We start from the raw sequence: 144,179 nt of genomic DNA on the forward strand, positions 1-144,179 counted from the left end.
ACACAGCAACCTATATTATATTGTATGAGTAGGCATAATAGAGTACGATAAATATAGTCGATTTATTCAGCAAATATATATTGAATACAGGGAACTTGCCGGGGTATCATTTACTACCTTAACATGGCGATCCTGCTAATTTTTCGTGGACTTCTAGTTAAATAGTAAAAAGTAAAAGTTAAAAGAAAAGTGTAGTGCCATATAAGAGCGATATTTTACAGTGATGGTGCGTGGTACATTGGTGATCTATAGTTTGATCCATTTTGCCGCAGTCTCGTTAATTTCGTAATTCCGTATCCGATGCCGACAAATCTGCTTAGGAGCTGAGCGTGGTATAAATGTGAGCTAAGATGGGGCAAACCAAGTCAAAAATACCAAGCAAGAAGTAACGGAAAATGGCGTAGTTAACTCCAATTTTATAGTACAAGAAGCTGAGTACAACATCACTAAAGACGTCAAAGTGGTTCTGTATCTTATTTTAGCTATGTTGGCAATGCTCTTATTGTGGAGAATTATTCGGGCTGCCAAGAAAAATATGAAAAAGCAGATCCGCCGCGACATGGCAGCAGTCTCTTTAGCATCTATAAGAGAAACGTAATGTTGAGTAAGTAAACGTAAGAGCTGTTCCGGTAAGCGTGTGCGCGACGTGCGCGTATGTACAGTGATAGTGATGTGCTGTTTATTGTGCACAAGTGTCTTCAGTGTTAAGTTCTTATGTGTAACTGTGCAAAAGAAAAGTAAGCAATAAGTAGTCGTAGTAAATAGTTTATTAAACTGGGTTTTATAATGAAACTTTTAAGTTGATTTCAATTAAGGCGTTTAAAAATTTTATTATAGGTATTATTGTCTATATGACTATTCTGTAGTTACTCTCTTTAAACTGCAGTATTTGGATCAATTTTATTATTTTTCATAAATGACTAGAAAAGGATTGACAGAAGTTAAGAAAATTTACGAAACTGCAAAAAGCTTTTCAAGTAATATCAATAAAGAATCTACCGAGAGACGCGGAAATTTAGACAGAGTAAATAAATTACTTGTACAGATAGGTTTAATCGAAAGAGAGTTAAGCAACTTTAAAACTCAAGTTTTAAAAGAGAGTCAGAGCCCAGAGGAATTATTGGCAGCAGCAGCGCCCTGTATAAAAGAAACTGAAAAGCTAAATTTTAATTCCAGACAAACACTGCTAGAACGTTTAAAAAGTATCGTTGAAATATCAAACATGTCGACAAACACCGTAGAATTTTTTGGTTTGGCTAGTAAATTAGTTCCAAGTCAATTCGATGGTTAACTTTACTTAAAAACAATTGCGAAAATCAACTTGCTAACGCTGTAGCTTTCGTGAAAACTCGTTTAACCGGAAAAGCGCGAAGTCTTATTACGAATGAAAATACAATTGACGACATAATTATTAAACTTCAAAATTCGATTAAAGGCGAAACTTCACAATTATTGACTGCAAAAATTTTACATCTGAAACAAAACGATAAAGAAGCCGCAAAATATGCTTCTGAAGTGGACGCATTAGCGCAAAAATTACAATCAGCCTATATTACAGAGGGCGTACCAGCGGAAGTTGCCCAACGATACACGGTTGAAAATACTGTGCGAGCATTTAGCCAAAATGTCAGTAGTGAAAGAGTTCAATTAATAATGGAGGCTGGCACGTTTTCTTCGGTACAGGAAACTATTACTAAGTTTGTGAATGTTAGTTCGTTGGCACCGTCTTCGGCAAATATTTTTCAGTTTAGGCAAAACAATTTTCATAATGCGCGACGTCACTTTAGGGGCACAGGTCCACGTAATAATAATTATAACCAGCATTTCGATAGGAGTTTCAATAGATATTCTAACAGTTACAATAGAAATTCTAATAATTTTGGAAACAATATTAATAATTATAGAGAACAATTTAGAGGCAGTAATAGAAGCAGAGGCGCATTTAATAGAGGTTTTAATCGTGGTAACACATCTGCTAGGTACTATAGAGGCTCTAGTCCTAATTTTGTTGGCTTTTCGGAGTCGGGAAACGGATTGGAGCACCAATCGAGCCAAGAAGCGGCTCGGTTGGGCGATATGTAACCATATACCTATAGTTTTAATCTGACATTTTCAAATTTTGTGAAAGTTGAGTTAGAAATGACTGGTTCAGTTAGTACGCTACTAATAGACACCGGAGCTGACATATCAATTTTAAACGTTTATCAGTAAATCCTGATCAAATAGTTGATTTTTCTCGAGCCACTAGCATCAAAGGTATCACAGAAGACCTAACTAATTCATCAGGTGTTGCAAACACAAATATTTTTATTCAAGGGTGTACGTTACCTCACAAATTTCATATAGTTGATTCTAATGTTCCAATACCATGTGACGGAATATTGGGTAGATATTTTTTAGTTGCTTACCAATCAATAATAGATTTATTCTAACTGGAATATGACGGTACACTTAAAACACAAAAAGTTAACAATTCCAATTTTAAGCAGTCCTGAAAAGAATGTGTTCCATATTCCTTCTAGATGTGAAGTTATTAGAGAGATTGACGTTTTGAAACATTTGACACACGACGTTGTGGTGTTAAATAAAGAATTAAAGCCTGGTGTATACTTAGCTCGTAGTATAGTATCTCAAAAACATCCGCTTGTAAAAATCTTAAACACAACATTTGAAAATGTAACTGTAGACATATCTAATCTTGAAACTATCAGTCTCGATAAATTTAACATTTACAACATAGAAACAGAAAATCAAGATAGACATGTTCAACTCTTAAAAGAACTTAACCAAGATGTCCCAGACATGGGACATATCGATTAGAAACAGATAAATTAACATTTAACAACTTTTACACACAAAAATTAAAAGTTATTGACAAAAAACCTACTTATATTAAAAATTATAGAGCTCCCAGAGCACTTAATGATGAAACAAATCGACAAGTCGAAAAATTGTTACATAATATTATAATCGAACCATCTTGCTCAGCATACAATAGTCCGGTTCTATTGGTTCCTAAAAAATCGCAATCTGATCAGAAAGCGTGGAGATTATGTATTGACTTTAGAGCTGTAAATAAGGTACTTATAGGAGACAAGTTTCCGATTAATCGCATAGACGATATTTTAGATCAACTTGGTAGAGCAAAGTGGTTCTCAGTAGTCGATTTGTTATCAGGATTCCATCAGATACCTTTAGATGAAGAATCGCGAGATTTGACTTCATTTAGCATCGATAAGGGTTCATATCGATTTACCAAATTGCCTTTTGGACTTTCAGTCAGTCCCAACAGTTTTCAAAGAATGATGTCTATTGCTTTTGCCGGAATAACTCCAGAAAAAGCTTTTTTATATATGGACGATTTAATAGTAATAGGCTGTTCAGAAAAACATCATTTGAATAATTTAAAAAACGTTTTTGAAACTTGCAGAAAGTACAATTTGAAATTAATTCCCAAGAAATGCAATTTTTTTAGAAAAGAGGTCACTTTTCTAGTTCATAAAATAACAGACAAAGGTATTTTGCCCGATGAAACTAAGTACGATATTATAAACAAATATCCGACGCCGCGAGCTGCTGATGAGGTAAAAAGGTTCGTTGCCTTTTGCAACTATTATCGAAGGTTTATACCAAATTTTTCAACTATCACATTACCTTTAAATTCGCTAACTAAGAAAATTGCTGAGTTTGTATGGTCAAGCGAATGCGAAAGTTCATTTAACCGTTTAAAGCAAGCACTAATTAGTCCTCGCATTTTGCAATATCCGGATTTCTCAAAACAGTTTATTTTAGTTACTGACGCATCCCAACTTGCTTGTGGTGCAGTTCTTTCACAAAATTTTAATGGTCAGGAACTACCTATAGCTTATGCATCTCGTATGTTTACAAAAGGCGAGTCTCACAAACCAACTATTCTGAAAGAACTCACAGCTATTCACTGGGCAATAAAGTACTTTCGTTGTTATTTATATGGACAAAAATTTTTAGTAAAAACAGACCATAGACCTCTTGTTTACTTATTCTCTATGAAAGACCCGTCGTCCAAATTAACCAGAATACGATTGGATTTGGAAGACTTTGACTTTGATATAGAATATATAAAAGGAACAGATAATGTAGGCGCAGACGCCTTATCTCGAATAAATATTTCGGATTTGCAGGAAATCAGAAACACGGCTCAAATATTAGCAATTACCAGACCAATGACTAAGACAAACCAAAATTTTAATAAACACACTACTACTGGGGATAAACAATTATCACGTACTGAAGAACCTCAGATTTATGAAGCCCTTAATAATTATAATGTATTTAAATTTCCTTCCTTAAGATTTGAAATTGATAAGGAATGCATTCACATTATTATTAATTATCAGAAAAAGAGCGCTCGTTGTTGGCTTTCAATTACTAATGGCAATTTTTCATTACCGAAACTATTGTCTAAGCTGAATAACATGGCTGGTGATAGTAAGCTTACACATTTGCGATTGAATTTAGATGACAAGATTTTCACACGGTGCACCGTAAATGAATTAAAGGAAGTAGGGCATAAAATACTTTCAAAAGTTAAAATTGTTTTATGTAAAGAAAGAAAATTAATCATAGACAATGAAGAGAAACTTAATTTAGTCAAACAATTTTATGATGATATTATGTTAGGTGGACATTGTGGCCAGAAAAGATTATTGAAAAAATTAAGGTCATTTTCTCTCTGGAAAAATATGTCACGTGACATCGCTAAATATGTTACCCAATAAACACACCCACGTTTATTTTACGTTGAAACCACGTTGTGGCCGTTGTTTTAACGTTACTCGTTGATTTTTGGTTGTGTTTTTTTAGATCATTTTAGGTTGAATTTACGTTGAAGAGAAAACTGTTATCAAATAACGTTAAAATAACGTTACATAATAACCGTATTTTACAACTTGTTTCTCAATAACTAAAAATCAACGGTTATTTAAATATAGAATTTCTACGTAATTGCAACGTTTCTCTATCAAAGTTGAATCAACGTTGCACGTTCACCAATTTTATATCCCGTTTCTTCTAAACAGGAAATCAACGATAATTTGTATGTAACATTTAAACGGGAATGTAACGTTGCATCATCAAAGTTGAATCAACGTTGTACGCTCACCATTTTTATATCATGTTTTTACTAAACAGAAAATCAACGTTAATTTGTATGTTACATGTAAACGGGAATGTAACGTTGCATAATCCAAATTGAATCAACGTTGCACGTTCACCATTTTTATATCAAGTTTTGACTAAATATAAAATCAACGTTAATTTGTATGCTAAATTTAAACGGTAATGTAACGTTGCATAATCAAAGTTGAATCACGTTCACCATTTTTATATCAAGTTTCTACTAAAAAGAAAATCAACGTTGATTTGTATGTTATATTTAAACCTAAATGTAACGTTGCATGATCAAAGTTGAAACAACGTTAGAAGACCACCATTTTTCAATTGTTTCTATACAATTTATAAAGTATTTTTTAAGTTGTATGTGCAATTTATACGTAAATGCAACGTGTCTGAATTCTAGTAAAATCCACGTTTCAGGTTCAGCATTTTTTATACTATGTTTCTACTACACAGAAAATCAACGTTGATTTGTACGTTGAAATTAAACCGAAATGCAACGTTGCATATCAATGTTAAAACAAACTTTAGTTGTAACCTATTTTTAAATTCAAAGAAAAAAAACTGTTGTGTTATACGTTTCTATAAAAACAAATTCAGTCAATGAGAAACAGTTCAGAAATGCCAGCTGGTCGGCTATCATAGAATCCAGATATCCTATGAATGACAATAACTCGACTTTCGCTTCCGGCTTCCGCATAAATTTATTATATGGCTTGAATTATTTTTACTGCTTTCTTTTTTAACGTCACGATAATTATTTTATCACGTGATTACTGTAAACAAATAACACGTAAGACACACGTGAGAGGAATCAAAATAAAATGTTTTAAAATAATGAGTTAAAATGACATGTGTAAAGAATCTAGTAAATACTATTGTCAAAATACATACGTCTTAAACATATTAGTAATTGAGTACGTTCACTCGACGTCTGAGGCTTATAAGTTAAGTAAGCTGTCGGGTTTAACCTGCTAGACTGATTACAGTCGCTAGAAGTGCTAGAACTCACTGTCGTATTGTAAGCCGAGCTTAAGTTAAGTATGGGTCAGACTGTGACAGTACAGGTGAAAAATGTCACACTCTAAGCCACACTTAACTTAAGCTTTGCTTAAAGTGCGACGGTGCAAATAGCGGTTAGCTTCTAAGCCGCTTACGCCATATGAATTTACCCATTGACGTATGACGCTCGATGAGCGACAAATGACGTGATGACGGGTGACGTTAATGAGGAAGGGGAAGGGCGTTGCCCGTCCCCGTCGGGTGTCGCGTCGTCTGCGTACGCCGTACACGTTCTTTCCTCGACTCGCGTTTCGCTTTGACGGAACGTTCACGCACGCGTTCTTAATTGCAGGTGTCCTGGTGTTAGTCTTGTATGGTGTATGATTTTGTTTGCACATTGCACATGCTCCGCAATCTTAAGCTGCACGTTGCGCGAGCGCCCTTTTTTATAATAGTAATAGTGCATCTTGAGGTAAGTACGAATTCATTAGTTTACTTGTGTGTGCTGAGGTTAGGTTAGGTTAGGCGGCACACCAATGAATGAAGTAAATATTTAAATTCAATACAATAACTGAGAGCTCCTACTAATGACAACCACCGTGAAATCGATTATTGCTGCAAAATAAGCGCATTTATAAGAAGTACAAATCGATGATTCTGTGTGACGTCATTCATCGCAAATCAATTACTAATCAATTTGTTATTATGAATGCGGCCATTATAAAAGTTTCCGAAAAAAAAACACGTTTAAATAAAAACGCAAAAATTCTGGCCTTCTGGATTTATGATTATAATTATGATGATATATTGTAGGTACTTTCTACCGGGGTTTGTATACTATTTTAATTTCAACCATTTATCAGAATCTTATCAAACTTTTAATAAAATCCAGTTGAAATATTGATCGCTAATATGTTATATTAATAATGTCATAATATTATGATAATGTTAAATTAAATATACAACGACTCGAACGTAAAAGACATTCAAAGCTAACAATGATAATAATATAAAATTTATTTAAAACGCAACATAAAAAACCTTCAAAAATTACATAAAGTGCCAAATTTAATACTGATGGATACCAAATACATATGACAATCAATGTATTTTTGAATCATAAAGACATAATGCACACCTATTATTGATTGATATTGATAATTGATTTTATTTTTATAAAAATTATCAGAGTTAATTTAGCCTTTGTTAATCATGGTGGTTAGTTTTATCTAAATTTGACTAGTTAATTATTTTAGGTGCGAAGATTATCCGCAGTAGGGGGATCAGGGCTGGAAAGCTTAACTAGACGAATATTAAAGTTCTTGATAAGTGATGAAGTTGCAGAGCTGTACAACTGGAAAGGCCGCGAAAAGTTAAGCTTTGAAAACACCCATCTAGTCGGCGTTATCCGAAGTAATAAGGTTATCAAACCGTATAAACATATTTGTATCTTTTAAATTATCTTACTTTTTAGAAGCGGTAAAAATACATTTCCCTATCGATGAACAAAATGACCTTAACGTCGAAAACGCTATTAAAGATTGGCTAAAATTTGCTATAACTCGTCGAACTAGACGGTCGACTAAGCGTAACTCGGTAACAATTTAAAACTTGGTAAGTAAAAAGTAAAAACTGAGAGAAACAACTTTTTTCTCAAATGTATGTACCCACAAAGTGATACAACACAGCATTAAAAAAATAGAAGATAGATACTCGGTGAATCATAGTTAAATTACATACTTCACCAGGTATTAGAGTCCTACTTTGTCATGATTCGAAAACTCACCAAACCTTGTTTCTTCCTTATCAAAGTGAATTACAAATGTCAAGAGAGAAAAATAAATACTTTTAATTCGTGAAACACTGTTATGATATGCTGTTATTATGATGCTGTGCTGCATCAATCTATAAATTCAGCTTTGCTTTAGTTCTATTTTCTGTTACAGGTTGAGAATTGATGGGAAACACAACAAAGGATTTTTTTAGATGTAGATTTTCTGTTTAGCCGTATTAGTTTAAATTTTACTTTAAATCACATGTTGATCACTAACCAAGCTTTTCACAATATAATAAGTCATTTCTTGCATTTTTCCATTTTATTTTTTCACCAACAGTATATGTTACAATCTAGGAAACCCACAAAAAATTCAATATACATTGAATGTGAATTTACGTTTGTTCTTAATTATTATTGTCGCATCAGATATTTTCCTCAGACGTCCTGCTTTAACGATTTCAAGTAAAAGGTCTACATATGACAATTAGCGTAAATGTCTATTTCACACGTATGTATACAAAATTTACTGCGCGTTACTTATAATAATAAAATATTATATTACATTTGCACAACAACGCTGGTAATCGCGTTTTACGAACGTTTAAATAAATTTGAAAAATAACGTTGTTCATTATCCTTTATAAACGTATTCAAACATTTGCAAAGTAACGTTAAACAGACGTTGATAAGCATTTCTTGCATACGTTAAATTACAGTTGCAAATCAACGTTGCGGTTGCATATTGATTAAAGCGAAAGTTGTACTATATTTTAACGTTTCTCAATATACAAAATTCAACGTTAGGTTATGTTTCAGTACAACGTTTCATCGACGTAGTGATACATATTAAGTAACGTGAAATAAACGTTGATAAGCGTTTATTGCAAACGATTAATTACATTTGCAAATCAACGTTGCTGTTACATACTGATTCAAGCGAGATGTTTACTATATTTTAACGTTTCTCACACTACCAAAATCAACGTTAGGTTACGTTTCAGTACAACGTTTCTTCGACGTAGTTGTAGTTATTCGGTAACGTTTAAATAATCGTTGATAAGCATTTTTTGCAAACGTTTAATTACAATTGCAGATCAACGTTGCTGCTGCAAGTTAATTCAACGTTGAATCAAGCGACATTTTTACTTGATTTTAACGTTGTCCAATCACCTAAAATCAACGTTAGGTTGCATTGCAGTATAACGTTTATTCAACGTAGTTGTGTTTATTGGGTAGGCAGTGTCATAAGTGTCAGGTAAATAAAGCCGCCGTTAAACACATAGAACCTTTAACTTTGACTCCAACTCCTCAAAAAGCTTTTGACATTGTCTGTATAGATACAATAGGACCACTTCAAAAATCAAATCACAATAACTGTTATGCAGTGACGCTTCAATGTGAACTAACTAAATACATCGTAATACTTCCAATACCCAATAAAGAAGCTTCCACAGTAGCACGAGCTATCTTTGAAAAATTTATCTTAGTATATGGACCTATAAAAGAAGTAAGAACTGATTTAGGAACAGAATACAAGAATAAAATTTTTGAAAGTTTAGCAAAAATGTTAAATACGCCGCATAAAACTAGCACTGCGTATCACAGTCAGTTCATAGGTGGATGCGAGAGAAACCATAGAGTTCTTAATGAATTTATGCGAATGTACATTGATCAAGCTCATACAAAGCAAATCAATCAAAACAAAAGCGTAAGTTGTATTATGATCAGCAAACTAGTCGACTACAAATAAGCCCGGGAGATTTTGTGCTTATAACCAACGAAGATCGTCAAAAACTAGATTCTTGGTTTGATGGTCCGTTTGAAGTCATATTAATTGAAGGTCCAAATTGCATTGTTAAAGACAATAACAACAAGCAGATTAAGGTTCATAAAAATAGAATTAAGAAATATAATGTCTCTTGATAATTAAGTTTAGTTCTAAGTTAGATAAACAGGCCTGTCTGTAAATATCGTAACTATTATAAATCTCGAAAGTACACAGTTTAAATACCCTAAATACTGTACGTACATTTAATTTATAGGTATATTATACTATTCTTAGCATTCATCGTGCCGGTAGTGTTCAACGTGTGAAGTGTTCAGTTATTAGTGTTCCTACTGTTTTTTTATTGTGGGCAGAATCTTAATATGCATCGTTGGTATTATTGTTAGCTCTTGTATCAGTAAAATTAGTATATAGATTTAGGTTTAGGGTTATTCAATCCTAAAATTTACATTCGGGGGTTACGTTAACAATTTATGAAAGTGTTGATGCATATTCTCCATTATACATATAAATTTATTTAACAAGCAGTTTACTGTTTAAAACACATGAATTATACGCAAATTGGGATAGAAATATATTTAGGTTAGGTTAAGCGAAAGTACCACTGACTATACTTTATGTTATTGCTATAGTCGGAAAAGTAGTACGTACAGAGAAAATTTTGTCGTAAAAGTAACTATATTTTGAGAGTGTATAGCTTTAAGTACTAAAGATTGCAAATTTGTAATTAAATTAACTTAAAACAGTTTTAATTAACTTGGCATCAGTAACCTTTTTTTTAGTAAAGTGCCCTTTGCAAGTGGCCATAGCAAAGGTCATTCTCTAGGAAAAGGAGGTGTAACATAGTTAGTTGAAGTTGTAACAGTTCATTTACATGCATAGCTAAGTATTATTATTAATCGTATTGCATCAATCGGTTCGCTATTATAAGTATTTTATGTATACACAGCAACCTATATTATATTATATGAGTAGGCATAATAGAGTACGATAAATATAATCGATTTATTCAGCAAATATATATTGAATACAGGGAACTTGCCGGAGTATCATTTACTACCTTTACACGTTGGCTATGATGCCAATGCCAGTCCCCCGACGACAACTCAGCAAAATCCCTCAAAAAGAACCAACGGTTATTCCTATGGGCGGTGTAGGATACGACGAAGACGATGATGTCCAAGTCGATCCCTATACCGAGTCCCAGTTATGGCGTCCTCCCTCCTTGGCTCCTCCACCCCCTCAACGTCGCGAAGAGGCGCATATTATAATTAGATCTCCCGCCAATTTTCGTCCAATAGATATTCCTTGGGGCGGTGTTGGTTTCGACGAAGACAATCAGATGTTTTCCGACGCCGAATTGTTGCGCCGTGTTGCGTCCGGCAATAAGGCGGGAACATCTGGATTGGGAACCAGACCGAAAAATATCATTAAGCGCGGTTCAGACACGCATTTTGAAAAACATGGTATTTTTCCTGAAAAGAAACAAAAAGAACCGCTAAACAAGACAACTATTTAAGATAAATGATTTTAAAACCTTTTTTGACAGACTACTCGTTCAATTTGAATGATTTCTAAACCTTTTTTGGCAGACTACTCATTCAATTAGCATGATTTTTATACCGATTTTGACGACTACTCATTCAAATAGAATGACCCAAATTATATTTTTGGCTTTAATTTTCGTATATATTTTAGATTTACGATTAAAAAAAACAACATTTTGGAAAGCGAAAGCGGCTCACTTCCACGTAGTGCATTCTGGGTAACGCTAAGAAGCCGCCGATATCAAGTATTAGATCAATAACAAAGGTAGAGGTTACAAGGCGATCAATTACCGCCCTAGATCAGTTATCAAATCAAGTTTCAGATCAAGAACGAAATTTACAGGTTTCAAGGCGATCAGTTACTTCCATAGATCAGATAACATAAATGGTTGTACATACCGCCCTAGTGAATAGTTTAAAAAATTCGATGTGAATGTGAACAAACTGGGTTGAGGGTGAATCGGTATTTTTGTTATATAAATTGAATTTAAACAAAAGATGGATACCTATAGTTGGAATATACCGCCCGCCAGGAGGTGGCATAAACCCTTTCCTTGATCAGCTCAGCAAACTACTCGAAGGGATTTATTCGAATGACGACCACATTATACAGGGTGTCCCGCGAGGTAAGGGGCAAAATTTCACTACGTGTTCTTTAGGTAAATTTGACTCAAAAATGTCCGGTAAACATGGGTCCGCAAATGCTTACTTACCAAGATATGATTTCTTAAACTTTAATAGTGTTATTGTGCCAAAAAGTACAATGCTATAATAATAATTATCTCTAGTATGTGTATTACTCCGCCTGTGTATTATACTTTGCTCATAAATGTCCGATGAAGAAGTTGCTTTCAGCGGTCACTTAATGTCGAGCTTTGACCTGACGTTACTTCTGGGCAATATGATCCTGGCGCGACCGTTAATGGCTCTATCACCAAGTCCCGGCCGCACTATTGCGACGCAGCTGCCTCTCTATACACAGCCTTCTTGCATCGTCCATCATACTCATCTTTAGCTCTCGCGAGTTTTTTTTTTTGATAATGATCTTTTCAGCAATCTTGTTACGGTGTGCAGAATATGCAGAATGCTCTCGAAATCGAGACACGATACCTCATGAGCCGAGAGTATGGTAAACCTTTAGACGGAAGGTTGTTGGTGTGAAGCTGCACCGCTCTGACGTAGCCTCGTCGTGACCAGACATTGGGCTTGGCTATCCCCCCTCCTCTCTCTAGACTCGCCGCTCTTTCCAGACCACGAGACCCAGCTTCCTCCATACTTGGGACGCTGGACAATTGCCCGCTAATTTTGAAATGCGTTCTATATTGCGCTTAAACACGTCTGAGCCCACAGCTCTCGAGACGACTGGATCCTCTACGATATTCAGGATCCTATTTAAGCGAGCCAGAAGCTTTTCTTATTTATTTCTTGCTATTTGGGTCTTCTGTCTCACTACACAAAAAAGGTTTGTTGGGGAAATAGAATTTCACACTATTTTCAACTAGTTGAAATAAAGATTAACCTAATCGTCCCAACACAAGACCACTGACTTAGGCTGGGTCGTGATACCTAAAAACTACCTCTTTTTTAAAAAAGAGCCAAGAGCCACTGATGTATTACCCTCCTCAAATCCGGCACATCCAAACCTCCATCTCTTACTGCCGCGTGGATCACATCGTCCGACGTATGCACCGAAAGATGGAGGATTCTCTTGATACATCTATTTAGTCGGCGTTCTTTAGAGCGCCCCGGGTCACATCGGTGTTTTAAAGCCCGAACAACAGTCTCGAGATTTAGGTGGGTTATACAAATTAGTAGAGCAGATGTACATATGTGTTACCGCTATGCTGTTATACAGCATTAAACCTGTAGCTAGTGACAGTTGTCTTCCAACCCTAGCGATAAATCCAACCTTCTTGTAGTACTTCGGAGTGACGTAGTCTGCATGGGCATAACAATTTAAATTTTGATCCAATACTTGATTTTTGGTTCGTATTTAATTTCCGAATCATTTATCAATATTGTGAGGTTTACAAGGCCCAGATATTTTGATTTATATTTAGTTCCGAACACACATAACTTAGTTTGTTCTTACTTAGCCATTGGAATAAATTGTTCAAGTCGTTGTATAAAACAGACTTTTATTTCGCTTAATTTACTTCCACTACATTGAGGGCGAGTGTTAGTATATTATTAATGATGATTAATCATTTTTAATGGCGTAAATGCAAAAGTAAATAATTAAGTGGTTAAATCACTACAAACTTAAAAGTGATTAAAAAATGAAAGAGCATGCATCAAAGCCGGTATCATGTTCTGTAAATTGAACATTTCTGATTTATTTCAACCAAAAGCGTGTAAGTCGGGACGCGGGTTACAAAGCAGCTAAACGCACCAGTAAAAGCGGTCAAATAATAAGCGTACGCGTTAACGGGGTCTACGGCCGCTGTCCTGGTGGTTAAGGACAGGAGAAATCTGGGTGCTAGCTACGGGTAACAAAGAAAATCCGTCGGGTCTTTACGAGCACACAATGGCTAGCTACGGTGTACTAATTACTGGGAAATCCGTCGGGTCTTTACGAGCACACAACGACTAACTACGGTGTACCAAATACTGGGAAATCCGTCGGGTCTTTACGAGCACACAACGGCTAGCTACGGTGTACTAATTACTGGGAAATCCGTCGGGTCTTTACGAGCACACAACGGCTAGCTACGGTGTACTAATTACTGGGAAATCCGTCGGATCTTTACGAGCACACAACGGCTAACTATTGGGTACTAAGAAGAACGGACAGGTATTGCGGTATAGGACCAAAAACAGATGCCGTACCGGTATAAGCTGTTGGACGGTACTTACTGCTAGTCGACTTTCGAGTCAGAGCAGGTGAACTGGTTCGGGCGCTGATCGCACGTGGAAGAGGCCGTTTGCCACGTGCAGACCAGTTTTATCACCTGCAAAGCCCCACTCACCTACGTACCATGTATGGGGGACCAGAAGCGCGAGCACTGCCACACCCTGGGTGCCGGCAGGACACCTTGCAGGTTAACTGCGGTACTATGGCCGCTGTACATTTGGCCGCGTATAACTTATTAGCCACGTAATTATCAATTAGCGGTTTTCCGCGACACATCGCTATGACCCGAACGAAAAGTAACCGACGCGACGTCCCGATCCTAAACTGACAAGAACGGGGAAAATCCGACTGCGGGAACTTTAGCAATTAAATTGATGAATCCGGTTGATCGATATAATTAAGAAAACGGTAAAAACTTAGTAACTTCGTTACACACCCCCTCTTCGTACGGAAAAACAAAAAGGTGTTTATTATAATAATAATAATAATAATAAATCATTTATTTCCTTTTATTTAAAAATTTTTATTAATTTATTCCTTTTTATTTAAAAAAAAAACCCGTTCCGCATAAAATTGGAAAAGAGAAACCATCATGAAGTGCCGTACTTGCCGTTCTCAAAAAGGCCCTTTTTGAAAAAGGGTGAGAAACTGATTAGTGCCGCTTTGGTGATAGGCCCGCCATACGCCAGGGGGCAGCTCGGCAGCGTTTTGCACGTGTCGATGAGCCTCCGTAAAAACAATTCCAAGTGACGTTTTCTGGATTGCGCCACCGACTCAGAATTGGCAAATAATGTTTTAGATGGAAACGGTATTCCAGATACCTTATCTTTATATCGAGCTTTCATTGCAATATAGAGATCCCTAAATCGACTGTATCGTCTCAATACGGTCCACCTTTCATCCACGGTGGTAATCCGGATTTCATACTCGTAATGAGTTTTAATACCCGCCCCTCTTAAACAGTAACTGGCTATGCTGATTACTGAATCGCAATCTGCATCAGTTGCTATTGATGGCATCGATCTGTACATGTATTGATTATACAAGGACAGGCGACTGTTGTGCATTTGTAGTGAAGACGAATATAATGCATTGATAGATCCGGTGTGCAGAGGCTTAATGGGACTAGGGCTGTCTGCTGTGATGTCTTGAAGGGGATGTTCCAATGCGGGTGATAGCACCCCAGCACAACCATATTTCATCGCCATGTATTGTCGTTGTAGTTCTTGTAAGTACGCTATCTGTTTATCCAAAAGATTTTTTTTGGTATGTTGCCGTCCAAATTCTTTACAATCGCAAGCTTGTGCTGGGTAATCTTATGCGTGTTTTCTGACTTTGCTGCTAATTCTTGTTAGTTTATTTTAGTACCAGTTTTAGCTCTAGTTTTCATCCTCTATGATTCGCTTCCTCAATTTTAAAACTTTTATATGACCTGTTAAAAAAAATGTTTCTTAACAAAAAGAGGTGTTATTGTCGTCAAACGTTTTAACTCATTTTGATCCAGCCGAAAAGATCAAATTATCAGTTGTAGCGTCACAGATTGCGTCACAGATTGCGTCACAGGAGCTACTTTAAGTCACGTGTTTGAAAATCAACAAGAAAAACCTATTGCTTTTGCGTCACGATTGCTGAATAAAGCAGAAATATCATATTCGCAAATAGAAAAGGAGGCTCTAGCTATCATTTTTGGTGTTTTAAAGGTTTTTCAATATTACATTGGTACAATTAGAAATTTACTCTTGTTACAGATCATAAACCGTTGCTAACGATTTTCGGAGATAAGAAAAATTATTCAAGTTTTTGCAGCAAATCGTTTGCAAAGGTGTGCACATATTTTGTCTGCTTTCCGGTTTGATTTAAGTATGTAACTTCGCCTCAACATACAGCTGATTTTTTATCTCGAGCACCGTCTAGAAAACCGGAATCTGAAAATGATATAATGCTGTTTTTTTAAATTAATACCTCAGCATCTTATCTACTTTTGATAAAACAATCTAATCTACTCTCTCTCGAGTAAAACAGGAAACTAATAAAGATCCTGTATTAAAAAAAGGTTATTTTTTTATTTAAGATTTGGTTGGCCTCGAAATTGCCCTGGCAATAATTTTAAACAATACTTTTTATATATAGGATAATAGTACCTCAAAGTTTACAGGTAGATATTCTAAATCAATTACATTCCACCCATCTGGGCATTGTGAAAATGAAAATGATGGCAAGGGCATACTTTTGGTCGCCTTCTTTAGATACGCACATAGAAGATTTGACAAAGAAGTGTGAAGCGTGCAATGTTTATGCTAACTCAAAACAGAAAACCCTACTTGAGGTATGACAGTGGCCTAGAAATCCGTGAACTCGTTTGCAGGTGGACTTCTTTGGCCCAGTCTTAAAAAAAAAATGTATTGTCATAATTGATGCTACATCAAAATGGATTGAACGTATGTATGACTTTTAAGCAACTGTCTGCCAGTACGGGCTACCGTTGGAAATTTGCTCCGACAATGCACCGACCTTTACCTCGGATGAATTTAAACAATTTATTTAATTAAGCATTTAACTGGAGCTCCGTATCAACCTAAAACTAACGGGCTGGAAGAAAATCGGTTAAAACTTTAAAATCTGCCATAGTGAAAGCGAAGCATCACAGTAATGAAGATATTCATTTAATGATTTGTAACTATCTGTTTATGTATCGAAATACGCCTCATCTTACAACTGGTAAAGCTCCAGCAAAAATATTAATGGGTAGACATGTACGAACTCCTTTTGATTTGTGCCTTCGGTAACCAACCAAGTTGACAAAAAGCAAGAAAGATTTCAGATCTGGTCATCCTAATTGGTGCGAAGGCAACGTTAAGGAGGTTTTAGGTAGGAAAACTTATGTAACGGAAACGGATGGTGGAACAAAATAGAAACGTCACGTAGATCAACTTAAACCAAATTTTAAAGGTAAACTTCGAAACCCAGTTTCCGTTGTTCCTCAATCTACTTTTCTATTTGATATTGATGGTGTTCGTAATGATGTTGAAATTATGAGTCAGAGTATTAATGAAAATGAACCTACCCATAGTAATAAAACTAGAGGGTTAGGGCGGCGTAGTCAGCTCAAACCTCCAGAGAGGTTGAATGTTAATTGATGCGGTTATACTTCATGTAAATAGTAGGTTTAGTAACTTTTTATGTAAGGTTAAATGTATTTGTACAATTAGCTTACGTTCATTTTATAGTATATTTAAGGGGAAAGGTGTAACATATATATAATTTAAATTCTTTGTACTATCCTACTACGGCCCTGGTGGCGTAAATAATTTGTAATTTTTTTTTGGTATTTGGTTTGTAGAGAGTCAGTTGAGTTTGAGCCATGAACAATATATCTTGACCAGCACATTCTGGAACTATTATTTGTTGTTAATTCCCTAACTGAAGTCGGAGACTTTGCAGCAGGAAATTTTTTGAAATGCCCACAGTTGAGGATTTGTTGGCTGAGCTCAGAGATGCAAAAGGGCTTAGCATTCATGGCACAAACATGGAATTCTATTAAATACCATTAGATGAGGAGAGTAGGAAGTTGTGTACTTTCTCAACCCCATTTGGTAGTTATAACTTTAAAAGATTATCGTTTGGGATAAGTTCAGCACCAGAAATTTTTTATATAAATTTTAAACAAATCCTTGAAAATATACCTAGTAATATTGGTTACATTGATGATTTACTGGTTTTTGGAAAAGACCAAGAGTCTCATGACAAAATTTTAAAGACAGTGTTAAAAAAAGCCCACATGTCAGGAGTCAAATTTATCAAAACTAAATGTCACTTTAATGTAAAAGAATCAATATGTATTAGCTCCTGTACTAGATATAATATGAATAATTTAATTAAGGTAGATCCAACCAAGGTAAACAGTATTCTAAACTTAAAAAATCCAGAAAATAAAAAAGATTACACAAACAAGGGCAGAAAGACCATTCCGGTCGATAGCCCATTTCGTAATGAAATAAAGATGGTTTATATATGCATTTCTATCTTAGTCGCCTCCATACATAACCCACGCGCCCAAGCCTCCACTATAACCGCCATAGTTACAGGAGTGTATTTTGCATGATTACGCTTCATAATTCAAGGTTTTTCATGGGCACAGCAGAGGGGTAAGGAAAAACTATAAGGAAAAAAGTTGTATATACGGTATGGGTTTAAATGTAACCGGCCTCCGCGATGCTGCGGTTAACCGGCAGCGCCATGTGGAACGGACACAGGCGTCACCGACACAGTTGCCTTTTATTTTATCTGTCTGGTTCGCCGACTGATTTGGCCTTGACAGCTAAAAATAGATTTCTTGGAACAGAAACACATTAGACAGTTGTTGGTGTTCTATATTATATACTGATCGTATAGTTTCTGCGTTATTCATTCTAATATTAGACACATGTCTGACAGTAACTGAATATAATGACATCGATATTTTTGTTTCTTTTTTAATACTTCATTAACTCAAGCAAATTGATAAAATATATGGTTGAACCAGTTTTGTCAAACATTGCAATATAATTATAATTCGTTTATTAATTTATTATATTCACTTTGACTTGCATTTCTAGACTATCTCATTTTAATTATAATACCAGTCCTTGAGTATTTAAAATCAATATTGTTATTATTTTATATACGTGATTTATTCCTTAGATTAACAATGTTTATTGAGTTGGGTCATTTTTGTGTCCTCAATTTTTCAATAGGTCGTTAAAAAGGAAATGTTTCTATTGTTTGTTTAAAACTTTAAATTCTAGTTTTTTGGGGGAAACAAATTATAGTTTTTAGAGTGGCAAATTAAAGAACGTTCTAACTTATACCGCTTATATATTAAAAAGGCCTGTCATTTTTGTTTGACGACCAAGTAACATTTTAGCGTAAAAAAGCCTTGCCTATAATTTGTTCAAAAATTTGTTCAGTTTATAGACTAAAATTTTCGTATTTTCAGGAACTTTTAGTGTCTTTCAACTGATTTGTTACAAAAAAATCAACAAATGTAATTTTCATAATACCAAAGTAAAAAAAATGCATTATTATTTGATGCTTGTAGACAAAAACTATTTGCTGAGTTTAATACATATATTCATGCGCCAATATGAAGAAAAAGTTTAAAAACGTAACCTTACCAATAACTGTCTAATATCAGGCATTTAATATATCAGGCACCATCATATAACTATAATCCGTGGAATTCATGGTAAACTTTACAGAGTGCCGCAGAAATTTAAGATGTGGTAAAGTTGCATTTTTTTAAATGCCTTATATTACATTTATTTAAATAGTTTTATTGTTTGTAACAACGATTTGTTAAATTAATGACACATCTAGCGTGCATCGTTTTCTCAGAAAAAAGCGTGCAAGAGTTAAAAATTTCCATGTTTGCAAATCCGAAAACCAAAGAAGAAATTAGAAGTAGTGAACGTCAAGGAATTTGACTTGAACTTTTTCATTTATACGACATTACCTTAGTATACAGGGTGTTCAATTTTAAAGCAAATCTTTTCTATACCACAATTTTCTGGGACAGCCTGTTCCAACCGACACTTATTTTTTTCAATTCGGCAAGACATAAATCCGTATGCATCCGAGGGATTTCAGGTGCAGCACACTGTATATTAACTTGCCTTAAAATGTTTTTATTTGTTGCTTATTGTAATTTGTTGTTGCAGCGGATGGCGCTAATACAAATTCAACATGCAAAAAAAAGTGGAATGCCTAACATATTTTAACAAGAAGGGACATAATTCCTTTGATGTTGGGGTGATGTTTTTGGCTGACCTCGGCTTCCCTTTGGTAGGAAACATGTTGCTGGTTGTCTCTTTCTTTGCAATAAAAATTGCATCCAATTTTCAGAATCAAAATATAATATAAACTAATTTCTTATAATCATTGTTTACTTGTTTTGAGTCAAAGTGTTTTAAGTTCGTCTGTTAATCATTGGAAGATGTCAGTCCTTATTAACTATTAATAACTTTAAACCGATGTTTCGAAACAAATATTTGATGTGGTCTGAAATACGGCAACGTTTTTCAACAACTTGAATGACCAACCAATAAAATTCCTGATATTCAACGGCCAAAGCCGATATTAGTCGCCTCCAATTACTTTGGTAGGAAGAGTCCATCTCTCTCTAATTCGCTTTCTCTTTTCAACTGTCTGTTCTTCTTACATAGCTATTCTTTGATATTAGCTAATAAATAGTATTCAAACAATATTGTCTTAAAGTTTTATAGCAATCCATTCAAGAATGGAACTTTTAATTTACTGGCTCTTAACCTAGTACACAATTACTGTCAAAATAAATACAAGTAAAAAAGTAAAAAATTACTTCTGTCCATTTGAAAAATTTTATATTTTTGGCTGACATTTTTGTACAATAAAATACTAAAATTTTTTACAACACTTAGAGGGCTTGAACTAAGACTTTAAAACAGTAAAAGCTAATTAGTTAGATATGTTTAAGTTGGTTATCCTTCTAAGTTACTTTTCAAAAACTGCACTCCTACTAGTCAATTCTTCTAATGGTGGAAGTGTTCGAAATAAGGTGCAACACCATAAAATGTAATATTAAAATAGACATTACGCTTGCAAGTTTGTGAATTAAATTTTTACCTTTTACTATTAGAGATCTAAACAGAAGACATCTTTGAAAAATAGACCGTAATTTAAAAAATTCGAAACATGTTTAGCAATTTTTAAATTTTAAAAATCTCTAAACGTTTGTTTTGAGGTACCATTGAGACCTATTATTGTATATGATACAACTAAAGTTCTAAAATGTTCCCAGCTATTAAATAAACTAGGTTGTATGCAAAAACGTCTAGTGCAATATTTCTTACCCTGTATTATGTAATTGATAAAGGAATTACTTTTATTGAAAATCAATCTGTGCATCTCATCTTATAAGAAACGGTTTTTCGAACCCCTCTTTGCTATTAAATCTAATTTTGGAGATTCAGGTCGTTCAAAATAACCAGAAATTTTGCTGTTTCAAAAGAAGGTCGAAAATATTTAAATTTTTGGTTCCTTTCCAAGTTAGCGCAATACTATCAAAGTCGAAAACTTATAATAGACAGAATTAAAAAAATGAAGTCAACCAGTTGGTCTCTACTTCCGACATGAATAAAAGTGCCTCTCTCTAGAAAATATTCTAAATGAGTATGCCAAGTCAGCTTTAGTTTGATACATAACTTTTTAAAATATCACACATTCAATTAATGAAGTCGATATTTGTGCGACACTCTGTATAAGACAGCAAACTAGTTAGGACGCCCAGTATATATTAATATAAGTTGAGTGGCCTTCAAATTCGTTATGTACTCTCGATCATTTGGCCTCCAACCCCCAGTAGTAGAGCAAGGGGGATACTGGACCATTTTGATGAAATGGTGAAGGCGCGAGGCGTAGCGTGTTGCCCCCGTAGCCCCGTAGCCCCGCGCCCCGTGGGGGCCCCCTCGTGACGTGGGGCCCCCTGTCACTTGTCATACGTCACCCCACCTGTCACCATTTTGGTGGGCGCGTCCCGGTGCCTGCGTGTCACCCCCACCCCCCACCCCCTAGTCTGGTGACGTCACGTGGTGAAGTCCATGGTAATTAAACCTTGAATATCAACAGCAAAACACTTTCATTTCTTTTTCGGAGAGAGCTCAACTTTTTTAGGTCAACAGTCGGACATTATATTGAAAAATAATCAAAAAAGTGATTCCCAATTTCATACATGGTCTGATCAGGGTCACTACGTAATAATTAGGTATTTGGTTGCAAATATATTCAAAAACAACAAATTATGCTTTTTGTTAATGTCCTATCAGCCCATATTTGGTGCTGCACTTTTCCCACTATTGACACATAATTGTTGTTGATGTACGCTTATTTTTCATGTATCTACCCACAAAAATATATTTAAAACAACAAATATGGGGTTTGTAATGTCCTATCAGTCCTACTATCAATGCATAATTGTTGTTTTTCGTTTATTTTTCATAAATTTCACCACAAAAATATATTCGAAAGTAACAAAAATATGTTTTGGTAATGTCCTTCCTTTGGTCACAACTGTGTATAAAAGCATAAGCAAAATCGGTAGTAAGGCAGTGAAGCAGCAGAAGTTAGCAGCCAAAAATCGACGATTTAAAAAGCATTTTTTCAACCACCACCACCACCACTATGAAGCCAATAGTTCTCGATTTCCAGGGGTTCAAAGACGAACCCAACAAGTTTATAGTAAAAGAGTTGGCCACATTTGATGGTGAGGTGCAGAACCATTTCATTTTCAAACCGCCATTTAAGATCGAGATGCTTCCCGTCCAATACCAAAAGCAGGCGGATTGGCTGATGAACAACCATCATTATATCCAGTGGGATGAAGGATTCACCCCACTGCACCATCTGCCGGCGATTATCAAAAGAGTTACGAGGGAGGCCGATGTTATATGTGTTAAAGGTTTAGAAAAGTTGGAATTTTTAAAACCTTATTGCTTCCCCACACCTGTTAGGGAAATATGTGTACCGATAAATATCAAGTCCCAACAAGTTAGGTGTGGGTCTCACAAAAAATCGCCCGCTGTATGTGCTCTAGCTAACACTATTTTTTTATACAATAATATATATGAATCCTATACTTAATAAACATTACTTATTATATAATACAAACACTTTTTTGCTTTTAAATCGTCGATTTTTGGTTGCTAAGTTCTGTTGCTTCACACGCTATGTACTTATCTTTGAAATGTTTTAATCAGTTGTAAACATATAAATTGAAATGTTTTAATCAGTTGTAAACATATAAATAGAGTGCAATGTTAATTACATTTCCCATTCGTTCTAGTAACATGGCTTTGTTACATCCAACTTTTTTAATTCTCACTGCAATAATCAACAATGTCCTATACGTGTATCAACCTGAAAAGAATCCTGATGTATACGTGTGTTTCGATAAGATGAATGACAGCTGGCCTGATAGATGGGTGAAGATGAGCAAAAATGACTTAATTGTGTCAGCAACAGTGCCACTTAACGCCACCAACTATAAGCTGAGGCTTTGGTACCCAAATCGAACACACGGCGATAGCGGCTGGCGAAACCTGACACAACTAGTTGCGACAAGTGATTGTGGTGGTGGTGAAGCGTGTTTGTGGATTGATATATTTTGGTGCACCATAACAATTACCTTATCTATATTGTTATTGGCGGCTGCAGTTTCTGTACAACATATGCGAGGTAGAAAATAAAACGAATGTGTGTTTTTATACTTTTTTGGTTCTTTATTTTTCCACACAAAAACTCTCTTTCTCTTACAGCAGCAACATTGTTTTTTTTCCTTACAGAAAAACGCTCTTATAACTATTGAACATTATTTTTTATTTTATAGTGTCCCCATGGAAGGGTATTGTAACAGTCATTCAATAAAAACCTTTTATCGTCACATGAATTTAATGCTAACTTAATTCCATTACAACTAAATATATTATGCTTAATTGATTGGATAGTTCTTTGTTTAACAATTTTATTTTCACCAAATTTTAAACATTTTACATAGTCATCAAAAGTGATTTTATTTTTTACAATTTGATATTTAATACCTTTTAATTTTTTAACACATTTTGTATTGTCAAGTTTATATGAATACATTTTAGATCGTAAACCTACGAAATGAGTAATAATTCGTCCAGCAGTTTCATCTTTCATAAGACCTAAAACTTTCTTGTTAGCTTGAGGAATCCCATAGATGTTGTCTTTTGGGTAATCGCTAGTATCGAAATATTGCAAATCAGTTTTGATGATTTCCGCATAGGCGTTATCACATGTAATTTCATATATAAAACTGTCAGTGTCGATATACATTAATTTAAGATTATTCTGAGGCACTTTGTAAAGCATGTAGCTATAATGAAAATCATACATGATGGTTTTGGAAAGATCTAATATGGTCATACCTACATAAAGTGGTTTGTTAAAAACAAGTTTAGTTTTTTTCATCTCAATAGCCACTAAATTTTCAGTAAATTTTACAACACTATCAAAATTTGGACTGGAAATCAGATTTTTAGCTCCATACCTGCCATACCAGCGGTTAACTAATTTGACAATCCTGTGTTTTCTAATATTTTCCATTGTTTTACCAAAAACTGCGTTATTCATCAGTTTGAAAAGATTTTTTGCGAAACCAGTTGTGGCTTCGGTTCGTAATTTGGTGTTTAAATCAATATATGGTTTTAACCAAGGAGATTGACTAAATTTTAAAATACGATGAATTTTTTTCAGTTGAATTCCATGATTCAACGCTTGTTTTAAATTTTTGTAATGAATGACATATTTTTCTTTCTTATAAAAAGTAGTTAAAAGTTTCGGCAGTTTTGAGTCAGGTGGAGTTTGATGTTCAGGACAAAACGGCAAATCTTTGTGTAAATCATGGAGATGTTCGGGACATTCCAAGTCCACTTCTAAAATATACCCAATGTCTGAATTATCATCGATGCTGCACACATCAAAATTACAATCTTCCATCCATTCAAAGTTATCATAAGGCAAATATTGGCACATTGCCCAGCCATATAAGTTGTTTACATCCAAATATAATAAATAAGTGGATGGTTTTGAGCTATCAAAATTTTCCATAAATTTATTGTTTGCCTCAGAGTAACGATTGCAACATTGTGAAATTCCCCCGCGTAGACCATTTTCAATAAACATAATTTGATCGATATCTTTAAGTAACCGGAGTTTACATTTGGTATATTTTAGCATACAGTCCCAGGTGTATCCAGGCAATGTGTAATACCAACTAGGGTCTAATCCGTAGATGGTATGGCAATTACTTCGAAAATTTTCAAAAACATCTGCTAATAATAAAACATCTGTTTTAAGATATAAATCTGAATACTGCCCCAAATTTTCAATGTTAAAACTTGTCCAAACAGTTTGGGCATGGTAATAATCTTCATCACTAATGTTTTCATCATTGAGCTGACTGTAAAAATTTTCTTTGCTTGGTAAAGCAGTTTCCTGCAACTTATCTATATGGTCAATGTAATCGTAACAGAAAACACCTTTTCTTGTTAATAGAGTAAATTGGTTGTCGTCGGTCACGTAAAATTCTTTTTTTGTTATTTGTAAATCAGCAGGATCCAGTGTAGACACTAATTCACTTAATGATGCATTTAAAAATCTCAAAGAATCTACAAAGCGAAACTTGAGATTAGTTTCAGAATTGTAGATGGTGAAGGAAATATATTTTTCCTTGTTAAGAGGTAGAACGGTAATCCTCTCATTTTCCCCAAATTTTTTAATAAGGAAGTGAGAATCATACCCAGATAAACAATGGAAAAAAACTGGAATTACAAATTGTGTTTTAAAGTTTAAATTGCAGGCTTGATGGCTCAGACCTCTAATTTTCCCCGTGAAATGGCAATGATCGCGAACGACAATGTCACTTGCGTTAAATATTTTTTCACAAATATGACAATGTCCATTCTTCTTATCATAGTCACTACTAAGATCCATTGGAATAATATTTTTTATTTTAGATTTAACCAATTCTGATAGAGTTTGCATTTCGTTTGAAAACCAATCTAAGCAATCAAGACCTCGATATGTTTTATAAAAAGAGAGTGTATCATCATAGTCACACTTGAAATAATAGCCTACACTAAATGCTGTGTGTTTTTGATAGTGCACTTCATCATTTTGTCGCTCTAAAATCGACTCGAAATCAGCGTAAATTACAAAAGGTGTTGTTTGTTTATAGCAATAATTTTTGAACTCCACATAATCATAAGGCGGAAATGTAATTTGACCAAAATTTTTTTGCTCACATAAAGTGGTATGGTTTTTTAATTTATCATTACTATTAAAATAATTTAAACATCTATCACAAACAAATTTTTTACATCTATGTTTATTTATCTGTTTAAATAAAAGCCGAGACAAGTCTTTGATCCAACAATAATGGTATTTCAGCTCCGTTTCATCTTCTTGTATAACATAATCAGATTTTATGGTATACTGGTTTTGAATTAAAAGTAAATTGACATGTTTTTCTAATTTTTGATTAGTAAGCTTGGCTGGAACGGTAACATAACCCTGCTTTTCCAACTCAAGCATGTACACGTTAATTGAAATTTTATTGAGTTTTTCAAATTTTGGAATATTAGACAGAGACATTGCTTCGATACCATTAGTTTTTAACACTCTTTTATAATTTGGATAAGAAGAAACCCTGTCAGAATGTGTATGTGTTGGAAAAAGGGCTGCCATTACACTCCAGAAAAAACATGCATTGTCGTTATTTTTAATATTAATGCAAGCGTGTTTATTCGCAATTTCCTGTGGAAGTGGTATGTATGACGAACCGCCATTTCCAACTTCATATTTATTAATGTTTATTTCTAAACTGACAGTTTTTGATAACGCCCATCCACTATCCTTTTCTTGAAATTCCTCCATTTTAGTTAAAATTAAATTTGTGATATTATCACGAAACCACTGGGTCAAATTTGTACTGCCATCAATAATAAAATTTGAGGTATTAAAATATTTGAATTCAATTTTTAACTCATCCTGCCGTTTAATAATGTATTCACCACAAAATGTGCTATTTACTTTAATCATATTATATTTTTTTAAAATGTTTGAAATTCGACGCTTAAATAAACCTTCTGCATCAACAAAAAAATCTCCAATCTGCTTATGTACTAAATTAATTATTAAACCTGATCTTATCCTACTGTTAAACGCTAAAGATACATCTAACCATTTAACTCTATCGGATATTTTTTTTCTGTTTAAACCACCACCTACGTGATTGTTTAAATTTTTAAAAAGTATCTTAAGCCTTTTGAAATGTCCTAAATTAGTTAAAAGTTTTTTGCACACACCCACATTGTTGTCCGACCGCCGCCGCCGCCGCAGTACAGTTTGCACTTGTCTAATTGAAATTGAAATTTTTTTCAACCATTCTGCTACTTCTTCAGGTACTGGCTGAAGTACCAATATGGCGTAGGCTTTTCGGAATAACTCAAGGGTGTGTACGCTGATTTCCGCTGCAGCTCGAGTACAATCTGACATCTTCGATCTTTCTGAAATGATTAAAGCATGATTAGTATTACACATAAATATATTTTAATTATACTTACAAATTTCCGTTATTTCCACAATTGGTGTTGGTGATAAACCACTAACCACTTTCATACCTAAAAATTTTAGGCCATATTTCAGCGGTATAAACTCCGCCAAACTGTCTTTAATGGGTGTCGTCATCCGACTAGGCAAAAACACCACGCTGTCAGACAACTCGGCCCGAACCACATCACCAAATTTTGAATTGACCACTTTTATGTTGTGCAAGGGATACAATTGGTTTAATTCAAGTTGTTGAAACTTTAGTAGAGGTTTTTCAACCAAACTGCCGGATTCGTTAATTTTGGTTAGGTTCATGATTGTTTTGTTTAAGGTAGATAGGTACGTTTGTGCGTAGACTAATGTTTTCAACTCTCTTGTTGACTGGTTTTATATGCATTTGGGGGAGGGGGGGTGGTCTACCACATTTCCGCCTCGCTTACCACATTTCCAAGGCACGTGATAAAGGAATAAAATATATGAGGTCATTCCTATGCAAATGTTTATATTATTAATTTACTTGACTCGCGTGAAAGCCAAGATTTTACATATGAATTGCATCACCCACGCAAGTGATTATGCATTTGTGATGAGGTTACAGTAAAAATTCTATTTTAGTTTAGACAGAGAAAAAAAAAAAAAAATGACGGTGTTTGAAATGGATCAGGTGTCGAGTAAAACCGTTTTGGATGCAGAAAATTGCTGTTGTTTTAAAGAATTGTTATTGCCAATACCACCCCTTCCGTTTGAAGAGCTGTTACTCGCGCCACACGAAAACGAGGAGGAGGAGGAGGAGGCGAAGGGGCAGGTGGACTTTCTCAATTCCCTACGATGTTCTGAAATAATGGATTTTTATTTTTGTGAGCATTGTAATCATGTAGTTAGATTACATGAAATAGGTGTGCTTTGTGGGGGCTGCAATAAACCTGCTAATTATGTACTTTATACAATGTTTTTTTATTTATTTACAACCTTTGTTATATGAGTAAGTAGTATTTTAAGTTGTTCCTACAAAGACAAATTTGGACAGGGAATGTCAAAGATGCTTAAACTTAATTGATCAGATTTTTTTAAAGCATTTGAAAATTCATCATATTCAAAATAGCGCTGATTTTGGAAAAAATACAACAACCCATTGGTATAACGGAAAGCTCCATTTATAGCTGGAGGAATTCCGTTAAAGTCTTTCGAAATATACCCATAGTTTTCTACAGTGAAGGAACATTCATTGATTATACAGTAATAATTATCGCTAAAAAAATATATGGTTTTCCCGCTATAGGTGTTGATTGCCCCAATCAAATCGTTTTCAAAGGGAATCTGTAGATCTGATAAATCAAGTTTTCTACTTAGCTTAAAATTTTTATCGTTTATAACATAGATTTCCTTATTTACAATTAAAACTAATTCATTATTAGGTCTTTGATAGGCAGCCGTAATTTTTTTTTCTATTTTAGGTAAAAAAGGAAATATAGAGTAGATAGAAATACTCTTTTTAGACATTTTCTTCAACTGTAAATCCATAATCCATATTTGATCTGATTGTAGGATATATAAGTTGTAATGCATTATTAAGAAAAACAAATCACTTGGATTTACATCACATAAGTCAAGTTGCGGCTTAATTTCAGGCTTGTACGGTAAGAGCGGCTGTGTATAGGGTGTGTGCATGGTACTAGTCAGAGCAGGTTTATGGACGGTGCGAGATGGCTCAATAGTAGTAGTAGTAGTAGTAGTAGTAGTAGTAGTAGTAGTTTTAAATCCATATAAACTTTGAATAGCCAAAATATCGTCCGAGTGTAAGCGTGAATTATCGTTGTAGTATGCATACATGATGGCTTTGGGAACAGCTGAATGTCCTAGTCCGAGCGCATGACCAATCTCATGCGTTAAAACATCTATGAAGCTGTGCTCATTTGAAGGTGCTTTATCTGTACCTAGATACCATTTTTCTGAAGAATCTAAGTGAATCTCGAGACAAGTACTTCCATTGCGTCCATTTGGTCCAAACGCATGGCCTAATACACCACCTACCCCATCAAAATTATAAGGGCAGTTTTTCTTTAAGCATCTAACCTGGTTAGAATGGTTATAGCTAACAAATGAAATTATCAAATCCGGGTCTCTAATGTCTCTTATAAATTCTAAATTAGTAACATTGCTCCACACACTAAAAGCTTGCGAGGCTAGTTGCACTAGTTTTGCATGTGGTAACGGAGTGGTAGGGTGAGCAATATGCCAAACTAATTTCTGTTTACCCCATTTTCCCTGAAGTGAAAATGCATTGTCACTCACACCACATCTAGCTTTTTTCATAAATTCTAATGTTTGATCATCAAGAATTCTATTTACATTTAAGCTGTAGTACTCTTGAAATGCCATTAAGGCATCCGTTAGATCTGTTTGAGCGTTTTCATTTGCACTTGAAATATTAAGATAACCATATTTAGTTAAATAATCTGTAACACTAAAATTAGCATCACAACAACAACTGCTAACTAAAACCAACAACACAATTAAGCACTTCATTACTGCAAGGAAGTTGGGAGTAATATGATTAAGAAAGTGATATACAATTAATTTAAAACTGGTTTATTTGTCATAGGTTAGGGTTCCAGTGAAATACTTCAATCACGTTTTCATGGTTTTTTATTGTTTTGCAAATCTTGTATAAGCTGTTTTTTGTTATTAGCTAAACACTCCCTTATACAATATGTTTCTACATGAGAATTAATATTACAAAACACGCGTACAAGAGCTTCAATTTTATCTACAGAAACATGATGAACAGTTATATAGTCGTGAAATACATTTACAAAATTATAATAATATTTGGCAAAATCCAATATTTTTAACTCACTAATTTTAGTGTCTATAAAAAACCAATCAATAATGCACAAATCGCATACATTACTTTCCGTTAAGTACAATGTGGCGTCCTGATTGGTTAACGCAAGAACTTTAGTGTTATCATTCATTAGGTGTGTCGTAATTAAACCGTTGCAGGATGAAACTTGCATGCTGACGTCATTGTTATTCTTAAAGTAATTGTTTTGAAACCACTGAAGATTGATAATGAGGTGTTTCCACTCACTTTCGGTAAAACAAAATGTACCGTTTGCCACTGGAATCCTTATAGTTGGTTGAAAATCCATTGACATATTAAGACCAATACAAATGTCAAATCCGCTACTGGGGCATGCAAAAGTGGTGTTCAGCAGATAACACTGTTGTTCTGGTTGACTGCCCCCATTAAATGCAATGTTTTTATGCGTAGCTTTCTCATACATATTTAAAAGCTCAGTAACATCCTGATCTAATACTTCACTACACATGTTGCTTTAATGAAAATTGAAGCACTACTAATTTTAGAGTGATAAGCTGTGTGTGTGTTATTTTATTAGTTTAACGCATGTGCATTATGATTTATTACTAATATACAACTATTGTCATAGGAGGCAGTCATTTTTTTTTTCAATTTTGTTGGATTCTCAAAGATGCTTAAACTTAATTGATCGGATTTTTAAGCATTTGAAAATTATAATTTATTACTAATATCTATCCAACTATTGTGAGATTTGTCGAAACCAAGCCACTTTACAAACACCTTTTGCCCCTTCTTTCGCAATATTTTTTCAACCAAGAACACCTCCGGTTGTTGGGTTTTTTGTAATTCTTGACGGTAAAAAGCCCCTTTTATGGGTCTACCCTGCTGATCTTCCAATAAATAGCTTACAGGATTTGTAAGTTTAATCTGACTAATTTTAAAGAGTTCAGTAGTCCAATTAGGTAAAAATCCTTTCTCAAAAACATGTTTTGCTTTGCTAATACGTACTAAGTCGCCCACCTTAAATTTGTTTGTTAAATCAACCATTTTAATATTATTATATGCTGTAGACAACAATTTTTTTTCATTTTTCTTATTAACATCAACGGGCTTCATTTTTGTAGTTGAGTGTATGGTTTCATTGTAGTTTTTAACAATGTCTGCTAATATACCAATCCATTTGTGACTTCCGTTTAAACTAAAAAATTTATAAAGAGTTTCCTTAAGCGTTCTGATACAGCGTTCCGCTATAGCGGCCTTGGTGTGACTGAAGGTACTATAATGATTAATATTCCATTTTTGCATGAGATTTTGAAACCTGTGGTTATAGAATTCTTTTCCATGATCCGTATGAAGATTTTTCGGTCCAGTCTTAGCACGTTGTAGTATCTTAGCAAATGCGGCAGTTACTTCTTCACCCGATTTTGTCTTCAAAGGTTCAGTCCAAACGTACTTTGAGAAACAATCAATGACAACAAGGAAATATTTGAATTGTTTATTTTCTCTAACATGCATATCCATTTGAGCAAGGTCAGCTTGCCACAGATCATTCAAACCCTTAATAATAGTACGTCGTCTAGGAAACTTTTTTCGAATGGGTTTATGTAACTCGTTAATAAGCTGAATTTTTTCTTTAGACATCACCGGGGGATATCTGGGAGAACTACACAGGTTTCATTTCTATAGCACCAGAGCTTGTACTGTTTTTGAAGATCTTTTAAGATAGTTTCCTGTTGCCTAAGTAGATCATGCGCCTTATCAACATCATTTTTTATACCTCTTAATATTATATTCTTATCTATATAAATTGCAATTAAATTATTTATATATTCCTTACTCATTTCTACTTTTGTATCTTTTATAATTAACAATAAATTATCTATATATTCCTTAGTAGTTGCATCATTTTCGTCTATAGGTGGTTTTAAATTACAAATTCTCAAATTTTCTGCATCAATATCTCCTTCAGGTGTATGGGGTAACACTGATTTGGAGTAACTTGTTGCAGCTTGTTTTCTGGAGTGACGTCCGAACTTATCAAGACTCATTTTCATACTGAGACCTAATAAATAATATTTGCTTCTTTAAGTTCCTCAATTATTGATGCGATTTCATTATCATGGGAAGTATTGCCGGCCCCTTTCGATGCATATAACAGTCGTAATCGGTCAACTAGTTCATTGACATCATTCCACCATACATAGTCAACTGGATTTGTATTATAAATCATTTTCACTTCACCACCTTTTTTCTGAGGTGTGGGAGCAGGTAATAGATAATTACGAACAAGATTCTTATATTTAGCAGATGAACTCCCCTTTATTTTCCCAGCAGGTAGAAAGTCTGTTCTGTATAAATTAGTCAGATTTACAATTTTTTTATAATTCTCATGGTCGCTGGTTGCAAAATCACTTGGATCTTTGTAAAACAACAAATTGTAAAGCCCCCTAGTTCCTTTAAATCGTGTACCGTTTATTATTATATCACCATTATCTTTAAAACTGAGATCTGACTTTCCTAAAGTCCATTTATCGGCAGCTTTATTAAATGCAGGTCCAAATGTTATATCTATTTTTGGCGATGCCTTGAGGTATTCTGTGATGTACGTTTGTGCAATCTTAGAGTAGTCAGAATCAGAAGATTCATAATAGTCATCACTTGTGTCATCACTATTCTGCTCTATTTTGGTTTCATTATTTATATCCTCATCGTCCCCCTCAACCTCCTCCTCCTCCTCCTCCTCCTCCTCCTCCTCCTCCGCCTCAAACAATTTCTTAGGTTTTAGTTCTTGATGAGGTTGAACTAGTTGTTGTTGTTGTTGTTGTTGTTGTTGTTGTTGTTGTTGTTGTTGTTGTTGTTGTTGTTGCGTTAGAATTAAAGCAAGTGGTTTTGTAACTGGTTTGGTTTGGTTGAACAATTCGTTCAACGTTTTGTCCTCTTCAGATCGGCCTAGCTTAAGAGATTGATATTTTTTCCGAACATTTTGACTCAATTCGGCAATTCTTCTTTTACGCTCTGCATCTGCTTTACTAAGGAGTTTCATAACGGAAATAAAGTATACAAACAGTTACAACACTTTTATATACTTGTCAAAACCCTTACGGTACCGCCCACTATCTAAATCAAAATCTTTAGCAATAATTAAAACTCCAAACTTATCATTCCAGCATTCAGAACACAATTTTTTAAAAACATCATAAGTCATGTCTGGTGACACGTGTTCATCAAAAGCATGTCTCAAATTCACATCATCTTGTTTAAACAAAACTATTATATTGCAATTATCTCTGATTAATTGTTTGGGTATTTTCGAATACGTTTGACAAATGTAAACAACATCAATGTCATTATGTCGACCCATTGAAAAATATGAACGTATTTTATCCTGTTTTTCACATGCAATATCATCAAATATAAATATGGAATTCTTTTTAGCATTTTGATAGTCAATTAGCTCATCATTATCTGTAAAGGGAAAATACCCCACACCTTTAACATTTTTTAACACTTCCTCCAATAGCGCATATTTAGGTTGAAAAAGAGATTTTGAATACACATACACATTTTCAAATCGTAATCCATTCACATTAAACAATAACGATAAAAACAGATTTGTCTTTCCACAACCACTTCGCCCACAAATTATGGCGCGAAAACAGTTTGGCAATAATTTGCTATGTTTTACATCTTCAGTTGTTTTAAAGTCTAAATTCTCTATTGGAAGATCTATGTCTTGCAGCACTACCTCCATTTTCATAGAGAAAAATGGTTCTTGTTTTAGGTGAACAACCTATTTATATAGCTGTTTTACAGATGGTAACTTCAGTAGTATGTTAATAATCCAAGAGCACACAGGTGCTGGTATTGTCAACTCCCTAATTAACAAATTACCCTTTGAACTACATCTACCTTCCTATCAGTGGTGTGGACCCGGAACTCGTGTGAAAGAACGCTTAGCTAGAGGAGACACTGGAATTAATCCTTTAGATAGTGCCTGCAAAGAGCACGATCTTGCATACAGCAAAAATAAATCGTTACAAGACCGACATAAAGCTGATGCAATATTAGAAAATCAAGCTTGGGACCGTGTTAAGGCGAAAAATTCAAGTTTTGGTGAAAAAAGTGCTGCGTGGCTAATTACAAACACTATGAAAGTAAAAAGAAAATTGGGAATGGGCATGAAAAAGAAAGCAAAGAAAACCCTATCATTCAACACCATTTTAAGACCTACTGCCAAGTCGTTGACTGAACTACTTAAAAATAAGAATGATTTGTTAAATGGTAAGAATGGTAAATTGTTAAGGAAATCATCGTTACATGCGCTTCGTGCAGCGCGTGTTGCTATAAAGAAAGCTGGAGGTAAAAGAAAAATTCGAATTCCCCGAAGCATCCCTTTTGATGATAAAAAATTGGGGGGAATATTACCACTTTTACCAATTCTCTCGGCGTTAGGAGCGCTTGGAGCACTGGCTGGGGGTGCATCAACTGTCGCCAAGAATGTCATAGATATTATAAATGCAAAAAATAAACTAACAGGAGATAAAAAGAAAACTGAGGAAATTGGAGTGAAAGGCTCGGGACTTTATCTGAAAAAAACGCAACGGGGATTTGGGTTATATTTAAAAAAAAAAACTTCCAATAGCCCTTCCCAAACATGCCTTGAGCAATTATGAAATTTTAAATTATATAAAACAATTGCAAATACCTCATTTTAGAGGAGTCTTTATGCGAGATACGCTTCCCAAAACTATTAAATACAGGGAATGTGGTATAGTCAACTTGGACTCTTCAGTTCATAAAGGTACTCACTGGGTGGCATACAAAAAACATGGCAACACTGTAAATTATTTTGATAGTTTCGGCCAATTAAAACCACCACAAGAACTAGTTCGTTACTTTGGTTCTAATGTTAAAATATTATACAATAAGGATCGTTATCAGAAATTCAACACATATAATTGCGGCCATCTTTGTATTGAATTTTTATATAATGTAATTGAATAATGTAATTGAATAAAATTTTATGTTTTTAGTAACATTTGTCTATAAAATACCCCACAATCCCACTACTGTCAGTCAGTATGTCCTTAATCTTCACTTTAAAAGGACGTCAATCAACTTTATCTATAGACCTCCCCATACCCATCAATTTGAACCCAAGTTTCCAATATAGTCTTGCTTTAATTGGATTTCATTCGTATAATACAATACCCAACATCGAAACAAGCAACAGTATATTTCATTATATAGATAATACCGAATCCGCAAAATCTATCAACATTCCTCCCGGAGCTTATGAAATAACCGATATATACAATTATTTAAAAAGCTTCTTTCAACAGGGGTCAAACAATATAGTTAAAGAAGGAGAGCCAACGTTTTTCTTGCGACCAAATAATAATACCTTAAAGTGTGAAATATTTCACCCCACTTTCGACATAGACTTTAGGCCTGAGAATTCATTAGCCGGACTTTTGGGTTTTTCGCATCGGCTGTTAAAAGCTGGTGAAGTACATAAATCCGATCTACCTGTAAACATTGTAAAAGTACGAACCATTCATATTGATAGTAACATAACACAAGGAGCTTACTACAACGATCGACCTTCACACACCATCTACGAATTTCCGATAAACAGCGACCCCGGATTTGCAATTGACGAAGTGCCGCGAAATTTAATATATTTACCGATCGATCGTACTGATATCAGTAACATTACTCTACAAGTTCTTGATCAGAATTCTAATTTAGTAAATTTTCGTGGCGAAGAAATTATTATTCGATTGGAATTAAAAAAATGGTCTTAGTGATCACACCCTATAAAAATCAAGTGCATGGTACACCGTCAGCAGTTCCCTTGCGGCACAGCAGGAGTAAAAACCTAAGCGGAACGTTATCTACCGTCAACAGTTTATTCTTATCTTCAATCGGCTATGTTGTCAAGCCAAATTTTAGACCTCTACTAACTGCCTACAAGCGACAATTCCATTAATCACATCGAATTTCGAACGTCTTTACCATACATAAAATCCTTTCAAAACAATGATATTATTGAGATAACTGTAAACCGCAATGATGCTTGGGTTCTATTATGCGATGCAGCTTTGTCTATTAAAGGAAAACTATCAAAAATAGCGGGAACGGGTGATGTGAAATTAGTGAATAATGCAGCAGGATTTTTCTTTGATTCCATGACCTATGAACTAAACGGTGTTGAAGTTGAACATGTTAAAAATCCCGGAATTGTCAGCCTAATTCGTGGCTATCTGTGTTACAATACAAGTGATAAAAATCATTTAAAAACAGCCAGCTGGAGTTACCCAGAGAATGTGTCAGTAAATACGGATGGTACTTTTTACATGAGGATACCCTTAAAACACTTTTTTGGCATTTTCCAAGATTATCAAGTAATTATGAGTGGAAGACACACTTTTAGATTCGTTCGTTCACGAACTGACACTAATTGTGTTCTCGTATCCAAGGATGATACAACATTCACCTTAACTATTAATAATATTGAATTAAAAGTCAAACATGTGGCACCCAATGATCAAACTAAACTTGAGCTGCTAAAATCATTACGTAACGATAAACCCATTCTAATTCCATTCCGAAAATGGGAACTACATGAATTACCTAGCCTTAATGCAGGTTCTACAAAAGAGATTTGGAGTGTGAAAACAACTACAGATGTAGATTGCCCTCGTTACATCATCGTTGGATTTCAAACAAACAGAATTAATCAAGCTTTGAAGGACATAACTCAGTTTGATAATTTGAATATATCTGATATCAGACTATTTCTCAACGGTGAATATTATCCTTATGAGCGATTGAATTTAAATTTTACCAATAATGATTATGCTGACGCCCACTACAACTATGTACAATTTGCATCGAGTTTCTTTAATTCAGCGGAAAGGAGGGAAACACTTTTGGATTATGATGCTTTTAAAACCCACAGTATTTTTGTTATTGACTGTTCTCGGCGTGATGATAGCCTAAAATCATCTGCTATTGATGTTAAAATAGAAATTGAAACAAGAGTGGGTATACCCGCAGCTACTAAAGCTTATTGTGTAATAATTCAGGATTGTATTATGGAGCAATTACCACTTAGTGAAATTGTTCGCAAAGTAAATTAAATAAACAAGTTTTTTTTTTTTTGTTTTTCAAGTGGGGGTACTAATAAAAACAATGTTGCTGCTGCTGCTGCTGCTGTAAGAGAGTTTTTGTGTGGAAAAATAAAGAACCAAAAAGTATAAAAAACACATTTTATTCTTCTTCTTCTTCTCGTGCTCCCCATAATTTTACCATTTCTAAACGTTTATGTATTTTGTTGCCCCAAACACATGAAAAATTGAAATTATAGGCGCTTGTTTTACAACACACATCACAATTCATATGAAAATAGTTATGCTCATGCACTAGCAAAAAAGACACACCCTTGTAGTGATAAGCCACTTTCTTGTAAAACTCATCGTCAAAATCTTCATGGCATTCGGGGCAAATATTCATAATTAAATTTATAGATCTTATCTCGAGAACATAATGGAAATTGCAAAAAACTATTGAATCATGGTGCTGTACAGCACGATTCCACAACCACCAATCCTTGTCTCGTTGATTCACATCTCCAGTAATGCTGTGGATGCGCTTGTCAACCTGGGCCTCATAAAAATCATTCACTTCCCTTATTCGTAATCTCACGTCAATATTCGGATTGTACGTACAGCAGCTATAGGTATCACTTACGACATCTTCACCATCATTATTTTGGTTTTCTTCTTCTTCAATCACTTCGTCGGGCCGGATATGTGGTGGTGTAACAATGTTGCACAACTCGATGAGGGTTTCAGCACAATCACTAATGGCAGGTGACTTAGACATTGTTCTTTGTTGTATCTTAGCTGCTGCAAACTGACTTGGAAGAAAAGATCTGTTTATTTTTACTACTGCGTTCGCTGCTTTTATATGCAGTTGTGACCAAAGAAAGGGGAGATAGGACATTACCAAAAACATATTTTTGTCACTTTTGAATATATTTTTGTGGTCAGATTTATGAAAAATAAGCGAAAAACAACAATTATGTATTGATAGTAGGCCCGATAGGACATTAACAAACCCCATATTTGTTGTTTTTAAATATATTTTGTGGGTAGATACATGAAAAATAAGCGTACATCAACAACAATTATGTGTCAATGGTGGGAAAAGTGCAGCACCAAATATGGGCTGATAGGACATTAACAAAAAGCATAATTTGTTGTTTTTGAATATATTTGCAACCAAATACCTAATTACTTGAAAAATAAGCGTAAAAATTACTACGTAGTGACCCTGGTCAGACCATGTATGAAATTAAAAATCACTTTTTGATCATTTTTCAGTAGGTGTCCGACTGTTGACCTAAAAAGTTGAGCTCTCTCTGAAAAAAATGAAAGTGTTTGCTGTTGATATTCAAGGTTTTACCTTAAACGGGGTGCAAGGTTCAGAATTTATTGCTAAAGAAGTTACCATTTCAAATGGGTCGCAAGTTAACCATTACCTGTTTGAATCGCCAATGACGTACGCATCCTTATCTGCTGCTAATAAGAAAATAGTCAGTCGGGCAACATTTAATTACCATGGACTTCAATTTGCGCGTGGTAATATTAATTATAACCGAATAAATGATATAATTAAACGAGCGCTGTACGGTTGTGACGCCGTTTACGTTAAAAGTGTTGCAAATAAAGATTTCTTAGAAAAAGTTCTCAATGGTTTAGATATTAGGGGTTGGGGGTTAGGGGTTGGGGGTTAGGGGTTGGGGGTTAGGGGTTGGGGGTTAGGGGTTGGGGGTTAGGGGTTGGGGTTGGGGTGGGGGTGACCTTCACCGAACCTGTTTTGACAAGTGACACGCAGGCACCGGGACGCGCCCACCAAAATGGTGACAGGTGGGGTGACGTATGACAAGTGACAGGGGGCCCCACGTCACGAGGGGGCCCCCACGGGGCGCGGGGCTACGGGGCTACGGGGGCAACACGCTACGCCTCGCGCCTTCACCATTTCATCAAAATGGTCCAGTATCCCCCTTGCTCTACTACTACCCCCTCACTCTTATATGCAACTACGAAATTTGGTGTATGCTCTCGATCAACTAGCCTCCAGTGAGTAATGCCGTGGTGTTGCCGCTTTAGTCGAGTCAGCCGAGTCGGATTAGCGGTATTTTATGCGGAGTTGATGCCGCACAGGCCATGTGTCGTTTGTATAAATGTATGAGATCGCTCCGCCACGTGGTGGAATTTTCGTGAACTACATTGTATAACTGTATATGTGTATTGCTAAAATGGCCTCCGACATAAATTTTGGGTACGACCTCCAGGAGGCCAGAGAGACATCCTGAGAAATTATTAAGGTCGATTCGTATTGGCCTCCGATTTTTCGAATTCGCCTCCGTTTTGGAGGCGTGTGCGAATGTTAAACTATGCGAGTCGGAGGTGTATATGTCGAAATGCATATACATATATATATATAAAAAAGATATGGAAAAATTGTTAGGTTTGGTAACTTATAAGTTCTTATAAGTTTCTTTCTTTCCGAAATAATATTTCTAAGTTCATTTCAGGCCTTTGAGAAAAAACTTTCTTACTAAGGCAGTTTATTAAAGACTGTGAATACTATTAGGATTCAAATCATACTTTAGCTTTTAATAATATTAAAATACTGTTAACCACTACTCCAGTACTAAAATATTTTAATCCTAAAAAAAACCCATAGTAATATCTGTTGATGCATCACAAAATGGCCTGGGAGCAGGTCTCCGACAGGACAATTTACAGTTCAAGAGCACTTTCTGAAACTGAGAAAGGGTATGCCCAAATAGAAAAAGAATTGGCGGCTGTTGTTTTTGGGTGTACCAGATTTCACCAATATATGTTTGGAAAACGTATTATAGTCGAAAGAGATCATAAACCCATCACATCAATTTACAATAAACTCTTAGTTAATTGTCCATTAACATCACAACAAATGTTAGTTAAACTTCAGGTTTATGATATTGAAATTTTCTATTTGAAATAAAGTAATGAAATGGACAATACAATTTCTAAAGATATTGAAACCAAAATTTCAAGAAGTAACCCTTAAAGATAAAACATTACTTAATCTTTTGAAAGTAGTGAAAAGGAATTGCCAGAAAATAAACATTTATTAAGCGATGATCTTCAGCAGTATTGTCCATATAGGGACGAAATTGTTAGTATAAATGATGTTTGTTTTATTTAAAGGTAAAAAGGTTATTGTTCCTAACTCACTCAGAAGTGAAATGTTGTATCTGATTCAATATAATCACTTAGGAATATCAAAGTGCCAACTTTATTTTGGTCAAAAAATAATAAATATCTCGAGATTTTTTTATATTGACACTATTCTTTCTACTTATTATTAAATATCTGGGTAAACCAATAAGGTGTCTTCTTTAAAATTTTTACATTTAAAAATTCAAAGTTGCTATATAGACAACTTACTGCCAAATTTTAATATTGCTCCTATTCGACGTAACATCCTCATGGCTTGATTAGATTACTTCAACAGAAGAAAAAAAACCTGCTTGTTGCACTGGTGCTACGAACCCCAATTAAAAGTGACCCCGATCAGGAGGATGACGTGGAATGTAAAAAAGTGATAGAAATATTTTGTATATCCTGGATCTGGTATCGTGGTTGTCAAGTTTGAAAATATTGTTTTTGCATAGTTCCTTCTAAGTTTAAGCGCGACTACAACCGGACAAAATAAGAAGAACACCGAACAGGTGGAGGTTGGTAAGGAATAAATAAATTCGGTAAGTAAGTTTGATAGATAGGAATGGCTGATTGCTGGTTTTTATTCACTCCCATTGCCAACTTCTCCACAGTTACTCAGTTCGCCATGCGTAGATTGACATTAAAAGTAATGACACTTTCCGTAATACACATTACCGACATTAAATACGAACTCTTCGGTCAAATACTGTGGAGCTGACAAAAGAATAAATAACCCACATAATAATTGCTGCATATGGCAATACAGTACAAGAATTGTAATAGAAAAGCAAAATAGAAAATAAAACTACACACAACTCAGCCGACCATCTTTAGTTTATTATTAAAATAAATAAGAATTCCATGCTATGAAATTCCATACATTTATTTATTTTTTAGCAGATGCATTGAACCTTTTTCAAGGCAATAGTATTTTTGGTACCTATACTTGGTATAGATCACAATTGCTAATTCGGGTTGCCGACAGAAGTACTTGCAGGATTGTTGACGTTGGTGACATTTGACCTCGTGACGATCCTTTCGTGGTTCTAGGCGCGTCAAACATTTCTAGTAAGGCTGTTATGCTTCATGATCCACATTTGGAAATTGTTTACACAGCAACTTGTGCCTGAAATAAAAACTAGTTTACTATCAATTCTCAACCAACGTAAATGTAATTTGTGAAAGAACAGAATATGTATATTTATTAAATTGTCTCAATATCTAAAATTTGACAAAACTTTTTTTGACCTGTTTTTGCAATAGATATGGTAACCAAAAGATCGATGGCCACGCACATACCTCATCAGTTTTAAATAAACCTCATGCTGGTGTTAGCGCTTTTGCTTAAGGAAACACTGAATAAGTTCAAATACAAAAAAATTGGACAAACGCATGAATTAATCTAATCATTGCATTGGTTATAAATTCTACTTTCCATAATAATGTTTGAGGTAGATTGGTTTTAACCACGGTGTAAGTTCTAGTCTAGTGCGTTGCAAATAAAGAGAACTAACCTGCCGCTATCTAGTTGGTGAACACAGAATTGCTTGCCGCTGCAAAATCCCTAAATTCTAATAGGTTTTAAGAAGTTTTTTATATCGAGGTTTTTCAACGAGGTAGCTTAAACTCACTTTCAAAACGATGTTTTTTGCTCATACGTAATTAAATATTTGACATTTAGTGTGTGATCGGAAACGTGGTAGATAACAATGTAACTGGTTATATTTCCCTAACAACATTTATCTCAAAATCAAGATTTTTACCGCGGTAAAAACCGGGATTTCATCGATGTGAACAACAGTTCATTCAATAGTAAATTGATCTGATTGGATAGAAATGCCACGTTAAATTGTGAATAATACTGTTACGGTTTGGGCCTACTATGCTCGATACTTCTGAACGAGCACTCGATTCGGGATGAAACCGATGCGCCGCAATATCTGGCCGGGCGCGTGTTAAAGTAGGCCACAGTTAGGAAGCGCCACACCTGGAAGAATCTTGGACGTTTGATGCAAATCGCAAAGCGTTTTGCGGTCATTCTAGAACGTGGTTTCCGAATAGAAAAGAAGCGGTTTCAGACGGCAGGAGTAGTGAATTTGGGAACGCGGTAAAGTTTAAATAGTGGAATAATTGTGGAATTGTAGTAGTGTTTTGAAGTGTAAATAAATTTATTAATTGTTGACTTAAATTGACTTTGTGTAAACCCACGGGAAAAACGTAACAATTGGTGTCAAAAGTGCGATCAGACGTTAGTGCGACGTGAATTGGAACTAAACTTCGGGTTAGATACTTGTGTTCAGAACCGGACTAGAGATTTTCGGAACAGTGGTGTGTTAATTTTATTTTATGCCAATAACAAGACAAAGAAGAACAAGAAAAGATTCGACAACAAGAAGAAAGAATTCGACAACAAGACAAGGAAGAACAAGAAAGGATTCGACAACAAGACAAGGAAGAACAAGAAAGGTATCGACAACAAGAAGAAAGAATTCGACAACAAGACAAAGAACAACAAGAAAGAATGAGACAACAAGATATAGAAATGCGTCAAGAAGATAGAGAGCGGCAAGAAAAGCGTAACGTAGAAATATTGAACGTTCTAGCGGGGACCAAAACAGAAATCCAAGAGTATGTAACCTATAGTCTCAAAAAGATGGAGTGTGATGTTCAGGTAAAATTTAATGATGTTCGGGAGGACATTAATGATGTTCGGGAAGACATTAATAAAATTCAGAATGATGTTCGGGAAGACATTAATAAAATTCAGAATGATGTAGAGATCAAGCTACGCGACTTAGAGCGGAAAATTGACAGCAGAGGAGCCAGCTCTACAATGATCACCGGAAACGGGCTCAACAAGATCAAGCCTCCCACATACGATGGTCAAACTTCATGGGCAACGTACCAACTCCAATTTGAGGCCGCTGCAAATGAAAATGGATGGAGTAACGAGGAAATGGCTGTAGCACTGGTGGTGGCATTACGAGGACCTGCATTGGAGCTGTTACAGACTCTGCCTATCGCCCAACAAAGCAACTAGGAAGCATTAGAACGACGTTATGGGGATCAGCATAGGAAAGGAGTGTATCAAACACAATTAAAGGCAAGACAGCAGAGAATTGGTGAAAATCTACAGGAGTTTAAAGCCGAAATTCGTCGCCTTGTGCATCTGGCTTACCCAGCCGTCCCGGATGAAATCCAAGAACAATTTGTGGCAATAAATGAAATTAAATCAATGGTCGGCCAATTAGTGCAACAAATGGCAGCATCAGCAAATGGTCAGTCCACACAGTTAGAACGGTCACGCCCGATCACTAGAGTGGAGTGTTATCGATGCGGACGTACGGGACACATTAAACGAGATTGTCGAGTAAGGATACCGTCCCGCTCTCCAACGAGGGACGTACAACCATCCAGAAAGGACCAGGAAAACTCCCACTAGTCAACATTACGGGGCGAATGTTTACTAGCGAAGACAAAGCACCCAGAATTATCTCCATCTCCTATCGCAGCCTGGGTAGATCAATGGGAAGCCTGAACCTAGGTGGAAAGGTGGATGCGATGAACGTTACTTTTACTTTGGACACCGGTGCGGCAGTATCTTTGATCTGGTCAAACCTTGTCGATAACAGTCAAATTAAGCCTTTACGAAGAAGTATTCTCCTGCGCACTGTGACTGGAGAATCGGCTAAAGTTTTAGGAGAAATAACAGTCAAGATTTGCCTTGGGAGGATTACATTTTACCACACAATGCTAGTAGCAGATATTGAAGATTAATTTATTCTGAGAACGGACCTGATTCGTCAACATGGATTCTCTTTTAATCCCGAGCAAAATATCCTAAGGTTTGGAGGTGAAGAGTTCATCCTGTCAACCAATCACGGCTATGAGTCAGCCATTAATGTTTTGGCATCTCAGACAGGAAAAATAAGCGGCAATTCCGAGCAAATAATCATTGAACAATTGGAGCAGAACTCTGGGAGCTGTGTTGGACTTGTACGAAACCCGGACCGACCAGGAAGATGCCTCATTGGGAAATCACTTGTAATTGGAGGAAGTGAAGTCCCAATAAGAGTTGCAAACATTTTTCCAGACGACGTCAAAATCAACAAAGGCGAAATTATTGCGGTATTTGAGCCTGTAGTCAAAGTAACCAATTGCGATGGGTTACCAGAACAGAAGGAGCAGTTGGAGCAGGGGAAAAACAAGCTCTTAAATGAACTTGAAAAGACCTGGAAACATCTGTCAACACCACAACTGAAGAAGGCTCGGAAACTGATTTTGGACCATGCTAGCATATTTGGAACACCGAACAATATGGGAAAAACTACCAATGTAAAACACCGAATTAACACCGGCAATGCACAACCGATTCGACAACCACCTAGGAGACTACCAATAGCCAAACAACAGGAAGTGCAGGAATTAGTGGACAGAATGCTTGACGACGGAGTTATAGAAGAATCCTGCAGGCCTTGCTCATCACCTGTTGTTCTGGTCACTAAGAAAGATGGATCAAGCAGATTTTGTGTAGATTACCGAAAACTGAATGACTTGACCAAAAAGGACAGCTATCTACTTCCCCGTATCGACGACACACTGACGACTTTGGCAGGATCCTGTTGGTTTTCTACTTTAGATTTGAAGAGTGGGTACTGGCAAGTTGGCATTGAGGAGCAAGATAAGGAGAAGACTGCTTTTTCTACTGGAAATGGGCTGTACCAATTCAATGTGATGCCCTTCGGACTTTGTAATGCTCCTGCCTACGTTTGAAAGACTAATGGAAGTTGTGCTTCGTGGCCTTAACTGGAAGACTTGCTTGGTTTATCTGGACGATAACATGGTGATGGGAAAAACTTTTGAAGAACATCTGAACAACATGCAAGAAGTATTTGCTAGAATAGGTGGTGCCCATCTTCGATTGAACGCCAAAAAGTGTTGGTTCTTCCAAAAGCAAGTCGAATTTCTTGGGCATGTGGTGTCGGTCGGCGGAATCCAGACGGACGACAAGAAGATCCAAGCAATCAGAGAATGGCCAGTACCGAAGGATAAACACGAACTGAGAAGCTTTCTAGGACTTGCCACCTACTACAGACGGTTTGTGGAGGGATTTGCCAACATCGCAGCTCCGCTACATCAACTTACTGAGGACAAAACACCCTACCGTTGGAATACCCAATGTTATCAGGCGTTCAGAAGGTTAAAAGCATCACTTTGCTCCAGTCCCATCCTCAGTTATCCACAACCAAAAGGAAAGTTCATTTTAGACACAGATGCCAGTAATTCTGGTATTGGAGCTGTATTGTCTCAAATCCAAAACGGAGAAGAACATGTCATAGAATACTTCAGTAGGAAACTTACCAAAGCAGAACGGATCTACTGTGTTACGAGAAAAGACCTACTGGCAAAAGTAAAATCAGTCGATCACTTTCACAAGTACTTGTATGGACAGGAATTTTTGATAAGGACAGACCATGCGGCACTTAAGTGGCTCCTTGGAATTAAACAACCGGAAGGGCAAGTAGCAAGATGGATTGAAAAACTCCAGCAGTATAAGCTCCTCCGGAAAGCTGCATAATAACGCAGATGCTCTATCAAGAAGACCTTGCAAACATGCAAACATTGCCAGAAAGCGGAACAACGTGAAGGAGTTGTGTCCATCAGAATAATTCAGCTGAAGACCGATGATGAATGGAGTCCCGATGAGATTAGGAAGGATCAACTAGAAGACAGCGACATTAGAAGAAGACGGCCCATTGTGTTATGATGAAACCTCACGTTAATGAGATTTCAACATTTTTAAAATAGATTGCTCAAGGTCGTGGATTAATTGCATGAGTTCATAATTAGCTATAGATGAACACACTTGGATATTTTGCAGGAAATCAAACGAACCGTTAGTTGTATATGTACACGTGTATATTACAAGTACAATACAATACTACAACATTTACAATCTTACAAAATTTACAAAAGTTGCCAAGAAAATTAAAAAAAACAATTAAAGTGAAAATTTGAATTAAATTGAAAAAAAAGCAGGAAAAGTTTTCCCTGTGCCAAACTGTAACTGCCCTTACCAGTTCTCAAAGACGATGTTCGGGTCCTGGAACCTCCAGTATCCTCTCCCCAGTAGTCAGTAGTGGCCACCGCTGATTTCCAGGTAGGAATGGGGTCCAGAGACTGGTGACAGGTACCTAAGGCAGAAAACAGCAGAACACCAGGGAAAACGAACAAACAGCTTCAACACTCGTTCCGGCAACCAAAAAAAAGGTCACCAGAGGTGATGACAAGTGTTGAAGTTGTTCTGAGCAAACTAATATAAACTAAAAAATAAAAATAAAATAAAATTAAATAAAACTAAATCAAGTGAGGAATTGTGGTGGTTCAACTCTGACCTTCTGAAACTCTGTGTCCGGTGATCGGCTTTTCCAACACGTGGGTTGGTCCGGAAAACTCTGGACAAAGCAGTCCCGGTCAGGCTGATTCAATCCTCGATTGAAATGTTCTTTGGTCGGGAAAACCCTTAGATCTCTGGTCAGAAAACCCCTGGATCTCTGGTCGGAAAGCCCTTGAAATTCCGGTCGGAAAGTCTTTGGACCTCCGGTTGGAAAAGTCTTTGAATCTCCGGTTGGGAAAGTCTTTGAATCTCCGGTTGGGAAAGTCTTTGAATCTCCGGTTGGAAAGTCTTTGAATCTCCGGTTGAAAAGTCTTTGAATTTCCTGTTGGAAAAGTCTTTGAATCTCCGGTTGGACCGAACACAATGCTGTGTTGGAAAATTGGGCCGATACAAAATAATTCAAAAGAACCAACAATAAAACCAATTTACCTGTAATTCGGCCAGATGATCACGGATTAAAAATTTAACACCGCTCAGGAAAAAGATTAGATGTCGGCAGTTCGGGTGCTGTAGTGGTAAAGAGACCGATATCACAAAGTGGGGTGATTAAATAGGCCACATGGCACTTGACACAAAGAAACACACGACCACAAACCGATGCTTCCCCGACAAAAATCGAAATTAATCACGTGACTGCGGCACCTGATAACTTATCAGGTCACGCACCCACATTTACAACAAAATGTGCACAAAGTGCAATTGGAGGATTTAAACGATCGGAATCGGTCTACTAGTGTAACTAGGCCCACGGACATTAAAAACACAAACCAAACGAGTAACGGACGAAAACTCTATTTCGTACGTAACAATTGTTGTTGAGAAAGGAACAAAGCGAGCAGCCAAGACCAACATGGCCAGAAATCTCTAGCAAAGGCCTGACGTTCAAAGCACTTTGGGCTCAGTGGGACTCGCTTGTGGTTGAAGGCGGCTTGCTAAAAAGAGCTTGGGAGAGTGCCGATGGAAAAGAGATAAAGAAGCAGCTGGTAGTTCCCAGTGGAAGGGTCGACAACGTACTGGAGGAAATGCACAATGAAAAGACTGGTGCTCAATTGGGAGTAAATAAGACTTTGGACAAAATCCGGCAACGCTTTTACTAGGTGAACTACTGCCAAGACGTGAAATCATGGTGTCGACAATGTTCCATTTGTGCAGCTAGCCACGGACCACAGACGAGATCCCGGGGACCTATGAAACAGTAAAACGTAGGATTGCCATTCGAACGTTTGGCCATAGACGTCGCTGGGCCGGGTGTTTGCGATTCCAAATCAAGAAGCCAGCACAGTCGCTGATATTCTCGTCGAAAATGTCTTCAGTAGATTTGGTGTGCCGTTGGAGTTACACTCTGATCAGGGACCAAACTTTGAGTTCAAGCTCTTTCAGAGGCTCTGTGACCTGCTAGGCATTAGGAAGACCCGAACAACGCCGCTTCATCCTCAGTCGGATGGAATGGTCGAGAGATTTAATAAGACCATAGAGCAACATCTCTCAAAGGTTGTTGATCAGCATCAGAAAGATTGGGACCAGCATATTCCGCTCTTCTTGATGGCTTATAGAGCAGCATTGTGGACTGCTCTCCAGGGTGCTCAACGGGACAGTCACCATCTAAAGTTCTGTTTGGTCGAGAACTGCGACTCCCATGTGATGTGATGTTCGGATCTCCAACAGGCCAAAGCACGAACGTTATGTGGGATGTACTATAAACTAAATGACGAGTAATGTATTATAAAATAAAGGAAATCTAAACTAAACTGACTATCAATGCAAATAAACGCAATTTAGTCCTAATATGGTAAATTCTCAAATATTGTCCCGTTCGCTTGTCGATAGGTCTCGAAATTTTTAGCAAACTGATTTAGATAATTTTTAAAAATTATTTTGGATGTTTGATGAAAACGACATTGATTAAGTACTATTTGCATGTCAATGCCACCTTAAAAATTTATTTTTTTTAATACAAAAACAAAGTTTTTTTTAACATGTTATACAGGGTAATTCACGCTGATGGTATATTAAAAGTATCTAGAGACCTACTTAATATTTTTTGTTGAAATTTGGCGTGTAGCTTAGGTTAGGTCCAAACTCTCTATCTAAAATATTTTGAACTTTGCGGCGTTGCCAGATCATTCGGAAAGAATATCAACTTTTGATTTTCAAATGGAACACCCTGTTTCTAATCTCATTTTTAAATTCCTCGCATGAAGACTAGTAATTAATGTTAATGTTTTGTGGTTTACGATCCTCGGTTGAACGGTTTGTAACAATAGAATTTGCTAGATGGAAAGTACTAACCGAAAGATTCTATTTTACAAAACAAGATTGGGTGGTCACGGGATCTCTTCAAGCCACTCGGTGAATGCCCCAGGCTAACTACTCACGGAGAGTGGTGTAGGTTAACAAGCTAAATTTCAATGGCGCCACCCACTTTGCACCGTCGTGTAGGGCTTGAGAAGAGCAGTAAACGATCGCTAAAGCGGGAAATCCCCAAACGCTAGACCAAATATCAGTAATGCAAAATACAAATCTTAAATAATACCACCAAGTACCCCGTTTTATGGCAAAGGCCTCTTCTTTATTTAAAAACAAAATTAAAGACTGTCAAAAATCAAAAGTATACGATTAATGTACTGAGTGACTCTTTCCCACTGCCACCCTACTAGAGCACTTTAACTAAGACTACTTTTTTTTTTGTAAATAAATTGTAAATAATTAGAATAAGTTAACATGTATGATAAAACTATAAAAAAATCCCACTGTAAACATAGGCAGAAAGACCAAGTGGTCGATAGCCTTTTTTCTGTTGAAAATAAAGATTATTTATATATATATGTACTGAGTGACAATTCAGAACCTAACCTTAAAATGTCAAGTTTAAAAGCACAGCAATATGTACCACATGTTGTGTATGCTATTTGTAATCAAATCAGTTTACAAAAAGGGAGATTAAATGGTTATTTTAATGATGGACTCAAAGTTGGGTATTTGGGAATACGGAACCTTAACTACGGTACAAGTCTGGATAGGTGAGTGTTAGATTGTGTTCACAGAAGGTTGGCAAAAGAAAAAGGTAACCTTCAATCAAATATTTTAGATCAAATTAGACAAACTTGTGCTTTCAGGCAGCACTGGACCCCAACTAAATGCATTTAGTGTGAGCTTACAAACCCAAAAATCTTAGTAAGCACACTCTCACTGGTAATGGAGGATGTCAAAGTTCCTTACTACTACTATATATCGACTGCTTGTGCTCAATGGTGAATCAGAGACCAGGAAACTGTGTTTGCAACCTGCAGATCTGCTTATGACTAGACTGACCTTATTTCAAGATTGCTAAAACTCCCTGGACACTTCAGTTAATGCTGCACAGGCAGGCCTAATGTGTCAATTAATCAGGACAGCTTAAACTCTCAACAAGGGCTGTTTGCAAGTGTATGTGCTGGTGTTCGTTGAGTTGGTGTTTGTTGAGTTGGTGATCGATTGTGTCAAGTGCTGTTTTCCTTGTGGAGCACCGGAGGTAAAAGTGGGAAAGGAAAAAGCCTAGAAAACATGTTCTAGTTACAATGACCGTCAAGCACGCTAGGATTGACAATAGCAACCTACATTAAGTGAGTATTTATAAGCACAATTGCAACTTAAACTTACCCGAGTTGTTGATGGGCTTTTCCTGGCAATACAAAATAGGAATTTACCAAAGTCTTTTCTTTAAATCCCCAAGAAGGTATTTCAGAAACTTAATTCTATATTTTTAAAGGCTGATGAACCTACCAAGCGTTAATGGTTAGTGTCCACCATGTGGAATCAAAACCCAAAAAGAAAATGGCAGTTTGCCTAAACTAGATTCTAGACCATTCTTAAGTTAAGCTGCAATTGGTCAAAATAGACACCTGTAATAAAACTATTTTACCATTGGTCGTTAATTTGAACTCTAAATATGACAGAATACAAAACCACAAAATCAATACATCAATCAATACAGTCAACCGTCGCTGAACCATCATGTCAATGTCAACCCAGAGAATGTTTACATGTATTTATTTATTGAAATTAAAGTTTTATGATATTACTATCTTTAATGTTAGATTACTTTAGAAGAAGTGAAACATTTTGCTTACTTGCTCAGATAGTGTATGAATTAGTTAAAAAAAAAGTAATTTGTGACAGCCGGCTTACTGTAAATTGCAGTAGAATAGCAAAATGTAAGTACCCCCCCAAAATCAAAGAAAACAAACCTTTTGCCAAAAAAAAACCCGTAACAGGTTGATGTTAGGCTTCGGGAGTTAGATCATCAATGTCTTGAAGTCAAACTTCCACCATCAAGAGATTGATGGTGGATTTGTGAGCAAAACGGTAGTCTAAACATTAATTAAATTCTCAAGTTCTGAAAGGTTTTGCTTATGTGACCTTTTGTCTTCAGTCAGACAATACTACATGGTTGAAAAGCCCAGAGACTAAAAATGAAAAAAACCACAGGGTGGTCAATATTTACCGTTGTCGGACAGATAGAAAAACTACCAGAAGTTCGTTTTTTAAATGGATACACTAATGTATTAAGGTTTGTAATAAAAGAACATTAAATTTATAATGAATCTACGTATACTCTTATACATAACCGTTGCTGATTTATTAAGAGTTTTTCCTTAAAGTGCGTATATAATCGTGATCCATACTAATCTGAATACGGACACCTGCTTATGCTCAGTTTAAACCAGGTTGAATTTGACAAATATCTGTCAGAACATGTTCTGGTTATAGAAACGACAAGTCAGAAACGGTTGAAGTAAGGTGTAAGGAAGTGTATACATGGATTTGTTCTAAATTTAATGTTCTTTTAATACAAACCATAAAAGTATAGTTGTGCTCGGTCCGGTGAACACGTATATATTTCCTGTCCGTGTGTATTTGACGATTTTGCTAGTTTTGCGCGGAATTCTAGCATACATTTGCTATGAGCGGGACTAGTGATGGTACTAGAACAACTAGGCAAGCAATAAGAACTCGGCAATTACTCAAAGACCAAATAAACAAAACCAGAAGTCAATCGTGTGGAGATGAACTTGCCCACTTTGAAATTGATAGTCAGGCAGATGCCAACAAAAAAACTGACCCAAAGATAAATACACCGAAACAGCAAGTAAACGTAAACAACATGGAAATACCAGGGATTTCTCAAAACATATGCGAACCGGATGAAACGTACGATAGTGTGTTTAAAAAAAGGTCATCTTTATTAAGGTCCCCTGTAAAACTCCCCGATGTAAACACGAACCTATTCCTTGACGGAAATTCTAAGAAACGCAACAGATCGAGAGATACGCCGGAAAAACCATGCAAAAAACAATGTGAAGAATCTCAATGTGAAGCTTCTACAGAAATTGAACCAAATGCGACTCAGAATATTAGCCAAATGAGTGCAAATGAAAGTAATAAATTTAATATTATTGTCCAAGCACTGGATAATATAGAATCCATAGTAAATAAAAAAGACACTCTTATTGAAATGGAGGATTTACGCGTCGTCAATAAAGCAACGTATGCTTTACTAAGAAACCTGACAGAAATGATACATCACATTGCACAACTAGAAAAAGAAAATCTAATACTGAAACAGTGTAAAAAATCTGATATTATTTCTCCAATTGGAAAGTCATACGCAAATGTAGCTGCTGCTGAAGATAACTTACGTTATAAAACAATGGAAAAACCCGCGCCATGGACAACGCCTCCTAAAAAACCGCCCAAAATCGAGACCATAATTAGAATACCTGAAAATGGGGATGCAAGTAGAACAATTAGACAACTGAAAGAAAATGTTAAAGACAAGGATTTAGGAGGAGGACTTAAAAGCATAAGACCAACGCGGGACGGTGCTGTCGTGGTTGAAAGTCATAGTAGGGAACAACAGATAAAATTGGGAGAAATTTTAAGAGATAGCGCAGATCAAATAAACATCAAAGAAATAAAACAAACAGATCCCATGTTTATGTTGACAGGCATTGAAAAAGGATTCGAAAATGAAAGTTTTATAGCTGAGCTAATACAAGGAAACCCGGATGTTAAAAGCGTGTCGAGTAATGAAGAACTAAAAAAAATCCAAGTAGTAACTAAAATCCCTTGTAGAAATCAAAACAAAGAAAACTGGATACTGAAAGCACCGGCGATGGTTACAAAATGGTTTCTAAAGAAGGGTACGGTAAACTTTGATTTAATAGCAACATATGTACAAGAATATGCTTCAAGTTGGTTATGGTCATGTGTCAAAATATTGCAAGTGGGATGACGTTTGTTATAAGTGCAGTGGAAAGCACTCAGCTAAAGAATGTGAGACCACAAATTTTCGGTGTATTAACTGTACCCAAATGGGCTACAAAGAAATAAGTCACACAGCCAGAGACAAGGAATGCCCCATATATAAAAGAAAACTGGAAAGGGTAAGGCAAAACACAAACTATGACAGCAGCACAAATTTTTGAACACAGAAAAACAGAAGACTAATTTTCATCTGAACGATAATTGTAAACTGACAACTAAAAATGAACTGCCACCGGATAACGAACACAACGCAAGCTTGATACATCAGAACCTACAGTCAATCGGTAACTCTATTAACGGTTTAGAGTTAATGCTAAGGGAACATAGCACATGCAGTATGTTGTGTGTGACCGAACACTGGAAAACAGAGGAACAACTCAAACAGCACCAAATAAGAGAATTTAACTTAGTGACCAGTTTCTGCAGGCGACGTGAAAGTGCACATGGAGGAAGTGCAATTTTTCTTCGGCGTGACTATAAATATAAGAAAAAAGTTAAGATAAATTTGTTAAGTGTTGAAAATCATTTTGAATGTTGCGGTTGTGAGGTGAAAATGAAAAAAGGTAATATAATTTTAGTTTGCATTTATAGACCACCATCCAGTAATTTCAAAGAGTATATTAAAACGTTTGACAAACTTCTGGAATTCTGTTTTTGCGAAAAAAAAACGGTTGTAATTGCTGGTGATTTTAATGTGGATTTTCTGTCACGGAACAATGATGCGCTTGACATGTTGTCACTAATTCGTTCATATAATTTTAAAGCAGTGGTGCAAGAGAACACCAGAATAACATGTAGTTCTAAGACATGCATAGATAACATAATAACTAACCTCCAATGTAGTGTTAAGGTAGAAATACTACAGTATCACATATCGGATCATACTGCACAGAAAATGTCATTCACAGTTGAAAAAAGTATGGCCAAAACTACTCACTCTGATAGAAGATCTTTTAGTGAAAATAACAAGCAAACTTTTAAACAACTACTAAACACTCAGAAGTTTGAGACTGTCTATGCTATAGATAACAGTGACGTTAATAGCCAATTGGATGCTTTTTTGAAGATAGTACATAACTACTTCAGTCAATGCTTCCCATTAAAAAGAATTCCATACAGAAACTTTAAGAAAACAAAATATATGCAGAATGACCCAGATGTGGCAACCTGTAAACGAGAGTTAGACACCCTTTATAGGTTAAAAAATTGTCATGACAAGTTTAGAGCTAAGTATGCAGAAAAGAAAAAACAATATGATACACTTTTAAAAAATAAAAAAATGGAGTATTATAATGAAAAAATTAAGTCGTCTAATAACAGATCTAAAGCATGCTGGCGGGCGGTGAGCGAAATATCGGGCAAACAAGGTAAAAACGATAAGCAAGTAATCAACGAATATAACAACTTAGAAATGGCGGAAGAGTTTAATAATTTTTTTCTCAATGCGTCATCGGTGTTGCTCTGTAACCTGCCTGATGTTCCGTTTTCGGCTTCCGCTGAAAAAGGTTGTCAGGAGACCATCTCCCTGGATAGTGTCGATAATAAAGAGATATTGAACATTGTGTCTAATCTCAAAAATAAAAATAGCTGCGGGCATGATGACATATCTAACGTGATAATAAAGTATGTAATAACAACGATTGTTAGGCCTTTGGTACATATTGTTAATAATTCGATGAGATGCGGCATTTTTCCCAACCAATTGAAACTGGCTATTATTGTCCCGATACACAAAAAAGATACGACGCAGCAACTAGAGAATTATAGACCAATAAGCTTGCTTACTAGTTTTTCGAAAATATTCGAAAGAGTTATGACTGACAGACTTAGCAATTATCTAGTATCAAACGGGTTGCTCAACGGGTTTCAACATGGTTATGTCAAGGGCAGATCTACGCAAACAGCCATTTTTCAGTTCATCGAAAAAATATTAACATCTCTAGAAAATAAAGAAATCCCAGTCGGAATATACCTAGACTTGACTAAGGCATATGACACAATAAATCATGAGATATTGCTGAAAAAACTCAGGCTATTGGGTGTCCACGGAGTAGCAAATAAGTGGCTACTTTCTTATCTTACAGGCAGACAGCAACAGGTAGCAATCGGTGTCGGACAGCATAGGGTTGTTTCTAGCAAGATAGAGGTTTCCTTGGGAATACCTCAAGGTAGCATTCTGGGTCCGTTGCTCTTTGTAATATATATTAATGATATCACAGACTTACTGAGTGGTGCCGATGAAAAGCTTCATATCACAAACTATGCGGACGATACCAATTTGTTATTACTGGGTACCAATATTAATTCTGTTTTCTCACTGGCAAACGAAGTAATGCAAAAAGCACACCACTGGTTCTCAAAACATAAGATGAGTCTAAATAATTCGAAAACAAAAGTAATGGTCTTCCAAGCGAGCAGGTCTGCCATTGACAGACCACAAGAAATTACACTGGGTGACGCAAACTTTGAGATAGAACAAAAAACTAAGTTTTTGGGAATGATCTTAGATAGCAGCCTCTCCTGGCAGCCCCATGTAGACAGTATTGTGAGTAAACTGCATACGATATGTTATTCGATGCGCGTCTTAACCGGATATCTGTCGTTACAGACTAAGAAAATGATTTACCACGCCAATTTTGAGTCGCGTATCAGATATGGTATTATTTTTTATGGGCGAAGTACTGATATTGGAAGGGTTTTTGTTTGTCAGAAAAGAGTACTTAGGATCATATTACAAATGAAAGTAAACGAAACATGTAGGGGAAAATTTAAAACAAACAACTTAATGACGGTTCATGCCATTTACATACAGGAGTGCATTTTATATTTTTTTAAAAATAAGTTAACGTTCCAGCAACATATGCCACAGAATAATTATGTAACGCGAAATCTCGAATACTCTTTTCCTAGGCACAGGCTTACGCTATACGAGCATGGACCTTACTACAATGCTATAAAATGTTATAATAAACTACCAAGAGACATTAAACTTATCACGCAACTGAAACCATTTAAAACAGCCGTATATAAATTCCTTGTACACCTAGAACCATATTCTTTAAAAGAGTACTTAGACTAAAAGTAGAATGTTTCATTGTGTTGTTTTAGCAACTAGGCGTAGGTATAATAGAAAACAGTGTCTTTTCTGTTGTTTTTGACGTTATTTCCTTTTATGTTAACATAATTCGAAATAAAGATATTTATTATTATTATTAAAACACCGATGGATCCATTTAAAAAAACGAACTTTTGGCAGTTTTCCTATCTGTCCGAATAAAAGGTAAATATTGACCACCTTGTAGGTTTTTTTCATTTTCTCTCTCTGGAGTTTTCAGCCATGTAGTATTGTCTAACTGAGGACAAAAGTTCATATCAGCAAACCTTTCAGGACTTGAAAATCTTATTAATGTTTAGACTACCGTTTTGTTGACAAATTTTTTTGACACAATTTTTATGAAATATCTAAGAAACGTTGCAAGATAGGTCTAAGTATTAATATTAATTACTAGCCTTCTTACGAAGAATTCAAAAATGAGATTAGAAACAGGGTGTTCCATTTGAAAATCAAAAGTTGGTGTTCTTTCCGACTGATCTGGCAACATTGCAAAGACAAAATATTTTGGAAAGAAAGTTTGAACTCTCAAAAATCTCTCTCTGAATGATGTGGAGTCGTTTTCTAGATACTTCTAATATACCATCACCGTGAATCACCCTGTATACTTTCAAAGCAAAAAACGTGCTGTTTTGAACTAGATGAAAACAAAATTTCGTTCATAGGAAAAAATAAGTTGATGATAATATCTTAAAACCGAAACGTGGGAATTTAAATCCAAATACTCAGGAAAATAGTCCTTAAAAAGTTGCTCTAACAATGTTTAAGCTAAATTTTGACTGAGAACTTTGAAAAGCTGTATCTTCCTGGTAACGAGTTCTTTTAAAAAATGACAACATGCATATCTGCTTATTTTCTGAAGGACGAACCACTGACAGTTCATTGATTATAAAATAAACTATTCAATATTTTCCAGCCCAGATAGCATTTTTTTTAGGTTTTAAAACGTAATAACTCAATTATCTCGTAGACGAAGTTTAAAATTAGAATGTTACAAGAAATACTACATTTTCCAAATTGAACCATAAATTTAAAAATTTGTGTAATTTTTAAAAAAATTCCAGTAACAGTAGAAAATAAGGCGGGAAATCAAAATCATTTCCCTGTATCTACGCATCTGAATAATTTTGATAAACGTCATTAACATCACATAATGAGTATTAATTTCAATAGTGCTTGTTCCAAATTTGATCAAAATTGCTCCAACGGTCTGACAGTTTATCGTATCGTGTACCATATTTATATAATAGTATAGCATTTTTTACAAAAATTACATAATGTACGTCAACTTATTTTTTTGATGGGCTATCGAATGGCGAATTGTTGACATTTAAAAGTGGACCACCTTGTATAAAACGAACAACAAAAAACGAAGATATTAGAAAAACAGCTACAAATTATTCTCGAGAAATATATGCTGCTCTCACAAGTAAATCTGAGGTTGAAGCATTATTTGGTTTGCTGTACATACATGGTTGGAGTACTAAAATCAAGTCGCTTGCATGCAAGAGAATTGTATAGTACGCAAGGAATGGCCGTAGAACTTTTTGGCCTGGTAATATCAGTAAACAGATTCTAAATCATTCTTCAACATCTGAGGATTGATAATGCTGAATCCAGGAATGACAGAAAGAAATAGACAACCTATTAGAGATGTATTTGATGCATTTGTCACAAACTGAAAAAATGCGGACTTACACTTTCACTACGTTACGATGGATGAAAAATTAGAGGCTTTTAGAGGACGATGCTCATTTAGGCAATATATTCCCAACAAACCAAACAAATGTAGAACAAAGATATTTGCTTTAGTAGACTCTAAATGTTATTTTACCTCTAATTTGGAAGTTCATGTCGGGAAGCAGCCGGATGAGCCTATGCGGTAAGTAATTCTACAACCGCCGTAGTGCAAAGACTATGTGAGTTTTTAAAGGGGACAAGACGAAATATTACTACTGACAACTGGTTTACCAGAATGGAATTATTAGATTCATTATATTCCAATAAACTAACGTTGATAGACACAAATTGCCAAAACAAAAGAGAACTTCCAGAAGAATTTGCTCGTCCTGACAAAAAACGCCCAGTAAAATTTTGTATGTTTGGTTTCCGACAAAACGCAACGCTCCTGTCCTACAAACCAAATTAGCAGATAAAAATGTTTTACTGGTGTCCAGCCTGCATCATGATAGATATATAGATTAAGGAGTGTAACCAGCGGACTGGTGGTCGGTCACTACGGTAAACCGGTAGCCCTCTAAGTACGGTCTCATCTTTTCGGTGCCCCAAACTATGGCCAGGCACTCTTTTTCAGTCACAGAGTACTTTTTTTCGGCGGCGGACAGACTACGGCTGGCGTACGCTATGACATGGTCTCCATCGGTGTCATGCTGAATTAGAGCTGCCCCTAACCCAGCGTCGGAGGCGTCAGTCTGTAAAATAAACGGCTTTGTAAAGTCAGGACAGGTTAACACGGGCGCCTCTGTAAGCCGGATTTTTAACTGCTCGAATGCAGCCTGCTGTTCTTCCTGCCATTGCCAGCGTACGTTTTTCTTTAACAGGCGGTTCAACGGGGCGGCTAATTGTGAGAAATTTTCCACAAAACAGATCAGTGCGGATTCCCTCGGAAGTGAGAAGGTGACCCAAATAACGGAGCGATCGGCGCCCGAATTGACACTTCTCTGGAATCAATTTCAGGTTGGCGGCTCGTAGACGGTCAAATACCTGTTTTAAAAAATGTAAATGCTTGTTAAATGTCTCGCCCAGTACTATTATGTCATCTAAATAGGTGAAACAGTACGGCTCTAACTCAGGCCCGATCACACGGTCCATTAGGCGCTGAAAGGTGGCGGGGGCGAAATGAAGACCAAACGGCATTACTCGGAACTGGTACAGGCCTCTACCCGGTACGGTAAACGCGGTAATCGGTTTAATTTCTTCCGTCAACGGTACCTGCCCATAACCCTGTTTCAGGTCTATACTAGAAATGTATCTGGCTCTGCGCAGCTTGTCTAGTATTGCGTTGATGAACGGCAACGGGTACGCATCCGGACGAGACACAGAGTTCACTTTCTGAAAATCGATACAGAACCGGTGCTTACCATCCTTTTTCTTGATAATCACCACCGGCGAGCTCCAGGGGCTCATGGAAGGCTCAATAACGCCCTCTTCCAGCATCCGGTCAACCTCTGTGTTGATCACTTCCTGCATTTTCGGATTGCGGGGCTGGTATCTTTGTTTTATTGGGTCGCTTTGTGTCAAGTTAATGTGGTTGTAAATCAGCGGTGTTGTGCCCTCTATTGACTCAAAACCGGGCAGTTCGGCGGCCAAAAAGTTCTGAAGTCGGTCTTCTTCATCGGCGGTTAGCAACAGTTTCGGCGGTGCGGTAAGACCCAACGGACTGCATGGAAGAGGCAGCGGTGCTACGGAAACCTGACTGGTGCTTAGGTCAATCTGAAAAGCATGTTGTTTTAACAAATCCAAGCCAAACACAACGTCGGAAGTGAGATTTGTCAAATAGCTCAGATCTGCCTGCAAACTAAAATCATTAATAGAGACGGTAAGCCGAAAAGCTTTGGTGATCTTGACCACGCCTCCACTAGCAACTTGAGCGGAACTGGCGTGCGGGGTGATCTGTTGCAAACGTTTAGCAACACACAACTCCTTAACGGCGTCACCTATGAAAGAATGAGCTGCTCCGGTATCCATTAATACCCTAAACGGTTTTTCTAAAATTGTAAAGGGCAGGTGCGGACGGCAATCTTCTTTTGTACGGACAGGCAAGGTTTCGGTTTGACGGTGCTGGACGGACCTTGCTGCAATGCAACACCGATCTAGTTTCCCGTCTGGCAGGTGCAATCCCGGCTCAATACACCGGCCCTGCCACAACGGGAGCAAAACAGCCTTGTCTGGTTTCTGCAGGCCGAACGGTAATGGCCTTTCTGACCGCAGTTCCAGCATTGAGGGCCGTTATCCGTAGCCTGTTGGCTTGGTCCGGCCCGTTCTTCGGTCCCAGTTGTTGGTCTAGCTGGCGCCACTTCTGTTGACCTAATTGCCCGGTTTGCTTGACTATCTGTGAATTGACGGGTGTTAGTAAAATTTCGGGGGCCTGAGAACGGCCGTGACGACGGTACGGAGGCGGAAATCATCGGCGGCGGCGGTGAGTGCAGCTCCTTGAACAATAGTTTGGTTTCTCGAACCGATCGGGCAAAGCTGGTGCGATCCGAAAAATCACCCCGACGGATTTGTTGTCGGTACTCCGGCAACAAATTACGATAGAGCCACCTCAGCTCTTCTTCCGGGCTAATCCCCCCATGACGGCGGATTAACGTCTGTAGCTCAGTTATATACGCACCGGCCGACTCATCCGGTCGTTGACGTCGCCGACTGATTTCCAGATCCAAATCTTCGGCATAGTTTATGGGAAAATAGAAGCTGCGAAAATCAGCTTGAAACTGCCCCCACGATCGCCAACTTCCCCTGTTATTACGGAACCACAATGCGGCCTCACCCTGTAACAAATCAGACATAATATGTGGCAATAAAACATCCATGGGTATGCCTTGAGCATCACAGAGCTCTTGGACACGTTCCACAAATGCAACGGGGTCGTTTCGGCCATCAAAGTACACTTTCCAGTTGTGTACTTGCACATGGGCAGTCGGCGGCGGTACGGTGGTAAACGGGGATCCAGAAACGGCGGGCGGTGAGTGAACGGTCGGCGGCAGGGCAAACGTGACAGCTGGCAAGCCTGTCATAGTGACAGGAGGTGTTGTCACCACAGAAGTACCTGTAACAGTTGTCAAATACCGGGTGGTAGTGGACGTTACGGCGGTCGTGGTTGGCGGTGACAGTGGGTGGTTTGGAAACCCTTCAACCGGTATTGCCGGAAACGCAAACTGTTGCAGGTGTGGGGACGGTGTTGCCACACCCTCACGCATGTAGCGCACCAGCCGTCTGCGCAACATATCCACGGTCCCAGTCACATCCAGGCAAAACTTACTGAGTTGACCCCCGTAAATCCAACTCACCCTCACGTCAGTCGGTCCCGGTACTCCCGACAACTCCATGTTGTCGCTGTCTCGACATTCGGTCACTCCACCAGCGGCCCTGTCTCCGCTACAGCCTTCCTCGTCCATATCTCTTCAACTAAAGAAAACCGGCAAAAGAAAACAGACTATAATAAAGAAAAAAAACAGTCCCTGCTGTTACGTTGCCTCGGGCGCCACCTTCGTTATTTATAGTGGCTGAAGGTCCACTTTACGGTACCTGGGTAGCCTTTAGACAGCTGGAGAAAAGTTCCAAAGGGTTCGGGAAGTAAACAAAATTAAAACAACTGTTTCCTCCAAATGCACTGTATTGCGGCTCTCTGTACTTACAGTAAATACTTACGGTCACGGATACCTAATGAAACGAAAGTTACCTTGTTCGGTGATACGGGGAAAGCATGTAACGGTAATGAAAACTAGCTACGGACCCTTCACTACTGTTTAGCCTGACTACTGTAGATTATAACTGCCTATGACACGGTGTAAGTACGGCGGTACGTTACGGTTATGTAAAACTGACTACTCGGCGTCGGAATTTGTTCCAGAGACCCAAAGAGGCACAATTACGTGACCAGCGGTGTTCCCGTCACTCGACCTAACCTCTAGGTGCCGCCCCGATTCCCCGGGGTTTGACAAATAGAGCCTCCGTTGCACACTGTTTCCCCAGAATCATGCAACAGAGGTTTCAAGTCTCGTGACGTTGCCAGTCACACAGCCGCTAACCCCTCCAGTATCCCAAACCCGTTTACTACTCCGTTTCCCAGGAGCCAAGCAAACGAGCTACAGGATTCACCGTTCCCGCTTGCTGCACCGTTTCCCCGGTGTCAAACAAACAGGAACAGGACCAGAAGGGTTACCTAACTGTTTTCAAGATAAAGTAACCACCGCCGGCGCCGTCTCACCAAAAATACCCTCAAACGGGATACCAAGGAAATAGATATTGAAAATGCCCCAATTTACAGCTTGTTAAAATAACTACAGTCAACGGTACGGGTTTAAAATAGCAAACAGAACAAATACCGGACGGTCGGTATGTGCCTCTTTTTTCTACTTACAGATACGCGGAGATAAGAGTTATCAACGGTACGGAACGGCTAGGCTGGCTGGTTTCGATCTTTTGATCGAAGAATCCCCGTTTTCCGGTGCGGGAAACTTCTTTTATACACAAAACCAACGGTGGGGGCTGTTAGTGGCGGTACCCACTCCCAGCGCCCACCGAACCATTTCGAACGGCTCCGGACGGCCCCGACAAAATCGACGCCACGACGGCCGCGGTCTAGCACCAAGCAGTAAAGGTCACGCGCATTTAATCAAATAAAGTCAGCGAAAAATTAGTAACTTCGTTACAACATTTTTAATAATAAATAAACTTATGTATTACTCATGACCGGTCTTTGCTTCAGAATCAAATCACTGTTCCGTTCATCGTATTGTTCCTTCTGGTTTATAAATTGGGCTTTAATAGTGTAATGTATTAGTGAAATAAACCCACGGTTCCTGCTTGTTTGGTGTCTTTTTATGTATTCTTTGAGTTAAAGATGTTAGTAAAAAAGCAAGCTAAGGCTACAGGATAATATTACGGCCTTTTCTGGTAAACAGCCAGCTGCTATGGTAGAATCAGCGATAAACTGACATCGACTGACCGAGTAGTCACTTAAATTTGTTAACCTGTCGTAGCAGAATATAGAACTGCGATCCGGCACTCCTCGTCCCTTGAGCCTCGCGAGAGGCGCGAGTGTGAGGAGACTTGACGTTGTGTATTACTCCGCCTGTGTATTACACTCTGCTCATATATGTCCGATGAAGAAGTTTCTTTCAGCGGCCAGATGCCTCTCTGAAGACAGTCCTCGCGTACACAGCCTTCTTGCATCGTCCATTATCCTCATCCTTTAGCCCTTGCGTGTTTTTTTTTATGATGATCTTTTCAGCAATCTTGTTGTGACGGTTCATACTCTCACTGTGCACAACGGAGCATTTTTGCAGAATATGCAGGAAGCTTTCGAGTTCGAGACACGATACCTCATGAGCCGTGAGTATGGTAAACCTTTAGACGGAAGGTTATTGGTGTGAAGCTGCACCGCTAGTCTCGTCGTGACCAGCCATTGGGCTTGGCTATATTGTCACACCCGTGTTAGTAGTTACGGTGCACACCCAGTAACGAGCACAGTCAGCAAGGTTAGCATAATGAGGTCGCTGATGAATATAAAAGATGCACCGTAGCTCGACTAAATTACCGAAATCTGGGGTCTTTTCCAGAGGGAAGTCACTGACTGATCTCTGGGTTAGTCTGGGTACGCCTATTGTGCAACGCAACGTGGAGCAATAGGTGACCAAGTGCCACACCTGATTATCAGCCCTAGCAAAGGAAATATTGTGGGCGTGCAGCAAGAGTTGCCGCACCTACTTACCTCCCTTTGGTAGTACCATAACGACTTTACCGGCCTGGTGAATGCCCTCGGACACGAGTCTAGGGTTCATTCATCCCCGATAAAGCGTTCGCCCTCCGTGAACCCTACCGCCTTCTCTGACCATCATCCCACATCATGCTCTTCGCCGTCTTGGTAATCTGGGGGTAAGATTATTGTACCTATTGTTTTAACTACTCAAATAAAGTGGGTTACCTGTGGAAACCTGAGTTTTCTTCCCTCTGCTGCCCCTTAACGTGACAACATCAATTTAGAAAGTTAGAGACATCGATCGGTTTACTTGCCCCAAATGACAATTTAGGCAAAAATTATAATTTACTCCGCCACCGATTTGATGAAACAATTAATATTTAGTCCGGTTTCCGCAAAACATTTCGTTATTCTTGGTTGATTCGTAAATATTAAATGTGATGATTCTTTTCTCTAATCGACACAATCCTACTACATAGTGAAAGTACCTGAGATTATTCGGCAGGAGGTTCGGTCTTCGTCGTTGGACTGACGTCATCAGGCTCGAAATTTTGCACCAATGAGGGAAGAGAGGTTCCTGGCAGATTGACATGTTCTGGATGGAGTGAGAAATTATTGTTATTCATATGGATGTAAGAAAGTTCATTGCGTATTAAACGCTTCTTTTAATAGCAAATTTAACGATATATAACACAGTTCGATTTGTTGCATAAAAAAAATTGTGCCTTATTTACATGTACATACATCAGTAAATAACCCCATCAAAATTCATTACTAACGGCTTTGGCAGCTGTTCTATTTACTATCAGGAAAATATTGCCCAGATCTTTAATAGGTAGTGTTGCCAATTGCTTATCTACAGTAGTCGATCCAGTACAATGTGCTGGATCATTATTTTGGTTTTGGCAGATTGTTTAATATAAAGTTTTATAAAAAAAAAAATTGGTATTTATTTTAGTCTTACATATAAAATCAATTCAATTTTATTTGTTCTCCACTTGTAGAGAGTCTTTCAATTACAAGGGAATCTTAAAGCTTACAAAAAGATCTAAAGGAAAATATGGCTTAATGCCAAACAAAAAAAACTTTACACATGTAGGGATAAGGGTTCAAAATCAGTGATGGAGGTTGATTTTAAACAAAAAAGAACTATACTGAAAAATAGAGTGAACAAGAAAGTAAATAAACATCGTTTATTGGTTCGTTATTCGTCGTTCGTCGTAAAATGCACGTCGTTCACGTCTTTTCTCCTGCTTCTTTACGACTACTGCCGGGATTGCGTCTCGACTTGTCGGTTACCTCGCGCGCACTTCTGTCTGGGGAAAACCAGTGTGTGTGTATGTACCAGTGTATTCCCATAATATGATTTTTTACATCTATAAAATATACTTTTTATTTTTTGGTTAATTTATGCCTTGGCTGTATGTATCCAGATTTTCCCAACGCTTCATGATTTAAGCAGAAATTTTACACCTTGTTAAACATTGTAACTAATATTTAATATTATTTTTTTTAAGGGAGCACTGAAAGAACTAACTACTTTTATAAATTATTATTTTAGGCTACGGTTAAAAATATAGGGACTGTAAGTAATTAATATTTATTAGCGTAATTAATAACTCTTCCTTATTTATACATTTATTTATAAGCGTCAAACAAACGTTCTTCCGGCGTAGAAACCTCCATTTTGTTACTAGTACAAAAATAAATTTTAATATTTTACTATTAAAGAAATAATGTCATTTTGAAAAAACGATGAATGGGTTTGCTTGACATTGACATAAGTTGGTTGATGTTTAGGAGAAGAAAGATAAATGAGGTTATAGTGCTGGTGTATACAGTGGTAATCACAGTAGAGACGTCGATATTCGGCAATTTAAAATGAAGAACTCTTGGAAAAAAATCATAGTGTATGTTAAACGGGAGTACGTAACATAATGTACTATTAGTAAATAAAACTACATATGTTTAGTCTATACGAAGTCAGTTGAAACAACTGAAAACACTAAAATAGTCGGCGTCTTTGTTGAGCATGGGTGGCGTGAAAAGAAAAAATATTGAGGGACTGTGCATAAACGCTTACTCCAATTCAAACTATAAACACCGGACTGCACTGCCTTTGCCACCTGTGCGGAAGATAGGATCCTGTTAAGAAAGCATATGAAGAAACTAAAAATAGATTTTAAGCCGCCGACCAATAAGAACCGTCGGGTGACCAATTAAACGGTCTAACGGTGCTTACGTCTAAAATTATTTGTGACACCTACTCGTCAAGTCCACGTTGACTCCTCGTAAATTACTACCGGGAACAATCACATACAAATTTGCTCGTTTTTTCCTATGCTTTATGTGGTGTGTTGATCGAACCCCGTATTTTGCCCTGTCCCAACTGACTTCGTATAGACTATACCTACATATATGCTTTGGTCAAGATTATTTTATATCTTTAAAACCTTGATTACGGAAATTAGAAAAGGTCTCAGCGTGAAGCAAGTAGGAACTTAATCTAAAGGCTCCCTGGTGAAAGCAACCAATAGTAGGAACATTTTGAAAAGAAGCAGCATAATGCTGAATAAAGGTAGGGGCTCCCTCCGGCAGGTGCGGGCTCACAGCAAGGATGTTATCATAAGCGCCGGATGCCTCCACGGAATGGTCGCCAACTAAATTGTGGGCAGGTGGAGGCTCCTGACCTCGTTTAGGCGCTCGCCTCCGGAGATCTCGGGGTGGTGCTGGTTTTACTCCTCTAGATCTGAAGGTATCCAGAGGGCCCTCGTCGGGTGTGTCGCTGTCCGATGACGATGGGGGACGAATGACCAAAGCTGGATCCACTGGCCCCGACATAGGTTCATCCCCTGTCTGGGGAGCAATGGTTAAATTTGACGCTACCTTACGTAGCAGAGTACCTACCTGCAGTGGCGCTGGACCAACACACACAACACATAATCCCGTAAAGCCTGGGTAGACGCAGACTGACGGGTCATCGGGGGGGGATAGGGTCTACGACCTCCACTGGGAGGCCTGGAATTCGCGGCACTTCAACTGGGGACTCCGCTTCCATAGCCTGAATGGGGGCTTCTTCAGCTGGTGGGGGGCGAGCGCAGCTTATGCTTTCGGCGTTTATTTACTGCACCCGGACTCTTCCCGAAAAGCATGCCAAAAAATCCGACCCAAATCCTTTAAACCTTGAATGATAACAACAAATTCTCAAAATTATGATGTAACTCATATCTTTAGATTGTCCCAACAAGTAACGGTAAATACGTTGAGGATGTGTGTAAGAAATAATCTCATTTAGACCAAAATAAATTGCTGTGATATTAGCAAAACTAAAGTCCGTGACTTGACAGCGAATATTGATTACACCTCTAATGTAGCACAGTATGCTTGTTAAAAAATTTTAAAAAGTTTAATAAGGGTTAAAACACCTTTGGGAGGTAATAAATTAAAAAATTAAAAAGTTAAAAGGTTAAAAAGTTTGACCAGGGTCGGACGCCTTTTATTTAAAATTTTCCGTAAACCACCTACCAGTTCATCAAGGTCTGCTTTCATTTTAGTAGTAGAGACGCGCAGTAGCGCGTCCAAATGTTCATCTGTTAACCGCAAACAGTTCTTATTCTCATCTATTGATCAATTCTAATTAGGGGAGCCGGATAGAACTTTTCTCAGAAACTGGTTTCCTCCCGAACCCATTCAGTGACGACATCAGTAGCGGTGGCATTTCAAAGAGACAAAATTGAGGCCCCTCAAGGTGAGTCGAGTAAGACCGGCAAATACGTTTCTGTTAACCATGCCATTGCCATAACTCATGGAGAAGGTCAATTAGCTGGCTTTGACAAATGCACGGTGGTTGTTGATAAAACTAAATCGTTTCGACCATCTTTTAACATTAAATAAATATAATTTATGTTTGTGCGATCGTAACCGCAGCCGAGAGTCAAGGTCTTCCTGTTAATTACTTGTAATACATCTAATTAATTGATCGTTTGTCGATTATTAATTTTCATAAATACGTGGCATATCTGACGGGAAAACCCAATGAACCTTGTTTAGTTGGAAGTCCCAATTATTCGTAAAGAAATATTAACTCACCTTTTAGAGTCCCTTGAAAATGGTTGGTCCCTCCTGATCTACTACAGAGATTTGGGCAGCTCTAGCCTGCATTTCGCGCTCGTGAAGGCGGTCTCGCTTGACGCTGTAAAAAAAAGACTCATTAATTACTTACAATACTTACTTCAATTTTTTTACTAATAACTGTACATACAGTGCGTTTTTTTTAACGCGCTACATAGGATTTTACGTGTTAAATTTTTAAGCCCATGTTAGACCATGTTGTTTTGGATCTACAAGTGTAAAACTTGACGGGTGTGTGTTTAGTACCCTGAAGCTTAAGTAAGTTTACCAATTCGGTCTAAAAGATGTTTACAAACTAACGAAAAATCATTTTTTTTCGCTCCCTTCATGCTCCCTGTATGTATGGTAGGTGCTTGTTGTTTTTGACACTTGCAGGGCAGGTAGAGCTCGAATCAGATGAGAAAAGGCCACCGCATCATCAATGACGCAGTTTTTAAAACTATTTCTTTCTCCTTCTACAGTTGCCGTCGCATTAGATATAATCAGAGGCGTCCTATTAAAATATTCCCGAAAATAAATTGTTAAGCGGTCAAAAAGCCACTTGGCAACGTAGTACGGTTTTTACTTGGACACAATTAAAACAGATGCGGCAGCGGCCAGGGACAGATGGACCTTTTTATATGCTTTTACTAGCCGGCACTCTAAACGGTGTTGCCAAGTTTAAAAAAATGTAGTGGCGAACAGGGAGACTTAGGGGGTTAGGTTAGGTTCCGTTTTAGTCTGGTGTTTTGGTTGTATTGTTGATGGTCGCAGTTGAAGTTCACACAGTGTTATGAATGAAAAACGTTATTTTGTCATAATGTCTTCCAAAAAGGTTGGAAGGAAAGGTGTTATCATACACAGCCAAGGCCGTGAAATCGTCAGTAACGTCTTACAATTTATGAAGAAAGAAGCAGAAGGAGTTTCCATTCCTTTGAAAAACTTTTTGTCTTTTATTTTCTTTATTAAAAACGAAGAAAACGTTTCATTTTACTGATAAAATAATAGCACACCACTGACTGGCTGCAACAACTTGGAAAGTAACGAGAGCAGCAATATTTAAAGCGAGACGTACAGAGATCGTGACATCATCGTTTGATGACGCCTGTGGCCTTTTCTTAGCTGATTCGAGCTCTAGCAGGTAGAATTTGGTGTAGAAAGTCAAACAGTGTGGTCAAATTGCGAATATTAACTTTATATCAAGAATTAAGTACAGAAGAAGTATTTTTTTAAATAAATTGTTCAAAGTGACCTCCGTTTGAAACCAAATAGTATCCCAATCGATCATAATATGCTCTTTTGACGTTATAAATAAATATGTCAGTATCAAAAACAACAAGCACCTACCATGCATACAGGGAGCATGGAAAGATAAAATCTTTTCGAAAAAAGATGATTTTTCGTTAGTTTGTAAATACTTTTTAGACCGAATTGGTAAACTTACTTAAGCTTCAGGGTACTAAACACACACCCGTCAAGTTTTACACTTGTAGTTCCAAAACAACATGGTCTAACATGGGCTTAAAAATTTAACACGTAAAATCCTATGTTGCGCGTTAAAAAAAACGCACTGTATATATAAAATAAACATACAAAATGGCAGAAGTTGACGATTATACTATATTGCAAAACGAAAAGAAAAACGTTTTTTTTTTTCAATTCTCTTCTATTGATAAATTCTAATTAGGGGCGCCGGATAGAACTTCTCTAAGAAACTGGTTTCCTCCCGAACCCCTTAAGTGACGACATCAGTAGCGATGGCATTTCAAAGAGACAAAATTGCAGCCCCTCAAGGTGAGTCGAGCAAGACCGGCAAATACGTTTCTGTTAACCATGCCATTGCCATAACTCATGGAGAATTTCAATTAGCTAGCTTTGACAAATGCAGGGTGGTTGTTGATAAAACTAAAACGTTTCGACCGTCTTTTAACATTAAATATATATAACTTATGTTTGTGCGATCGTGACCGCAGCCGAGAGTCAAGATCTTCCTGTTAATTACTTGTAATACATCTAATTAATTAATCGTTTGTCGATTATTAGTTTTCATAAATACGTGGCATATCTGACGGGAAAACCCATTGAACCTTGTTTAGTTGGAAGTCCCAATTATACGTAAAGAAATATTAACTCACCTTTTAGGGTTCCTTGAAAATGGGTGGTCCCTACTGATCTACTACAGACATTTGGGCAGCCCTAGCCTGCATTTCGCGTTCGTGAAGGCGGTCTCGCTTGACGCTGTAAAAAAAAGACTCATTAATTACTTACTTACGATACTTACTTCAATTTTTTTACTAATAACTGTACATATATACAAAATAAACATACAAAATGGCAGAAGTTTACGATCATACTATATTCCAAAACGAGAAGAAAAACGTTTTTTGGAAGCTTGTTACAATCTTTTTACTCATTGCTAATAAAATTAAAACTTATCTCGGGCGTGGATAATTGAGCATTAGATAGACCTGCTAAGCAACACTTTTGGGTTTTAAGGTAGTCGAAAACATACACTGAACTAGGTGAAATGTACAATCTATGTTTACAAATTTACAGTTTACAAAGAATAAAAACAGTTAAGGCTGAAGGCTTAAAATTTACTCAGGAAATTACTCGAACACAGTTCTAGGGCTGTTGCTAACTCTTAACTTAAAACATACCGCCCTTACTGCCACATTTACTGGAGCCGGGGACGAATCGGGATGCAGCGCTACAGCACGATCCTCCAGGCCAATGTCGTTGTTGTAGAATACCTAGGCAGAAATCAAGAGCAGCAAACAGCACCCAAAAACAATAAACTAACTGACCTTGACTCGGTTAATCTGTTAAGTGGCAATAAGCCAGAAGAAAGGTCCACTTCCAGTGGTTACTACAAGGGTTAACCAAGCCAAGGTCAATACTTAAAAAGTCAAAACAGTAAGTGTTACTCTAAATGCTATCAAGTTCAGTTCCAGTTGCTTTGTGAATGACAATAAAACTATAACCCACTAACCAGGCGAAATGCTCCCTCCAAAACAGTCACCACACTCTTGGTGGTTTAGCACGTGGCTATCCGCTGGCCAGTCATCCAGCAGGAAAATAAAATGGTGCCTGAATCTTTGTTCCCTTTCAATCCACCAATCCACGAACTCTTAGCTCCCTGTAGCTACCGCGTGGGTCTGTCCACAGCAAATCAACCAACTACCACTACATCGTTTTCATTGCTCTCCATTTTTACGGTTTTTATCAGAATCGAAATGTAAACAAACTTGGTTTAGGTGAAGCACAAAGGAAAGAATGCGCCTGCCTATTGTTATTCGTTCAGAGGCTATGATTTTACACAACACCCCGCGTACAATATTAGAAATTTGTACACCGATAAAAGACGTAATAAGGCACAATTTATGAAACAATCACTAATTCCTGACTACTTTTTCTCAATAAAACACGTACTAAACCCGGATTGCAGCAAAACACGTCCATTCGACGCAAACTACCGTGAATGTCGTTGCCAACCAGTTGAATAAACAAGTACTGTTTTAACATTGATATAAGCAATGTGTCGCATTTTAGTTTGTAGCATTTTTACAGTCCACTAAAATAATACAAGCTGGCAACGTTAGTTGATTTGTCAACACCATAGGTCTGTCAACAATGTCACGCGGTAACATGTCAGCAGGAGATTGGGAAAGAAAAGAGGTTATCGAATATGAAAAATAGGCATGCTTGTAGTAAGAATCGACTCTGAACAAATTATTTCTTGGGGCTTTTCCTCAAGTGATAATCGGAATGAAAACCACCATTTGCTTATTTAGTGGACTGTAATATTTATTATGAGTGTAATATTTATTTAGAGTAAATGGTAAACTAAAGAGAGTATTGTACCGTGGTAATATAATGATTCGATGACGACGTAAAATTATATATTAATTTGATTAATTTTTTAGGGACGAGGAAAATTGGTAAGGAAAACATGCTATGGAAAATTAACTGGTTAATTTAAAAGATGGAGCGGAATTTAGTGAAATTATCTCGCAATGTCACCAAAACGTCTCATTTTTATTAGGTTGAAGTATTACAAATCATTTTTATCTATCTCACAACCACTTTAAGACCTATGGCACTTCCAGGTTGTAAAAATTTAATTTTTTAAGCGTCAATATATCGGAAATAATTGAATATAGATATAGGATATGATACATGAAACCAGTGGCGGCTCCTCAATAAGTGCACATGTGCACGTGCACTCCCAAATTTTGAGTCCAAAAATACATGTTTTTATTATAAATCTTATAATGATTGAAATAATTTTCTATTAATACCAAGTATTAATCTTGGAAATAAATAAGCTTTTATTAATAAATAAACGAAATCTGGACGAATTACGGATCACCGCCGCCACCGTGTGCCGTGGTAAAATAAAGTGCACAGCTCGAATTGGTCGATGATTGGTCGAACTTCCGCCGTCCGCCCCCTTTGTACCCCGCGACTGTCTAGAGTCAGTCGGTGTTTTAAGCTGGCCCGTGTGCACAATTAAATCGTGCACTCGGTGTTTTTCTTATCAGTCACGTGTTATTTTTCTTCGCGACTTTTTAAAATGCCTCGAGTATTTCCTAACGTTAGTGTGCACTATTTGAAAACAATTACATATTTTAAAATTGTAGGAATTTTGGGCGTGGTCTCAAAAAATTTTTCGCCTTCGGCGCTAATTGGCCCTTCTTTTGTGCACTACCTTCCAAATTTACTACGAGCCGCCACTGCATGAAACATACTTCGAAACGTCAGGAGTATTTAAAAGTGTAACCAAAACGGACTGTAGCAAGTTAGTACTTACTTCCGCCACCACAAGAAGTGCTGTAACATTGAAAATATTTTAATTGAATTGGACTTGGACTTACTGGATTGCGCTTTACTTTATGTTGCCAAGTTTACAAAACTCTTCTATTTATCGTCTTTCTTATATCGATCAATGTTTTTTGTCATCGGACCCCTTGTCTACGTTGAGAATTTTTGTGCAAACAAAAAAGAAACTTACAAACAAATGTTTTATTTTTATTTAAATATTTTTTGTTCAGTAATCTTTCATTAACGGGTTTGCTGAAGAACTGGAGACGTATATTACAAGGCACGTTCTAAATAAAAGACTTACCACATGTGGTAACCACTGTATGTGCATGCCGCCTTTTGTATAGCGAAGAGTTCAGACGTATTATTTTATGCTTATTGGTTCCAAGATTCTCTATACTGATGGAACTCGTTTTCCGTAAAAAAGTTATTGCAAAGTTCAAATGAGGATTGTTTTAGTGCATTTAATGGGCAATTTAACACCATTTGCCTCCAACACCATTCAATTTTTGTTTCGTTCTTGAGTTATTTCCGAAAAATCAAAATCGAGCATTTTCAGAAAAAAGTGCTGTATTATATCTAATTTGAAAATGTTCCTGAACATTGTTAGAGCAACTTTTTAAAGACTATTTTCCTGTGTATTTGGTTTTCAATTCCTACGTTTCTTTTTCAAGATACTGTCTTCAACTTTTTTTTCCATGAACTGAACTATTTTGTTTTTATCTGGTTTTTTGCTTTAAAAGTATATAACATGTTAGAAAAAATTTACTTTTCTTATTAAAAAAGATATAAAGTAGTTTTTATCTAAGTTGGCATTGACTTCATTAAAATATCTCCAAAGTAATTTTAAAATAAGTAACAGATAAATCGGGACGCTTAATCTAAAATGGTCAGAATTTGTAGTTTAATTACAAAAAATTTCTTTTGGTAATTTACCGGACAAACTCGAAAAAAATAAACATACACTGTGTGTAAAAAGTACCTGAATTATTTCGAAAAATATTGAACTTATTGAAAAACATCGTTTATAAAAATGTACGCATTTTAAACGTTATACCGTTATGTGATTAAGGAATTTACTGGGCCTCAAGTTAGCAATGAATTGATGTCAAGTTTTTTCTTATGGAATTACTATGTTTTAATGACATTTCCTGATTCGGTCTCTCATTCTGGTCACGTTTCATGTAACATGCTGTATGGTTGTGTTGTACATCGATCTACACAATCTACAATGGTTTACTTGAATAGTTTGGCAGCTATTAATTATTAAAAAAACTACATTTTCAAGTAAATAACAATTTTTTATTTGATTGAATGCTAAAAATGTGCCTGAATTAAAATAAAAATTTTCGAAAACGTTTTGTAAAATGTCGCGTGTTATAGGATGCATTAATCCATGATTCTTCTTTTTAAATAATGAAAATTGTTCGGTTTTGTTGCATATACCTTATTTTTTAAGTGACCCTATGTTAATGTTCTAGAAGCCTCAAATCTGGTGATCTAGGTGGTAATTAACTTAAAGCAAAGTTTTCTTTAATAATTAAATAGGTGCCAAACGAACAAAACAAAGTTCAAGTTAACCATATAAAATTTCAAATATGTACAAGAATATGTCTCTAAAGAAACTAGGAAGTAACATGTTATTTAGAAAGTGTTGTTTCCACTGTAACTTAACTTCCAAGGTAACAATCAATTAATTAACTAACGAATTGGAACGAAGCTTATCTGGAAATTTGCCTTCCGATTTATCTCTAATAAAGTGCATATCCACTTAAAAACATATACAAAGAGGCGACCATCACAGTTAAAGTGCCCAGAAAAAAATTCAAAGTAGAACAAAAAAATTCATTTATGTCCATATAGAGCGGATTTACCACCGTGCGTCGCGTGTAATCGGTATTATTCACTATTTTTCTCATAGTTTCTTGGGTTTCAGTTTTATTGTGACAAATGCACTCATTTATAGACACGTGGCATTATCATTCAATCAGATCAATTTATTTTTAAATAATCTATTGTTCACATCGATGATTTCCCGGTTTTTACCGCGGTAAAAATCTTAATGTTTATCAGTGTTGTTAGGACACAATTTTGCTGAAACTTTCAGGATCGTAATAATTCGTCCCCGCGCACCAGATCCTGCCGCCAAAAAAACGCTCTTGCGCACGCGCGTCATGGCTTCAAGTTGCATGCGCGCTGTGACTTGGGAACGCTTCGACCGATCGCCGATCAGGATGAGCTTTGGTATGGGGGGGTTTCTTGGGACGGCACGTCGGCGGCACCATTCAGGGGGCGGCATCGGGGGTGGCAAAAGGGTGTCACTTTCGTCAAAATTACGGTCCCGAGGCGCGACTTGGAGGGGGCATCAGGACACCACCTACTTCCCTCTCCGGGGGGTCGTAAAGAGGGTACATTTTTCCATTTTGGAAAAATTTGAAATATTACCCTAGCACGAGAGATCTATGCTCCCGAAGATTACTACTTATACGGTCCCCCCTTTGGCAGTTAGGGGGGAAAAATTGATTTATGGAGCAGTTTTTTGAGTGTTTTGCGTGGAATTTAAATTCGGATGTGAGGAATGTCTTAATCAAACGTGTCTATATTTCGAATGCGCACATTTTTGTCGGGGGGGGGGAATATTTTGGGGGTAAATTTTTAAAATTTTTGAAAATTACAATTTTGACCTCGTAGGATTGTAGAGCGACCTCGATTTAGTTTTTTGGACTTTGAAATGTTCTCACATTTTTATGAAAAATTTACTCTTTTTTGGCTATAGCCATATTAACCCAGACATGTCTTTTGAAACTTTTAGAGATTATTTTGAAAACGGTTTAAATCCGTCGTGTTTTGAAATGTATTATTTGCTAAGCTCTAATAATAAAAATTTCAGTGATTTAAACCAACTAGTCTTGAAAATAAGTGATATTACAGAGTGATATTACAGAGCGTGTATTATTTAGTCAAATGAATCAGCAAAGTAAATTTTACATTTCGGACGGAATAAATTTTCGGTCTCGTAATGATCGGTTGAAAAACAAATTTGACAAATACGGTGCTAATCGTACTTACAACAATTATTGTGGAAATAATAAACACAAAGGGACCAAGTTAAACAAAAATGATTTCTATTATCAAAATGTGTCACGAGAAAAGCAAGAAATTATTCTAGATTTGATCAAAATCGAGGTATAAGACATAGTAATACCAGAAATAATTGTTCATCAAAATGTAAAAATTTTTGATTTTTACAATTTTGGACCAAATAAGAATTTTTCTACACATCAGAATCCTAGTAAATGTGAAAACTCAATGTTAAGTGTCGATGAAGTTGCTCTAAATTCGACAAACAGTAAAGATAGCAATTTATTGTCAATCAAAGCTTCAATAAATAACGAAGACAATTTGTTTGATGTAATTTTAAACACAGGATGTGAACCAAATTTAATTGATAATATATTATAACTAACATGTCTTTATCATCAGAGAAAATCCAATTAACTTCAGTAGGAGGTTATACTGTTAACCCAGTTGGTACTTCAAAAGTAACTCTAAAAATTAACAACATAAAGTTGGACATTGAAGCATTAGTAGTGAAAAACCTTTCTAAACCTTTAATTTTGGGACATAATTTTTTATCGAATTTTAACGCAATGATTGATTACAATAAAAATACTTTGAGTATTTCCCCGAATAACAACGGTGATGAAGTGACAGTCAAGCTCTATCGACCTGATTTAGATGTTAAATCTAAAAACCAAGTTCAGAAAGAGTATCTAATGGGTGTAGAAATTTCTGACGTCGAAAAAACAGTAAAACCTGTAATAAAATTAAAAGTTGCTCGAAAATATATTGTAAAACCAAATACGCAAAGAATGTTAAGATTGAAAACCGCGAATAATGTGCCTGATTTAACGAAATGCATTTTGATTAAAAGAGACAGTTGTTTATGTCCAAGAAATCTGTGTGTAGGCACACCATTTTTGCAAAATGGGCACAATTTATACATTAAAATTGTCAATAAGGGATTTAGAACAGTTCCTATTTTAAAGCAATCTGTTATAGGTAAATTCGACGTTAATGAATCAATCAATACAAATACGACAAAGGATTCAATGTTTTGCATTTCTGAAACACGCAAATCAAAAACTGCTAATAAGTTTCAGTCCGATTTTCCTATTCAATCGAAAATTTTACATCCTAATTTACAGACAAGTAACATAAATGAAATCGATAATATTGATTATCGAAGAAAAATTGCGATGTTTAAATCAACTCGTAAAACTTCACACCAAAATAGAGACACAGCTGACCAAGTCGAATTAAAAAATGTAACATTCCCAGTATACGAATTTTGTGGATTACAATATTCAAAGCAAAATGTGTGCTTTTAGCGTTTCTATTTAGTAGAAGTTTGTATAAAAGTTAAGCTAAAAAATCAAATAGTTTGGAGAAAAAATTGAATTTTACATACTGTTAAAAATTAAATCCACACTGTAAAACAACGGATTGTGATATTTCGATGTCGAAGTCAAGCATTCCCGATAACGACAAAAAATGTGCCGATGCGGTAAATGAAACTTCTAATTGTCGACAAATAATTTTTTACTTGTTATGTGTAGGTACCCGCTTTAAATAAAAGCAAGCAACAGAATTGCGATATGTTTCCACCGTTGAAAACGAACAGTACATAATAAACCGAAGGTTATTATTTGGCTGCTTGCAAAAATCGCGACATTAGTGGAAAATAAAGTAAAGCAGACTAATTAGTTCTATTTGACGCCGCGTGCCGGTGTGAAAGACTTGCTTTATTGCACTCGTCTCGTCGCATCGCCGCGAAAGTGTCGATAAAGAAACTGCTGATTCATGAATTTTAATGTTTTTTTTTTTCTAAATGCACATGATAATTTACCAATATGAAATAACAAGTCGAAATGTTGCATTCTCTAAGAATAATTAAATTAGATTTTACTATGGAAAAAATGACAACTGATTTAAAAAGTGTCCCAAGATCTTTTTGAATAGCCACAGTTTGTTTTGACTACGAATAGAAAATGATACATTTGTATCATTCGTCAAGTATTTCTGAAGTGATATTTAACACATTCAACACACATACTACTCGAATGAGACGATAAGACCCACACATCATGATAATGTGACTTTATTTTTAATTTATTTCAGCTAAATTTTATTATGTTAAATAATTAAGGTGAAAAACGCTAGCTGAGCGTAATACCTTATTATGTAAGTGGCACATAGAGTTTGTTTCTTTAACCGACCCATTGTAATGAGTTTTATGAGTACTAAAGTTTCGACTTACATGCAGTTGAACTATTTTTGGTGCATCTGTACGAAGATGTCCAGCTCAAGATTCATAATTAAATGAAATAAATATTGAATTGCCAATGAAAAAATATTGGTATCTTTTATAAAGAAGTAATTTAAATACTCAAGAATTCAACAGGAAAAACAGTATAATTCAATGTTGGTAGGAGTATTAGGTCTCAAAGTAGTTGTTTCTGATTTTTCCCTTCTTAGTTGAGAAGTTTCTGATACAGGAAGGTCTGTACATGTTGAGAAATATTTGTTTTAGTGCCACACAGCAATACTGTTTGCTGTTATCGATGTTAGGGCGGTGCATGAACTTTCCTCAAAGAACAAACCAAAAGTATTTTGGAATACGAAACTAATAGCAGGCTGAAATGATCGTGTGTATGCTAAACCTTATACATACGTTTATTAAGTTTTGAAAATTGGGTCTTTGAAGCAAATCAATACTAGACTTCTTTAAACTCGGATATAAAAAGGTCCATATGAAGTAGCAAAACTTGTCAACATTTTCAGGCAACGGAGATTCCTATCCCTGACAGCAACCGGTTATACGTTATCGTGGAAATTTGCGTATTAGTTGCTTTAATTGTTTACCTTAATTCCGTTTATAGGATCGTCTCATTACGATGTACAATAAGTTGTACAAATTTCTAGCAGACTGACTACAATTACTTTTTTTTTAAACAAATATTGAACTGCTGAATAATTCAGAGTTACAAGTTACAAGCCCGATGTTACAAGTCAAAATGCTCATAATTAAGTTATAAAACTGAATTGCTTTTATTTGCTTAAATGAATTATCCTACAGTAGGATATATTTTGTTTTTTGTGCACATGAAAAAATGCGATATATAGGTACGTAACCTAACCAATTGATTAGATAATTCTTTTCTTATGCCGCAGACAGATGGTAATCACTTTGTTATTTAAGTCATCGTGGTACGATCGTTCACAAAAACTGCGTATGGATAAATATCATTGTAATTTCATTTTGACATGCAAATTTTTAGTATATGAGAATAATTAAGAAAAACGGCCATTGTTATTATAAAAGTTAAGGAGTGTACACTTGAGTTTTATATCGTGATTTTTCATTGTATGAGTAAATGGATGAATTGAAGACTTTGTTAAATTAAACTGGGGTAAATACTTATTAAACATTGACAAAAGACTGTATTGCACGGTCAAGATACTACTTATTATGGTAATTTTTATACTATTTGGAAAATAGTAAGACAATACATGGTATATTATGAATTATACCACACGAAGTAAAGAGTTACAAAAATACATCAGCTCCTGGACTAAAACAAAAGCGTACATCGCTTATTTCTACTTCGTCCGGCTGATAATCCGAATGATGACAAACTTTAGCCTTGATTAAGCTTAGTAAGGCAAAGTAAAACTAAGACACTAACAAACAATAATTGCAACATGCAAATTTGTGGTAATGCAATAATCAGAGTTTTGTTTTAATACGCCAGAAAGGATTTAAGTTAATCATTTAATACCTACTTGCATTTACATACTAATGGCATATTTTTATTTTTACAGAAATCAATGAGGGAAAAACATTTGATTGAGGACATTATATCCAATTTTTGATAAAACAAACTTCTCCAAAAGGATTTGAAGTCAATTAGAAACGGTTAATGTTTCTGTTTTACCCAACAGGCAAATACGTTCTACTTTCCATAAAATGAAAACTAGAGCGTCTCATACTTACGGAGTTCAAACTTTTTAGTTTCAGGACCGGATTCCTGATTATTTTTACATGTCAATTAACTCTTTAACGCGAAAGTCGGAAAGGGGAAAGTAGAAGACATTATTGGTGAGTTTGGGTTGGGCAAAAGAAACGAAAGGGGGGACAGATTGGTAAACCTATGTCAAGAACAAGACATGGTGATAACAAACACATATTTTAAACTGCCGAATAGGAGGCTTTATACCTGGAAATCACCCGCCGATAACGCCAACCACAGAGTTAGGAATCACATTGATTATATCTTGATTAATAAACGTTATCGGAATTCCATAAAATCGGCTAAAACATATCCTGGAGCAGACGCAGCAACAGACCATAATCCAGTAATAGTCAAGATCAGAATACGATTAAAAAAGCCAAAACCCCAGCAAAACAAAAATCAGCTACGAAACTTAAACTTTAAAAACCCAATAATGAGAGATCAGTTGACCACGAATATTAATACTGAACTAAGTAAGGTCAAAGCTGAACCGAATGAAGATCCAAACATAATATGGGATACCATCAAAACCACGATAACCACTTCAACAAAAGAGCTACTGCAAACAGAGAAGGCAAAATAATCCCAGACACTGAAGGCAAACTAGCGAGATGGAAAGAGTATATCCAGGAATTATTCGACGATGACAGGCAACAAGAAATGGTGGAAGAAGACATAGAAAGAGAGTTAGGTCCAACAATAACAAAGGAAGAGGTAATGCACGCAATTAAAATGGCAAAATCTAATAAATCCCCAGGACCCGACGAAATTCCAGCAGAAATAATCAAATTAATAACAGAAGATCAAATAGGCATATTTGTGGACCTATATAACACAATATACAATACAGGAATAATTCCCAGTGAATGGCTTAGATCAACCTTCATTACACTGCCAAAAAAGATTAAAGCAAAAGAGTGCAGCGACCACCGAACCATCAGTCTAATGAGCCACGCTCTCAAAATATTCCTAAAGATAATACATCAGAGAATTTTTAGGAAATTAGAACAAGATATTAGCGAAACCCAATTTGGCTTTAGAAATGCAATAGGAACAAGAAAAGCCTTGTTTGCCTTTAATGTGTTGACTCAAAGATGCATGGACGTCAATCAACCGATGTATGTCTGTTTTCTGGACTACAACAAAGCATTTGATAAAGTCCGCCATAACCTCCTTATTCAATTGCTTAAAACTAAAAACATAGACATGAAAGATATTAGAATAATAAATAATTTATACTATAACCAGACGGCTAATATCAGTGTAGATAAGGAACTCTCAGAGGAAATAATAATACGACGCGGTGTAAGACAGGGGTGCGTACTGTCGCCGCTGTTGTTCAATCTTTATTCGGAGGAAATCATTCAGAGAGCACTGGAAGAAACAACAACGGGAATAAAGGTTAACGGAATACCCATTAACAATATCCGGTATGCAGACGACACCATACTTATTGCCGAAACAATAGGATGGTTACAGAGCTTGGTTGATCAAGTAGTGAAGAGCAGTGAGGAAGGAGGACTTACCTTAAATATCAAAAAGACCAAATTCATGATCATTACAAAGTCAGCTCAACAACAGGAAAACCTATGGATCAACGGAGAACCAATAGAGAAAGTTAGCAAATACAAATACTTAGGAACAACGGTTAATGAAGATAATGAGTACACCGAAGAAATTAAAGCAAGAATTGGACAGGCCAGAACCATATTCAATAAAATGAGAGATCTTAATCTACACCTTAGAGTCAGAATATTGAGATGCTATGTTTTCTCGGTGCTGCTGTACGGGATGGAATCCTGGACGTTAAAGAAAGAGATAAGCGACCGACTGGAAGCATTCGAGATGTGGTCATATAGAAGGATCTTGAGAATAAGTTGGGTGGACATGGTAACAAACGAGGAGGTACTGGGAAGAATGAGGAAATATTAAACACAATTAAAATAAGGAAGCTGCAATATCTGGGCCATGTTATGAGGGGAGATAAATATGTATTGTTGCAGAACATTATGCAGGGAAAGATACAGGGGAAAAGAAGCAGAGGAAGAAGACGTATCTCTTGGTTGAATAACCTGAGAGGATGGTATAACTGTAGTTCCACTGAGTTGTTTAGAGCTGCAGCATCGAAAGTGAGGATAGCCATAATGATTGCCAACCTTCTGAGAGGAGATGGCACTTAAAGAAGAAGAACTTTATAAAGTAATACGTAACACTGCATGCAGAGTATACTTTGGATATAAGTATATTAAGCCTTAATGAACACATATTACCTTACCTTTGTTCCTGTTTTTATTTCATGTAAACGCACACATGAGAGTCAACAAGCCAGATCGAAATAATACCACACGTTGATCCTGCTCTGTTGAAGTCATTTAATTTCTTCCACGACTGTTGACGTTGGTATACAACATAGTCCACACGCAATACCAACACGTCATTGGACTTTTACCCACGTCACATCCATCAATTTGATGCAAGTAATAAGGAATACGTAACATTATATTGGCATTTAGTTATGCGCAGTAAACATCTTCGTGGTAAGAGTAAACTATTCTCGGCTTAACAATAATGTTCTCTGTGTTGCGCTATTAAACTATATTAGATTTAAGAAATTATTTAAATGGAAGCGATGTTCAATAATTGGTATTTTCAAAGCCTAGATACTTCTTTCTTTATAAATCTACTCCATTATCTTTTTCTGGGTTTATTAGTGTTGGTAAGTTATTTGTGTTAATCATAAGCAATACTATGCTTCAATCATAATGTACTTAGTAGTACCGTAACTTATCGATTGTTCTAATTGTTTTTATGTACGTCAATCTGAAATTTTGGTTTAATTGTATAATACTGTTACAAGTTAGATATTTTTTTTTAAGATGGTTGTTTTTAAGGAGAGTATCTAGTGTCCTTTGTTTTAAAACTGGGGACCAGTTTTTCTGGAGCGGAGGCATATGTCATAAATGGAAAATCCATTAATTCAAAAGATAGACTTATTGACTTAAAAACATAAGAATATTCGAAGATTGCGAAATATTAAGCGCACGAGGCAAGGTCGCTCCAGGATGCACCTAGTGCATCGTATCGATGATTATCGATGAGTCACCACACAAAACAGGCGACGAACAATAACAAACTACGTCAGCCGATCAATCGGGTATAAAATACGCCGATTTCAGCAGTATAAAAATGAGTGTGAACCAATCGACAGTAGTACAACCAGCTGAACCAAGAAGTCGAGATGTCGACTCTCCTCCAGAAAAGAAGATCAAGTAAAGTAGTCCATTCTTCAAAATTATTCCGACACGAAAGTGACCAAGCCAGCCGCCAGAAAATACTAAGTCCTTAGCTTATGTATACATGTAAGTACGATTTTTGAATTATTATCTTTTATTGTGTTAGTTTATGACTGTATTGTACCGATCCACTTATAAATGTTTGGTTAATAGATTTAAGTGTTTAATAGAAAACTCGGTGTTTGATTCCATCCTTAAAACTGAGATCCCGGCGCGACGTTTAACGTCGTGAGTCAGTTTAATTGATGAACCCAGAAGGGCTCATAAATTAAACGTGACAGTATATTTAATCTCTTTTTTCTATATAGTGGCTTCTTGGCGTTATCCAGAATGCACTACAAGGAAGTGAGCCGCTGTCGCATTCCAAAAATGTTTTTGTGTTTTTTCTTTTTTTGTTTTTTTTTGGGTTTTTTAAATTTTTTTCTTACTCAGTAAAAACAGAAAGTAAGTATAGAAATGACATAATCTATTTGAACCATTTCAATTAGATGAGTAGTTTAGTGAGTCATAATTGAGTAGTGAATCATTCTATATGAATGGGTTGTCATGTGTCACAATCGGTAGATGTTTTTTTCATAAGTCATGAGGGTAATAATTGGAATTGTCATTCGTTGGTTTAGGTTGTTATGATGAAACCTCACGTTAATGAGGTTTTAACATTTTTTTAATTAGATAGCTCAAGGTCGTGGATTAATTCCATGAGTTCATAACTAGCTATAGATGAACACACTTGGATATACTGCAGGAAATCAAACGAACCACTTGTTGTATATGTACACGTGTATATTACAAATTAAAATTTTACAAACAAACTACAATATTTACAATTTTACAAAATTTACAAAAAAAAAAATAATTGCCGAGAAACAAATTATTGAAGTAATTAACAAGAAAAAATAAAAGAAAACAAAATTGAAGTTGAATTTAAAATAAAATAAAAAATCAAGATAAATTTGAAATTTAAAAAAAACAGGAAAAGTTTTCCCAGTGCCACACTGTCTCTAATTGCCCTTACCAGCTGTCAAAGACGATGTTTGGGTTCTGGAACCTCCAGTATCCTCTTCCCAGTCGTCAGTAGTGGCCACCGCTGATTTCCAGGTAGGAAATGGGGTCCAGAGACTGGTGACAGGTACCTAAGGCAGAAAACAGCAGAACACCAGGGAAAACGAACAAACAGCTTCAACACTTGTTCCGGCAACCAAAAAGGTGACCAGAGGTGATGACAAGTGTTGAAGTTGTTTAGAGCAAACTAATATAACTAAAAAATAAAAATAAAATAAAATTAAATAAAACTAAATCAAGTGAGGAATTGTGGTGGTTCGATTCTGACCTTTTGAGACTCTGTGGCCGGTGGTCGGCTTTTCCAACACGTGGGTTGGTCCGGAAAACTCTGGACAAAGCAGTCCCAGTCAGGCTGATTCAATCCCCGATTGAAATGTTATTTGGTCGGGAAAACCCTTGGATCTCTGGTCAGAAAACCTTGGATCTCTGGTCAGAAAGCCCTTGGAATTCCGGTCGGAAAGTCCTTGAAATTCCGGTTGGAAAAGTCCCTGAATATCCGGTTGGAAAAATCTCTGAATATCCGGTTGGAAAAGTCCCTGAATCTCCGGTTGGGCCGAACACAATGCTGTGTTGGAAAATTGGGCCGATACAAAATAATTCAAAAGAACTAACAATAAAACCAATTTACCTGTAATTCGGCCAGATGATCACGGATTAAAAATTCACACGCGCCACACCGCTCAGAAAAAAGATCAGATGTCGGCAGTTCGAGTGCTGTAGTGGTAAAGAGACCGATATCACAAAGTGGGGTGATTAAATAGGCACATGGCACCTGACACAAAGAAACACGACCACAAACCGACGCTTCCCCGACAAAAATCGAAACCAATCAGGTGACTACGGCACCTGATAACTTATCAGGTCACGCACCCACATTTACAACAAAATGTGCACAAAGTGCAATTGGAGGATTTAAGCGATCGGAATTGGTCTACTAGTGTAACTAGGCCCATGTACATTAAAAACACAAATCAAACGAGTTAACGAACTAAAACTCTATTTCGTACGTAACACACTCCCCTAAGTAACCAAAAAAAAATTAAACTTGTTCAATTTTTTTTTAAGTGAAAAAGCACCTCGAAACTGACCTGAAGAAAAGCAAACCAAACGAAAAAAACACAAGGTACCAGTTGACTCGCTCCAGTCTCCCACTCAAACAATATTCCCTGGAGAAGTCGTCATGACCCTATAAATCTCTAACCGGTTTATGTCCAGAATATTAAAACGAGGTTGAACATGAAACCAACGTTGCGTAAACCTCGTTATGTGAGAGGAAACCTCATTCATTGGTCTCGGTAGAGATAAACAGAGACAGGACTTAACGCTCAGGAAAACCACAGAAAGAGAAACCAAAACAAATCACCTGGCAGGTGGAAATGAAATAAAGAAAACTAACAGGAAAGAGAAGACAATCGTCCACCAACAAAAGGAAAGGTTTTTGATAGGTACCCTCTCTAGAAAACCCGAAAAATACACCGAACGGTTAGTGTATTAGTAACCACACAAAAAAAAAATTAAATCTACTGGGGTGTTCCGAACGAAACCACTGACGCCAAATCCCACTCAACCAAGCAATTGGGGCTGAGGTCGAACACAGTAGAAAGTCTCCGTACTTCAGGGCCATTAAGGTACTTACAGGGCCTCTAAGACTTTCCCCCCATGAACTACCCTCCCAAAAACCTTAGAGGTTAAGTGACTATGGCGGCACCCAATTCCGCTCAGCCCTTTACAACAAAGCAAAGTGGTTACAAAGTCAAATCCGGTAAAAGTCAAAATCAGGTAAATTGTCAAAACTGACAACAAGACAAAATAGAGAATAGAAAAAAAACGAAATTCCCTACATGTACGCAAGATTAAACATTAACGCATACAAGTTGCGGGGAAAAACAATTGACACAATCGAGCAAAAGAAAAATTGACTCCCTGACACTCCTAAATCGTCCCAAGAACCCTGACCACACGGTAACACTCGTTCCTGAACAAAAAACTAAGAGGAGTATCCAAAACGGGAAAAATCAATAAAGTCACAATTGAGGAAAAATATACTCCCTGACACTCCCAAATCATTCCAGGAACCCTGACCACACGGTAACACTCATTCAACACAACAACAAACAAATAAAGGGGAGTATCCAAAGCGGGAAAATCAATCAATTAAAGTCACAATCGAGAAAAATTAAATCCAATAATAAACAAGTCAAATTAAATTAAATTAAAAATGATACACGATGTTAAAATGTGTTATTCTGGGTAATACGGTATCCACAGAATCTTTCAATTAAACAATTGAGTATATAAGTACCCGCCACTGTCCCTTAATAATGACACTTATTGAAAAAGATGTTAGGTAACAAATGTCATTATCACCAAAACAAGAAAACAAGAACTTGTTCATTATGGATTCAATCAATTAGAAAACATACGACCGACTCAATTCGTGTACACCTATTAAACCGGAAACGGAATTGCATACAAAGTTAGAGTCAATCCTAACAAAAACTAAATCTCAATAATCAGGAGTCAGACGAATGAGCATCAGAATGCTCAGACTCGTCACTTAACGTCACATCCGGTTTAATGTCGGATACATGCCAATCTCCCAAATTATTTCCATCCCTGTCAACCAAACGGTATACTAAATTAGAGAGGACTTTAGAAATAGTACACGGAATGTACCTAGGTGCCAACTTGGCAGCAAAACCGTCTACTGCTTTAGATAAAACATAATTTTTCTTCCAGACCTGATCTCCAACATGATACTTAACATCTCTCTTTCGAAAATCATAACGTTGTTTACTTTGAATGTAAGATTTATGAAGTCGTTTCCGAACTTCTTCATAGATGTTAGGTAATTCCTGAACTGCATTGGGGTTATGCACTTTATCAGAGATTTCCAGCTTATTGTCAGCATTATCACTAATTAAACCATAAAATGAACCATCAACAGGTATATTCCTGCCAAAGTTTAAAAATGCAGGAGAGAAACCAGTAATTTCATGTTTAGCCAGTCTAATAGCCTGGGCAACTTGGAAAATAGATTTATCCCAATCCCTGTGATTTTCATGAATGTAGGATCTTATTGCAGTGATTATCACTTGGTTGACTCTTTCAGTATGGTTCACTTGTGCATGATATCTAGCGTTATACCAAATTTTGTGGACATTATACTTAGTCATGAGATTTTTAAAATCTTTGCTAGTAAACTGACAAGAGAAAATTTGGCAAACCCCAAACAAAAGAAAAACTTGATTTTCTATGAACTTAACTATGGCCTTAGAAGTCGCCTTCGCCATAGGGTGCACAAGTACAAATTTAGTGAACCAATCCACCACAACAAGAACGTACTGGTTTCCCGATTTTGATCTTGGATAAGGGCCAATAAGATCAGCTGACAATAACTGGAAAGGAAAATTAACATTTCGGTATTGACCCATAAGACCTGCCTGGGGTAAATGATTATATTTACTAGCAGCGCAAATAGTGCATTTTCTAACATAACGGTAAACAGAATCTCGCATATTTGCCCAATAATACAGTTCAGCAACCCTAGACAACGTTTTAGAGATGCCTAAATGACCGGCTGTTTCATGATCATGAAACTTTTCAAGAATTTCCTGTTTATGAGCCGTAGGTACAACAATTTTCCAATTGGAAACATTGCCATCCAAGTTGTACTTAGAAAATACATGTTTATAAAGACAGTTATTTTTCACCTTAAAAGTCGGAAATTTATCAGGTGATTCTTGAACTTTCACTGACATGTCACGATACCATTTATCCAAAATTAGATCGGTCAAATTTAAAACTGCAACATCTTCCAAACTTCTCGAAAGAGCATCAGCTACAGTATTGGCAACACCCTTTCTATGCACAATATTAAATGAATACTGAGATAACTTAACAATCCATCTAGCTATACGAGCAGAAGGATTTTTCATGTTATTCAACCAAACTAAAGAAGAATGATCAGTATGGACCGTAAAATGTGTCCCTTCCAAATAATATCGGAATTTTTCAATGCCAAACAAAACAGCTAACAATTCCTTTTCAGTGCTTGTATATTTACGTTGACATTTGTTCAAAGTTCTACTCGCATAGGCAATAGGGTGTTCCAAACCGTCCTCCTCTTGATACAACACACAGCCAACTCCTGTGTCAGAAGCATCACACATTAAACTAAAAGGCTTGGTATAATCAGGACTGGCAAGAACAGGAGCAGTAGTAAGTGCCTCTTTAATTTTAGCAAAAGCAATGTTTGCTTCAGGGGTCCAAACCGGTCCAAACAATAGGTTGACCTTTTTTACGCCCTTTCAAAAGATCTGTAATTGGACTACATAGGGACGAAAAATCCTTAAGAAACCTACGATAATAACCTATCAAACCGACAAGTCTACGAATTTGCGTAGTATTTTTAGGAACAGGGTAATCCAAAATAGCAGAAACTTTATCAGGGTTGGTCCTAAGCCCATCACGATCAACAATATAACCTAAAAATTTGAGAGACGACCTACAAAATTGACTTTTGTCCAAATTAATAGTCAAACCAGCATCCTTAAGACGCATAAATAGTTTTTTCAAAATCTCACAGTGTGTGTCAAAGTCAGGTGTGACAATAATAATGTCATCAAGATAATAAAATACATAAGGCTCTAAAGCCGGTCCTATAACCATGTCCATTAATCGACACATACTTTGGGCACTATCATTCAATCCAAAAGGTAAAACTTTATAATGGAAAAGCCCTCTACCATGCACTGCAAAAGCGGTTTTCTCTTTTGAAGTGTCATCAAGTGGAATTTGATGAAAAGCTTGCTTTAAATCAATTGAAGACAGGAATTTCGCATCTCGAACCTTGGTGACAATAGAATCAATAAGAGGCATTGGATATGCACTAGGAATACTAACAGAGTTAAGCTTCCGGGCATCCAAGCACACTCTAAATGAGCCATCACTTTTTTTGACAAGCCACATAGGCGAACACCAAGGTGAATTAGAAGGTTCTATTATACCAAGCTCTAGCATTTCATCCACCTGCTCGTTAAGACACTTTTGCATTGCATATGATAATGGGTATTGTCTCTGTTTGACAGGCTTTTCATTACCGGTGTTAATGGTATGTTTAATTAAATGGGTTAAACCCAATTTATTTTTTGGTGCAATAGTTTGATACAGATCCTTGATCTTATTAAGTTCTTCAGTCTGTGTCAAAGTTAACTCTTCAGCGGACTGAATCTTATTTATAACAGACACTGAATTAAAGATTGATTGATATGACAGGTTTCTAAAATTTAATTGAATATTAAATGCTTTAAGAAAATCAATGCCCAAAATCAACTCATGTTTTAAAGAAGGAATAACTAAAATTTTCAACAGTCTGGTAACATTACCTAAAGTTATAGGAGCCCAAAAATAACCTGACACACTCTGTAAGTTTCCGTCAGCAGTAGTGACGTGAAATGACGAATCTTCGGTCAAACATAAGTCTACGTCTTTAAGTATCTGCAGACCATCAAAACCCAAAATAGAGATAGAACTACCAGTATCGATCAAAGCCAAAAACGAACAATCAGAAATTCTAACATTTAAATATGGACGGTCATCAAACGATTTTTTAGCACAAACAGGATTAACGGAAATTTCCGTGGACAAAGACAACGCACCGTCTTCAGTAACTTGACTATCACCAAGGAGGAAACAGAACTAATATTTCCAGAAAAGCCTGGCCTACTAAGATCAGGTTTCATTAAATTACCTCTATGTGTAGTTGGTCGGTACTGATTTGAAACATAGAGACTGTTCTCTATTCGTTTACACAAAGAAGTCAAGTCACTGACAGCGGTTATGTCATGCAATGCCAAAGTCCTAACATAATCCGGCATTAAATTTTCTCTGATAATGTCTACAACTTCTTTTTCAGAAGGAGCCTCAGTTAATCGATTGAAAAGACCCTCCATAGAACTACTAAATAAACAAACTGGTTCTTTAGGGTTTTGTTTCCTAGCTTTGATTTCTTCTAATAAGTTTCTATCATAGTGGTCACGCAAAAAAGTCTCTTTTAATTTACCCACTAAATCATCCCAATCAATAAAACGCCCCTTTTTATGATGATTATACCACCAAGTCCAAGCTTGCGAATCAAAAAGGTCTCCAGCAGAAGCAAAAACCTCATCTGTTCAGCAGCCACGAGACATTCTAAAGGTTTCTACCTTTTCAAGAAAAGCCATTAATGAACCCTCGCCAGTAAACTTTTGCAGTCCCCATTTATGTACAGGCACAGACTTGCTAACAACCTGATTAACTGCATTAGCATTAAAATTGACAGAACCCAAATTTGGGTCAAGAGGAGTTGAAGCAGCTGGAAAAACTTTAGCGTCGAGATCACCTTCCAAAGTTAATATCTCAACATATAAATCATTCTTCCTTTGAGTTTCCTCATCAGAAGTATGATTCATACGATTAAGTCGGCCTGAGACATGCCAGAGCCAAGTTGAAATGTTTTTGTATGAAGGATCACTAGATGTACCGGTAAAACCTACTATTTTAACCTTAATTGATGCAATAGATAACGCCAGCTCCTTTTCATCAAAATCAAATTCAAATGGGTTCGACACTTGACAAATACTACGATTGGCATTTTCTTGAGCCAACAGTCCCCTCAAAATTTTACGTCTCTGATCAACAGTACCCAATGGCTTCATAGATCTGATAGAAATTTCATAATCCAGCTCATGGGCTTGCAAGGCATTAATTTGGAGAGCCATTATTAAAATTTCCAGTTTAACCCCAAAAACTAAATAAACACAAGTGATATATAAATTCTACAGCTAAAGTGCAACAAAAACAACTGACTTGGACAACAATCAAAAACTTGATCACTACCTGTGATCCAAGTTACTCAAAACTGATTAAATAAATCAGTCAATCAATAATTAAACACTTAATCAAATTAAGGAAAATTAAAATTGTCCAAATCAGTACAAATAAAATCTCTACCAAAAGAGAAAATTAATTCGCACTTTTAACTGCAAAACCGAACCACAATGTTATAGGTAAAACTACAAAAAACTTAAGATAACGGGGCAAACCTGAAACTTCGGTCTAAAAATAGATTGGCACGGTCACAAGCAAAGCAAAAGGTAAAAATGCAACGATAATACGATAAACCAGCAATTCCAAACTTGACACTCTTTAATTTAAGAATAAATATCTTATACTATCAACACGTCTGGCACCGTGAAAAAACTAAGTAAATATTGTAGCCATGCAAAAATACACATGCACAAACAAGGCAGTCTGATAACCCACAATCCAAGCGTGCTCAATCCACTAAAAATCAAAGAGGCCCCACGTTGGGCGCCAATTTGTTATGATGAAACCTCACGTTAATGAGATTTCAACATTTTTTTAATTAGATAGCTCAAGGTCGTGGATTAATTGCATGAGTTCATAACTAGCTATAGATGAACACACTTGGATATACTGCAGGAAATCAAACGAACCACTTGTTGTATATGTACACGTGTATATTACAAATTAAAATTTTACAAACAAACTACAATATTTACAATTTTACAAAATTTACAAAAAAAAAAAATAATTGCCGAGAAACAAATTATTGAAGTAATTGACAAGAAAAAATGAAAGAAAACAAAATTGAAGTTGAATTTAAAATAAAATGAAAGATCAAGATAAATTTGAAATTTAAAAAAAACAGGAAAAGTTTTCCCAGTGCCACACTGTCTCTAATTGCCCTTACCAGCTGTCAAAGACGATGTTTGGGTCCTGGAACCTCCAGTATCCTCTTCCCAGTCGTCAGTAGTGGCCACCGCTGATTTCCAGGTAGGAAATGGGGTCCAGAGACTGGTGACAGGTACCTAAGGCAGAAAACAGCAGAACACCAGGGAAAACGAACAAACAGCTTCAACACTTGTTCCGGCAACCAAAAAGGTGACCAGAGGTGATGACAAGTGTTGAAGTTGTTTAGAGCAAACTAATATAACTAAAAAATAAAAATAAAATAAAATTAAATAAAACTAAATCAAGTGAGGAATTGTGGTGGTTCGATTCTGACCTTTTGAGACTCTGTGGCCGGTGGTCGGCTTTTCCAACACGTGGGTTGGTCCGGAAAACTCTGGACAAAGCAGTCCCAGTCAGGCTGATTCAATCCCCGATTGAAATGTTATTTGGTCGGGAAAACCCTTGGATCTCTGGTCAGAAAACCTTGGATCTCTGGTCAGAAAGCCCTTGGAATTCCGGTCGGAAAGTCCTTGAAATTCCGGTTGGAAAAGTCCCTGAATATCCGGTTGGAAAAATCTCTGAATATCCGGTTGGAAAAGTCCCTGAATCTCCGGTTGGGCCGAACACAATGCTATGTTGGAAAATTGGGCCGATACAAAATAATTCAAAAGAACTAACAATAAAACCAATTTACCTGTAATTCGGCCAGATGATCACGGATTAAAAATTCACACGCGCCACACCGCTCAGAAAAAAGATCAGATGTCGGCAGTTCGAGTGCTGTAGTGGTAAAGAGACCGATATCACAAAGTGGGGTGATTAAATAGGCACATGGCACCTGACACAAAGAAACACGACCACAAACCGACGCTTTCCCGACAAAAATCGAAACCAATCACGTGACTACGGCACCTGATAACTTATCAGGTCACGCACCCACATTTACAACAAAATGTGCACAAAGTGCAATTGGAGGATTTAAGCGATCGGAATCGGTCTACTAGTGTAACTAGGCCCATGTACATTAAAAACACAAATCAAACGAGTTAACGGACGAAAACTCTATTTCGTACGTAACAAGGTTTAGGACTTAGGATTACTGGGATTAATCGTCACCGTCGTCGTCATTATTGCTGTCGAGAAATTTTGGATGGTTAAATGTGGCAAAGTGAGGAAAGTTGGCAGATCTTATGTTTGGGTTTGACGTTGAAGGTTGATTTGTGTCCAAAGTGGGATATGACTGAACTTGCGGAGTGAGTAAAGTTGGTGTAATTGGCGAAGGTTGAATTGTAGATGTTGGCAAATGTGTCGTTTGAAGCGTGTTGACTTCAGTAAACAATGTTTTTTGTAAAGACGCGTTTAGTCCGATACTCGAAAGAACCTTGATTGAGTCCGGGTATTAGATGTATTTTGACGTCATGGGGTGAACTAGCTCGTGACATAGACGACATACAGCTGACCGTGGGCAAAAAGAGGGTCGGATAGATAAATGCCTACACCATGAAAACTTTGACCTTGGGCTTTATTAATTGTCATAGCAAATGCTAGACGAATAGGGAATTGGTGTCTACGAAGAGGTTGTGGCAAAAAAGTTGTGGTTGAAATCATGGGACATTTAGGTAGCCAAATAGTAGTACCTTTACTGACGCCTGTTGGACTTTCGCATTCAAAAATGTGATTTGACATTCCGACGATGGATATGCGAGTGCCGTTACATTGACCGCGTGCTACGTCGAGATTGCGAATCAGTACAACGATTGCTCCGATTTTTAAGTGGAGTTCGTGAGGTGGAAGGTTAGGGATATCTATAGAGTTTAGCACGTCGTCAGTGGAAATGAGCAGGTCGTTTGGATCGTGAATTGTACTGTCTTCGCTATAATAGATGCGGGTTTGGTTTTGGTGGTCTGACATGCGTTTAATGATTTGACTGTTGACTTCATTGACGGCTTTGTTAGTCGGGCAAAGGATTGCGCGAGTGCTGTATGTATTGTAGGTGGTGGAGTTGAAAGTGAGGTCATTGTAACAGAATTTTATTAAGTCTTCTAGGGACTCAGTGATAAATTGTTGGGGTATTTCACTATTTCTATCATGTCCGGTATATGTTCTTTACGATAGAGGATAGGTGCACATGGACGAGAATATTCTCCAATAGTGAGAAGATAATCAGTCCAAGGTAATGTTTCAGGTATAGGTTTTTCTGTTTTCGTGTGTTATTTGTTTGTATTAAATGAGACGGTGGCGTTGGGTCGGCGAGCAGCTCGCATGTTTGTGCGAAGCTGAAGACGATAAACTTTACCCCAAAAAGTTGTACGAATCGGACATGTCTCGATAATTGCAGCTCGATTACCGCGCGAAACGACTGAAAAAATGAGGTGATTTTCGCGCGCTTTTGGTGCAGTATTTATCGCGGACTTTTGGTGCAGTATTTATACCCACATCATGACCTCAATTCGCCGATCTTGCATACACAGACATTGTACTGGGGGAGACCGAGGCAATATTTGATAATAAAACATAGTGCAATTTCTATGTTACAATATTGTTGACGATTACGTATAAGCATACGGATAAAGAATAATTCGTTGGCTGTGGAAGATACAGAGACAATCGACCCAATTTGTCCTTGTGGTTTACGACGAACTTTCCAACTAGTCGAACGAGAATCTCAAACGTAATGTTCGGGAATATCGATGTAACGATAAATACGAGCTGAAGGGTCGGATTGATTTAAAATAAAGAAAGCTTTAAGTTTAGTTCTTCGATCGGAAAATATATGTTTTGGATTCCATGAACGTCAAGAGTATAGTCAAACGCCGCATAAGATTCGCCGGGTAAATGAACGGGGAGAGTAAGTACACTGTGTGAACGACCGTGAAGTTTAAAGCCAAATAGACGCCAGGCTGCTTCCATAGCGCCTACGTATCTACAATTAACGTATTCTTTAATTTCGTCTATTACAATTGCGGCGGAATCGGTATTTGGTGTAGGAATAGTTGTATCAGAAGGGGGTTGTGGTGCGAGAGCTGCTCCAATGGTGCAAAAATCTACCAATGCCTTTTGTGACATTTCTACGCCTTTTGTGAAGGTACTTCATAGATGCTAGACTCCCGCATAATTCCACGTTAATGTGGCATTGATAGCGGGTGAGGAGGTACGGATTGTACGGAACAATTCGTGAGTTATCGCAACGATGATTGGAAATAAAACATGCCCTGTTGTCATTAGATATTCTAGACGCTGATTGCTGCCAGAGTGAAGATTAGTAGCGTCACAGAAATTTTTGGGGTAAAATTTGTTACACTTTCCCTCATTGCTGGTACAAGGAGCGTTTGGATTTAATTTGCCGCACGGTCGATGGATCTGATGCTGACTCACTAAATTGAACAATGACGGTTGAGAGTTGGGGTCGGGAAAACAGGCAGAAATTATTTTATCAACTTTTTGTGTAGTATAGTATAATTATTATGAAGAGTGACTAGAAGGTGAGCGTGCGGTAGTCCCCGTTTTTTAAACTCGATAGTATAGAAGTAATTGCGCACTGCTCCAAAGATTTGTTTATCTTTAATTTGAATTAGAAGATCATCGAATTTGACTTGGAAAACTCGACAAACCAGGTCGGAACGATGGCAAATTTTTTGCTTTGGACCAAGATTTGAGCGGATTTCTGGCCACGAAGAATTACAAGTGAACGTAATGAAAAGGTCAGGTTTGCCGTGTCGGGTTACGATGGTCATTCCTTCTAAATAAAGACGATATTCGTGGCGGGGACTTGATATGAATGAAGCAGGAAGTACGGATATGCGGCCGATATTTTGAAGATCGTTTTAAAAATTGGCAGGCAGAGGGGCGTTAGCGCTGTTTTGGTAGCGTGACTGAATGCGGCTTAAAACTTTTTGTTTTGCCATACGAAATTTAGTGTTTAAGTGGCGAATATACCACAGATGAAGAGCTTCGGAGTTACACCAAACGTCGACTAAGTATTGCTGGAAAAAAGAAATTTTCTCGAATCATTAAACGGTAAGTGTAAAATTGACCACAAGTCACAAATTGACGATGATTAATGTGGTATTGGTTTTGTGGGGTATTATTATCAAGCTCGGCGTCATTGTTGGCGTGGTCGTTGTCGTTATAGTTAATGTCAAACTTATTGTCATTTTCGTCGTCGTTATCGTATTCGTCATTGTTTTGTCGGGCTTCGTTTACGCGGTTACGTTGTAATGGAATGTTCGGTGGATAGCCTCGATCACCGTTAGGAAATAATAATGGATATACCATAGGGTCTGAATACGAGTTTAAGGTTTTGATTTCGTGCATGCGTCGTTGTACGATTGTCGATGTTATTTTCTAAATTGTCGTCTATATTCATTTCAGAGTCGTTGGGTAAACGCGTAAGTGTGTCTGTGTCAGATCGAGGATATAATTTAAGTTGCACGTCGATTGGAGGTTCGCCGAGAAAAATGGCAGCAATTTCGTTGCGACCTTGCGGAATCGGATAAATAGTCTGAATTGTTTGATTTAAGTGATTTGTCATGTTGTCGGCAAAAGCTATTATTAAGTCTTGTCGTGCAATGCTGTGTTGTGGTTCTAAATAGTCAGGTTGTTCTGAAACAGTCCGGTAACTACGTATAAAAATGTTGTCGCGTCGTAAAATAGTCTCAATTTCTCTAAGTAATTCAGGCCTAACCCGGTCACCTTCGAGGGCGTCTAGAAAGTAATAGTGATTTAGGTTTGGAGTGTTTAAGTCGTTGTCGTTGGGGATTCCGTTATAATAGTGATTCAGAGAAACTTACACGTATCACGTGGGCTTTAAGAGGAATCGCCATTTTGTAGTACCGGTTACGGGATTTTAGTGCGACCTCTTTTTAATAAAAACGGGAGTTATTTGGAGGAGTATATCGAGTTTTGTTGGGAACTCCGTTTTTCTCGCTGTATGCGGATTTATAAGCCTTAAAAGTGGTGTGATTTTCTTGTGGAGTGGTGAGTTTGAGGTTAAGTTTTACCATGTGGTTATTTCACTTAGGAAATTAATTTGACCATTAGATTGACCTGAGAGACCTGAGGCAGTCTTGTAGTATTTTGATTCGATCTGTTTGGTGGCAGTGTCGCCCAAGTAAGTTTGATTTTGGCCATTTCCAATTTAGCCTCCGGCTAAAACACGTGTCTTCTTCATTTCAATAGCAGTTAGGGGAGTCTTCAATCTGTGACTACACACAGTTTGGAAGCTGGTGACCGAGTATCCGAGAGAATCAACTAAGACCCCTTTGCTCAATCACAAAAGGTAAATTTCGTGCTTTATTTGATTAATTTTGGTAGTAAATTGGTTATAAAACCATCCAGTTGCTTACTGATTGATTTGATATCTAATTATTGAATATTGTGCTCAATCTTTTGCGTTTTTAATTAATTTGTTTCTAGTAAATTCGATAATAAAGTATTACTAATGAATATAATCAGTCTTAATATTAAGTGATTGTAACGAACACATTGTATTTTGTACTGTATATTCTAAGGGCCCTTCCGCCGGGGTATCTTCCTGCAGGCTCATCTTTACACTGGGCTACGGCACCACGAATAGCCCTATTCGTTTCGCTAACTTACCAGGGTTGTCCGACTACATCTCTTGGACACTGGGCTGTAGCGCTTAGATCGATAGCGGATAGCAGTACACTTGCTCTGTACAGAAAGTAAGATTAGTTTAAGAATCGGATCAAGCACTGAAGTGTGATGCTTGTTTGACGAACCCATAATATAAAAAACCATCTGAGGGTAACTGAATTCTGACTGTTTTATTGTTGCTGCAACCTCAAACCTCTCTTTCAGCTATCGTTCTGTGTTGAAGGCTTACTACAATTATTTTCTTGTAAATTAATTGATATTACTTGGCAGGTTTCATTTTGTTTTTTTGTAATCCTATTTGTTGTCCTGATTACTGGTTTATTGAACTCCAAGTACCAACTTTGGCATTTTCTGATTTATTGGTTAAAATCAGTGGCGCAGAGAACCACCCCAACGCTCTTAACCAACTGAACATATTAGTCGAGCTTAATTTGCCGCAAACTTTACGTTCAATACGCCAGGACATCAGTGTTTAACTTTCACTTAGCTTTAAACTCCAGCAATGTGTAATTTAAATACTCAAGAATTCAACAGGAAAAACAATATAATTCAATGTTGGTAGGAGTATTAGCTCTCAAAGTAGTTGTTTCTGATTTTTTCCTTTTCAGTTGAGAAGTTTCTGATACAGAAAGGTCTGTACATGTTGAGAGATATTTGTTTTAGTGCCACACAGCAAGACTATTTGCTGTTATCAATGTTAGGGCGGTGCATGAATTTTTCTCAAAGAACAAACCAAAAGTATTTCTGAGAACGAAACTAATAGCAGGCTGAAATGATTGTGTGTATGCTAAACCTTATACTTTTATTAAGTTTTGAAAATTGGGTCTTTGAAGCAAATCGATACTAGACTTCTTTAAACTCGGATATAAAAAGGTCCATATGAAGTAGCTAAACTTGTCAACATTTTCAGGCAACGGAGATTCCTATTCCTAACAGCAACCGGTTATACGTTATCCTGGAAATTTGCGTATTAGTTGCTTTAATCGTTTACCTTAATTCCGTTTATAGGATCGTCTCATTACGATGTACAATAAGTTGTACAAATTTCTAGCAGACTGACTACGACTACTTTTTGAAACAAATATTGAACTGCTGAAATATTCAGAGTTACAAGCCCGATAAAGTCAAAATGCTCATAATTAAGTTATAAAAATGATTTACTTTTACTTGCTTAATGAACTATCCTAAAATAGGATAAATTTTGTTTTTTGTGCACATGAAAAAATGCGGTATATAGGTACGTACCTAACCAATTGATCATGTAATTCTTTTCTTATGCCGCAGGCAGATGGTGATCACTTTGTTATTTAAGTCATCGCGGTACGAACGTTCACAAAACTGCGTATGGATAAATATCATTGTAATTTCATTTTGACATGCAAATTTTTAGCATATGAGAATAATTAAGAAAAATGGCCATTGTTATTATAAAAGTTAAGAAGTGTACACTTTAGTTTTGTAATCTTCTCCAAAAGGATTTGAAGTTAATTAGAAACGGTTAATGTTTCTGTATTTTTTTTTTGAAACATGCAAATACGTTCTACTTTCCATAACATGAAAACTAGAGCGTCTTATACTTACGGAGTTCAAACTTTTTAGTTTCAGGAAGGGAATCCTGATTATTTTTACATGTCAATTAACTTTATAAAGTAATACGCAAGAGTGCATGCAAATTAGAATTTAAATATAAGTATATTAGGCTTTAATGAACACATATTAACCTTTGTTCTTGTTTTCATTATATGTAAACAAACCACTTGAGGGAGCCATAAGGAGCCAATGTACTAAGTGACGCTGTGCAAAGCCAGTATTGGAAGACCAATAAAGATGACACTTAATCTGATCACCAACGTCAACAACGTGATGTTAATGGAACTTAAGCAGGAAGGACTATGAAATTGACATTGCTAGACTTTAACTACTGTACTATTTGGTGACCAGTGAGGGACAATGGGTTAAGTCATGGACAGGACAATTTGTGATTTTGACAAAACATTTTCGGCGCAATACAAATCGCAAAATCAGAACTGCGTATATTGAAATAGATGGTGCGTAGTTAAGCACTCCCCAAGATTTCAAATGTGTTATGTTAGTTGAAGGATTGCTTTAGGTTAGGATTTATATCATTTTTGGAATGCGAAGAAGAGATGCCGAAAAATGGAGAAAGTAAGCCCTATAGAAATTAAAATTTTTGCTACAAATTTTCGCATACTCCATTTTTCTGATAATATTATAAGATGAATTTTATATAAGGCTAGCGATAACGATTAGTAATTAGAATTGTCAAAGGTAGGAGTTACCTCTCTTAGTTTAAACTGGAGGGCCAGTTTCATGGAGGAGGGGCAAATGTCACGAATGAAATAAATCTAATTTATTTCACTTGAACGGAAACATTAAAAAATGTGGAATTTATATTACTTGAGCGGAAACATTAAAATTGTGGAATGCGGTCAGAGTGCAACTGCACTTATGATGCAATAGCTAGACTATGCACCGGAGTGTGACCGGACGCTGAGTTGCGGAATATTTCCGGGGGAAGTACCGGGGGTCGAAAGGTCGTTACGAGTTGTCGGCTAGAGGAGACCAGGTCTGGGAGTTTTTGATTGGCGGAACCAATGTTTGGAATGCTATAAGAAGGAAGTTATACCCTAGAGAGGGGTTCATTCCAGTCAGTCCAGTTTTAGTTAATAGAATTATTGCAAACATTAATTAGTCCTTAAAAAAATAATGTCTCCGTTCAGAGAGATAATAATTAGGGATATTGATGATCATGGTAAAAAACGATACACAATAAATAAATCATAATAACAACATTTTATTAACAACAACTCGACAAACAATTCAACATTATTATCACAAATAAATTACTATAACAACTGTTCAAAGTGAGAACCGTTCTGCTGAATGCATAATCGGCTACGTGTGACGATGGACGCATTTAGGCTCAATAGCACATCGCGATTGATTTGTGCACACGCATCCTGTATTCTCTGCAGCAGCTCTTCCCTCGTGGTCACAGAGGTCGCATAGACCGTGTTATTTAGGTGACCCCATAAATAAAAATCTAGGGGGGTTATATCCGGTGATCGCGGCGGCCATGCGACTGGATCACGACGACCAATCCATCGTCCTTCTTAATTTGCATTCAGCCAGTTCCAAACTATCCTGCCAAAATGTGCCGGGCAACCATCCAACTGAAACCAGGCCTGTCTCCGCAAGCCAATGGGTATGGCATCCCACATATCAGCATTCTCGGTCTCCAAGAACTCCAGGAAGTTTTCTGAATTGGGTCTCTGAGGGAATATGTAAGGCCCAAAGAGATTGCCATTGTAAATCCCGGCCCAAACATTGACGCTGAACTCTTGCTGGAAATTTCGTGGTCTTACTTCATGTGGATTTTCATGCGCCCACACATGCTGGTTGTGGAAATTCACAATTCCGCGTCGAGTAAAACATGACTCATCCATCGATCCATAACACATTATTCAAAAAATGTTGATCATTTTCAACCGAGTCCAGAAACCACCTACAAAAAACCATTCTACGCTCTTCATCTCCTGGATGTAATCCCTGAACTGGTTGTAGATGGAAGGGGTTCTATGGTCCAGTTTCAGTATGTGTTGAATGGTAGTTTTCGGCACTGCAATAGTTCTGGACACTCTTCTTTGACTTGTCTTGCATCACAAATACGTTGTGGACATTTTGAATTAACCTACGATCTGGCTGTCGCCTATTGGGAAATCGCCTTTGATATTCCTGAACGGCTTGCAACGCGTTACCATCACAAAATCCATAAATAAAGTGCATATCAGCATATTGTTGATTGGAAAATTGAAAGGGCATTTTGATGTTTTTAACGTTTGATGATACTGACAAGTGTCATATTGGGTGTGGTGTCCTTAAGCAAATCTGTCGCCTACTATGATTTAAGGAGTGTCGTGTGCGCTGCTCAATTGAAGTACGCGTTATCTGTCGATCCTGAATAATTTAAGTTTTATACTGGATAAAACTGTCGAAATTAAGTGAAAATTGTTAAGTGATTAGATCAAGTTGTTTTCTACAACTGTAGAAAGCTTTATAGTTGTGACCAAAGTAATAACGGCAGTACAACATTAAACAATAGAAATCTTCAGATTTTGTGTACTGAAACGGTCCCGATCGGGACTGTTTACGCTTCGTACTTACTGATAAACGATGGAATTCAACGACAACAACGTTTTTAAGAATTCTGATACTGAATGTGCAAATTGTAAACAGATTATTGAAGATGTAAAATCAATAATTTCATGTACATTATGCAAAAATGCTTACCATGCAAAGTGTGAAAGTATGGAATTGCGTGGGTTTCGAACCAAGAAAACTTCGTGGAAATGTAAGGCATGTATCGCCAAGGGAGGTGACAGGCCAAGGAAAAGAAGCAGGATTGAGGAGAATTCTATAGATCAAAATACGATTGAAATGCTAAATGCTGCTTTAGAAAAATTAACTTATAATACTAATGAAATGCATAAAAAAATCGATTACTTAATTGCCGAAAATGCCATTTTAAAACTTGCTGAGTTGAAGAGTTTAAATTATAATGAAGAAAATGTTCAACATCTACCATGCATATCAAAGTCTTATGCACATGCGGTCGTCAATAATAATAAAGTATTGGTTGTAAAGAAAAAAAGTGATCAAAGTGAACCGAAAGAAATCAAGGAAGATTTAAGACGAAAAGTAAATCCAGTAGAAATAGGAGTTGGCGTGTCAATGGGTCGGAGTACAAAAGGAGGTGGAATCATATTAAATTGCGGAAATGAAAAGGAAATTTCTAATGTGCAGACTGAAATTCAAAATAAGCTCGGTGATCAATATCAAGTTGATCGACCAAAAATATTGAATCACCGATTGCAAGTTGTTGGTGTAAATGAAAATGAGTATGCTGTTGGTGATGAGCTTATCATAGAAAAAATTATTAGACAAAATGACCTAAGCGCTGATAGAAGCGACTTTAAAATTAACTTACTCAGAAGAACCAACGTATTTAATAAAAGATTTAATTTAGTTTTTGAGGTTGACTCAGCCACATATGACAAAATTATTTCGAAAGAGAAAGTAAACTTAGGATGGAATCGATGCAGAGTTTTCATTGATTACGGGGTGATACGTTGTCTAAATTGTTGTAAGTACGGTCACTTGAGCAAAGACTGTAAAGATAAGCAAGCTTGTGGTAAATGCGGTAATGATCATAACTCAAATGTGTGTGCAAATAACTTTAAAAAATGTAAAAACTGCGAAGACTCAAATCAAAGATATGGGTTAAGTTTAAGCACGGATCACACTGTGTGGGATGTGACTAAGTGCGAAGTTTATAGACAGAGTGAACAATTGCAACGTAGGAAGTTTATACAATAGCAATTAAATTCTTTGGAGAATTATGCAAATTCCGATATTGTATACCTAAATTGCCAAGGTTTCTTAAATAATAAGGACGAAATTCTATTGCTGATAAGGAATTGGAAACCGAAAGTTATTCTCATGTCAGAAACACACCTAACTGATGATATAAGTGAATCAGAACTAAAAATTGAAGGGTACCGAATCGAACTATGTAAATCAACAAACAAAAGAACGGGTGGTGTAATTGCGCTGATCAATAATGGCATTAAATACAAAATGCGCAATAATGAGTGCGTGCAAGATTCGGTGTGGCTGTTGTTCATTGAAGTTATTGCGGCTGAATCAAAGTATCTCCTCAGTGTGTTGTACCATTCACCACAAAAGGAAAACGCTCAGTTTGTGGAATATTTTTCAGACTACCTGGAAAGGGTAAGTGAATATGATGGAATAATTGTAATAATGGGAGATTTTAATTTCGATTTACTCAAGCCTAATTTCTATGGTACCAAACTTATGGAAAAGGTGTATTTAAAAGGTTTCACGCAGTTGGTCAGCTCACCTACCAGAATAACTATAAACAGCGCTACACTAATTGATTACAAACAATAAATATCTATCGCATTCGGTGCATCTAACACCGAAAATCAGCGATCATAATATACTTACAACATCTTTAAAAGAGAAAATAAAAGATGATAATTATGTAACAATATACAAAAGAGTCATGAACAAATACAACCCAACTTTCTTACAAAACTTCATTATAGGCGATAACTGGAATAATGACATAACGGATGTCAATGTGCTGGCTAACTCTTTTATTGACAATTTATCATATGTCATGAATGAAATGTGTCCAATACAAAAAATTGTTACAAAAAGGCAGTACGAAGAAAAAAAGTGGATTACTAATGATATTAAAAGTATGATGGGAGATAGAGACGTTTTGTATAAAAGAGCAATCTTAAACAAAAGCAACAATACTTGGAATGAATATAAATTCATCAGAAATAAAATTATCAAACAAATTAATATTGAAAAAAACAAATTCTATATAAACAAGATAGATAACAATAAACATAATGCGTATGAACTTTGGAAACATTTGAAGACTCTACTTCCAGAAAAAAATCCGTCTTTGCCAGACTTAATAAAATTTGAGTGAGGTGCAATTGTAGATGAGTCATGTATAGCAAATCAATTTAACAAATACTTTGTGAACAGTGTTGCAGATATAATTAATGGAATCCCACCAAATGCACATTTAGAAGATGTAACCGAGATTGTTTCTGGAAATAATTCATCTATTGATGTGTTTAAACAAATTTCTATGGCAGACCTAAAAAAGCATATTAAACTTATGAAACAAGTCGGAGGAGATGAAAATGGAATATCAACCAAAGTATTTAAGGATGTCATGGACGTAGCTGCAAATAGGATTTTAGATGTGATAAATGCATCACTTTCAAGTGGGGTGTTTCCGGAGTTATGGAAATGCTCAACAATTGTGCCGATTCCCAAAGTGACAAACTCGAATTTATGCTCTGATTTTAGACCTATAAATAAAGTACCAGTGTACGAACAACTATTAGAAATGGTAGTAAAAGAACAAGTCCAAAACTTTTTTAGTGAAAATAACATACTTGTAAGTAATCAATCAGGCTTTCGCCAGGGACATTCATGTGAGACAGTAATTATAAATATTTGTGACGAATTCCGTAAGAGCATTGACAAAAATAATTATGTACTAGCAGTGTTTTTGGATTTCAAAAGGGCATTTGAAACGATAAATAGAGATACTTTGATTAAGAAAATGAATAAAATGGGTTTCAAAGGCACTGTATTAAAATGGTTTCAATCTTACCTGCATAATAGAACACAAACTGTAAAATTTAAAAATAGCACATCTGATTGCATTGTAATAAATAATGGTGTACCACAAGGTACTGTTCTCGGTCCATTTCTCTTTCTTTTATATATAAATGATATTGTTAAGACAGTAAAGTACACGAAAATCGAACTATTTGCAGATGATACCATGATTTATATCTGTGGACCAAACATAAGTCAGTTGCAAGATTATATAAATTATGACATTAACAGTTTAAGCAAATGGCTTTGTAGTAATAGTCTAAGTGTAAATGTAAATAAAACTAAATTTTGTGTTTTTGGAAAACAACATTTACTGTCTAAACTAGACATAAGTAATGTACATATTAGTTTAAGAAATCAACAAATATCGTATGATAAGCAAATTAAGTATTTAGGAGTGATCTTTGACGCCAATTTGACATTTTACGAACATGCACTGTACATAACAAGAAAATTTTCAAAAAAGGTTAATTTTATAGCAAGGGTTGGGAGAAATTTATCTATAAGCACTAAGTTATTATTGTATAACAGCATAGCGGCGCCACACTTAGAGTTCTGTAGTACACTTTTTTACAATTTGCCGGCATATATTTTAAATGATTTACAGACCACACAAAATAGAGCAATGCGTATAATTCTTAAAAGCAACCGGTACACGCCGATTAAAATCATGTTAAATGTGTTAGATTTCTTAACGGTAAAACAAAAAACCGTATTTAACACATTTGTGTTTATTTATAAAATTAAAAACAAATTATTATCATCTTACCTGTGTGGCAAAGCAACTAACTTTAGTGATGTGCATAATTATAACACAAGGAACAAAAACGATTTTGTTTTAACTAACAAATGTAATACGGAATCATTAGCCAGCACTGTTTTATGCAGAGGTCTGTATGAGTTTAATTGTCTACCTGTTAATATTAAAATTTGCGAAAACCTAGATAAATTTAAACAACATTTAAGAGAATATGTATTATTAAAGTATTGACATTGACTTGATTGTATAAGGACATATTGTTATTATTGGCTTGCGAAGTCAGTTGGTGTAATAGTTGTGACTGCTTTTGTCGTTTTTGTATAGCTTGACTAGCTAAATAAACGATATTATTATTAAAAAAAAAAAAAAAATTAACTAACAGATTTTACGGAACTTTGAAGGGATGTCCCTTGGAAAAAACTTTTTTTTAAAGAATACATATTAACTCATTTTTTGAAGGTCCAACCACTTGTTGAAGTCCTATTTTTATAAATTAATCTGTCCTATTTTTGCCAGCCCGGATATCCGATGTTTCTGTTGGGTTTTAAAATGTAATAACTCAATTATCTGTAAACGGAGTCTCAAATCAACATTTTACAAGACATTCTTTCTTCTCCAAATTGAATAAGGAAATTGAAAAAAAAATAAAATTAAAAATATCCAGTGGCGTAGAAAATAGGGCGAAAAAATAATGTCTATACCCCTGTATCTGCGCCACTGGACAATTTTAACAAACGTGACTATCATCAGATAATGAGTATTAATTTTATAAGTACTTGTTCCAAATTTGATCAAAATTGCTCCAACGGTCTGACAGTTATAACACAAAAACGAATTTCTAAACTGAACTTTGGAGGGCTGTATCTTCCTTAGGAAGCGTTTTTCAGCAAAATGGCATAATGCATGTCAGCTTATTTCTTGATGGGTTATCGAATGGCGAATTATTGACATTTAAAACTGGACCACCCTGTACAGACATAAAGAAATACATAAGTAACATAAGCTCATAATCGACATCATAAAGCATAAGCACATAAAATCATAAGTCATAAGTAATCATAAGTGAATCATAAGGATAATCATAAAGACATAAAACATAAATGGGTTTACACTACTGATCAAACGGAGATACTCTCCTAAATGATCAGAAATTTTCCCTTTCTGATGGACGCCAAATAGAAGAATGGCTGGAGAATTTCCAATAGCTCTACAAAACGTATTGTTGAAGGCAAATTCTACTTCTGGGAGAACTCTATCCCATTTGTCTAAATCAGGTGATAATTTTGCAATCATTGGTCACGGTTTAGTCTCTCAATTTGTCCGTTAGCGCGCGGTGTACCTGCTGCGACTAAAATCAACTTAATATTATTTTTGTCCAAATAAGATTTAAATTTATCAGATCTAAAGTTTGATCCACGGTCACATATAATTCTGTTAGGTCGACTGTAATTATTAAAGTAGGTTGTTAAATGATTTATGGTCTCAACGGCACTTGTGGTTCAGCAAGGAAACAATTTGGAGAAACCGTCAATTACCTCAAAAATCTATTTGTAATTTCTGCCAGTTTTTGCCAAAGGTCCGTAATGGTCGCAGTATAGGGTGTCGAAAGGTAAGTCGCCTTTAGGAATAGGGTAAAGTTTTCATGTAGGGGAACCAGTAAGTCCTACTGATAAGTTCACAAGTCTTATCCGTACCAACGTGACCAATGTCATCATGACAAGTTCTGACAATGTTTGTTTGTAAAGACTTAGGGACATAAAGTGCTAACTTAGAGCCGTTTTTGCGATAGACTAAACCATCGCGCATTTCGTAAAACTTGGACTCGCCAGTCAATTTTAACTATATCTGGATCTTTATCTTGCATTACACTAAGATTTTTCTCAAGACTTCCTTCTACTGAAAATACTTCAAAAACCATGAAACAACGACTAAGGGCATCTACATGACGCATGCGTTCTGCTCTGCGATGCTCTAAAGTATAGTCAAATTCTTGAAATATAAGGGTCCAACGCAGAATTCGAGGGTTAACGTCCTTCTTTTCCAAAGTCTGTTTAAAACTGTTACAGTCGATAATAAATCATAAAGCGGCTTAGCAGTCACTGCAAAATTTTCTAAAAATCGCCTGAAATAAGAACACGTACCTAAAAAGCTATGGACAGTTTTGTAATTAGAAGGCATATTTATTCGATGTGGTGTAAGTTTCGAGAGCAACTCCATAAGTTGAATAAACTTGTTATACCTAGGCAAATGATATGCCAGGATTATGTTTACCTTGAACTTCACGGTTTTTGTGACAGTTCTTTAGAGGCTTATGGAGCATGCTTGTACATTAAAAGTATTCGTTCTGATGGTTTTGCTCAAGTATCATTGGTATATGCAAAGGGCAAGGTGGTACCTTTAAAGTCATAACACTCCCACGATTGAAATTATGTGGAGCTGTAACTTTAGCAAATTTAGTACATTATTTCAAACACTCAGTTTCATTACCAATTTCTAGAACATACTTGTGGACTGATTTTACTGTTGTGCTTGGTTGGATTTCTCAACCACCAAAAGCTTTGAGTACCTTTGTTGGCCATAGAATTTCACAAATTCAGGCACTTACTGCAATTCATGATTGGAATCATGTAAGTTCAAGTGATAATCCATCAGATGTGTTGTCACGAGGCTGCAATCTTGGAAAGTTGAAGGATAGTAAAATGTGGTGGATGGGTCCCAGTTGGCTTTCTAAAGATTGTACTCATTGGCCTGTGTCCTCAATTCAATTAGATGAAGCTTTACCTGAGGTAAAAACAAGTAAATTTGTGTCAACGTTCAACACCATGGTTTTCTTTCACACGATTTTCAAACCTTAACCGGTTAAAGCATAGTTGTGCATATGTATTGCGTTTTTGTAAAAACTGTAGTCTAAAACCTCAATCATGAACTTTAGGTCAACTTTCAGCAGTTGAAATAAAAGATGCTATGACATATTTAGTAATTATGTCGCAGAATGAAACTTTTAGTCAAGAAATTGATATATTGTTGCAAAACCAAATGTGTAAAAAGGGTCCATTAACTTCTTTAAATCCTTATTTAGACAGTCAAGGATTATTACGAGTGGGAGGTAGGTTGCAACTGTCAAGTTTAGATTATTCGAATAAACACCCTGCAGTTTTGCCTAGCAAACATCATTTGACCAAACTGTTATTTCTTTCTGAACATAAGAAACTTTTTGACTGTGCTTGTCAACATCTTTTAGCGTCATTGAGAGAGCATTATTGGATAATTGGTGGTCGAAGCTTAGCTGGAAAGATTGTGCGCACATGCATTACTTGTTTTCAAGTAAAGCTCACATACTATAACCAGATGATGGGAATCTTGCCAAAAGAGAGAGTCACCCCAACTCCACCCTTTTTTACTACTGGTGTGGACTATGCAGGACCATTCAATATTAAGTCGAAAAACGGTAGAGGAGCTAAAATTTCATAATGTTACGTGTCCTTATTTATTTGCTTTTCCACTCGTGCAATACATCGTGAAATAGTGTCAGATCTTACATCTGAAGCGTTCATTGCTACACTGCGGCGTTTTATTGCCAGACGGCGTAAACTTGCATATTTTTGGTCCGACCAAACTTCGGTGGACTCTGGGAAGCAGCGGTAAAGTCATGTAAATTTCATATGAAACGAGTTATGGGAAATGCTCATCTCACTTTTGAAAACTTGTATACATTGCTCACACAAATTGAAGCAACCCTTAACTCCCGTCCTTTGGTACCCTTATCCTCAGACCCTAATGATTACGACGACCAGCTAGCTCACTTACTTACTTACTCACCTTATTGGAAGAAGATTAACCTCTGTTGCTGACCCAGACCTCAAAGAGGTCCAGTGTAACCGGTTGTCAAAATTTCAACATTTACAGCAAATCTACCAACACTTTTGGGTTAGGTAGTGAAAAGAATATTTCACACTACTACAACAGCGATTCAAGTGGAAGTATTCAGAACGAGACATTCAAGTCAATGACTTAGTAATTATTCGAGAAGACGGAATCTCTCCACTTACTTGGAAGATCGGACGAGTTTCTATCTTACATCCAGGACGTGACAACATTTGTCGTGTTGCAGCCATCAGAACCAACCGAGGTGTAGTCAAGAGACCAGTTTCCGAACTGTGTGTGTTACCTGTGGCAGATCATGATGATTGATTTCATCTTTGTTTCATGCAAGTGTTGTGAAGTGAATTCGTTACTTCATTCTGAATGTCGGACAAGTTATGTTTTCTAGTTTTAATCATTAACACGGTTTGTAACTTTGTGTTAAAAGTAACCCTTTCAAGGTGGGGGGCTATGTTAGTAGTAAAATAGAAATAAATTCAAGTCACTGCGGCAACACCGCAACTGCTGACTGAACGAATGACGATAGGGGGCACGAGAAGTGAAGAATTAATTATTGGCGAGGTTGTTGTTGTCCTAATATCATGTATGTGTGATTTATGGAATTCTTGTAAACCTAAAGTAGTGGTTTATGAATACATAATGGTGTTATTGGTAAATGGAGTGTTTTAATCAAGAAGAGAAGCAAAATTCTGGAGCTAAGGTTATATTATATACCTTACAGACATTATTAATGTGATTAAGAACCAAGCTGGTTAAATTGGGACAACAGTTTTCAATTATTACTAAAGAATCTAATGAAATTGACTTACAGTTCTCCAAATGAAAGTGATCGAGTTTTTGACCAATTATTTTAAGAGTTTGTTTGAAGCTTTGTGAAAACCGAGACATTATAAGAAGCAGGGACCCGGACCGATATGAAATAGCGGTTCCGTTTCGTTTGCGGTCCAAAGCAAACCGGTTTTACCGGTTAATTCCAAGCTTCCAGGCTTGTTTTTGCATTTTGACGTTTTTATGGCCGATTGCAACGTCGTATTATTCGGAAATTATTAACAGTATTCGACCATTAATTTGTAGTAAAAATAAAACACCCTGAAAGTTGCCAAAGTTTATTAATGACCAACGCCAATAATTTTTTTTAATTCAACATTGTGACAACACTTGAGCATGTTTTTCTCTCATAAACTGGTTTCCCAAATTCGTTAAGTGACGACATCAGTAGCGATGGCAATTCAATGGCGGCTAATGAATTGATCGTAGGTAAATTATAAACTTTCATAAATACGTTGCATATCTGACGGGAAAAAAACCAATGGATCTTGTTTAGTTGGAAGTCCTAATTATACGTAAAAAAATATTAACTCACCCTCCTAGGTTCCTTGAAAAGGGGTGGTCCCTCCTGATCTACTGCAGACATTTGGGCAGCCCTAGCCTGCATTTCGCGTACTCTAAGGCGGTTTCGCTTGACGCTGTAAAAAAAGGCTTATTAATCACTTTGGCATCAGCTTTTAGCACTAGTTACTAAAAGTTGTCGTCCAAAAATCCGCTGTTGCCACTAATTCCATGCAGAATCGGTAACGCTTAAATCTCCAAAATGTTTTAGATGTCTTCTATAGGACCTCCATAGTTTCAAACTTATATGATGGTTAGTTTTTTAAATATATAGTCGAAGTCCAGTTTTAGAATCTCACCAGATTCAGTTATACATCATTCAATGCGGAATAAAAAGAACTTTCAGAGTCTGATATTAAAATATAAGGACCCTATTTAAGAAAATTAAGTTGATGATGGTTCCGCAAAGACAAAACGCCACAAAAAAAAACATAAAACAAAAAATAAAAAAATTTGACGCTTTTTAAATGTTATTTTGTTAATAAAATGTACGCAACTTTTTTTTCGTTTATTTCACTCACTTTTAATATCGGGATAAATTTGAAAATTGGTTTAATTAACTTGATTTTATTTTCTAGAGGAAACTCGACATTTCGACTTTAGTTCATATGGTAGCACAATTGTTGATTGATTTACACTGAATACCGATACGCGCCATTATAAATGACTGAGATATGGCCTCAGATAAGCGGGTCACGCAAGACTACTGCTTTTTACCCTACCATCGCTGTTTCCCGGATTTGTGCAATCAAAGTTCGGGGCATTGAGATCAATTAACCGTTCTAGTTAGTGATAATTTAATTTTTTGATATTGTCACGAATGGAAAATCCATTAATTCAAAAGATGGACTTATTAACTTAAAAACATAAGAGTATTCGAGGATTGCGAAATATTAAGCGCACGAGGCAAGGTCGCACCATGATGCACCGAGTGTGTCATGCACCGGGTGCACCATATCGGTGATGAGTCGCCGCCACCTGCTTTGCAGGAATATGAAAAATAGGCGACGAACAATAACAAACTACGTCAGCCGATCAATCGGGTATAAAACACGCCGATTTCAGCAGTATAGGAGGAGTTTGAACCAATCGACAGTAGTGCGACCAGCTGAACCAGGAAGTCGAGATGTCGACTCTCCTCGGTCAAGAAGATCAAGTTATCCATATATATTAGTCCATTCTCCAGAATTGTTCCAAACGAAAGTAGCCGCCAGAAAATGCTAAGTCCTCAGCTTATGAGTCTATGTAAGTGTTTAATGGAAAACTCAGTGTTTGATTCCATCCTTGAAACTGAGATCCCGGCGGGACGTTTAACGTCGTGAGTCAGTTTAATTAATGAATCCAGAAGGGCTCATAAATTAAACGTGACATTTGGTGGAGGCGCCGGGTAGCCCTTCTGGATTCATTAATTAAACTGACTCACGACGTTAAACGTCGCGCCGGGATCTCAGTTTCAAGGATGGAATCAAACACTGAGTTTTCCATTAAACACTTAAATCTATTAAATACGGTATACACAAATGGGTTTGCACAATACGGTCATAAACACACTAAAAGTTGACAATTTAATAATTGTACTTACATAGACTCATAAGCTGAGGACTTAGCATTTTCTGGCGGCTGGCTTGGTCACTTTCGCGTTGGAACAATTCTGGAGAATGGACTACTTAACTTGACCTTCTTGACCGAGGAGAGTCGACATCTCGACTTCCTGGTTCAGCTGGTCGCACTACTGTCGATTGGTTCACACTCCTCCTATACTGCTGAAATCGGCGTGTTTTATACCCGATTGATCGGCTGACGTAGTTTGTTATTGTTGGTCGCCTATTTTTCATATTTCTGCAAAGCAGGTGGCGGCGACTCATCACCGATATGGTGCACCCGGTGCATGACACACTCGGTGCATCATGGTGCGACCTTGCCTCGTGCGCTTAATATTTCGCAATCCTCGAATACTCTTATGTTTTTAAGTTAATAAGTCCATCTTTTGAATTAATGGATTTTCCATTCGTGACAATATTTAACCGCCGTCGACCTGTCTATATTGAAAGTAAACGGAAAATCTACGGCAACAGCTATTATCCCCATTTACAATTTAAACTTGTAACGGTTAGGGTTTTAATACTCTTAAGAGAACAAATACCGGACGTACGGTATGTGTCTATTTTTTACTTACTACTTTTACTTACTGGTATGCGGTATCGAGTGTTGGTTCTAATGCCAATGATGAGGCGATGGAAAATCGGGTGCACGGTGCGCGGACGCATTTTATTACAAAAACCAACGGTGGCGGCTGATGGCAGGAAAACTCACTCCCAGCGCCCACCGAACCATCTCAAACGGGTACCGGGTGGTTCATAGTTTCCGTCGCCAACATCGCGCGCTGCCAAGCCCCCGAAATGGTAAGAGCAAAAAAGATCACGCTCCCAAAAATTAGTAACTTCGTTACATATTATCTAGTATATTTATATTATTTCTGTCATTATGAAGGTTTCTTGGCCATTGTGACCGATTATTCGAAAAAATAAACTTTGTTGGACCTATTCGGTGCAATTAAATTAAAATCTTTAATTAGCCGATTAAATAGAGTAGAATAGAATAGAAAAACATTTATTGAATGAACATCATAAGCAAATAGAAAATGCCTAGTGAGGCGCAAAGATTATTGAGAGAAACAATCAAATCAAATCAAATCAAAATTGCTTTATTGTCTTAAAGAATAACATTCCGTTGACAAAGCTTTGTGCAGTAGTAAATATAAAGTACAAATACAAACATACTATTAAAACAAAATTATATATACAGGGTGTCCCACGACGAAAGACATCGATTGATATTGGAAAAAGTATAAATAGGAGAGTTTTGAAACTTAGGCAGGACACTGATGTGGGCATGCCCAATCTAACTAAAATATTTTCAAGATGGTTGCACTTCCGTTTATACCGGAAGTCGATCACAACTTTCTTATTTTAAATAGAACACCCTATATATTATTACATATTTGGATTCCTCACAAAATTCTGACCAACTTTTGTATACAATAACCTATACCTATCTCTAGCCGTTTTAGAAATATTTGATGTTTTTCCAAAAAAGTGACAGTTGCAACGCTCAACATATTTTTGTACTCTGTCAAAAGCGTATTTTATTTTGCAATGAAACTTTGGGTTATTGTAAATAAAGGATCGTTTTATTAAACTGTGGGTGCGTAATGAGTCATTTGTATACAGAGTCGTCAAAAAAAAATCATAAACTTGCCACTAAAAAAAATAAAAAATCTCAAGTTTTTTAAATAGAAAGACACATTTTTTATGACGTAATCATTTTGAGCATTCAAAATTACTATACGTTTCAATTTACTTGCCTATACCTAAATCCAACCCATTTCGTTTTATTTGAGAATAAACATTTTTTTATTAGGCTGCATGGTTGGGATTAGCTGGTACTCTAGTTGGCCATGCTTTTGACACACGGTGATATTGAAGACCTGCAGAGCATGTTAATAACACTAGTGACTTGAGTGTTTTGACAACTGCAAAAATGCCGTCGCGGTTACGTTATTCAAACCAAGATTACTTAAATCTGTTTATTATTTACGGAGAATGTGATAAGAATGCCTGATTCTACGGAAACTTGTCTTATTGACGAAGTTGGATTTGCAAAAAAATAGCCCAAAATTGCAATTTCTACATTTGTATTGTTAGGGATTGGTTTTGTCCCGTTTCTTTATAAAAAAAAGGGACCTACAGAAAGATAAAAAATACTACAATATACATTCAAAACGAAGTAATCGTAGACAAATAACCTTACAAGACAATGGAGGTCGGTGATTGTGTTTAAGCGATCATTGAAAAGTGTCGGCAAAAAACTCTTCTATAGAGTAATATGCGCGCTCCAGAAGTAATTGCTTAAGCTTAACTCTAAAGCTCCTCTCTTCCGATATCTTTCTCAAGCAAACAGGCAACCAATTAAATATTTTTTTACTGTCATATATAATAGAGGACCTTGACAGGGCACCAGTAGGGATCGGCAGAGGGATCCTAAATGGACGTCTCCACTGTCTCCTGCTCTCGTCATGTATCAGAGAGCTATGCTTTTTGTGCATAAGGCACGCTGATTCCAGCAGAAAAATACATGTAACGGTCAGCAATCTCTGGCCAACAAACAACTGTCTACAGGAGTCACGAATTTTGTCCCCACACACGTAACGCACAGCGCGCTTCTGCAGAACAAACACAGATCCAAGCAGCTGCTTCGAACAGCCACCCCAAAAACATATCCCATATCTGATGTGTGACTCGATCAGACCGAAATAAGCCGTCCTCGCCACATCAATTCCCAGTGATGACCGTATTACTCTGATAGCGTAACACCCGGATGCGAGCCTGGAGCATAGTGACGAGACATGACTATCGAACTTAAGACGACTGTCAATGTTTAATCCTAAAAACTTATTGTGATGTAAGGACGTCAAGTTTTCATTCCCCAGGGTGACACCGACATGACACCGAAAATTCATCACGCAAGTCTTGCCAATGTTCAAAAAGAGCTCATTCGCATCACACCACTTCTCGACTAATCCCATGTCAGTGTTTACCTGGGCATCAAGGTTGTCACCATTAACGCTACGCCAAAGAATTGTCGCATCGTCAGCGAATAAAGTTAAATCTCCCACTATATTCAAATTGGCAAGGTAGTTAATGTAAATCAAAAACAGTAAGGGACCCAACACCGAAACCTGAGGAACTCCTCTGTCAATGCCTAACAAGCTGGACTTCACCATTATAGTCAGTACTGACTATAACTGAACTTGTTGAACTCTTCCCGACAAGTATGCACTAAACCAATCGAGACTCGTACCCCTAAAGCCGTACATAGACAATTTAGAAAGTAAGATTTTGTGATTCACACAATCAAATGCCTTGGAGAAGTCGCAAAACACCGCCACGGCCGATGACCCATCATTAACTGATAAATACAAAGACTCCAAGAAAGAAAATATCGCATCAGTGGTTTTGTTAGTCTGAAAACCATACTGTGAAAAACTCAGGATGTTATGTAATTTCAAAAATTTCAAAACGCGGTCCTTGACAAGTTTCTCGATTACTTTAGAAAGGGTGGGCAGCAATGCTATCGGTCTGAAATTACAAACCTTGTTTATGTCACCACCCTTGTAAATAGGTATTACAGTGGCAATTTTTAAAATGTGCGGTAATTGTGCCATTTCGAATGAAGTATTGATTGCAGTCGCTAAAGTTTCCATAACATTATGCGGAAGACACTGATACACACGGGCAGAAATTTCATCCCACCCAGATGCGTTTTTATTTTTAATGCTTGCCAAAGCTGCAGAGATCTCGAAGGAATCTGTAGGAGCAAGAAAAAAACGACTGAGGAACCTGAAACCCACCAACAAACTTACGAAAATCCGTATCCCGAATGGGACCCGAACATGGCAGATGCCACTGAAGAAAAGTATAAGTTAAAGTCCTCGGAGCCAAGATTCTCGTCAGGCACCCGCTGCGTGATCCCCCTTTAAGCTGGTTCACAATTCGCCATGCTTCCCTATGTCTATTATCAGACGAAGCAAGTCTATTTTGGTAATATAAATGTTTTGCTGCTCTGAGTGTCCTTTTGTAAATTCTCCGATAGCTGCAATATAGTGCTGAAAACTGCACACAATTAGGATAAAATTTGTTAATGTAATGTAGGGATCTCATGTTTCGAGCAGAAATTCTTAACCCTTTCGTTATCCAAGGTTTTCCACGCTTGGATCTCATGCGTACAACCGGAAAAGTTTTGTTAAATATGTCAGAGACAACCGCGTAAAAGGAGGAAAGTCGGTCATATCCACCAAGATCCCCATGCCAATCATAGTCCAAACAAGCGTGCTGAAATTTAAGAAAGTTTGCTTTGACAAAAAGCCGACCTCTCCTACGACACTTACAAGGTAGCGTTAAGTCTAAACTAAATCTAGAAACTACAGTCTCATGATCCGATATGCCAGCACACACGACATCACTCTTCACACTGTCAGGCGCAAAGTTAGAGCACACGTAATCGAGTAGAGAGCGGGAGTGCTGGGTTATCCTAGTTGGACCGGTCACATGCATACTTAAGCCAAAAGAAAGAAGCAAGCCGTTGATGCGCTGCACATTCGAATCAGACTTGTCAAGATAGTTAATATTTAAGTCACCGCATAAAATAATTTTACTGCCAATTGGTAATCTGGACAGCAACAATTCCAAATTAATAAAAAATTCACGAGCGCTGCCGCGGAAGGGGATCTATATACCAGGTGTCCAAGAGCACCCTGGACATAGGAGATAAACATGGGAAAACGGTTTTGATTTTTTTGCGCCTGTACGGTTGATTTGATTGAAAAATCGTAATAATGAAAGTTGTAGTACCTATCACGGACTAGTTTTCTGTATTTTTTTTGAATCTCTAACTTGAGCCCTTTCATCGTAAAACACGAACAAAAATGAGATAATTTAAACTTTTGGCCTGCACTGTATAGGCGGTTGTCGGGCTGTTCGTGTTTTACGATGAAAGGGCTCAAGTTAGAGATTCAAAAAAAATACAGAAAACTAGTCCGTGATAGGTACTACAACTTTCATTATTACGATTTTTCAATCAAATCAACCGTACAGGCGCAACAAAATCAAAACCGTTTTCCAATGTTAATCTCCTATGTCCAGGGTGCTCTTGGACACCTGGTATACATAAAAGATAAAGATTGAGTGTGGGCGCGAATAGTAGTGAAAACTCGAATACTTTTTCAGAGAGCAAGTTATTGTACTTGTCTACCGCCAAAAACCCCCTATCTAATAACTCGTTTCACTGCGCTATTCTCGCATTTTCTTATGTAAAAAATTAATATACATGTTTCGAAATGCCGCTTTGTTACACGTTAACATCCAGTCGTACACTTCAGAAATCAATAAGCACACTATCTGGAAAACTTATTTTAAACTTCTCAGTTCGATGTAGTGGTATGTTAAATCTTACAACATTTCTTAAGTCTAAATTATGAATATCTTGTCTGGCAGTAAGATAATTTGTCAAATACACTGGTTGTTTATTTCTAAGTATAGAATAGACAAACATCGCAAAATAGAGACCTACTCGCAGGTTGTATTTCAAGATATTGTTTTGCATATACAGGGTGATTCCAAAGTTGGTGGTTTCCTTTCACCTGCGAATAGGGCAACTGTTTCCCAGTAAAAAAATAAAAACCGTCTTAATGCGTGCCTAAAATTAAATGCTGTTTTCATTTAAAGTGTCAAAGTATTAAAACTTAGTTCAAAGGCAGCTGAAATCTTTTGTTTTTGTTTATGTCTGCTGATATGGAATAACCTGTAGTTAGTTAAAATTAAATTTAAGTTATTTTTTATTTTGTTTTTTTTCAGTAAAACTTTGACACCCTGTATCTTCGTTATTGTTCATATTTCGAAAAAGCGTCAAAGGAAAAAAAAACTTATTTTGTGAAGCCCTATTCGCCGGTGAAAGGAAAGCACCAACTTTGGAATCAACCCTGTATATTGGCGTAATGTGGTCAAACTTATTAATTTCATAAATAAAACGGACACAGCAGTTCTGTGTCAGTTGTATTTTACGACAGAGCTCAGAGGTCAGATGGACATAATAGACTACTGCACAATAGTCCAAATAGGGGTAAATTAATGAGTTAATCAAAAGCGACTTAATTCTAGGGGGCAGCGAATATTTATATGGATACAAACTCCTCAATCTTAGATACACTAGTCACAGTCTCCCAATGACATGCGCTTCAAACTCTAACGAGCTATCAAGAACCAGACCAAGACTTTTAGCCTCCTCAGCTGATGGTACCGTAATGCCATTTATATTTAGAGGTGGAAAGTTATGAGTTTTCGCTTTAGTTAATAGTGCTTTTGTGCCAAATAACATGTATTTGGCACCTCTTAGCTGCGTTCAATAAAAGGCCATGTCTTGCAGCCCAATCATTGATAAAACTCATATCATCATTAATGAGCTTAAATGCTCTGCATATGTGCTCAGGAGCAAAAGAGACTACCAGCCGTGTATCATCTGCATAAAGATGCGGCGTGGAGTAGCGCACTTACTCAGGTACACTTGGAAAATGGCCTTCCTCCAAACAGGCATTGTAAAATTCAGTGATGACAGCAACAATAAAGTCAAGACTGAACAGTAGCATGGTTAAGACAATCCATCATAGACACTTCCTTTGGCCTTAATTAGCCCAAAGGCACGATACACATCATATTCAGTAATTCGCGCGAATGTAAATTGATTTTCAACTGCGAGTAGTGTATTGTTTTTATAATAATCAAGTGTCTCCATATCAATGCCGAAAGGCACCCTCCCAACACTCTCAAAGTGGTCACTTATTATATTGACATCATGAAACTGATCAGGTATATCCTGTTTAACCTTAGAGCCGTGAATATTCCATTCTTTTAATTTTGACCAGGTCTTTTTGGAGTCATAGTTTACTTTCAGAAGTTCGAAAGCCATATAAGCTTTTTTTTCAGCCCTGATGGCAAAGGATAGTTAATTTTTGAGGTCAAGATAAAAGTTTCTATCTATTTGTGAAAAAGTCTTTTATTTATTGAAAGCTTTCCGTTTTAAACTGATAGTTTGTCTCATTTTAGGCGTTATGTAGGGTTTAAATTTTCGTCTTAAATTCACCGTTTTCTGGGTTGCAAACACATCAAATACCCCAGTGAGCTGGTGATTAAAAGGTTTTACGAATTTTTCTGGAGAGTCGACATTTGAAAAATAGTGAAAATCACTCTGGTTCATGATAGCTTCGAACGAAACCTTATCAAAGCTACTCTATAAGTTACAGATTTAGAAATATGATCTGGAGCTGCAGTTTTAATAGTACAAAAAACCAACCTGTGGTCGGTCAGGTTGAACATTTCAATTGTTCCCGATTGTAGCAGGCCCAAATCACTGTCAATGCATATTAAATCTAACAAGGTCTTTGTATCCCTTGTTATACGCGTCGGTTCACTTATTACCTGTATTAAATTAAAAGTGCGCAACAATGAATTCAAATATAGCTTATCAGCAGAAGACCCTAATACATTCACATTAAAATCACCTGATAAAATTATATTGTAATTTGTTAAAAACAGTGACAAAACCGACTCTCTGGAAGACAACTTAGAAATGCTGATCAAAGGAGGTATATACAGAGTTTTTCAATGAAAAGTAGCCACCCTGAATACCTTCCAAAATAATTTCTCTGTTGAAAAATTCTAAGACACGTCAACAAAGATTGCAAGGGGGACATCTTTTTACGTAGGATTTGAATTTCTGCCATCAGCCCCTTTGGCGCCATAGCCACCCCCACTAAGTTTTCAAATGGCACCATACCCTGTGTGGCACATCGTTGGAAAGGGTATTTCATAAGGAATTAATTGCACTATTTTATTTGTACATTTGCTTTGAATTGAGACCAAAAAAAAATTAAAAATACGTTTTGTGTTTATTTTTTGCTGCAGAAATAATAGCAAATAGCGGTTATCATTTAATTAATGGCTCAAAATAACCTCCGTTAACTTCCATACAATAACACAAGCGACTTTGGAAGAGTTCGCGAACATTTGTGAGGACTTACGGTGTCAGTTGTCGGCATTCATGTATTATTCTCTGCCTAAGGTCTGCAATATTGGCCGGCTGTGTTGCATAGACTTTAGATTTTAAATGCCCCCATAGAAAAAAGTCCAACGGAGTGAGGTCGGGTGATCTCGCAGGCCATTCCATGGGACCACGTCTACGAATCCATCTTCCAGGAAATCGATTGTTCAGATATTCTCGAACGGGAAGTGAATAGTGTGGAGGTGCACCGTCTTGTTGGAAAATTAGTTGATTTTCAAATAAATTTTCATCATTTTCTAGTAGCTCTGTTATGGTCGGATCAACAGTGGTGTCAAGAAGCTCAAGATAAGTAGCGCCATTCAAATTACCGTCAATAAAAAACGGACCAACGATGTGGTCTCCTAAAATACCTGCCCGAACATTAAGTTCTTCTGGATATTGGGTATGGGTTTCCCTAAACCAATGTGGTGGATTCGTGTCTGACCAATACCTACAGTTATGCCTGTTCACTTCTCCTTTCAAAAAAAACATACACTCATTGAAGCATTAAAAAAAAACAAACATTCACTGAACCAAATATTGTACAACAAGTTCACGTTGTTTGTCAGATTAGTAGACATAATTTCACAAAATTGTAGTCTTCTATCATAGTCATCTTCGTTTAATTCCTGAACCAATTTTACCTTGTATGGATTGTGTGAAAAATTGTGTTTTTTTTAAATTCTCCATACACTGCTTGTTAAAACACCCGATGCATGGGAAATTTGATTTAAAGACTGATTATTATCCATTGCAACGTGTCCCAAAACAGCAATTGGTTCATTAATAATTTGTCTTTCAGATTGATGTTTTTTGTTTGTCACTGAACCAGTTTCCATAAATTTTTGCAACAACTTTAAGACATACTGATGACCAATTAATTTATCTGGACGGATTGCATTGAAAGCCCGCGCGGCAGCTCGTGCACAGTCGTTATGTTTGAAATAAAAACGTACAATTTCTATTCTTTCGGCAGTCGTGTAAACCATATTGACAATGTTCCTTCAAAACGAACTTACCAGTTGACCGACTGAGGCAAAAACATGGAATGGAAAACAAGTATTCGGTAGTGTTATCAGCAGTTTGACCAAAATAACAAAAAAATGTTTTTATTTTTTTTGGTCTCAATTCAAAGCAAATGTACAAATAAAATAGTGCAATTAATTCCTTATGAAATAGTCTTTCCAACGATGTGCCACACAGGGTATGGTGCCATTTGAAAACTTAGTGGGGGTGGCTATGACGGCAAAGGCAAAATTCAAATCCTACGTAAAAAGATGTTCCCCTTGCAATCTTTGTTTACGTGTTGTTGACGTTCGCATTTTTTAACAGAGAAATTATTTTGGAAGATATTCAGTGTGGCTACTTTTCATTGAAAAACCCTGTATATTGTCACGTTTAGGGGTGCGTAGTGAGGGATGGAAGAGAAACAACTCAGGTCACAGGTAAGCCCCCAGAATAGAAGGGCCAATACGGCCGTAATCGCCGTCGAATACATGAAACTTCGGGGAGGGTGAGTCTAGTTTTAGCCCTTCAGCTACACCGTAAATAGGGGCACGCAAGGTGTTCTTGTACGATATGACCAAAGGACCAAGTAGTCAACTGATAGGGTTAAGGGTTCTAACGGTCACTTAAAGTTGCGAGAGAACCCTTCTCTTTTCAGCCTGGGATCCTAAGAGGGTAGCGAGCCGTCCCACTACTTCAAGTTAGAGACTGTTGCTCGCCGACCGACCCGGAGACCAGTGACCTCCCCATGGGGAGGACCCCAGAGTTCGGTAATTTAGTCGAGCTACGGTGCATCTTTTATACCCGTCAGCGACCTCATTACGCTAACCTTGCTGACTATGGTGGTTTCTGGGTGTGCACCGTAACTACTAACACGGTTAGTCTCACCAAGCCAGTCTCACCTCGTTCCAGATCTGTTCGACCTCGTCCAACAGTTGAGTGTCAATAACTGACGCACTGAGTCCTTCGATCACATACACTCCAACTCCACCTCCACGTGACAAGCGATCTACACGAAAGAACTGATAACCAGGAACATGTAACATACTATCTGGATAATCGACATTTAGCCAAGTTTCTGACAAAGCCAGTACGTGAAATCGTTCCTTTAATATAAAATCCTTAATCTCGTCAAAGCAAGGGACAAGTGACCATATGTTAACATATGCAATATATAGATCACTCAGAGACTCTCTTCCTCTAGTTTGGATTGTTCTTGTCTTATTTATAAAAAATTACCAACAGGGCTATTTGGGAACAAATCAGGGTGTACACTCAAAAAATCTTTGTGTTTGTCAAAAAGAAATCTTTTAACACCAACGTCTTTGGGCCAAAAGTCACTACTATAGAATTCATCTTTTCTCTGCAAGGGACCAACAACTAAAAATGACTTGAGCCGATCTTCAGCAGTTGGATTTTCCTTGACTGTGATTTCTTCTGATTGAAAGCCATCCTTTCGCTTAATAAACTTGGTAATAATATCTACGGTAGCTGTTCCTTTTACTCGGTTAAGATAAATCCAAACCCGTCTGTCCCCTCCTTCGAAATTGGGGTCAGCGGTTCCAGTACCCAAATTTTTCCGCCTACGCCTCTTCGTTGAGCTTGTAGTCATGTTATCGACCTTGGCAACATTGCCTGCTTTATTCGTTCTCTTTATATTGTTGTTAGGTATAGGGGGCTTCAGTCCCTTAAATCGAACCTTACCCAACGGAGGAATTACCACAGGCGATAAGAGAGAAACAGGTTCCGTGATAGTCGGAACACTCGGAACTGTCGGCCCTGATGATGGAACTGCACGCGCGACATCACTATATTTCTTGGTTTGTTTAGTTACCTTTTTCGACTCCAAGTTAAGAATTTTCTCATGCAATAAATTGGTATTTTCCTCTAGAACACTATTTTTTTCAGCAAGTTCGTCCACCATTCTTTTTAAGTATGAGCTCCATTTTACTTTTTTCCATCTGAAAAATGTCACTTAGTTGATAACAAAATTTTTGGCACACCCATTCCTAAAAAAATGTCCAATGATAAAAGCTTTACCAATAAAAAGTCAGTTTCAAAAGATCGTAAAGCTACCTTAATAAAACGTGTTATTACAAATACTTTATAATGGTTCAAGAAACATGTAAAGATCGGCAGCCAGAGAGCGAGGATGAAGAGATACTAAAATTTAATCAAGAACCTGAAGAAATTATAAGATAAAATATGTGATTTCTCGACGACCAGATTGAGAGAACTACTAATTGACAAGAAATTGAGCATTTGGAGCACGCTTGTGTTACCTGTAAAAAATTAACTTTGTCATATTCATTGGTTTAGGGTTAATGTTGATGTGGCATATTGCAAATAACTGACACATGTAATAAAAAACTGACGTTACTGTAGATGGTAGGTAAGGACAGCTTACACAGCAACAAATTGGGGGTACGATTTTATCTGACGGCAACTGTATATTTGCAGTCTTTTGCATATTGTCCAAAAGCTATGCAGTTGTAGCACATGATCTCTAACTTGACATCTAGACCAGTCAACTTTCACTCTGCCCTGTTTCAATAAATTGTTATGACTCATTGGTTCTGCTTCTAATTTTATACATATCAACATGTTTGAACCTACTTATTGACTTTTTTTACACTTTTACATAAGATTGTGGTTCCATTTTCAAGTTACCAGAGGCAATTTTATTTACAGTTTCACCTTTGCCATTCTCAACATTTACGTCAGCATTGTTTATGTTCTAAATTTTTAGTTTTTGCATTTTAAGTGGAGGCAATTCCACTGTGTATTTACCTCTCAAGTTACTTTTCAGTTGAGACCAAAGTCCAGCAATTTTATTTTTGTTATCGCAGCTAATAATCACAATTCCCTTTTTTGCTTGTCGAAATTTTGCTACGTTCAAGCCGGTCGGGTCGATGCCTCTTCTATTATCCTTTTTTATTGACAAACTGGATAGTTCTCCTATAGGTTTAACCAACAATCCTTTTTCAAGCAAACACTATAATCAAAAAGAATAACCGAAATACACGCAACGCTGCCAATGCCCAAATAGCTTAGGTAGACCGTTGGTTTGTGTCAACAGTGTCAAAAAAAGTCAATGAGTTTTATTATATATGTATAAAAAAATTATTATATACAGGGTGATTCCAAAGTTGGTGCTTTCCTTTCACCTGCGAATAGGGCTTCAAAAAATAAGGTTTTTTTTTCTTTGACGCTTTTTCGAAATATGAACAATAACAAAGATACAGGGTGTCAAAGTTTTACTGAAAAAATAAAAATTTAATGATTTTGGCCGAACCACTTGAAGTAATTAAACAAAATTTTGTATGTGTCAGTAGCTACGTGGAAAGGAAATTTTCCAAGAAACAACAATTTCCTTGCGTTTACCAGTGGTGCGCGTACAATTTTTTTAAAACATTTTCGAAAAAAAATATTACCCTACTGGTTTTTTTTCAACATAAAATTTATTATTGAATTCCTTGTTCAATTCTAAAAATAAAGCCCCTTTATTTATTATTATATTATATATATTATTATTTTTTGCTACGACGCACCGCTTTCGAGTATAAAAATAAAAACCGTCTTAATGCGTGCCTAAAATTAAATGTTGTTTTAATTTAAAATGTCAAATTATTAAAACTTTGACACCCTGTATCTTCGTTATTGTTCATATTTCGAAAAAGCGTCAAAGGAAAAAAAAATTTATTTTTGAAGCCCTATTCGCAGGTGAAAGGAAAGCACCAACTTTGGAATCACCCTGTATATATTTGAAATGTAGATTTCATTATTAATTTGAAAAGCGTATTAAACTAAATTTTAAAATACTTTTTTAGGGAAAAGTGAGTTTGAATGTATTACGAGCAATTTGTGTACTTTTTTATATCTCAGTGCTCGTTAGTCCTCATTCAGAATAAAACGGTCCATACATTATACAATTAGTTGTACGAGAAGTACAAACATATGATGCGACAAGTTGTACATGATTTTGGCCACAAACACAAACTGAGCAATCAATCGGTCTTGCAGATTTGTAGTACTTTTTAAACTTACGCGTACGTTGTCAAAAACAACTACAGCAGCAATAGTGATCGCTTTAGTTCATGATGAAAGAAAAGTTAGGAAAAAGAAAGGAAAGGAAAAAGTTTGTGTTTATTGGCATATTCATTGGATTTCTCATCCTACAAAAAAACCTGCCCACGATAGAGATCAATAAATTCACTCCAAAATGTATTAGTCTCCATAGTTTTAAGTTCTTTTTTTAAGTTTATGTCCGATTTGTCGTCGAAAATCCGTATCCCGAATGGGACCCGAACATGGCAGATGCCACTGAAGAAAAGTATAAGTTAAAGTCCTCGGAGCCAAGATTCTCGTCAGGCACCCGCTGCGTGATCCCCCTTTAAGCTGGTTCACAATTCGCCATGCTTCCCTATGTCTATTATCAGACGAAGCAAGTCTATTTTGGTAATATAAATGTTTTGCTGCTCTGAGTGTCCTTTTGTAAATTCTCCGATAGCTGCAATATAGTGCTGAAAACTGCACACAATTAGGATAAAATTTGTTAATGTAATGTAGGGATCTCATGTTTCGAGCAGAAATTCTTAACCCTTTCGTTATCCAAGGTTTTCCACGCTTGGATCTCATGCGTACAACCGGAAAAGTTTTGTTAAATATGTCAGAGACAACCGCGTAAAAGGAGGAAAGTCGGTCATATCCACCAAGATCCCCATGCCAATCATAGTCCAAACAAGCGTGCTGAAATTTAAGAAAGTTTGCTTTGACAAAAAGCCGACCTCTCCTACGACACTTACAAGGTAGCGTTAAGTCTAAACTAAATCTAGAAACTACAGTCTCATGATCCGATATGCCAGCACACACGACATCACTCTTCACACTGTCAGGCGCAAAGTTAGAGCACACGTAATCGAGTAGAGAGCGGGAGTGCTGGGTTATCCTAGTTGGACCGGTCACATGCATACTTAAGCCAAAAGAAAGAAGCAAGCCGTTGATGCGCTGCACATTCGAATCAGACTTGTCAAGATAGTTAATATTTAAGTCACCGCATAAAATAATTTTACTGCCAATTGGTAATCTGGACAGCAACAATTCCAAATTAATAAAAAATTCACGAGCGCTGCCGCGGAAGGGGATCTATATACCAGGTGTCCAAGAGCACCCTGGACATAGGAGATAAACATGGGAAAACGGTTTTGATTTTTTTGCGCCTGTACGGTTGATTTGATTGAAAAATCGTAATAATGAAAGTTGTAGTACCTATCACGGACTAGTTTTCTGTATTTTTTTTGAATCTCTAACTTGAGCCCTTTCATCGTAAAACACGAACAAAAATGAGATAATTTAAACTTTTGGCCTGCACTGTATAGGCGGTTGTCGGGCTGTTCGTGTTTTACGATGAAAGGGCTCAAGTTAGAGATTCAAAAAAAATACAGAAAACTAGTCCGTGATAGGTACTACAACTTTCATTATTACGATTTTTCAATCAAATCAACCGTACAGGCGCAACAAAATCAAAACCGTTTTCCAATGTTAATCTCCTATGTCCAGGGTGCTCTTGGACACCTGGTATACATAAAAGATAAAGATTGAGTGTGGGCGCGAATAGTAGTGAAAACTCGAATACTTTTTCAGAGAGCAAGTTATTGTACTTGTCTACCGCCAAAAACCCCCTATCTAATAACTCGTTTCACTGCGCTATTCTCGCATTTTCTTATGTAAAAAATTAATATACATGTTTCGAAATGCCGCTTTGTTACACGTTAACATCCAGTCGTACACTTCAGAAATCAATAAGCACACTATCTGGAAAACTTATTTTAAACTTCTCAGTTCGATGTAGTGGTATGTTAAATCTTACAACATTTCTTAAGTCTAAATTATGAATATCTTGTCTGGCAGTAAGATAATTTGTCAAATACACTGGTTGTTTATTTCTAAGTATAGAATAGACAAACATCGCAAAATAGAGACCTACTCGCAGGTTGTATTTCAAGATATTGTTTTGCATATACAGGGTGATTCCAAAGTTGGTGGTTTCCTTTCACCTGCGAATAGGGCAACTGTTTCCCAGTAAAAAAATAAAAACCGTCTTAATGCGTGCCTAAAATTAAATGCTGTTTTCATTTAAAGTGTCAAAGTATTAAAACTTAGTTCAAAGGCAGCTGAAATCTTTTGTTTTTGTTTATGTCTGCTGATATGGAATAACCTGTAGTTAGTTAAAATTAAATTTAAGTTATTTTTTATTTTGTTTTTTTTCAGTAAAACTTTGACACCCTGTATCTTCGTTATTGTTCATATTTCGAAAAAGCGTCAAAGGAAAAAAAAACTTATTTTGTGAAGCCCTATTCGCCGGTGAAAGGAAAGCACCAACTTTGGAATCAACCCTGTATATTGGCGTAATGTGGTCAAACTTATTAATTTCATAAATAAAACGGACACAGCAGTTCTGTGTCAGTTGTATTTTACGACAGAGCTCAGAGGTCAGATGGACATAATAGACTACTGCACAATAGTCCAAATAGGGGTAAATTAATGAGTTAATCAAAAGCGACTTAATTCTAGGGGGCAGCGAATATTTATATGGATACAAACTCCTCAATCTTAGATACACTAGTCACAGTCTCCCAATGACATGCGCTTCAAACTCTAACGAGCTATCAAGAACCAGACCAAGACTTTTAGCCTCCTCAGCTGATGGTACCGTAATGCCATTTATATTTAGAGGTGGAAAGTTATGAGTTTTCGCTTTAGTTAATAGTGCTTTTGTGCCAAATAACATGTATTTGGCACCTCTTAGCTGCGTTCAATAAAAGGCCATGTCTTGCAGCCCAATCATTGATAAAACTCATATCATCATTAATGAGCTTAAATGCTCTGCATATGTGCTCAGGAGCAAAAGAGACTACCAGCCGTGTATCATCTGCATAAAGATGCGGCGTGGAGTAGCGCACTTACTCAGGTACACTTGGAAAATGGCCTTCCTCCAAACAGGCATTGTAAAATTCAGTGATGACAGCAACAATAAAGTCAAGACTGAACAGTAGCATGGTTAAGACAATCCATCATAGACACTTCCTTTGGCCTTAATTAGCCCAAAGGCACGATACACATCATATTCAGTAATTCGCGCGAATGTAAATTGATTTTCAACTGCGAGTAGTGTATTGTTTTTATAATAATCAAGTGTCTCCATATCAATGCCGAAAGGCACCCTCCCAACACTCTCAAAGTGGTCACTTATTATATTGACATCATGAAACTGATCAGGTATATCCTGTTTAACCTTAGAGCCGTGAATATTCCATTCTTTTAATTTTGACCAGGTCTTTTTGGAGTCATAGTTTACTTTCAGAAGTTCGAAAGCCATATAAGCTTTTTTTTCAGCCCTGATGGCAAAGGATAGTTAATTTTTGAGGTCAAGATAAAAGTTTCTATCTATTTGTGAAAAAGTCTTTTATTTATTGAAAGCTTTCCGTTTTAAACTGATAGTTTGTCTCATTTTAGGCGTTATGTAGGGTTTAAATTTTCGTCTTAAATTCACCGTTTTCTGGGTTGCAAACACATCAAATACCCCAGTGAGCTGGTGATTAAAAGGTTTTACGAATTTTTCTGGAGAGTCGACATTTGAAAAATAGTGAAAATCACTCTGGTTCATGATAGCTTCGAACGAAACCTTATCAAAGCTACTCTATAAGTTACAGATTTAGAAATATGATCTGGAGCTGCAGTTTTAATAGTACAAAAAACCAACCTGTGGTCGGTCAGGTTGAACATTTCAATTGTTCCCGATTGTAGCAGGCCCAAATCACTGTCAATGCATATTAAATCTAACAAGGTCTTTGTATCCCTTGTTATACGCGTCGGTTCACTTATTACCTGTATTAAATTAAAAGTGCGCAACAATGAATTCAAATATAGCTTATCAGCAGAAGACCCTAATACATTCACATTAAAATCACCTGATAAAATTATATTGTAATTTGTTAAAAACAGTGACAAAACCGACTCTCTGGAAGACAACTTAGAAATGCTGATCAAAGGAGGTATATACAGAGTTTTTCAATGAAAAGTAGCCACCCTGAATACCTTCCAAAATAATTTCTCTGTTGAAAAATTCTAAGACACGTCAACAAAGATTGCAAGGGGGACATCTTTTTACGTAGGATTTGAATTTCTGCCATCAGCCCCTTTGGCGCCATAGCCACCCCCACTAAGTTTTCAAATGGCACCATACCCTGTGTGGCACATCGTTGGAAAGGGTATTTCATAAGGAATTAATTGCACTATTTTATTTGTACATTTGCTTTGAATTGAGACCAAAAAAAAATTAAAAATACGTTTTGTGTTTATTTTTTGCTGCAGAAATAATAGCAAATAGCGGTTATCATTTAATTAATGGCTCAAAATAACCTCCGTTAACTTCCATACAATAACACAAGCGACTTTGGAAGAGTTCGCGAACATTTGTGAGGACTTACGGTGTCAGTTGTCGGCATTCATGTATTATTCTCTGCCTAAGGTCTGCAATATTGGCCGGCTGTGTTGCATAGACTTTAGATTTTAAATGCCCCCATAGAAAAAAGTCCAACGGAGTGAGGTCGGGTGATCTCGCAGGCCATTCCATGGGACCACGTCTACGAATCCATCTTCCAGGAAATCGATTGTTCAGATATTCTCGAACGGGAAGTGAATAGTGTGGAGGTGCACCGTCTTGTTGGAAAATTAGTTGATTTTCAAATAAATTTTCATCATTTTCTAGTAGCTCTGTTATGGTCGGATCAACAGTGGTGTCAAGAAGCTCAAGATAAGTAGCGCCATTCAAATTACCGTCAATAAAAAACGGACCAACGATGTGGTCTCCTAAAATACCTGCCCGAACATTAAGTTCTTCTGGATATTGGGTATGGGTTTCCCTAAACCAATGTGGTGGATTCGTGTCTGACCAATACCTACAGTTATGCCTGTTCACTTCTCCTTTCAAAAAAAACATACACTCATTGAAGCATTAAAAAAAAACAAACATTCACTGAACCAAATATTGTACAACAAGTTCACGTTGTTTGTCAGATTAGTAGACATAATTTCACAAAATTGTAGTCTTCTATCATAGTCATCTTCGTTTAATTCCTGAACCAATTTTACCTTGTATGGATTGTGTGAAAAATTGTGTTTTTTTTAAATTCTCCATACACTGCTTGTTAAAACACCCGATGCATGGGAAATTTGATTTAAAGACTGATTATTATCCATTGCAACGTGTCCCAAAACAGCAATTGGTTCATTAATAATTTGTCTTTCAGATTGATGTTTTTTGTTTGTCACTGAACCAGTTTCCATAAATTTTTGCAACAACTTTAAGACATACTGATGACCAATTAATTTATCTGGACGGATTGCATTGAAAGCCCGCGCGGCAGCTCGTGCACAGTCGTTATGTTTGAAATAAAAACGTACAATTTCTATTCTTTCGGCAGTCGTGTAAACCATATTGACAATGTTCCTTCAAAACGAACTTACCAGTTGACCGACTGAGGCAAAAACATGGAATGGAAAACAAGTATTCGGTAGTGTTATCAGCAGTTTGACCAAAATAACAAAAAAATGTTTTTATTTTTTTTGGTCTCAATTCAAAGCAAATGTACAAATAAAATAGTGCAATTAATTCCTTATGAAATAGTCTTTCCAACGATGTGCCACACAGGGTATGGTGCCATTTGAAAACTTAGTGGGGGTGGCTATGACGGCAAAGGCAAAATTCAAATCCTACGTAAAAAGATGTTCCCCTTGCAATCTTTGTTTACGTGTTGTTGACGTTCGCATTTTTTAACAGAGAAATTATTTTGGAAGATATTCAGTGTGGCTACTTTTCATTGAAAAACCCTGTATATTGTCACGTTTAGGGGTGCGTAGTGAGGGATGGAAGAGAAACAACTCAGGTCACAGGTAAGCCCCCAGAATAGAAGGGCCAATACGGCCGTAATCGCCGTCGAATACATGAAACTTCGGGGAGGGTGAGTCTAGTTTTAGCCCTTCAGCTACACCGTAAATAGGGGCACGCAAGGTGTTCTTGTACGATATGACCAAAGGACCAAGTAGTCAACTGATAGGGTTAAGGGTTCTAACGGTCACTTAAAGTTGCGAGAGAACCCTTCTCTTTTCAGCCTGGGATCCTAAGAGGGTAGCGAGCCGTCCCACTACTTCAAGTTAGAGACTGTTGCTCGCCGACCGACCCGGAGACCAGTGACCTCCCCATGGGGAGGACCCCAGAGTTCGGTAATTTAGTCGAGCTACGGTGCATCTTTTATACCCGTCAGCGACCTCATTACGCTAACCTTGCTGACTATGGTGGTTTCTGGGTGTGCACCGTAACTACTAACACGGTTAGTCTCACCAAGCCAGTCTCACCTCGTTCCAGATCTGTTCGACCTCGTCCAACAGTTGAGTGTCAATAACTGACGCACTGAGTCCTTCGATCACATACACTCCAACTCCACCTCCACGTGACAAGCGATCTACACGAAAGAACTGATAACCAGGAACATGTAACATACTATCTGGATAATCGACATTTAGCCAAGTTTCTGACAAAGCCAGTACGTGAAATCGTTCCTTTAATATAAAATCCTTAATCTCGTCAAAGCAAGGGACAAGTGACCATATGTTAACATATGCAATATATAGATCACTCAGAGACTCTCTTCCTCTAGTTTGGATTGTTCTTGTCTTATTTATAAAAAATTACCAACAGGGCTATTTGGGAACAAATCAGGGTGTACACTCAAAAAATCTTTGTGTTTGTCAAAAAGAAATCTTTTAACACCAACGTCTTTGGGCCAAAAGTCACTACTATAGAATTCATCTTTTCTCTGCAAGGGACCAACAACTAAAAATGACTTGAGCCGATCTTCAGCAGTTGGATTTTCCTTGACTGTGATTTCTTCTGATTGAAAGCCATCCTTTCGCTTAATAAACTTGGTAATAATATCTACGGTAGCTGTTCCTTTTACTCGGTTAAGATAAATCCAAACCCGTCTGTCCCCTCCTTCGAAATTGGGGTCAGCGGTTCCAGTACCCAAATTTTTCCGCCTACGCCTCTTCGTTGAGCTTGTAGTCATGTTATCGACCTTGGCAACATTGCCTGCTTTATTCGTTCTCTTTATATTGTTGTTAGGTATAGGGGGCTTCAGTCCCTTAAATCGAACCTTACCCAACGGAGGAATTACCACAGGCGATAAGAGAGAAACAGGTTCCGTGATAGTCGGAACACTCGGAACTGTCGGCCCTGATGATGGAACTGCACGCGCGACATCACTATATTTCTTGGTTTGTTTAGTTACCTTTTTCGACTCCAAGTTAAGAATTTTCTCATGCAATAAATTGGTATTTTCCTCTAGAACACTATTTTTTTCAGCAAGTTCGTCCACCATTCTTTTTAAGTATGAGCTCCATTTTACTTTTTTCCATCTGAAAAATGTCACTTAGTTGATAACAAAATTTTTGGCACACCCATTCCTAAAAAAATGTCCAATGATAAAAGCTTTACCAATAAAAAGTCAGTTTCAAAAGATCGTAAAGCTACCTTAATAAAACGTGTTATTACAAATACTTTATAATGGTTCAAGAAACATGTAAAGATCGGCAGCCAGAGAGCGAGGATGAAGAGATACTAAAATTTAATCAAGAACCTGAAGAAATTATAAGATAAAATATGTGATTTCTCGACGACCAGATTGAGAGAACTACTAATTGACAAGAAATTGAGCATTTGGAGCACGCTTGTGTTACCTGTAAAAAATTAACTTTGTCATATTCATTGGTTTAGGGTTAATGTTGATGTGGCATATTGCAAATAACTGACACATGTAATAAAAAACTGACGTTACTGTAGATGGTAGGTAAGGACAGCTTACACAGCAACAAATTGGGGGTACGATTTTATCTGACGGCAACTGTATATTTGCAGTCTTTTGCATATTGTCCAAAAGCTATGCAGTTGTAGCACATGATCTCTAACTTGACATCTAGACCAGTCAACTTTCACTCTGCCCTGTTTCAATAAATTGTTATGACTCATTGGTTCTGCTTCTAATTTTATACATATCAACATGTTTGAACCTACTTATTGACTTTTTTTACACTTTTACATAAGATTGTGGTTCCATTTTCAAGTTACCAGAGGTAATTTTATTTACAGTTTCACCTTTGCCATTCTCAACATTTACGTCAGCATTGTTTATGTTCTAAATTTTTAGTTTTTGCATTTTAAGTGGAGGCAATTCCACTGTGTATTTACCTCTCAAGTTACTTTTCAGTTGAGACCAAAGTCCAGCAATTTTATTTTTGTTATCGCAGCTAATAATCACAATTCCCTTTTTTGCTTGTCGAAATTTTGCTACGTTCAAGCCGGTCGGGTCGATGCCTCTTCTATTATCCTTTTTTATTGACAAACTGGATAGTTCTCCTATAGGTTTAACCAACAATCCTTTTTCAAGCAAACACTATAATCAAAAAGAATAACCGAAATACACGCAACGCTGCCAATGCCCAAATAGCTTAGGTAGACCGTTGGTTTGTGTCAACAGTGTCAAAAAAAGTCAATGAGTTTTATTATATATGTATAAAAAAATTATTATATACAGGGTGATTCCAAAGTTGGTGCTTTCCTTTCACCTGCGAATAGGGCTTCAAAAAATAAGGTTTTTTTTTTCTTTGACGCTTTTTCGAAATATGAACAATAACAAAGATACAGGGTGTCAAAGTTTTACTGAAAAAATAAAAATTTAATGATTTTGGCCGAACCACTTGAAGTAATTAAACAAAATTTTGTATGTGTCAGTAGCTACGTGGAAAGGAAATTTTCCAAGAAACAACAATTTCCTTGCGTTTACCAGTGGTGCGCGTACAATTTTTTTAAAACATTTTCGAAAAAAAATATTACCCTACTGGTTTTTTTTCAACATAAAATTTATTATTGAATTCCTTGTTCAATTCTAAAAATAAAGCCCCTTTATTTATTATTATATTATATATATTATTATTTTTTGCTACGACGCACCGCTTTCGAGTATAAAAATAAAAACCGTCTTAATGCGTGCCTAAAATTAAATGTTGTTTTAATTTAAAATGTCAAATTATTAAAACTTTGACACCCTGTATCTTCGTTATTGTTCATATTTCGAAAAAGCGTCAAAGGAAAAAAAAATTTATTTTTTGAAGCCCTATTCGCAGGTGAAAGGAAAGCACCAACTTTGGAATCACCCTGTATATATTTGAAATGTAGATTTCATTATTAATTTGAAAAGCGTATTAAACTAAATTTTAAAATACTTTTTTAGGGAAAAGTGAGTTTGAATGTATTACGAGCAATTTGTGTACTTTTTTATATCTCAGTGCTCGTTAGTCCTCATTCAGAATAAAACGGTCCATACATTATACAATTAGTTGTACGAGAAGTACAAACATATGATGCGACAAGTTGTACATGATTTTGGCCACAAACACAAACTGAGCAATCAATCGGTCTTGCAGATTTGTAGTACTTTTTAAACTTACGCGTACGTTGTCAAAAACAACTACAGCAGCAATAGTGATCGCTTTAGTTCATGATGAAAGAAAAGTTAGGAAAAAGAAAGGAAAGGAAAAAGTTTGTGTTTATTGGCATATTCATTGGATTTCTCATCCTACAAAAAAACCTGCCCACGATAGAGATCAATAAATTCACTCCAAAATGTATTAGTCTCCATAGTTTTAAGTTCTTTTTTTAAGTTTATGTCCGATTTGTCGTATATCAAACACCGTCGTACGATAAATTTTTCTCCAGTCAAACTACCGTACGATCCAACCGGGTCGTACGACAGCATCACACACTATGCAATTATCGTTTCGACGGTCGAATCTACCTGAGTTGTACAACTTGTCGAACAACTAATTGTATAATGTATGGGCCGCTTAAAGCTTATATTATACAAGATGTCAAAAACTGTGGTGTGTGAAATCGTAAAAAATCCGACATTAGTCGTAACAAACAAAATTTAGGTTTTCAGGAAAGTCAGGCTTTATTGGTAGTGGTCAAACATTTGTGAAAACAACAAAAGTGTTTAAAAATGGTGAGGTTTTGCTTTTTTTATCAATCCCAATCCTCTTTGATAAACAAAAAACAAAACCTCACCATTTTTAACCAATCAGATCGGTGTTTACTGAATGATGCGGCATTAATTGGGCTGTTCCTAGATTTTGGAACGCCGTTTGAACTTTCTAACTGATAGAGTTGAGTACAGATGTTGCACAACAACTAACAAAAGTGATATCACAGTAGAATGCAAATGAAAGAAATTTTTAAATAACAGACTAGCAACTAATCCGAAAAAACTGCAATCATTTTGTTGCCAAAAAAATCTATTGTTGGATGAGATAACCTCATCCTTTTCCTCAAAATCAATAACCGTCAGGAAAATCTTTACTCAAAAACTTGGAATAGCATCAGATTCTTGCAAGTTTGTTCGTTCTCACACGAGTCATGACCGTTAAGCCCATTTTGATTATTGTGATTTTTCAACATAGGGTTACGTTTCTCAGGGATCATCGGTAGGGAATACCAAGAAAATACGGGAACACAAACGATGTGTTCACCACCGTTTTATGTAACATATTGAGTCCCTTTAAATCATGTTCTAGCCCCCGACTGATTAGGACCGTTTTATTACAAATAAATATTTTTAAGTCCCGCTGCACGAGTTATGTAGCCTATAATTCCGATAATGCTGACTATTAGATTAGACTTTGCAGAATCTTATTTTATTGTTTATATAAAAATCACGCTTTCTAGATTCAAGCTAGGGCCCGTAGTCAGTCTGTAAATTACTTTGCAATTGATCTTCATTTAAAGCAGTCATATTGTGAGTCACCTATTGTTGTAATCTTTTCTGTAATAAAGTTTTTTTAAAAGACTTATCGCGTGGAAGATTACTTAACTGGCGCAGTCGTCGGTAGGATCTCAGAAGATTTTTCGGTTTAACCTGTGATTTGGAAGCAGCCTTTCCTGAAGCCAGGCCCAAAAAATCGTCAGTTTCTACTGTTTGCTGAGATCGACCTTTGAACCTACAGAAGAGAACCCACAGTTGCGGATCTAAGAAAGTACCGTAAGTGAGATTCCTTCTTTTACCTTTTTATTGTAAAATTGATGTGTGTTAATGCGAAATACCATTTTTCTATATTTTTTATCATCAAATTTAACTTTGAATGTCAGTAAGTCAGATCAATAATCTAATCTTAGACATTTCAAATATTAATTTGGAAGATAATCTTGATACTACTCTCATAAACATAGATTTAGATATGGCTACTCTTACAGCAGCAAAAGAAATTGCGCGCACACTAAAAACATTTAGTGGAAAAAGCGAGCATTTAGAATTTTTTATAGCCAGCGTAGATAGTTTCTATCAAAGATACTTTATTTCTACTCAAGATGATTCATTAAAAGAATTTGTTTTTGCTTCAATTTGCTCTAAAATTTGTGACGAAGCAGGCGATTTCTTATTATGTAGACCAGATTTAACTAGTTGGCCGCTCATTAAAGCAGCTTTAAGACAAAAATTTGGCGATCGCGTAAATCGATCAGTCTTATCTCAACAATTAAACTTCATGACTAAAAATCGAAATGAAAGTGTGTTAGACTTCATTGAACGCTTAAAAGTGCTTAAAACCAGAATTTCACTAAAAATAATTGCTGATTTAACATTAACTAATGCTACCAAGCAAGCATTAATTGAACAAACAGAATTAACATCAGTCACTGTTTTAATTAGTAATTCTCCTAGTGAACTAAGGACTATTCTAATGTTTCACAACCCTAAAACTTTAGAAGACGCTAGCACATTTGTTGTAAATTATTCGTTAGTTGAACAGCAAATCAACGCAAGATCTTATCACTCTCAGCCTAAACAACAACCACAATTTGGGAATAAGCCTCATTTTCAACATAAACCTGTAAACAGAACACCCCACTTTGCCGAAAGCAGTTTCCCAGCGTTTGAAAACCGTTTTCCATCATTTCAGCCCTCATTTGTTCAAGTACAACCCCATTCTTCACAAAACTTCAATGCGCAAGCAAATTTCAAACAGCCTTTTCCCAGCCAGCCTATTAACATTCAAAGTAGACCAGTAAAACAACATTTCCCCACAAACAGTCAAGTATTTGGAAAACCTAAAAATGTATTTTCGAAAGAAAACTCGAACAGACCCACCGGACCACCAATACCTATGTCAACTTCGACAAGAAACACCATGCAACGATCATTTGTGCCCCAATCGAGAAACTTTAACAATTTCCAAAGACCCAAATATACTTTTACTGAATTAACCTACTTAGCTGATGGTACCCCAGTATACGCACAGGACCAATCAGAAAACCCTGATAATGACTACACTCAGTATGAATCTCCAGAATATTGCAGTGAACCTCAACAATACTATGAACCCCAATATTTTGAGGAAGAAAACGCACCTCTAAACGAAACCGAAAATTTTCAAGAACCCAGCAAGGAAATCAATCCGCCCTAAATCTAAATAGTTTCCAAGTAAATTCACTTCCTTATATCACTATAACAAACCCCCCAGCTAAATTGTTAATTGATACTGGAAGTCATACATCTTTAATTCGACCAATTCTAGCCGAACAACACTTTCCAAATTCAATTTACACTTCTAAACATACCCTCGTAACTTGCACAGGCAACTCAAAAACTCAATTCAAATCAAAAATTCCCCTCTTACAAGAGTTTGGTATTAACAACGAATTAGAGTTTATACTATATAATTTCCATGATTATTTTGACGGTATAATAGGACTTAGGGACTTGAGAAAATTAGGTTTAGATGTAAAATTATCAGAACAAAAGTTGTGTAACAATTTCACAGAAATTCCTTTATACTATCGTGAAGATTTTGATCTCCAAAAAATTGAAATTCCACCTACATCAATTATTGTAAAGAATATTTACACTAATCTTCCTGAAGGAACAGAACTCTTTTTGCCTCATATACATAACGGAACAGTTGAAATTCCACCTTCGCTTTTATTAGTGAAAAACAGTACAGTTCCATTGGAAATTCGTAATTTGTCTAAGGAAAGTATAATTATAGAATTTGACCCTTTCTCAATCGAAGAAAAAGCTCAAATCTTTAATTCTCAAAATTTTGAAATTTTTAATATTGAACAAGTACATTCAGAAATCTTTAACTTTGAAACTTCGGATTGCGACTTTGAAACTTCAGATTGCGACTTTTCTTTAATCCGTTCTCAACATCTCAATCAAGAAGAAAGAAAAGAATTAAAAAATGTCATCAAACAATTTTCAGACGTTCTGCATAAACCAAATTCACAATTAACCTTTACTAACGAAGTAAAGCATGAAATTAAGACCACAGATGAAATACCCGTGTACACTAAATCTTATCGTTATCCTTATGTTCATAAACAAGAAATTCAAAATCAAATCTCTCAAATGCTTAATGATGGCATAATTCGCCCTTCATCTAGCCCTTGGTCATCCCCAGTTTGGATTGTCCCAAAAAAAATTGACGCTTCAGGCAAACAAAAATGGCGTGTAGTTATCGATTATCGCAAAATCAATGAGAAAACGATTGACGATAGATATCCAATTCCAAACATTGCAGATATCCTCGATAAACTTGGCCGAAGTCAATATTTTACTACATTGGATCTAGCCTCAGGCTTTCACCAAATAGAAATGCATCCCAACTCTATTTCTAAAACAGCTTTCACTGTCGAAAATGGACACTACGAATATATCCGTATGCCATTCGGTCTTAAAAACGCCCCCGCTACTTTTCAAAGAGTAATGGATAATGTTTTGAAAGATCTCCAAGGAAGAATTTGTCTCGTTTACATGGACGATATCATCATCTTTTCTACATCTCTTCAAGAACATATCAGTAATCTCAAGGCCGTTTTTCGTAGACTTCGCGAGCATAATCTTAAAATCCAGCTCGATAAATCTGAATTTTTGTGTAAAACTGTTGAATTTCTTGGTCATGTTATCACCCCTGAAGGAATTAAGCCAAATCCAAAAAAAGTCGAAGCCATAAAAAAGTTTCCAATTCCTAAAACTCCAAAAGAAGTAAAATCTTTTCTCGGACTAATTGGTTACTACCGAAAATTTATTCGAAATTTTGCACATTTAACAAAACCTCTTACAAATTGTCTAAAGAAAAATCAAAAGGTTGAACACACCCACGAATTTGTCAATTGCTTTGAAACTTGTAAACAAATGTTAATGAATGACCCAATTTTGCAACACCCTGATTTTTCACAACCTTTTAATCTTACTACAGATGCATCTAATCATGCAATCGGAGCCATTTTGTCACAAGGTCCTATAGGTAAAGATCTACCTATCGCATATGCATCTCGAACTTTGAACCCTGCAGAAACAAAGTATAGTACGATTGAAAAAGAGCTTTTAGCAATCGTCTGGGCAACCAAATATTTTAGGCCTTATCTTTTCGGTACTAAGTTTAAAATTATCACGGATCATAAACCATTACAATGGCTATTCTCCATTAAAGAACCCAATTCTAAACTAGTACGATGGCGCTTAAAATTGGAAGAATACGACTATGAAATCATATACAAGAAAGGAAAGCAAAACACTAATGCCGATACGCTTTCTCGAATTCAAATTTACCCTATAGAGGACGATCAATTATCAATTTTTCCCAATTTTGACCCAAATGAAATTCCTGAAATTTCCAACGAAGACATTGAACAAATACTTGATTCATGGACTAAAGAAATTACACCGCCTAGTTCTTCTCCAAAGAACAAGATTAATATAATTTCAGACATAACAATTCGTCCACCAATTCAAGAAAATCAAACTAAAATTGATAATACAGACGATCTAGAAACAAGACATACAAGTGCTGAAAATCCCATAATTGGCGCACCCTATGTACAAAAACCTTTAAATATATATAAAAACCAAGTCATGGTTAGATACTCAAACAACAACAAAATTAAAATTCAAAAGCAACACATTTTTGATAAACATCGCTTATATGTATTTTTAAACAACGATCCTTCTGAAGATGAAATTTGTAAAATCATTAAAGAACATTTTACTCCTAAATGCACATATTGCTTAAATTTTAAAGATAAAAGCCTTGAACCAATTGTCTTAAGTATTTTCCAAAAATACTTTAAAAATAATGCATTTAGTCTTTTCATTTCCAATACTGTGTTGGAAGACGTCGAAAATATTGAAGAACAACGACAAAAACTAAAATACTATCACGAAACTAAAACCTCACATCGTGGTATTCAGGAAAATATTGTAGCACTTAAAAAACGATTCTATTGGCCAAATTTAGAAAGTGACGTCAAGATGTACGTAAATTTATGTGAAATTTGTCAAAAGTCCAAATATGAAAGACACCCGAATAAATTGATTTTCAAACCAACACCTATAGGTTATGAACCTTTTGATCATATTTATATGGATATCTACAAAACACACAATGTATCATTCTTAACCATTGTAGATAGTTTTTCAAAACTAGGACAAGCATATCCTTTGCTAACGCCAAACAGCACAGAGGTAGCTAATAAATTAATCACTTATTTTAATCATTTTGGATTACCTCGCAAAATTACCACCGATAACGGTACTACTTTCAAGAATGAAGTAATTCAAAATCTTTGTTCTGTGCATAGCATCGAAATCCATTATTGTACTCCTCACAATCCAAATTCTAACAGTCCCATTGAACGCTTTCACTCTACAATAAATGAAATCATTCTTACTTTAAAAAATCAAAAACCAAAAGAAAACATTTCTAATTTAATGGCCTATGCAATTTTGTCTTACAACAACTCTACTCATAGCGCTTTGAAATACACTCCTTTTCAAATAGTGAGAGGTAAACTCGATTACAAAAACCCTTTAGAATTGTCAGAAGAAGAAAGACTTTCTCAGTATATACAAGATCATTCTGAAAATATTAAAATAATAAATAAGGAAATATACAATAAACTGACTTTTCAACAAAAATCGAATTTAGAAAAAGCCAATGTCAACAGGCAATCTGAAATACAAATTGACCCCACAAAGCCCGTGTTTACTAAGACATTCGCTCAAAAATCAAAAGCTAAAGAAGCCAATAAATATAAGAAAGTTCACTCCCCTATCATTGACCATGAAAATGTAATTGTCTCGCAAAATAAGCAGTTTCATAAAAACGTTTTAAAACCACAACGTCATTTAATTGTTTCAGATGATGCAACTCCATCTAATACTAATAATTCCCATGGTTACAACCTTAGAAATCAAAGAACTAAGTAACCCTATCCTTCCCATCTCTGTTGGAAAAGCTTACGTTGCACAATCTAAACATACGTCTTTTTATCACATTAACATCAGTGACATCGAAACATGCTTGTATAAAGTTCAGTACCTTTTAGATAAATCCAATTACATAAATAACAACTCCAGCAAAAAAGAGAGCTTTACGCTTTTGACCTCTCATAAGTTCAAACAAACAGCTGACTATTTGCAACGCATTCTTAGTAATGTCGAGATATTCCATAAACCTACTAAAGTTAAACGCGGACTAATTAATATTGTCGGTAAAGTTAACAAATGGTTATTTGGTACTCTAGATTCTGATGACGAAGATAGATTTAATAACTATTTTAATACAATCTTACAAAACGAACAAAAAGCACAAGATGACTTAAAAAGTGAACATACTGTCTTAACATCAGTAGTAGAAACTTATAATGTACAATTGAAAAAGCTGACTAAAAACCAAGACCTATTACTAGATAAAATCAATCAATTGAGAGACATGGAATACAATATAGGTAACGCATTGTATATGTCACTAATTTTGGATAATATTATATTTCAACTAAATACCGTAAATCAACTTGTCAGTAATATTGAAACCGCAATTTCGTTTGCTCATGTAAACACTATGCATAACTCAATACTAAATCCATCTCAGTTGAGGAAATTGATTAGTGATCTCCACAGTCTCTATAAGTCAGATAATCTTCCAAAATTTAACGAATTAATTAATTACTATAAGTACTTATCAGTGCAAGTAATGATCAAGGAAAACATAATATTATTTTCTATACACACACCAATTACTGGACCAAATCAATTTACATTGTATAAAATCTTTCCTATCCCGGTCCATAACCAAACAATTTCCGTTGCCGATCCTTATATCCTACTTACGAAAGAAGAATATTGGACAGCACAAGAAGAATGCCCGCAACTGGAAAATGTGTTCATTTGCCAACAAGAAGCTTTATCAAGAGAAGCTAGCTGTGTATTTAAGCTGATCACCACTACAGTGAATGAGTGCCCTTTAGTAGACATTTATTTTAAAAGAACAACCGTACACCGCTTGAATGGAAAGGAAATCCTGGTGATTCCAGTAAATGAAACTATCATCAAAAGTACTTGTAAAAAAGGATTGTACAGTTTACGAAATCCCAGTATAATCACTATTCCCGAATGTGCGATTAAAATTGGACACCGTGTATATGAAAAAGAAACCAGTTCAGATCTTCGATTCATAGTGGACCTGCCTGACTTTTCGTACACCGAACAAAGTACTGCCATCCCTAAACTCCAACTCGACGAGGTAAACATTGAAGAACTCAATAAAGCCCGGAAGATCCTGGACTCAGTTAAATTTCATTTCTTGAATGAATCAACTCAGTTTTCACCCACATATTGGACTCTTTTTGCACTAATTTTAGGCATACTGATCTTGGCAGCCCTTATCTACCTGTGGAGGACTCTTCGCCAAAGAAGAAAGTCTAGACGAACCCCTTCATCTAAAGACATTGATCTGCCCTTAGATGATCGAAAAAACAAGGAACCCTTGTTTTCCGAACTTACGGAGGGAGGAGTTATGTAGCCTATAATTCCGATAATGCTGACTATTAGATTAGACTTTGCAGAATCTTATTTTATTGTTTATATAAAAATCACGCTTTCTAGATTCAAGCTAGGGCCCGTAGTCAGTCTGTAAATTACTTTGCAATTGATCTTCATTTAAAGCAGTCATATTGTGAGTCACCTATTGTTGTAATCTTTTCTGTAATAAAGTTTTTTTAAAAGACTTATCGCGTGGAAGATTACTTAACTCACGTCTACCAAAGATTTTCTGCCATATTTTACAAAATCTTCTTTGTCGGCTCAGCTAAATTTCGTGTTGAATTCCACAACTTCATTTACTGGTTTTACGTATTCATTGTACATTGCTTTGCCTGTGATGTCAACCAGCGTAACTTTGACCACTTCCAAACCAATGACAGTGTAGGACATTCACGGACATTTTTGTAATATCATTCATACATCTTAGCGGTTTGGTTTCCACACACGGCAAATTAACTGTAACAAAAAAAATGTAAATTATTTAATGTTTTAATGATAAGTTTACAGTATGAATAACATTGCGAGCCTCTGATCTTCAATTCCGAGCCACACAGTTAAGTCGTAGCCCATGAATGCGGCCGGAATTGACATTAAAACGATTTTTGACATTTAATAGGCACACCACCCCGCAGGGCTCCGTACTCTGCATTTGGTTGACCAGTTCTTCCATGTTATTGAAGGCTATTTATGGCATGGTTTTTCCCGGTTAGTAGGATCCATGTGTGATCCGACTGGGCTAAGGCGGAAGGGGCGCTTGGCGGCCGTGTCACGCATGCACGATGCATTAGACGAGCTCCATAGACAAGCTCTGCTCCCTCTCCATCAGGCTTTCACTCACCCTAGTTATGTGTGTGTCTTCACCTGACTATGCAGACTATGCATATTTGACCACTCTTGCATAT

General features: G+C 36.6%; 4 protein-coding genes and 6 long non-coding RNA genes across 13 annotated transcripts; 3 read left to right on the forward strand and 7 right to left on the reverse strand.

The window, feature by feature from the left end:
- The first annotated feature begins 6,237 nt into the window (after positions 1-6,237).
- LOC145736615 (uncharacterized) lies at positions 6,238-8,242 on the forward strand. Its single transcript, XM_081991045.1, has 4 exons — positions 6,238-6,628; positions 7,413-7,569; positions 7,631-7,770; positions 8,103-8,242. The coding sequence occupies exons 1-3, from the start codon at positions 6,530-6,532 to the stop codon at positions 7,762-7,764; spliced, it is 390 nt and encodes a 129-aa protein (XP_081847171.1). The 5' UTR covers positions 6,238-6,529; the 3' UTR covers positions 7,765-7,770; positions 8,103-8,242.
- Positions 8,243-14,710: 6,468 nt separating this feature from the next.
- On the reverse strand, positions 14,711-15,328 carry LOC145736199 (kinesin-like protein Klp98A). The gene has a single exon (XM_081990501.1). It carries the CDS (start codon positions 15,326-15,328, stop codon positions 14,711-14,713), a length of 618 nt encoding a protein of 205 aa, XP_081846627.1.
- Positions 15,329-23,092: 7,764 nt separating this feature from the next.
- Positions 23,093-28,162, reverse strand: LOC145736500 (uncharacterized). The gene is made up of 2 exons (XM_081990945.1): positions 27,281-28,162; positions 23,093-27,223 (listed from the first exon to the last, which is right to left on the reverse strand). Exon 2 carries the CDS (start codon positions 27,210-27,212, stop codon positions 23,490-23,492), a length of 3,723 nt encoding a protein of 1,240 aa, XP_081847071.1. The 5' UTR covers positions 27,213-27,223; positions 27,281-28,162; the 3' UTR covers positions 23,093-23,489.
- Positions 28,163-37,351: 9,189 nt separating this feature from the next.
- LOC145736543 (uncharacterized) lies at positions 37,352-38,859 on the reverse strand. The gene is made up of 2 exons (XR_014180001.1): positions 38,639-38,859; positions 37,352-38,518 (listed from the first exon to the last, which is right to left on the reverse strand). It is a non-coding gene; the product is annotated as an uncharacterized LOC145736543 (long non-coding RNA).
- A 10,778-nt stretch (positions 38,860-49,637) lies between these two features.
- On the forward strand, positions 49,638-50,452 carry LOC145736760 (uncharacterized). The gene is made up of 2 exons (XR_014180100.1): positions 49,638-49,790; positions 49,859-50,452. It is a non-coding gene; the product is annotated as an uncharacterized LOC145736760 (long non-coding RNA).
- A 14,803-nt stretch (positions 50,453-65,255) lies between these two features.
- On the reverse strand, positions 65,256-71,412 carry LOC145736319 (uncharacterized). Of its 2 annotated transcripts, XR_014179897.1 has the most exons (6): positions 70,735-71,371; positions 70,403-70,641; positions 69,878-69,980; positions 67,722-67,824; positions 66,540-66,814; positions 65,256-66,488 (listed from the first exon to the last, which is right to left on the reverse strand). It is a non-coding gene; the product is annotated as an uncharacterized LOC145736319 (long non-coding RNA). The 2 variants fall into 2 exon arrangements; XR_014179896.1 differs by having other exon boundaries at positions 70,403-71,412.
- Positions 71,413-83,697: 12,285 nt separating this feature from the next.
- LOC145736578 (uncharacterized) lies at positions 83,698-84,847 on the reverse strand. Its single transcript, XR_014180018.1, has 2 exons — positions 84,626-84,847; positions 83,698-84,562 (listed from the first exon to the last, which is right to left on the reverse strand). It is a non-coding gene; the product is annotated as an uncharacterized LOC145736578 (long non-coding RNA).
- Positions 84,848-86,510: 1,663 nt separating this feature from the next.
- Positions 86,511-87,173, reverse strand: LOC145736200 (uncharacterized). The gene has a single exon (XM_081990502.1). The coding sequence runs from the start codon at positions 87,171-87,173 to the stop codon at positions 86,511-86,513; it is 663 nt and encodes a 220-aa protein (XP_081846628.1).
- An 8,828-nt stretch (positions 87,174-96,001) lies between these two features.
- Positions 96,002-97,858, forward strand: LOC145736675 (uncharacterized). Its single transcript, XR_014180080.1, has 4 exons — positions 96,002-96,711; positions 96,775-96,844; positions 96,913-97,012; positions 97,245-97,858. It is a non-coding gene; the product is annotated as an uncharacterized LOC145736675 (long non-coding RNA).
- Positions 97,859-110,339: 12,481 nt separating this feature from the next.
- LOC145736473 (uncharacterized) lies at positions 110,340-112,204 on the reverse strand. 3 transcript variants are annotated; one of them, XR_014179968.1, is made up of 4 exons: positions 111,649-112,204; positions 110,766-111,492; positions 110,610-110,712; positions 110,340-110,537 (listed from the first exon to the last, which is right to left on the reverse strand). It is a non-coding gene; the product is annotated as an uncharacterized LOC145736473 (long non-coding RNA). The 3 variants fall into 3 exon arrangements; XR_014179967.1 differs by having other exon boundaries at positions 110,766-111,006; positions 111,157-112,198; XR_014179966.1 differs by having other exon boundaries at positions 110,766-112,192.
- Between the last annotated feature and the right edge of the window lie 31,975 nt (positions 112,205-144,179).

This window comes from Ips typographus, linkage group LG12 (genome assembly GCF_016097725.1).
Source record: "Ips typographus isolate SLU linkage group LG12, UJ_Ityp_2.0, whole genome shotgun sequence".
NCBI lineage: Eukaryota > Metazoa > Arthropoda > Insecta > Coleoptera > Curculionidae > Ips > Ips typographus.

Coding starts and splice junctions, on each gene's coding strand:
- LOC145736200 (XM_081990502.1), bottom strand. CDS start 87,173: ATGACTAAGTATAATGTCCACAAAATTTGGTATAACGCTAGATATCAT.
- LOC145736615 (XM_081991045.1), top strand. CDS start 6,530: ATGGTGTATGATTTTGTTTGCACATTGCACATGCTCCGCAATCTTAAG. Junction 6,629..7,412: donor TAGTAATAGTGCATCTTGAG/GTAAGTACGAAT, acceptor TAATTATTTTAG/GTGCGAAGATTATCCGCAGT. Junction 7,570..7,630: donor TCTAGTCGGCGTTATCCGAA/GTAATAAGGTTA, acceptor CTTACTTTTTAG/AAGCGGTAAAAATACATTTC.
- LOC145736199 (XM_081990501.1), bottom strand. CDS start 15,328: ATGGCGATGAAATATGGTTGTGCTGGGGTGCTATCACCCGCATTGGAA.
- LOC145736500 (XM_081990945.1), bottom strand. CDS start 27,212: ATGTCAGATTGTACTCGAGCTGCAGCGGAAATCAGCGTACACACCCTT.